The sequence below is a fragment of the Triturus cristatus genome, chromosome 1_2, assembly GCF_964204655.1.
Source record: "Triturus cristatus chromosome 1_2, aTriCri1.1, whole genome shotgun sequence".
Taxonomy (NCBI): Eukaryota; Metazoa; Chordata; class Amphibia; order Caudata; family Salamandridae; genus Triturus; species Triturus cristatus.
In genome coordinates, this window is record NC_140580.1 from 234,574,477 (window position 1) to 234,718,655 (window position 144,179).

Sequence of the window (144,179 nt, forward strand, 5' to 3'; positions counted from 1 at the left end):
GGTTGTATGAAGGTGTGTGAGTGAAGGTGTAGCGAAGGTATGAGTTGTGTGGGGTTGTTTGTCAGTGGGGTCTGGCAGCAGTGGGTCTGTTGCAAAGGCTCATGGGTTGTGTGTGTGGGCCCTTTTTATTGGTCCATTTTTGGGTGTGGCTGTGTTTGAATTTTGGTGGGTGTGTTATAAGTGGTGGTTGTGATTTGGGGCCTCTGTTTGCCTGTTTGGATGTGCCAGGTCAGTCATTGAGATGTATTTTGTCATGTCGACGTGTTTTGTGGTGTTGTGCGAGTCGGATTGACCCTCCTTGTGCTGTTTTACAGTGTCCTGGTTCTGTAAGAGTATTTTTCGCGAAGGTACGATCCATAGATACGAGATGCTGGGTGAGGGGGCTGGGGTACCGTGTTGGTGTGCGGCGCGTACATGCGGTTCAGGGGTACGGTGCGTACATGCGGTGGGGGGCTGGGGGTACAGTGCGTACATGCGGTGCAGGGGTACGGTGCGTACATGCGGTGGGGGGGCTGGGGGTACAGTGCGTACATGTGGTGCAGGGGTACGGTGCGTACATGCGGTGGGGGGGCTGGGGGTACAGTGCGTACATGCGGTGCAGGGGTACGGTGCGTACATGCGGTGGGGGCTGGGGGTACAGTGCGTACATGCGGTGCAGGGGTACGGTGCGTACATGCGGTGGGCGGCTGGGGGTACAGTGCGAACATGCGGTGCTGGGGTACGGTGCGTACATGCGTTGGGGGACTGGGGGTACAGTGCGTACATGCGGTGCAGGGGTACGGTGCGTATATGCGGTGGGGGGCTGGGGGTACAGTGCGTACATGCGGTGCAGGGGTACAGTGCGTACATGCGGTGGTACGGCGCATACATGAGGGGGTGCCGCGCGTACATGGGGGGTACGGCGCGTACAGTTGCGGGCCTGGGGTGCAGTGCGGACAGGGTGTTGTACGGTGCTGACATATTTGGGGGTTGGGGGGGCTGTACGGCTCATACACGGGCATGAGTTTACCCGTGTACATGTGTGCTACTGCGTTGGCTCCGTACGGGCCTTTTTACGTGCGATTGTGTATTCGGACGGGCGGTCGGGATCGTACTTGCGCGCTCGGACTTGTGTTTTACGATTTGTAAGTGAAACTGTCCGGCTCACTTTCGTACACTTTTCCCGACGATATTCGGACGTGGACACTTTCCGACGCACTCTCGTAGACTTTTCCCAACACTATTCGTAGTTATTGTTTACGTACGAATCGTATTAGGCAGTTTGTACGGTACTTGTGCGACTCGTACGTAAAAAAATACGGATACGAGTCGTACGGTATTTTTTTTTACCGGATCGGAATCGGCACCAAAATGATCGATAACATTAAAATAAAATGAAACACAACAAAAACATTGATGTAAATAATATCAACAACACAAACATCGATAAAAAAATATAAACTATACAGAAAATAACATTTAAAAATAAAAATAAACTATTTTCAATAATATAATCAAAAACATATTCCAAACATTTTACACATACACTAAAAATAATTACAGAATTCATAACATTAAATAAAACAAATACAGTAAAAATACAAAAACAAATAAATAAACCAACAATACAACAAAAAAATATCAGAAGTTCAAAAAATAAACAAACAAATATATATCATATGTAAAAAAAATATATCATATGTACAAGAAATATCACATTTACATACAAATATATTTAAATAAAATTAATAAACAAAATAAAACCAAACATTAAATAAACATAATAAAATACTAATTAAATTAAAAGGTAACTGCAAAAAAAATTCAAAAAAGCTATATCGACCAATACATTTAAACCACACCAACACTAATCAATAGAAAATGGCAACTAATTAAATAAACACTATAAAAACAATTAATTAACTAACACAAAATTTACCATATAACGGACGAACATGGAGGAAGAACAAACCTTTACAAGACAGAAAACAGAACGAAAAAGAACTACACAACCAACTAATCTGAAAATCTCTCATTAAAAGTAACAACACAACTTTGTAACTAATAAATATAATCAGCTTAAAACAAATTAACTAAAACTATAACATGTTTTCCTTCATATTTATATTTCCTTTATATTAAACTTCACTAAAAACCCACCTAGAAAATTCAACAAAAAGATTTACATCCACAACAACAATAAAATCAACATTACAAAAAATATATAACAAAGTATGTATATGACTTAACCAAAAAATAAAGTATAATTTAAAACTGATACATTTAATAAAAAAGCAAAACATATCAAACAAATGCTTTTTTTACAGTTTCTACAGAACTCAACAAAACCACAACATCAACAAAAGTATCTAAATAATAAAATTAACTAAAACTATAATGGTCTCTTTTATATTTCAGAGACTACACTTCACTAAAACTCCACCTAAAAAACTCAGCACAAGAATTAACCTAGAAATCAAGGACAAAATCAACGTTAAACAAAAATGTAAAAATAAGGGGCCGATTCCGAAGGCGGACGGACTGGAGTCCGTCTGCCATTGTGGTGGTGACCGGGACCATCCGCAATACATGCAAAGGTCCCGCACACCCAATTAGGATGCAACCGCCACCATGGCGGTCGCAATTTACACTTTAACATAGCGGCGGGTGCTGCTGACTGCAGCACAAGCCTCGATGTTCAAAATGCAGGTTGTGCATTTCACTGTACTACGTGGCAGGCACTTGGTGCAGTGAAATGTTGGGGTGTACCATGGGTACCCCCCAGTGCCATGGAAAGGCTGGCTGAAGACAGCATCCTAATTTGGCGGACAGTGCCTGCTAGGCACTGCAACCATTTTATGGATGCAGACCGCTCCGCCAGGCAATTGTAATGATTGCCTGTGGTGGTTAAGTAGTGGACAGTCTTTGCGTCTGCCACAGTCGCAGTCTGGATCCCCCCGCCATCATAATGTGGCGAGGGGAAATCACGGTCCGAAGGAAAGAAGGCCCGCCACCACACAGTTTGCGGTGGCGGTCCTTCTGCCATCGTAATGACCCCCTAAGTAAGTATAATAATGAACCAAAAAATAGAGCAAAATAATAAAAAACATAAATTAAATAAAAATGCAAAATATAACTAATAAATACTTTTCTCTTCACAGATTCTACAAACTTCAACATACAACAACGAAATAACCTTCAACTAAAAATAGTAGGGGGTCTATTAGGATGGCAGTCAGAAACCACCCCGACCGCCATGATAGTGGAAATCAACCGTCCGCTGTTACCGAGGCAAAATCGGTGGTCCGATTAGGATCAACCACCCAAAAATCCCAACCGCGGCAGAACAACACATAAGACCGCCGGTAGCAGGCGGAGCTGGTGAAAATCCGTCCGCGGCAGTCGGATTCGCGGCGAAACACACTAAACCGCCTGGAGGCCAGCGCAGTGACCCCACATAAAATTAGGATTCCCTCGATGTGACAGCAGGACGTTCTGCTGTTTCTGTCTGCCGCGATCGCAAACAGTGATGAATGGTAGAGCCCACGGAAGGGCTATTGCATAGCCACTGCTTCGGACGCTCTGTGACAAATATGGTGGTCGACAAAAAAACACACAACAAGGTCACCAAGTGCACACACCAAAATAGCTATGCCCCCAAAACACCTATCATGACTTCAAAAATACAAATCCCAGGACAACCCACACAACACAGCTGACTGCAATACCCCATTTTGACACACCCACACAGCTGAGTATAAAACCAGCCCCTTCCCTGACCAGAATCCTTTGAACTACTCCAGCCCTGAAGGAACCAAACCCTGCAGCACATTGGATAGGCAATACACCACACATCGCACCAGCACAACAACACACATACACACCCCCACACCACCCCCACCACCCTCACAACTGCACCTCAAAACATTTGCACATCACATACCATGGCACAAAAAAATGACCAAATTCACAGAGAGTGAGTTGTCAGTCATGGTAGATGAGATAATCAGAGTAGAACCACAATTGTTTGGTACCACGGGTCCAACAGACACCATTAGCAACAAGAGCACAAATGTGGGAAAGGATAGTCAACAAGGTCAATGCAGTAGGGACCACCCCGCGCTCCAAGCAGGATATCATGAAGTGGTGGCATGACCTGAAGAGGATGGTGAAAGAGAAGAATAACAAGAACCTTCAGCTGGCTCAGATGACTGGTGGTGGCCCTCCCATTCCACCAAGAATATTCACTGAATGGGAGGAGAAGGTGCTTGCCATATTGCATCCAGAGAGTCTCACAGGAATAGCCGGGGGAGTGCTGGCTGGTACTGGCAAACACATGTATACCATTACACTGCTATGTACTGTCTTGCACAACTACAAAGCTACACCTCCTAGGCCCAAGTCCATTCATCTGCACCACAATACCCAACACAGGTCTCACAGATGTAACATCCACTCCATCTAAATCACCCCAAAAGTAGCCTGAAACATTCTCAGGGTTGCATGTGTACAGGCAGCCAGCACTACAACTCCCACCAGGCCCCCTGTCCCACCCCTAATCAGGATGTAGCACCCCCTCAGAAGCATGTGGCAGCCATTGCATTGTTCACCTTCACCTAACAAGTAGGTAGCCATCTTCCCAGGGAGGGGTGTTTGGGGGTGGGAGGCCTGCACTACAACTCCCACCAGGCACCCCTGTCCCACCCCAGAGCAGGATGGAGCACTCCCCCCACAGCCAGAAGCATTTGGCAGCCACTGTATTACAACAATAAAACTTACAGGTAGGTAGCCATCTTCACAGGGAGGGCTGTTTGTGGGTGGGAGGCCTGCCCCACAACTCCCACCAGGTCCCCTTGTTCCACAGCTCAGCAAGATGGAACACCCCCCCACCCAGAAGCATGTGGCAGCCATTGCATTGTTCACCTTCATCTAACAGGTAGGTAGCCTTCTTCCCAGGGAGAGCTGTTTGGGGGTGGGAGGCCTGCACTACAACTCCCACCAGGCACCCCTGTCCTGCCCCTGAGCAGGATGTAGCACTCCCCCACCCAGAAACATGTGGCAGCCACTGCATTGGTCACCTTCATCTAACAGGTAGGTAGCCATCTTCCCAGGGAGGGCAGTTTGGGGGTGTGGGGGGCCTGCACTACAACTCCCACCAGGCCCCCTTGTTCCACAGCTCAGCAAGATGTAGCACTCCCCCCCACCCAGAAGCATGTGGCAGCCATTGCATTGTTCACCTTCATCTAACAGGTAGGTAGCCATCTTCCCATGGAGAGCAGTTTGGGGGTGGGAGGCCTGCACTACAACTCCCACCAGGCCCCCTTGTTCCACAGCTCAGCAAGATGGAGCACTACCCACACAGAAGCATGTGTCAGCCATTGTATTACAACAAACAAACCTACAGGTAGGTCGCCATCTTCCCAGGGAGGGCAGTTTGGGGGTGTGGGAGGCCTGCACTACGACTCCCACCAGGCACCCCTGGGCCACCCCTGAGCAGGATGGAGCACTTAAACACACACCCAGAGAGATGTGTCAGAAAGTCCACCCCAATGTGACAACAGAACAGGTAAGTAGAAAGGGCATGCACCCTACCATTCCTCTCAAAAAGCATGGAGCCATATGACAACACCAGCCCTCATATACCAGCATTGACACAGATACAATATCAAATTACAGTGTGCAGACCGCTAAGCGTACGTAACTGTCACAGAAACAAAAGTGTGACTCACCAAATCCCATGTTGGAGAAAATCAGGGCACAAACATGCACAGCACTAAATGCTATCTGTAAGTTCCATGGGAGCTGAGCTTAAACGACCATATGAAAACAAAGCAAGCATAGTCTGTAGAACAAATAAATCAAAGCACAGGACATGACGAAGGTATGCATGAGATGACAATGGCTAGTTCTTGCGCAGATGTAACGCCTGCAGGCAGAGTAATCAACAAAGATGCTTCACATCAAGTCGTATTTCCGCTAGTTGTCAGATGACAACAAGTCCTCGTAATCACAAAATCTGCATGTGGGGCATGGTATCCATTGACATGCCACACCATGGGAAATTAATGTATGTACCTCCACATCTTGTCATGAAGCACATTACTGTGCAGACATACAATGTGAGAACTAGTAAACTGTGTGTTGCATAACCTGTACATAAGATACATCTAACACCAAGCTTGAGGGGTGCACGTCAATGACCATTTCCCCTCTGTCCCACAGGTGACCAAGAACTGACTGCAGAGGATGACAACACCAACCTGCAGAGCCAGTCTCCACCCCCGGAATATGGACTCTCTGATGATGACTCCCTGGATTTCGAGAATGCGGAGCTTGAAGCCGGCCCATCTGGCATGCGAGGGTGCAACAGGTCCCAGGACCCCACTGTCCCCCCGCCACCACATCAGCAACAACAACAACTACACTGACCCCTGCTGTAATGACCTGTGCGGCCTCCACCACCACCACCACCACCACCAGTGCTGCCTGCAACACTCTCCCTGCCCCAGAGGATGACCACCTCACCCCACCAACTGAGGAGGGCAGGGAGAGTAGGCGGGTGCATACAGTAGTGAGGCAACAGGTCTGTGACAGCAGAGCAGGTGGGAGGGCAAGGGGGAGTCTAAGCCAACCGTACACTGGGACCGAAGCCCTGGACAACTACACCAGAGTCCTTGGGGCCTATGAACGGGCCCAGGGACAAAAGGGCCAGGCTCAGGAGGATTCCTGTGAGCTCCTCCTGCTGCTGAGGTCCATAGACACCCGCATGGGCCAAATCATGGACCTCTTGGGCCAGCTAGTGGCGGTTCTGAGGGACAGGCCTGTGGCACAAACAACACCTCCACCTCCCTCCAGTGGACCGCAGGATGACAGTTCCACATCCTCCCCTGCGGCCACGGAGAGGGGGACTTCTCAGACCCCACTGGCCCTGCAGCAGAGGCCCCCTCTCAAACGACCAAGGGGTCGTCCCAAGAAATCCAAGGGAGGATTCCGTGGCAAAGCACCTGCCGAACGCCAGTCAAGGAGCCAGCCATGATAGCACCCCTCTTCACCCTGCCATTGACTTTGTTGACTGTCCTTCCCTACACTGCCATGTTAAGGGCATCCGTCTGTTGGACTGGGTCACCACATCAATGTGGTGACTACTTGATTGTCTCATCTTCCATCACTGACAACTCATTGCTTCACCATTCACCTTTTTGTAAATATTCACTCCCCTGTCACATGTACCCATTGTAAATAAACACTCCTTACACACCAATGTCGTTGTGTCTGCTCCGTGTTTATCACAGTATGTACAATGTTGACCATGATTACAATGTACCAGGAGCACGAATTGTCTGTAGGCAAGGAGAGGCTGAGGGGACCTAGGAAAACACAACAGAACAATAGTCCTAGTCAGGCGGTGGCATCACACAACACTTGTCATCAAGGTACTCCAATCTGCACACATTACAATGAACAACAGTACCGACATAGACATCCTGTAGCTGTGCAAAACTACCCTGGCCCAGAAACATTGGCAGCCAGCACTGAGTCAACAACAGGCTGCAGTCACAAAGCTCACATAGACCTTTTCACCAACAACAACATCAGCAGACAATGGTCCCATTGTACATTGTCACTCACCTTCAAGTGAAGTAGCGATTGATGAGCTGTTGATGCAGGTCGACACCTTTCTCCTCTCCACTATCCTCATCACTGGAATGGGTTGGTTTGCAGGCAGGGGTCTTGGCTGCTCATCAGCGTTCAGGAGCAGGGGGATCTCCTTGCGCAAGGCCAGGTTGTGGAGCATGCAGCATGCAACTACAATCTGACACACCTTTTTGGGCGAGTACATCAGTGCACCTCCGGTCTTGTCCAGGCAGCGAAACCGTGACTTCAGGAGACCAAAAGTACGCTCCATCACACAACATGTCCTCCCATGGGCATCATTGTAGCGGACTTCACTTGGGGTCCTGGGATTCCGCAGTGGGCTCAGCAACCAAGGACGGTTGGGATATGCAGAGTCACCTAGGTGTGATATACACAGACCAACTTTGTAATATAACTGTGGCAGAGGACAGCATGTCACACACACAGCACGCTACTTGACTCTGCATACTCACCCACAATCCACGCACGCTCCGGAAGCAGATTCGCCATCAGCTGTGGTACAATGCTGTTATGCATGATGTACGAGTCATGGGCCGAGCCAGGAAATTTGGCACAGACGTGTGAGATGATCATATCTGCCTGGCACACCACTTGCACTTTGATGGAATGGAAATGCTTCCTGTTCCTGTAGATGTGCTCACGTGCCTGTGGTGGAACCAGGCCAACTTGTGTGCAGTCAATGGCACCAACAACATTGGAGATATGCCCAAGGGCATAAAAATCACCCTTCACAACTGCCAATTCATGCCTCCTGGGGAAATGGATGTATATGTCCTTGTAGGTCATCATAGCAGACAGGACATCACATAGCACCATGCTGAACATAGGTTGCGACATCCCACCTGCACTGGACACCATGTACTGGAATGATCCAGTAGCAAAAAAATGCAGGGCCGCCATCACCTTAGACGGTGTGAAAGCAGTCAGATATGTTCCGCGAGGCCGCCGGTGGGGCCCCAACATAGCACATAGGTCTTGTAGGGTGGGTCGATCCAGACAGAATTTCCGTATGACCTCCTCATCCTCCATGTCCGCCAGCACTGTGAAGGGACGATGCACATTTGGTCTCTTCCTAGGTGAGATGAAAGGGGACACATGTCAATGCAATCCACCATGAGATGTGTCCAACATCTTAAGTTTTAACTGACACAACGCCAACAATGATTGTCATCACAGTTCAGCTTACAGCCCAACTTACATGTAGGGACACCTTCAGCTACACTAGTAGTACACTTGTCCACTTTTCACACAGCGAGTACCTCCAAAACAATATCTGACTATGTGAATGCCGAAAGGGATATGGCCACATCTTGCATGAGTAGCCCTGAGAGTAGTTCATACAGCATATGTGTTAAACAGCAACACTACTGTCTCCTACTTAGCTGCTGTACCTTCCACACCTTCTTGCGTAAGTTGAACAGGGCACACATCAACCACACAATGATCACAGTCTGTGCGTAAACGACAAGTGTGTGCATGAGTCAAGCAAAGTAGACAGTGACATATGCACAATGTGTAGACATTCATCACTGTGAGTTGCTTAGCCCTATCACACATTGACATGTGTACCCATTGGAGAGTCCATCACATCACTGTTCTGTGTACATGCCCAGCAATAACACAAGTGACATGTGAGGGAGTACATGGCAATGCTTTCAATCATATACACCAACATGGCATGTGAAGTCAGCAGTGGGGTAAATGTTACATTGGCATTGTGTGCACAATCTTGTGCCATGAATCATGTGTCTACTGTGCACTGTTGAGAATGGCCATTGGCCATTCACACAGCATGATGTGTCCATAGGTGCTGTCAAAGTGCTCCACCACACAAACATGGCCACTGGCTCCAATGTATAGCAGCCATATCGCGTAGCAACCGCCTGGCCCCTGCGTTGTGTCACTGCCAATGCCAATGCCAAAGCCACACCTGGGGTAGTGATATACATATGTTACAATGGCGGTTGCCATGCTCCGCCACCCCAATCACGGTCACTGGCTCCAATGTATAGCAGCCATATCGCGGTAGCGACCGCCTGACCCCTGCGGTGTGTCACTGCCAATGCCAAAGCCACACTTGCGGTAGTATACACATATGTTTATTAGTCAAATGGTGGTTGGCATGCTCCGCCACCCAAATCACGGTCACTGGCTCCAATGGCTAGCAGCCATATCACGGTAGCGACCGCCTTGCCCCTGCGGTGGGTCACCACCAATGCCAAAGCCACACTCACGGTAGTGATATACATATGCATGGCAACCATATCGCGGTAGCAACCGCCTGGCCCTTGCGGTGTGTCACTGCCAATGCCAAAGCCACATTCTTGGTAGTAATACACATATGTTTATAGTCAAATGGTGGTTGGCATGCTCCGCCACCCAAATCATGGTCACTGGCTCCAATGGCTAGTAGCCATATCGCGGTAGCGACCGCCTGGCCCCTGCGGTGTGTCACTGCCAATGCCAAAGACACACTTGCGGTAGTAATACACATATGTTTATAGTCAAATGGCGGTTGGCATGCTCCGTCACCCAAATCACGGTCACTGGCTCCAATGGCTAGCAGCCATATCACGGTAGCGACCGCCTGGCCCCTGCGGTGGGTCACCACCAATGCCAAAGCCACACTTGCGGTAGTGATATACATATGCATGGCAACCATATCGCGGTAGCGACCGCCTGGCCCTTGCGGTGTGTCACTGCCAATGCCAAGGCCACATTCTTGGTAGTAATACACATATGTTTATAGTCACTGGCTCCAATGGATAGCAGCCATATCACAGTAATGACCGCCTGGCCCCTACGGTGTGTCACTGCCAATGCCCAAGCCCTTACAGCCAATGGGAACTGCAATCGCGGTAGCCTAATGCAATTTTGAAAGTTGCGGTAGGCGTGCTCCGTTACCGTGGGCCGGTCATTGGATGCAATTGAAAGATGTACGATCGCGGTAGTGACCACCTGGTCCCTACGGTGTGTCACCGCCAATGCCCAAGCCCTTACAGCCAACGGGAACCGCAATCGCGGTAGCCTAATGCAATTTTGAAAATAGCAGTAGGCGTGCTCCGCCACCGCCGAGCCGCCCATTGGATGCATTTTAAAACAACGGACCTGGAACACCAATTGCAGCAGCTTAGAACCACTGAACTACCCCAGGGGGCTATATGTGTGTGGGAGAGAGCCTCACATTTTCACTGCTTCCAGACACTGCTGCCTGACACTCCTTAGCACCAACTGCTGCTGCTTCTGTCTTCAGACACTGCTGCCTGACATCCCTCACCATCAACTGCTGCTGCTCCTGTCTCCAGACACTGCTGCCTGACACCCCTCATCACAAACTGCTGCTGCTCCTGTCTCCAGACACTGCTGCCTGACACCCCTCAGCACCAACTGCTGCTGCTCCTGTCTCCAGACACTGCTGCCTGACACCCCTCACCACCAACTGCTGCTGCTCCTGTCTCCTGGACCCAGTGATGGTGAGGACAGAGGAGATCAGGGCCCGTCCCTTCACCACAGAGGAGCTGGAGATCCTGGTGGACAATGTGCTCACACAGTATGGGAGGCTATATGGTGCTCCAGATGTCATGATAAGTGTTTCAGAGTGGAAGTGAGAGTGCAGGAAGTGCACACATGAAGTTGATCTGCAGCAGTATGTGCCTAGGAGTATATGGTTGTGTCATACACTGCCTAGCATGCTGACTCCAGGGGAAAGGGGTGTGTAGCCTATTTCACAAGTTTCCCTGACTGCACATCAGAATGGGAGGGACATGTATTGTTTTGCCATTCATACAGTGATGCAGCAAGATGGTTAAACAGGAGTCAGGACAGAAATTGCCTGTGTGAATTGATGTGTGGGTCCATGATGTTCTTCACAGGCTCATGTGTGACATTACCAAGGGTTTACGTCCAGAGGGTACTGATGGAAGTGTGTCTGACTCAAAATTACCATCATGTATAGGTCAGCACTATGCACAGGACTTAAATGCCAGAGGGTGACACTCTTGGTGGTAATTCACCTATGACACAGCAGATTGTTGTACTTTTGTACAGGGTCCCTTCCATTTTCATCAGCATGTGTACTGACTCGCATGTGTAGGCACTGTTTACGCTCTCATATTGTCCCTTCATGTGACATTTTTGATGCCCCACGTTGGACCTCAGTGTGAGCCCACCTGGCCTGCACAGTCACTGCCCAATCTGACAAGGGGCACTGAATGTACAGAGTGAAACATATGGGTTGTCTGCTAGACTATCCATCAAAGAGCTATCTCAATCCGGTAGATTGCACACAACAGACCTTGTGAGAAGGGTGTGAGATTGTAAGATCATGTCCCTAAATGTGACCACCATGACACAGTGAGTCATTAACAGGGCAAGGACATTGAGGGATGCGCAGTGTTGGACATAGTGAGTCTGCCCCGAAACATAATTTCCAATGTAATGTATGTCTTGCTCACCCACAAACTGGATAGCAGATGTGGGCCCCCTACACATAGCTTTCTGTGCTGGCATCCTGCGTGTGTATGAGATGGGCAGGTACTGTGTCTACTTTCATACCTGCATGCATTTTTATATGATTCTCCCATGCTAATGTACTATGTGAGATGCTATTTTGTCTCTGCTAGACATATCTGTGAAGTAGTGCTAAGTTAGTATCATGCTCCTGTACTGAGAGAAAGTGGTACGTAACCCTGTGTCACTGATTTTTTCCACTCTTGTCTCCCATGCCTGCAGCTCAAAGTCCGCCATCGTAAGGCCGTGTGGAGGGGCACTGCACGCAAGGTGCAAACTCTGAGTGTCTCCGACCGACGGCGCACACACTGTCACAAGAGGTGGGATGACATCTGCCGGCTGAGCAAAATTGTGGCAGAGATGACGCTGGGGCTGCTCCCTCGGACTGGAAGGTTGGCGCGCAGGAGCATGACACCACTAATGGCCCGCATCTTAGCTGTGACACAGCCTGAGCTGGATGCACGTTTGAAGGACCATCTGCAGCAAGCTGGGGGTGAGTATTCTGGGAAGGGTTACTTTGGTTGTGAGTGGCTGCATGTGTTCCAAGCTTGGGCCAGTGCTGAGCTCTGTGATGTTCCTAGTGTGATGCAATGGCTTGTAAGCGGCTTCAGTGTTGGGTTCAGCTGTCATGCATTTTCCCTACCTGTACTTTCTCATGTCATTGAAGTAATGGCCCTTGACTTTGCATTCTGAGTTGTGGCCTTCTGGCATCATCTGCATAGGGGAAGTCAGGGAACTCCCATGTAAGGGAACGTCAGTGATCCTCATCTGAGTGTGCTTTCATCAATGTGTGCATTGCCTGATGTCAGAATTGTGAGGACTACACATATGACACCAATGTGCAACTGTCGTTGTGCCCCAAAGTATTACATGGTGGATGGCATGAGCACATGGCCATTGTGGACTGATATGTTGGAGTCTGTATCTGTGTTGTCCCCTTCTGCTGCCTCCAGATGTGACTGTGGCAACATGTTGGGAGGTACATCTTTTGCCCCCTCAGGGCACTAGGTATGCTCAGAGGGATCTGTATGTCTGGTTACACGGAGCCACTGGCAAGCCTTTTGGCTGTGTTGTCATCTCATGGGTCACTTATGCAAAGTTTGCATGATGACACGCAAAATTTGAGTTTTGAATTGAGGTTGCACGATGTTACTGCACAGGGTGGTGTGCAACATGGGGATATCATCATCTTGTTTAGTGCTTTACTTGCATATGATGTTTGTGTTAATGTCACTGAACTGACCCTACGTCTCTGTCTCTTGCAGCATCTACAGTGGGCACAGAAGGACAGGGGACGGACACCAGTGGTGAGGCATCAAGCACGACTGCTACACACAAGCACACTGACACTGATGTGACCAGCACCTCGGAGGGGAACAGGAGTCTGCTTGAGGAATCACAGCCAGAGACACCAACCTCAACATCATCTGACACCAGCGGTGACACATCTATGTTGGCGGGCACAGGGAGCGGGAACTCTGTGTGAGAAGGTGGCCTGATATATGCTGTCCACTAGTTCTAGTGGGCACCTTGTATCAGTCCAAACAACCCCTTATGATGATAGGTTAAAGACAACCTTTATTGAAAGCTATCCTAGTGGTAGCTATGGAGAGCAGCCTTCAGGCTAAGTCTTGAAGGAATGTAAAGCAGCTTGTTTTACCAGTCTATAATCTCTTGAATGATCAAATGAACGGACAACCACACCCGGTATATATTTAAAAAATATGTATTTAAGATCAAACACACCTCTCTAGTCTCTTTATGAGACTGGAGTTCGAAGTACTTAAGTTACAAGATAGCAATCATCAGTAATAGCACAAATACACGTTTGGGCCCTAGGGGCGTACCAAACCATAAACCAAAAAAGTGGTATAAGAACCAAAACTTGAATAGACACTAGGCCTATAGCCTGTAGAATCGCTGAGACCCCAAGGAACCACCAAAGGTAGTGACACAGGGGACCCACGGGGACTGTATGCAGTGTGTAAACACAACCGCGGGTTCCCATTATCTTCCATGGGAAATGTCGCGGTTGGGATGTAAGCAACCTGAAAGCAGAGGGGACAGAGTCTGGGTCACTAGCCAGTGACCGAGGGCAGGATGGACCAATGCCCATAGATGTCGGGTGCTTCAGGTGAGCTGATGGGTGTCTTGACTCTTCAGCCACGAGGTCCAGGAGGCGTCGACGAAGTCCACGAGCCGGATTCGAGCTGCTCCAGAAAGTCTGTCGAGTGCTTCGGTGTCGGCAACCAGAATGGACCCAACAAGCCTTGGCAACGGCAAGTCACTGGAATTCAGAGAAAGGAATGCGGTGCAGACCAGCAAGGTCTGAGGGACTCACCCTGCAAGGGTAAGTAAGGGCACGTCTGAAGCAACCAGGGAAGCTCAAGCAGAAAAGGAGTTGCCTTTGTAGGGACCTGCTAGCCAATGGGCTAGTGATCACGAAGGAGCCTCGAGTGGTCACACTTGAAGCTGGCCCACGGGTCACTCGTGGAGTGGAGGCCAACAATCTTTGGTGCAGGAGGTGCTCAAGGCTGGGGCTACTCGGAGCCCAAAGCACAACTTCGAGGAGGACCAGGAAGAAAGTGTTGCTGCAAAAGTTCACGGTGTCCAGGGGTCAGGGTTCCACATCACCCACAATAGCCACGGGCCTCAGCTTTGCTGTGGACTCAGGGTAGCCTCGGAGAAGTCTGAAAAATCACCTCTGGTGATGCAAAAACTTTGGCGTCCGGCGGGAACTTCAGCGTAATAGCACAAATACACGTTTGGGCCCTAGGGGCGTACCAAACCATATACCAAAAAAGTGGTATAAGAACCAAGACTTGAATAGACACTAGGCCTATAGCCTGTAGAATCGCTGAGACCCCAAGGAACCACCAAAGGTAGTGACACAAGGGACCCACGGGGACTGTATGCAGTGTGTAAACACAACCGCGGGTTCCCATTATCTTCCATGGGCAATGTCGCGGTTGGGATGTAAGCAACCTGAAAGCAGAGGGGACAGAGTCTGGGTCACTAGCCAGTGACCGAGGGCAGGATGGACCAATGCCCATAGATGTCGGGTGCTTCAGGTGAGCTGATGGGTGTCTTGACTCTTCAGCCACGAGGTCCAGGAGGCGTCGACGAAGTCCACGAGCCGGATTCGAGCTGCTCCAGAAAGTCTGTCGAGTGCTTCGGTGTCGGCGACCAGAATGGACCCAACAAGCCTTGGCAACGGCAAGTCACTGGAATTCAGAGAAAGGAATGCGGTGCAGACCAGCAAGGTCTGAGGGACTCACCCTGCAAGGGTAAGTAAGGGCACGTCTGGAGCAACCAGGGAAGCTCAAGCAGAAAAGGAGTTGCCTTCGTAGGGACCTGCTAGCCAATGGGCTAGTGATCACGAAGGAGCCTCGAGTGGTCACACTTGAAGCTGGCCCACGGGTCACTCGTGGAGTGGAGGCCAACAATCTTTGGTGCAGGAGGTGCTCAAGGCTGGGGCTACTTGGAGCCCAAAGCACAACTTCGAGGAGGACCAGGAAGAAAGTGTTGCTGCAAAAGTTCACGGTGTCCAGGGGTCAGGGTTCCACATCACCCACAATAGCCACGGGCCTCAGCTTTGCTGTGGACTCAGGGTAGCCTCGGAGAAGTCTGAAAAATCACCTCTGGTGATGCAAAAACTTTGGCGTCCGGCGGGAACTTCAGCGATGCAGACCGTTCAATTGCTTATTTGGTGCCTGCCAAGCAGGGGAGTCACTTCTTGACCCCAAGGGAGATTTCTTCAGTCTTCTAGTTAAAGTAGAACATCGAAGGTCCAGAATATACGTTGCAGAGTTTCGTCCAGGGTAATCTAAAGTCCTAGGGACTGGATTCCTATACTTATAGTAAGTTTAGGGGATGGACTAACTCTAAGGCCCCACCTATGGGTGGGCTTGGAAAGAGGGGTGGTTACAGCCATTTCCTTTGTCCAGTTTCGTGCCAGAGCAGGGGCAGGTAGCCCCTGCAACCGGTTTGAACTGGACTATGCACAGGGATACCAAGTGTGCCCCCAGTGCAGGACTTCAAAGCACCAGAGAGTGCTCCTGCTCAGCCCCAATACACATCTGCCTGTCTGGGGAGGTGGTGACACCTCCACTCGACAGGAAACCAATTGTCCAGGCCTCCCCTGCCGGAATTTCGGTCAGCAGCAGGAGGCCAGACCCGTGTCTGTGGCAGAGGCATCCATTTTGTGGTGCCAGTGCTCAGGAAAGTCCTACCGGGTTTAGCCAGTGTGACCATGTCTCTCCCTCTAGAAGGGTGGAATGCTACCCCCGCCGCCAGAATTGGCGGGGGGTAGTATTCCAAAGTGTTTGACACCAAACACAAATTTTTTTGATGCAGCCATTCCAAAGTTAGCATTTACTGCGAGGTTATAATGCACTTAAGAGTATATGGTATGGCTGTATCACAGAACAGCCATAAGGAAGTATTTCCGAAACTGCAGAGGGGCTCAGCTCATGCTTAGGCACCCTATCACATAAAACCAAGCACTCTGCCTTCAGGATTGTCAAGGACTGCCAAAGGAGTGGCATATAGGTTTCTATGGGATGTATGTCGTTACAACGCACACTTTTACAACGCATGCACTTACAACGCATGCACTTACAATGCACAATCCATTACAACGCATGACATTACAACGCATGACACTACAATGCATTTTTAAAAACTACCTTTACAACGCATTCCATTACAACGCATACTACCATTACAACGCATACCATTACAACGCATAATATTAAATTGCATTTAAGGTAAGTATTAGATAGTATAGGGGTAAAAATTACTTTTCTAACTCCAGGGGGTGCAACAGTAGGGTAAGTGTTGGATAGTATAGGGGTAAAAATTACTATTCTAACTCCAGGGGGTGCAACAGTAGGGTAAGTGTTGGATAGTATAGGGGTAAAAATTACTATTCTAACTCCAGGGGGTGCAACAGTAGGGTAAATGTTGGATAGTATAGGGGTAAAAATTACTATTCTAACTCCAGAGGGTGCAACAGTAGGGTAAGTGTTGGATAGTATAGGGGTAAAAATTACTAATCTAACTCCAGGGGGTGCAACAGTAGGGTAAGTGTTGGATAGTATAGGGGTAAAAATTACTATTCTAACTCCAGGGGGTGCAACAGTAGGGAAAGTGTTGGATAGTGTAGTTTAATATTATGCGTTGTAATGGTATGCGTTGTAATGGTAGTATGCGTTGTAATGGAATGCGTTGTAAAGGTAGTTTTTAAAAATGCGTTGTAGTGTCATGCGTTGTAATGTCATGCGTTGTAATGGATTGTGCGTTGTAAAAAATGCGTTGTAAGTGTAGTGCGTTGTAAAAGTTGCGTTGTAAAGGTTGTTCCCCGTTTATATGTGTCTGTATATATGTGTGGATATAGGTAGCCTATACCACTGTAAGGTGTGCAAGCACACCCTTACCCAGGCTGCAGTAGCAGGCCTGTGGTGCCATTTTGAAGTGCTTCCCATGGGTGGCATAATACATGCTGCAGCCCCTGGTAGGCCTCTGAGGTACCTATGCCCTAGGTACATAGTATAAATATGCTAGGGGCTTAAAAGGCACTCCAGAATCCAATTAGATATGTACCTAATGTACATGCAAACCATTTTAGAGAGGAAGCAACTAGGCTGTGGTCCTGATTAGCAGGGCCAAAGCTAGACTAAGGTTGAAAAACAGTGAAACACCATCAAAAAGTGTGGTTACCCATGTGAAGCAGATCCTACTCTCCTACACAACCCCCCCCCCCCCCAATGCAGGGACATTAAACTAACCTTGACCAGTTGAGTCTTCATGTTCTAAGTGGAAATACCTAGACGGTCCATCTGCATTGACATGGTTACTCCCAGGTCTATGTTCCACTGTAAAGTCCATCCCCTGTAGGGAAATGGACCACCTAAGCAGTTTGGGGTTTTCACCCTTCATTTGTTTTAGCCATAAGAGGGGCTTAGGGTCTGTCTGAACAAGGAAGTGAGTACCAAACAAGTATGGCCTCAACTTCTTCAGAGACCAAACCACAGCAAAGGCCTCCCTCTCAATGGCTGACCAACGTTTCTCTCTAGGGGTCACCCTTCTGCTTATGAAAGCTACTGACCTTCTTCATTCAATTGTGACAGTACAGCCCCTACCCCCAATTCAGATGCATCTGTTTGAACAATGAACTTCTTGGAGTAGTCAGGACTCTGCAGAATGGGAGCAGTGCACATGGCCTGCATCAGGTCATCAGATGCCTTTTGACAGCTAGCTGTCCACTGAACCTTTTTGGACATCTTTTTAGAAGTTAAGTCATTCAAGGGTGTCACTATTGATCTATACCCTTTGACAAATCTCCTATAGTACCCGGACAGGCCTAAGAAGGCTCTCACCTGAGTCTGGGTAGTTGGAGCAACCCAGTACATTATGGTCTGGATTTTGCTCTGCAATAGTTGAACCTGGCCTCCACCTACAAGGTGGCCCAGGTAAACAACCTGACTCTGCCCTATCTGGCACTCAGTAACCTTGATAGTTAGGCCTGCTTTTTGCAGGGCCTCCAAAACATTCCTTAGGTGGACCAGGTGATCCTCCCAGGTGGAGCTAAAGAGAGCAATACCATCTAGATATGCTGCACTAAAGGATTCCAGACCCGTGAGAACTATATTCACCAACCTTTGGAAAGTGGCAGGTGCATTTTTCAGACCAAAGGGCATTACCACAAATTGATAGTGCCCACTAGGGCTGGAAAATGCTGTCTTTGGCATGGCATCATCAACTATCCTGATCTGCCAGTAGCCAGCTGTCAAGTCAAATGTGCTAAGGTACTTGACTGAGGCCAGAGTATCTATAAGCTCGTCTGCCCTTGGTATTGGATGGGCATCAGTCCTAGTGACTGCATTGAGACCCCTGTAGCCCACACAAAACCTCATCTCTCTTTTTACACCACTGGTGTGAGGTTTTGGCAGAAGGACCACTGGACTAGCCCAAGGGCTATCTGAGGGTTCAATAACACCTAAATCAAACATTTTCTGGACTTCTGTCCTGATACAGTCCCTGACATAGTCAGGCTGCCTATAAATCTTATTTTTAATAGGCAGACTGTCCCCAGTGTCCGCTTCATGAGTGCATCAGGTAGTCTGACTTGGAGTCATTGACAACAGGTGTCTGAACTGATTGAGCACCAGCCTGCAATCAGTTTGTTACGGGGCAGTGAGGCTGCCTGCCAAGGCTACACCATCGACTGACCCATCCTCAGGATTCTGTGAGAGGAGGTCAGGGAGTGGGTCACTCTCTTCCTCCTGTCCCTCATCAGTTGCCATGAGCAAGCCCATGTTAGCCTTGTCCACATATGGATTTAGCCTGTTGACATGAAGTACCCTATGGAGACTCCTAGTGGTTCCAAGGTCTACTGAGTAGGTAAACTCCCCTTTCTGTTCAACAATAGTGGGGGGACCACTCCACTTGTCCTGGAGAGCTTCTGGGGCCACAGGCTCCAACACCCACACTTTCTGTCCTGGCTGGTAAACAGTCAGTACAGCCTTTTGGTCATGCCAGGCTTTTTGCAGTTCCTGGCTAGCCTCAAGGTTTATGTTATCCTTTTTCATGTACTCAGCCATCCTGGAGCAGAGACCAAGTACATAGTCCACTATGTCTTGCTTTGGGGGCTTGAGAGGTAACTCCCATCCTTCCTTTACCAAAAACAATGGACCCCTGACAGGGTGTCCAAACAAAAGTTTAAATGAGCTGTAACCAACCCCCTTTTGAGGCACCTCCCTGTATGCAAGTAAAAGGCAGGGAAAGAGCAGGTCTCATTTTCGCCTAAGCTTCTCTGGGAGTCCTTTGATCATGCCCTTTAAGGTTTTGTTGAATTTCTCAACTAAACCATTGCATTGTGGGTGATAGGGTGTGGTAAATTTGCAGTTCACTCCACACTCCTTCCACATAGCAGTCAAGTAACTAGACATGAAGTTTGCATCACTGTCAGACACTACCTTCTTTGGAAAGCCTACTCTTGAGAACACACTCAAGAGAGCTCTTGCCACTACAGGTGCTGTAGTGGTCCTTAGGGGAATTGCTTCTGGATACCTGGTGGCATGATCCACTACCACCAGTATAAATCTGTGCCCAGATGCTGTTTGGGGATCCATGGGACCAACAATGTCAATCCCTACCCTTTCAAAGGGCATCCCCACCACAGGTAATGGTATCAGGGGGGCCTTTGTAGTGCCACCTGCTTTGTCACTGGCTTGGCAGGTTACACAGGAACGACTAAACTCCTTTGTGTCTTCAGACATGTGGGGCCATTGAAAGTGAGGAATAATTCTGTCCCAAGTCTTGTTCTGACCTAGGTGTCCTGCTAGGGGAATATCATGGGCTATTGTCAATAGGAAACCCCTAAACTTCAGAGGTATAACCAACCTCCTGGATGCACCAGGCTTGGGGTCTCTACTCTCTGAGTATAGGAGTCCATCATCCCAATAAACTTTATGGGTGCCACTAGCATTTCCAGCAGCTTCATCAGCAGCTTGCTGTCCGAGGGTTTCAAGAGAGGGGTAGGTTTTCTGCTTCTGGCTCAGATCAGACCTGGAAGGGCCCCCTGTCCCCAAGAACTCAACCTGATCAGGTTCAAGTTCGTTTGGGACAGTTCCTTCTTCAGCCTCAAGATCATCTCCCTGAGGAGACTGATCAGTATCCTGAGACAGGTGGGAAGTCTCTGCCTTAACCCTACTGCCCCTCCTCTTGTGAGGCACCTGGTCTATTATTCCAGAATCCAGGGCCTGTGTAGTTTTAGACATTTTATCCTGTGACCTAGTCACAGCAAAGACATGTGCAGGGATCCCTAACATTTCTGCATGTGTCCTGAGCTCCACTTCAGCCCAAGCTGAAGTCTCTAGATCATTGCCAAGCAAGCACTGTACTGGTAGGCCTACACTTACCACAACCTTCTTAAGGGCAGTTACCCCTCCCCAGGAGAAGTTAACAACTTCCAGAGAATGGTCTGTTCTGACATTGCTAGCATTGGTCACTTGGTACATTTCACCAAGTATAATCTGCCCAGGATCCACAAGATCTTTTGTCACCATTGTGACACTTGCTCCTGTGTCCCAGAATGCCCAAGCTTCTACTCCATTATAGGCTGCTGTCTGTATTTGCCCAAGTTACTGGGACTCACAAAGGGGGACATATCCATGCCCCCATTAATGACAAGCACAGCCTGAGTTGGTACTCTGACTAGGCCAGAGTCCATCTCAGAACCCAGGGTCAACCCTACTATACCCTTATTCTGTGTCATCCCACCACCAATTGTAACTGCCCTAGGGGAAGCAGGTGCCTTAGGGGCATTGGTGGGGGGTGGAGTATTCTCTTTGGCCTTGGTGCAGTCACTAGTCCAGTGAGTTTTCTGTTTACAGATTTTACACCAAGCTTTCTTTTGGCCTGTACCCTTTCCTGACTGTGAATCCCCACCTGAAGAACATTTTTGGGGCCCCTGAGAAGACTTCTGGTCTTTACCCTTGTCCCCACCCTTGTCAGAGGTTTTGGAATCTTGCGTCTTTGGGTCACCCCCTTGGTTCTGTACCTTCTGCCTCACCCTGGTTCTGACCCATTTGTCTGCCTTCTTTCCCAATTCTTGGGGAGAGGTCAGATCAGAGTCTACCAGGTACTGGTGCAACAGCTGATTTTGACAGTTATTAAGAATCTGTTCCCTCATTATCAGATTGTACAATCCTTTGAAGTCACACACTTTACTGCACAAAAACCAACCGTCCAGAGCCTTAGCAGCACAGTCAACAAAGTCAACCCAGTCCTGATTTTGTGCCTTTTGGGTGTCTCTGAACTTTAACCTGTATTGTTCAGTGGTTAGGCCAAACCCATCTATCAGTGCACTTTTCAAGACTTTGTAGTCATCAGCATCCTCTTCTCTTACAGTGAGGAGCTTGTCTCTACCTTTGTCTGCAAAGGAGAGCCATAGGATTGCTGCTCACTGACCTTGAGGGACCTTCTGTACTTTACAGGCCCTCTCCAAGGCAGTTATCCATTTGTGGATGTCATCCCCACTCTGGTAGGGAGGGACATCTTACTTAGGTTTCTATGGTCATAAGACCTCTCCCTATCTCTAGGGAAATTGCTGCCACCAAGGGACTCTAGTCCCTCCTTTTTACTAGCTCTGTAGAGCTCCAGGGCTTCCCTATCTAAGGCCATCTGCTGCTTTCTGAGATTGAACGTGTCTTGCTCATACTTCAGCAGTCTCCCTCTCCTCTCCTGGGAGCTTTCCCTCCCTCTGTGAGAGGAAACAGGGGTTCCTATAGAGGAGTTAGACTGGATAGATCTCCTTGACAGAGATCTATCCCTTCTAGCCCTGTTGTCAGGCCTACCTGGAGGAATAAAGGAAGTGGCATTATTGTCATCCTCCTCATTCTCATCCAGGAGATCTGGGTTCACCAGAGTCTGGTCATTGTCACCAGTCTGGTCAGCGTTAGAGTTAGGGTCAGGGGAGTTTCCACCCCTAGACCCGCCCTCAGGTTCTGCCCCACCCACACTGTCTACATCAGGCCCACTAGGCCCTGTGATATCATCCAGTTTCAGTATCTTTATGAGATGCTGGGTGGATGGACTTTTACCTATCTTCAGCTTCCTAATGGAACATAAGGCTCTAAGCTGAGCAAAGGAGAGATCCTCATATGTATAGGGAAGGAGCTCACTGGTTCCTGGTAGGGACCCACTGGTTCCTGGCTGGTTAGACATTACTAATGTGGTGTGGTGTGGTGTATTGCACTACCTACACTAGTGTGGCCTACTAAACTCTCTTGAGTTGTAGAAAGGGTTTGCTATCCCTTAACACACAACTCTAAGTTCAGTAGAACTTACTGTAGCTAAACTTGATATTATATGTACCTCAGGTACCTTTAGTGGTTTTGAATTTATCAATTCAATTGAGATTATCTGGTAAAACAATAGCAGGCTGGAATCCCACACGCTGCACACCAATGTGAGAAGGTGGCCTGATATATGCTGTCCACTAGTTCTAGTGGGTACCTTGTATCAGTCAAAACAACCCCTTATGGTGATAGGTTAAAGACAACCTTTATTGAAAGCAATCCTAGTGGTATCTATGGAGAGCAGTCTTCAGGCTAAGTCTTGAAGAAATGTAAAGCAGCTTGTTTTACCAGTCTATAATCTCTTGAATGATCAAATGAAACGACAACCACACCAGGTATATATTGAAAATATATGTATTTAAGATCAAACACCCCCCTCTAGTCTCTTTATGAGACTGGAGTTCCAAGGGCCCGATTCACAGAACTAACTTAAGACAAAATCCTAAACTTACTACCATTTTCGTATTCACAGAAGGCACTTACTCATTTTGGTATTCACAGAAGACACTTACTCACTTCGGTATTCACAGAAGTTAGGAGTCCTAACTTTAGGACTCCTAAATGCCTTCTGTGAATACCGAAAGTCTTAAAATTAGGATTTTTCCCAGTTTAGGAGTCCTAAAGTTAGGACTCCTAACTTTACTACTAGTAAACTGAAAAAAATCCTAATTTTAAGACTTTCGGTATTCACAGAAGGCATTTAAGAGTCCTAAAGTTAGGAGTCCTAACTATACTACTACTAAACTGAGAAAAATCCTAATTTTAAGGCTTTTGGTATTCACAGAAGGCATTTAGGAGTCCTAAAGTTAGGAGTCCTAACTTTACTACTACTAAATTCAGAAAAATCCTAATTTTAAGACTTTCGGTATTCACAGAAGGCATTTAGGAGTCCTAAAGTTAGGAGTTCTAACTATACTACTCCTAAACTGAGAAAAATCCTAATTTTAAGACTTTCGGTATTCACAGAAGGCATTTAGGAGTCCTAAAGTTAGGACTCCTAACTTCTGTGAATACCGAAATGAGTAAGTGCCTTCTGTGAATACCAAAATGAGTAAGTGCCTTCTGTGAATACCAAAATGGTAGTAAGTTTGGGATTTTGTCTTAAGTTAGTTCTGTGAATCGGGCCCAAAGTATTTAAGTTACAAGATTGCAATCAGCAGTAATAGCACAAATACACGTTTGGGCCCTAGGGGCGTACCAAACCATATACCAAAAAAGTGGTATAAGAACCACGACTGGAATAGACACTAGGCCTATAGCCTGTAGAATCGCTGGGACCCCAAGGAACCACCCAAGGTAGTGACACAGGGGACCCACGGGGACTGTATGCAGTGTGTAAACACAACCGCGGGTTCCCGTTCTCTTCCATGGGCAATGTCACGGTTGGGAAGTAAGGAACCTGAAAGCAGAGGGGACAGAGTCTGGATCACTAGCCAGTGACCGAGGGCAGGATGGACCAATGCCCACAGATGTCGGGTGCTTCAGGTGAGCTGATGGGTGTCTTGACTTTTCAGCCACGAGGTCCAGGAGGCGTCGATGAAGTCCACAAGCTGGATTCGAGCTGTCCCAGAAAGTCTGTCAAGTGCTGCGGTGTCGGCGATCAGAATGGACCCAACAAGCCTTGGCAACGGCAAATCACTGGTATTCAGAGAAAGGACTGCGGTGCAGACTAGCAAGGTCTGAGGGACTCACCCTGCAAGGGTACGTAAGGGCACGTCTGGAGCAACCATGGAAGCCCAAGCAGAAAAGGATTTGCCTTCGTGGGAACCTGCTAGCCAACAGTCTAGTGATCGCGAATGAGCCTCGAGCGGTCACACTTGAAGCTGGCCCACGGGTCACTCGTGGAGTGGAGGCCAACAATCTTTGGTGCAGGAGGTGCTCAAGGCTGGGGCTACTCGGAAACCAAAGCACAACTTTGAGGAGGACCAGGAAGATAGTGTTGCTGCAAAAGTTCACGGTGTCCAGGGGTCACGGTTCCACATCACCCACGATAGCCACGGGCCTCAGCTTTGCTGTGGACTCAGGGTAGCCTCGGGGAAGTCTGGAAATTCACCTCTGATGATGCAAAGACTTCGGCATCCGGCGGGAACTTCAGCGATGCAGACCGGTCAGTTGCTTCTTTGGTGCCTGCCAAGCAGGGGAGTCACTTCTTGACCCCAAGGGAGATTTCTTCAGTCTTTTAGTTAAAGTAGAACGTCGAAGGTCCAGGATATATGTTGCAGAGTTTCGTCCAGGTAATCTAAAGTCCTAGGGACTGGATTCCAATACTTATAGTAAGTTTAGGGGATGGACTAACTCCAAGGCCCCACCTATGGGTGGGCTTGGAAAGAGGGGTGGTTACACCCATTTCCTTTGTCCAGTTTCGCGCCAGAGCAGGGGCAGGTAGTCCCTGCAACCGGTTTGAACTGGACTATGCACAGGGACACCAAGTGTGCCCCCAGTGCAGAACTTCAAAGCACCAGAGAGTGCTCCCTCCCAGCCCCAATACACATCTGCCTGCCTGGGGAGGTGGTGACACCTCCCCTCGACAGGAAGCCTATTGTCCAGGCCTCCCCTGCAAGAGTTTCGGTCAGCAGCAGGAGGCCAGACCCGTGTCTGTGGCAGAGGCATCCATTTTGTGGTGCCAGGGCTCAGGAAAGTCCTACCGGGTTTAGCCAGTGTGAACATGTCTCTCCCTCTAGAAGGGTGGAATGCTACCCCCGCTGCCAAAATTGGCGGGGGGGGGTAGTATTCCAAAGCGTTTGACACCAAACACGACATGTTTTGATGCAGCCATTCCAAAGTTATCATTTACCGCGAGGTTATAATGCACTTAAGAGTATATGGTATGGCTGTATCACAGAACAGCCATAAGGAAGTATTTCTGAAACTGCAAAGGGGCTCAGCTCATGCTTGGGCACCCTCTCACATAAAACCAAGCACTCTGCCTTCAGGATTGTCAAGGCCTGCCATAGGAGTGGCTTCTAGGTTTATATGTGTCTGTATATATGTGTGGATATAGGTAGCCTATACGACTGTAAGGTGTGCAAGCACACCCTTACCCAGGCTGCAGTAGCAGGCCTGTGGTGCCATTTTGAAGTGCTTCCCATGGGTGGCATAATACATGCTGCAGCCCCTGGTAGGCCTCTGAGGTACCTATGCCCTAGGTACATAGTATACCATATATTAGGGGCTTATAAGGCACTCCAGAATCCAATTAGATATGTACCTAATGTACATGCAAACCATTTTAGAGAGGAAGCAGCTAGGCTGTGGTCCTGATTAGCAGGGCCACAGCTAGACTAAGGTCGAAAAACAGTGAAACACCAGCAAAACGTGGGGGTACCCATGTGAAGCAGATCCTACTCTCCTACACAACCCCCCCAAACGCAGGGACATTAAACTAACCTTGACCAGTTGAGTCTTGATGTTCTAAGTGGAAATACCTAGAGAGTCCATCTGCATTGGCATGGTTACTCCCAGGTCTATGTTCCACTGTAAAGTCCATCCCCTGTAGGGAAATGGACCACCTAAGCAGTTTGGGGTTTTCACCCTTCATTTGTTTTAGCCATAAGAGGGGCTTATGGACTGTCTGAACAAGGAAGTGAGTACTAAACAAGTATGGCCTCAACTTCTTCAGAGCCCAAACCACAGCAAAGGCCTCCCTCTCAATGGCTGACCAACGTTTCTCTCTAGGGGTCAGCCTTCTGCTTATGAAAGCTACTGGCTGATCCTGACCTTCTTCATTCAATAGTGACAGTACAGCCCCTACCCCCAGTTCAGATGCATCTGTTTGAACAATGAACTTCTTGGAGTAGTCAGGAGTCTGCAGAATGGGAGCAGTGCACATGGCCTGCTTCAGGTCATCAAATGCCTTTTGACTGCTAGCTGTCCACTGAACCTTTTGGACATCTTTTTAGAAGTTATGTCATTCAAGGGTGTCACTATTGATCCATACCCTTTGACAAATCACCTATAGTACCCGGACAGGCCAAAGAAGGCTCTCACCTGAGTCTGGGTAGTTGGAGCAACCCAGTCCATTATGGTCTGGATTTTGCTCTGCAATGGTTGAACCTGGCCTCCTCCTACAAGGTGGCCCAGGTACACAACCTGACTCTGCCCTATCTGGCACTTAGTAACCTTGATAGTTAGGCCTGCTTTTTGCAGGGCCTCCAAAACATTCCTTAGGTGGACCAGGTGATCCTCCCAGGTGGAGCTAAAGACAGCAATATCATCTAGTTATGCTGCACTAAAGACTTCCAGATCCGTGAGAACTATATTCACCAACCTTTGGAAAGTGGCAGGTGCATTTTTCAGACCAAAGGGCATTACCACAAATTGATAGTGCCCACTAGGGGTTGAAAATGCTGTCTTTGGCTTGGCATCATCAGCTAGCCTGATCTGCCAGTAGCCAGCTGTCAAGTCAAATGTGCTAAGGTACTTGGCTGAGGCCAAAGTATCTATAAGCTCATCTGCCCTTGGTATTGGATGGGTATCAGTCCTAGTGACTGCATTGAGACCCCTGTAGTCCACACAAAACCTCATCTCTCTTTTTCCACCACTGGTGTGAGGTTTTGGCACAAGGACCACTGGACTAGCCAAAGGGCTATCTGAGTGTTCAATAACACTTAAATCTAACATTTTCTGGACTTCTGTCCTGATACAATCTCTGAAATAGTCAGGTTGCCTATAAATCTTATTTTTAATAGCCAGACTGTCCCCAGTGTCCACTTCATGAGTGCACCAGGTAGTCTGACTTGGAGTCATTGAGAACAGGTGTCTGAACTGATTGAGCACCTGCCTGCAGTCAGTTTGTTGCTGGGCAGTGAGGCTGCCTGCCAAGGCTACACCATCAACTGATCCATCCTCAGGATTCTGTGAGAGGAGGTCAGGGAGTGGGTCACTCTCTTCCTCCTGTCCCTCATCAGTTGCCATGAGCAAGCCCATGTCAGCCCTGTCCACGTATGGCTTTAGCCTGTTGACATGAAGTACCCTATGGGGACTCCTAGGGGTTCCAAGGTCTACCAAGTAGGCAATCTCCCCTTTCTGTTCAACAATAGTGTGGGGTCCACTCCACTTGTCGTGGAGAGCTGCTGGGGCCACAGGCCCCAACACCCACACTTTCCATCCTGGCTGGTAAACAGTCAGTACAGCCTTTTGGTCATGCCAGGCTTTTTGCAGTTCCTGGCTAGCCTCAAGGTTTTTGTTAGCCTTTTTCATGTACTCAGCCATCCTGGAGCGGAGACCAAGTACATAGTCCACTATGTCTTACTTTGGGGGCTTGAGAGGTAACTCCCATCCTTCCTTCAGCAAACACAATGGACCCCTGACAGGGTGTCCAAACAAAAGTTCAAATGGGCTGTAACCAACCCCCTTTTGAGGCACCTCCCTGTATGCAAATAAAAGGCGGGGCAAGAGCAGGTCCCATTTTCGCCTAAGCTTCTCTGGGAGTCCTTTGATCATGCCCTTTAAGGTTTTGTTGAATCTCTCAACTAAACCATTGCATTGTGGGTGATAGGGTGTGGTGAATTTGCAGTTCACTCCACACTCCTTCCACATAGCAGTCAAGTAATTAGACATGAAGTTTGCATCCCTGTCAGATACTACCTCCTTTGGAAAGCCTACTCTTGAGAACACACTCAAGAGAGCTCTTGCCACTACAGGTGCTGTAGTGGTCCTTAGGGGAATTGCTTCTGGATACCTGGTGGCATGATCCACTACCACCAGTATAAATCTGTGCCCAGATGCTGTTTGGGGATCCATGGGACCAACAATGTCAATCCCTACCCTTTCAAAGGGCACCCCCACCACAGGTAATGGTATCAGGGGGGGCCTTTGTAGTTCATTTATTTATTTATTTTATTTATTCTATTTTTGGGTTTATAAAGCGCGTAGCTACCCGGGGGCGTCCCAGCGCTGATACTCAACCTGCCGGAACCAGGAGGGGGATTGAGGGGGATGGTCATAATGTCAGGATAAAGAGAAGAAGAATTAGACATGAAGTTTGCATCCCTGTCAGATACTACCTCCTTTGGAAAGCCTACTCTTGAGAACACACTCAAGAGAGCTCTTGCCACTACAGGTGCTGTAGTGGTCCTTAGGGGGATTGCTTCTGGATACCTGGTGGCATGATCCACTACCACCAGTATAAATCTGTGCCCAGATGCTGTTTGGGGATCCATGGGACCAACAATGTCAATCCCTACCCTTTCAAAGGGCACCCCCACCACAGGTAATGGTATCAGGGGGGGCCTTTGTAGTTCATTTATTTATTTATTTTATTTATTCTATTTTTGGGTTTATAAAGCGCGTAGCTACCCGGGGGCGTCCCAGCGCTGATACTCAACCTGCCGGAACCAGGAGGGGGATTGAGGGGGATGGTCATAATGTCAGGATAAAGAGAAGAAGACGTTTAGGGGAATAACCACGTTTTTAATCGCTTACGGAAGGACAACAGGTCAGTTTCCGTTCGGATGGAGATGGGGATGGCGTTCCATAGCTTAGGGGCGTTAAATGAGAAGAGACGGCCTCCTGTGCGTACTCTTCTTATTCTAGGGATGCTGGCCAGGGAAAGGGTATTTGACCTCAACTGCCTAGTGGATTGATAGGGTTTGATGAGAGGTCTCAATATAGGTGGACCTGTGCCATAGAATATTTTATGTGTGATGCAGAGGGTTTTGAAGGTAATTCGTTCCTGGACTGGAAGTCAGTGAAGTGATCTAAGGGCAGGTTTCGCAGGGCATCTGGGTTTTGTCCCGGTGAGGAGCCTGGCGGCTGCGGTCTGGACGTGCTGCAATTTATTGATGACTGAAGTTGGGGCACCTAAATACAGGGCGTTTCCGTAGTCCAGTCTTGAGATGATCAGGCCTTGAATTAGAAGTTTTCTGGACTGAGGGGGGATTAGGGGAAGAATCTTCCTCGCTGTCCGCATAAGGCCGAAACAGGTGCCGGCGGTATTCCTTGCTTGGGCTTTGAAGTTAAGGTCTTGGTCCAACCAAATGCCTAGGCTCTTAATTTCCTTTTTTGGAGTGGGGGGGTCCCCATACAGGGCGGCCAGGAGAGAGAAATGGGAGGTTTGCGTGGACCACCAAGTAATAGGATCTCAGACTTCTCTCCGTTGAGTTTAAGGCGAGAGTCACGCATCCATTTAGATATGTTCTGAAGGCAGGAGGCCAGGTTCTCCATACAATGGGCTGACTGATTTAGGGAGACGACTAGTTGTGTGTCATCAGCATACATGACTACCTTTATTCCAAAGGGTGACACGATGTCTTCAAGGGGGGACATGTACACGTTAAAAAGTGTGGGGCTCAGGGAGGAGTCCTGTGGGACCCCACACTGGAGGGGGAGAGCTCTGGAGTGTACATGTCCGTCAGCCACCTCGAAGGTCATGTGTTCCAAAAAGGATTTAAACCAGGCCAGGGCAGAGCCGGTGACTCCTGCCCTGAAGAGACGGTGGGCAAGGATGGTGTGGCCCACCGTATCGAAGGCCGCACTTAGGTCCAGGAGGATCACTGCCACTGATCCTCCTGTATCCAAGATAGTTCTTGCTTCTTCAATCACGGCCAGGAGGGCGGTGTCGGTGCCCTGCCCTGGTCTGAACCCTGTCTGGGAGTGACAGAGGAGACCGTTGGACTCTAGGAAGGTGGAGAGTTGCTGATTCGCAATTGTTTCAGCCACCTTGCTGATGCCTGGGAGGAGAGAGATTGGCCTGAGGTTCGCCAGGTCAGAGGGATCAAGGTGGGGTTTCTTCAGAAGGGCGCGAACTATGGCTCTTTTCCAGTTAGGAGGGACGATACCTTGGGTAAGGGAAGCATTGATGAGTTTGGTGAGTGGGGGGGATATCGTAGAGGCAGCCAATTTTAGTTTATTCATGGGGGCTGGATCTGTAGGGGCTCCTCTCTGTACTGAGTTTAGAGTAGTAAGTAATGTCTCTGTGGATATTGGAGAGAAAGCGTCAAGGTGAGGAGCATCAGGGCAAGTAGGGGGGTGTAACGGGTCCAGAGAGGTGGTCTGGGAGGGGAGTGTTTTTAAAATATTGGTGATTTTGGAAGAAAAGAACTCAGCTAATTGGTTACATCTGGAGCCTGAGGGATCGATAGTGGGCAGAGGATCTGGGGCTTTCATCAAGGAACGGATGATCCGGTATGTTTCTTTGGAGGAGTTGGCTGCTGCTCGTATTTTATCTTCGTGATAGGTGGCTTGGGTGTTTTTGAAACAAGTTTTATAATGCTTCATCGCTGATTTGTAATCTCCTTTACTCTTGGTTTCCCAGTCCTTTCTCCAAAGGCGTTCGAGTTTTTTACAGCTCTTTCTTAATTCACGCAGCTCAGGTGTAAACCAAGGAGATTTAAATGTTTCCTTTTTACTGGGGAGCAATTTGTTGGGAAGAACTGAGTCGAGGGATTTAAAGATCCAGGAACGGAATTGGTGGTCCGCCAAAATTGGGTCTGGATCGAGGAGAGGAGTGGAGGATGATAATATGTCAGTCCAGACTACTATATCTAGTTTTGACCAAGGGCGGGATGGAGCCTGAGGGGGGGATCTGGTTGGAGCTTCCGTGGAGATCGGGTACTTGAAGGGAATTAAGTGGTGATCTGAACAGGGGATAGGGAGGGGCTCGGTTGCGATCAGTTCGGGGATGTTCGTGAAAATGGGATCCAGGAGGTGGCCCTTGATGTGGGTAGGAAGTTGTTTTTCCAAAATAAGGTTAAGGGAAGTGAAGTCTTCCTTGAGGTCTACCGCTGATTTGTCTAACGGGTCATCAAAGTGAACATTGAGATCTCCTAGAACCGTGAAGTTGGGGGAGAGACAGGCTAGGGACGTGATAGTTTCCACTAGGGAGTTAGTGAACTGACCTTGCGGTCCCGGCGGCCGATAGACAAGGAGGCCTGAGAGTGTTTTAAGCGGAGAAAGGTGGATCGAAAAGTGGATGTTTTCGCAATCCTGGATCGGGCTGTCTCTAAAATGGCAAGATAGATGCGTTTTAAAGATGATGGCGACTCCCCCCCCTATCCCGGATGGTCTATCATGGTGTTTGATTAAATACCCCGGTGGCAGTGTTTGAACTATGTCAGGGTCCGATGTTGTATTGATCCAGGTCTCTGTGAGGAACAGAACCTCAAGGTCTGTCTCTAACAGGAGTAGGTTAATTTCTGCGCTATGTTTGGGGAGGGATCTACAATTAAGTAGGGCCATCTTAGCCCAGAGTTTTTTGGGGAGGGTAGGGGGTTTCAGGCTATAAGAGCAGTGACGGCAGCTTGTTTGTCGGTCTGTTGGGGAGAGTGAGTGGAGGCATGAGTCCACCTGCTTTGTCACTGGCTTGGCAGGTTACACAGGAGCGACAAAAGTCCTTTGGGTCTTCAGACATGTGGGGCCAGTGAAAGTGAGGAACAATTCTGTCCCAAGTCTTGTTCTGGCCTAGGGGTCCTGCTAGGGGAATATTATGGGCTAGTGTCAATAGGAAACCCTTAAACTTCAGAGGTATAACCAACCTCCTGGCTTGGGGTCTCTACTCTCTGAGTATAGGAGTCCATCATCCCAATAAACTTTATGGGTGCCACTAGCATTTCCAGCAGCCTCATCAGCAGCTTGCTGTCTGGGGGTTTCAAGAGAGGGGCAGGGTTTCTGCTCCTGGCTCAGCTCAGACCTGGAAGGGCCCCCTGTCCCCAAGAACTCAACCTGGTCAGGTTCAAGCTCCTTTGGGACAGTTCCTTCTTCAGGCTCAAGATCATCTCCCTGAGGAGATTGATCAGTATCCTGAGACAGGTGGGAAGGCTCTGCCTTAACCCTACTGCTCCTCCTCTTGTGAGGCACCCGGTCCATTATTCCAGAATCCAGGGCCTGTCCAGTTTCAGACATTTTAGCCTGTGACCTAGTCACAGCAAAGACATGTGCAGGGATCCCTAACATTTCTGCATGTGTCCTGAGCTCCACTTCAGCCCAAGCTGAAGTCTCTAGATCATTGCCAAGCAAGCACTGTACTGGTAGGTCTACACTTACCTCAACCTTCTTAAGGCCAGTTACCCCTCCCCAGGAGAAGTTAACAACTGCCAGAAAAAGGTCTGTTCTGACATTGCTTGCATTGGTCACTTCGTACATTTCACCAAGTATAATCTGCCCAGGATCCACAAGATCTTTTGTCATCATTGTGACACTTGCTCCTGTGTACCTGAATGCCCAAGCTTCTACTCCATTAAAGGCTGCTGTCTGTATTTGCCCAAGTTACTGGGACTCGCAAAGGGGGACATATCCATGCCCCCATCAATGACAAGCAGAGCCTGAGCTGGTACTCTGACTAGGCCAGAGTCCATTTCAGAACCCAGGGTCAACCCTACTACACCCTTATTCTGTGTTTTCCCACCACCAATTGTAACTGCACTAGGGGAAGCAGGTGCCTTAGGGGCATTGGTGGGGGCTGGAGTATTCTCTTTGGCCTTGGTGCAGTCACTAGTCCAGTGAGTTTTCTGTTTACCGATTTTGCACCAAGCTTTCTTTTGGCCTGTACCCTTTCCTGACTGTGAATCCCCACCTGAAGAAGATTTTTGGGGCCCTTGAGAAGACTTCTGGTCTTTACCCTTGTCCCCACCCTTGTCAGAGTTTTTGGAATCTTGCTTCTTTGGGTCACTCCCTTGGTTCTGTACCTTCTGCCTCACCCTGGTTCTGACCCATTTGTCTGCCTTCTTTCCCAATTCTTGGGGAGAGGTCAGATCAGAGTCTACCAGGTACTGGTGCAACAGATGATTTTGACAGTTATTAAGAATCTGCTCCCTCATTATCAGATTGTACAATCCTTTGAAGTCACACACTTTACAGCCCAATAACCAACCTTCCAGAGCCTTAGCAGCACAGTCAACCAAGTCAACCCAGTCCTGATTTTGTGCCTTTTGGGTGTCTCTGAACTTTAACCTGTATTGTTCAGTGGTTTGGCCAAACCCATCTATCAGTGCACTTTTCAAGACTTTGTAGTCATCAACATCCTCTTCTCTTACAGTGAGGAGCTTGCCTCTACCTTTGTCTGCAAAGGAGAGCCATAATATTGCTGCTCACTGACCTTGAGGGACCTTCTGTACTTTACAGGCCCTCTCCAAGGCAGTTATCCATTTGTGGATGTCATCCCCACTCTGGTAGGGAGGAACAATCTTACTTAGGTTTCTATGGTCATAAGACCTCTCCCTATCTCTAGGGATATTGCTGCCACCAAGGGACTCTAGTCCCTCCTTTTTACTAGCTCTGTAGAGCTCCAGGGCTTCCCTATCTAAGACCATCTGCTGATTTCTGAGATTGAACTTGTCTTGCTCATACTTCAGCAGTCTCTCTCTCCTCTCCTTGGAGGTTTCCCTCCCTCTGAGAGAGGAAACAGAGGATCCTATAGAGGAGTTAGACTGGATAGATCCCCTTAACAGAGATCTATCCCATCTAGCCCTGTTGTCAGGCCTACCTGCAGGAATAAAGGAAGTGCCATTATTGTCATCCTCCTCATCCTCATCCAGGAGATCTGGGTTCACCAGAGTCTGGTCATTGTCACCAGTCTGGTCAGCATTAGAGTTAGGGTCAGGGGAGCTTCCACCCCTAGACCCACCCTCAGGTTCTGCCCCACCCACACTGTCTACATCCTCAGGCCCACTAGGCCCTGTGATATCATCCAGTTTCAGTATCTTTATGAGATGCTGGGTGGATGGACTTTTGCCTGTCTTCAGCTTCCTAATGGAACATAAGACCCTAAGCTGAGCAAAGGAGAGATCCTCATATTTATAGGGAAGGAGCTCAATGGTTCCTGGTAGGGACCCACTGGTTCCTGGCTGGTTAGACAATACCAATGTGGTGTGGTGTATTGCACTACCTACACTAATGTGGCCTACTAAACTCTCTTGAGTTGTAGAAAGGGTGTGCTATCCCTTAACACACAACTCTAGGTTCAGTAGAACTTACTGTAGCTAAACTTGATATTATATGTACCTCAGGTACCTTTAGTGGTTTTCAGTTGATCAATTCAATTGAGATTATCTGGTAAAACAATAGCAAGCTGGAATCCCACACGCTGCACACCAATGTGAGAAGGTGGCCTGATATATGCTGTCCACTAGTTCTAGTGGGCACCTTGTATCAGTCCAAATAACCCCTTATGGTGATAGGTTAAAGACAACCTTTTTTGAAAGCTATCCTAGTGGTAGCTATGGAGAGCGGCCTTCAGGCTAAGTCTTGAAGGAATGTAAAGCAGCTTGTTTTACCAGTCTATAATCTCTTGAATGATCAAATGAAAGGACAACCACACCAGGTATATATTTAAAATATATGTATCTAAGATCAAACACACCCCTCTAGTCTCTTTATGAGACTGGAGTTCGAAGTACTTAAGTTACAAGATAGCAATCATCAGTGATAGCACAAATACACGTTTGGGCCCTAGGGGCGTACCAAACCATATACCAAAAAAGTGGTATAAGAACCACGACTGGAATAGACACTAGGCCTATAGCCTGTAGAATCGCTGGGATCCCAAGGAACCACCCAAGGTAGTGACACAGGGGACCCACGGGGACTGTATGCAGTGTGTAAACACAACCACTGGTTCCCGTTATCTTGTATGGGCAATGTTGCAGTTGGAAATTTAAAGATTAGGGACACTTCTAATCGAGTCAGGACCAAACTCTTTTGGACTTAAGAAGTTCTAGGGCTAGCACCCACGGGAGCACCGGAGTACTCGAGTTACCTCACCCAGGGAAGCCGGGTGCATAGGTGGCTTTTGGTGTCGGGTTGCGTCGTCGATTTCAATGGAAGCCTGCAAAGAACTGCTGCTGCCGTGAAGAGGAGAAGTGTCCGGAGAGATCCAAGCCTGGATCTGGGATGTAAGGAACCTGGAAGCAGAGGGGACAGAGTCTGGGTCATTAGCCAGTGACCGAGGGCAGAATGGACCAATGCCCACAGATGTCGGGTGCTTCAGGTGAGCTGATGGGTGTCTTGACTCTTCAGCCACGAGGTCCAGGAGGCGTCGACGAAGTCCACAAGCCGGATTCGAGCTGTCCCATGAAGTCTGTCGAGTGCGGCGGTGTCGGCGAATGGGCCCAACAATCCTTGGCAACGGTAAGTCACTGGAATTCAGAGAAAGGACTGCGGTGCACCCCAGCAAGGTCTGAGGGACTCACCCTGCAAGGGTAAGTAAGGGCACGTCTGAAGCAACCAGGGAAGCTCAAGCAGAAAAGGAGTTGCCTTTGTAGGGACCTGCTAGCCAATGGGCTAGTGATCACGAAGGAGCCTCGAGTGGTCACACTTGAAGCTGGCCCACGGGTCACTCGTGGAGTGGAGGCCAACAATCTTTGGTGCAGGAGGTGCTCAAGGCTGGGGCTACTCAGAGCCCAAAGCACAACTTCGAGGAGGACAGGAAGATAGTGTTGCTGCAAAAAGTTATGGTGTCCAGGGGTCACGGTTCCACATCTCCCACGAAAGCCACGGGTCTCAGCTTTGCTGTGGACTCAGGGTAGCCTCGGGAAGTCTGGAAATCCACCTCTGGTGATGCAAAGACTTCGGCGTCTGGCGGTAGCTTCAGCGATGCAGACCGGTCAGTTGCTTCTTTGGTGCCTGCCAAGCAGGGGAGTCACTCCTTGACCCCAAGGGAGATTTCTTCAGTCTTCTAGTTAAAGTAGAACGTCGAAGGTCCAGGATATATGTTGCAGAGTTTCGTCCAGGGTAATCTAAAGTCCTAGGGACTGGATTCCTATACTTATAGTAAGTTTAGGGGATGGACTAACTCTAAGGCCCCACCTATGGGTGGGCTTGGAAAGAGCGCTGTTTACATCCATTTCCTTTGTCCAGTTTCATGCCAGAGCAGGGGCAGGTAGCCCCTGCAACCGGTTTGAACTGGACTATGCACAGGGAAACCAAGTGTCCCCCCAGTGCAGGACTTCAAAGCACCAGAGAGTGCTCCCGCCCAGCCCCAATACACATCTGCCTGTCTGGGGAGGTGGTGACACAACCCCTCGACAGGAAACCTATTGTCCAGGCCTCCCCTGCCGGAGGCCTGGACAATAGGTTCAGCAGCAGGAGGCCAAACCCGTGTCTGTGGCAGAGGCATCCATTTTGTGATGCCAGGGCTCAGGAAAGACCTACCGAGTTTAGCCAGTGTGAACATGTCTCTCCCTCTAGAAGGGTGGAATGCTACCCCCGCCGTCAGAATTGGTGGAGGGGTAGTATTCCAAAGCGTTTGACACCAAACACGACATGTTTTGATGCAGCCATTCCAAAGTTCGCATTTACAGCGAGGTTATAATGCACTTAAGAGTATATGGTATGGCTGTATCACAGAACAGCCATAAGCAAGTATTTCCGAAAGCTGCAGAGGGGCTCAGCTCATGCTTGGGCACCCTCTCACATAAAACCAAGCACTCTGCCTTCAGGATTGTTAAGGCCTGCCATATGAGTGGCTTATAGGTTTATATGTGTCTGTATATATGTGTGGATATAGGTAGCCTATACCACTGTAAGGGGTGAAAGTACACCCTTACCCAGGCTGCAGTAGCAGGCCTGTGGTGCCATTTTGGAGTGCTTCCCAGAGGTGGCATAATACATGCTGCAGCCTCTGAGGTACCTATGCCCTAGGTACATAGTATACCATAAACTAGGGGCTTATAAGGCACTCCAGAATCCAATTAGATATGTAACTAATGTACATGCAAACCATTTTAGAGAGGAAGCAACTACGCTGTGGTCCTGATTAGCAGGGCCACAGCCAGACTAAGGTCGAAAAACAGTAAAACACCAGCAAAAAGTGGGGGTACCCATGTGAAGCAGATCCTACTCTCCTACACTCTGCCTCCTCTTCCACCACACAGCATCCAGTGCCCACCCTCTCAACTACTTCCGCTAGTGCTGCACGTGCTCGCATCTGTAAGAAGGGAAGAGTGTCCTTCACCCCAGGCACCCCTGCCCCTCCCCCTGTCTCCCCCTGCCATCAGTGTTGAGTCTGTGGACCTCTTGCACCAGCTGTGTGTGGGTCAGACAACTCTCCTCAATGCCTTCCTAGACCATGACAAAATGTTGGCACAGGTAGTTGCCTTCATGGAGGGCATTCATTCAGACGTGGGTGGGCTACACCAGACTGTCCATTCTTTGTCCTCCACAGTGACGGCAGCCATTCAGCTGTCACAGTCTCAGAGTCCAGCTCCAGTCCCTTTGGCCACCCCCTGCCAGTGGCTACATCTGACGATAGTGACCACACACCACACACCTCAGGCTCAAGATACAGTACACGCAGCACCCAACAGCAGCAGCCCAAGTGGGCCAGAGCACAGACACCATCCCCCAAAAAACCAAAGCCACCCCAGAGCGCAAAGGCAAAAGCCCTTCAGGCGATACTCAGGGGCATAATACCAAGAAGCAGGCCTCAGGCTCACATGCCTCGAGGCATCCCCAGCCAAGGACTCTCCTGTCCTAAAAGTGTCTCGCAATTAAAAGCAGTCAGTTCCCGTTCCTGCTGTGAAGCTGGTGCCTGCTAAGGGTCCACAGTAAAAGACCGCTAAGGCAGATTCACCCACAACCTCTACTCCAATTCAGATCCCTGTGAAGCAGGGAAAGGAGGTCAGTGTAGGGGGTTCACCTGGTAAACAGGTGGTGGATTTGAAAAGGCAAGGCCAGGCCAAACGTGCTTCCGGATCCAGCAGGTCCCCAGAGGGAGGCCCACTGGCTGCACCTGATGCAGCTTTGGTGGTGAGTGTGCCTGCCCCACTTACCACTCCTACCCAAACAATCATTCTGCATTGACTCCCCAAGAAGATGAAAGACACCCCTCCACAATATCCCACCCACACTGTGTCTCATGGCAGCATGACTCCACCTCCACGTGCCACCACACCACCCGGTCCAAGCAGCCCTCCAGCTTCCAAAGCCACTGATGCCTCTATCTCAGCTGGTCCTCTCTCTACCAGGTCCAGTCCTCCAACTGGCCCGACACTCAGCCACCTACCAGTCCAACTGACAGCCAAGTCTGAGTCAAAGTCCCCCTCACACACCTGTCTCTCACACAGCGGTGCCTGGACGGCCCATTGTTATCACCCTAACTGTGTTGCTGACCATGTTAGTGTACAGTCTCACCTATTCCCTGTGCAGGATCTAATGCACTCATGCACCTACTCTGCACTTTGGACTGGCCACTGGCCTTGCTGTTCATTACTGTCTTTGCCCATTCCCTGTGCAGGTTCTCATGTGCCTACTCTGCACTTTGGACTGGCCACAGTCCTTGCTGTTCATTACTGTCTTTGCCCATTCCCTGTGCGGGTTCTCATGTGCCTACTCTGCACTTTGGACTGGCCACTGGCCTTGCTGTTCATTACTGTGTTTGTCCATTCCCTGTGCAGTTTCTCATGTGCCTACTCTGCACTTTGTACTGACCACTGGCCTTGCTGTTCATTACTGTGTTTGCCCATTCCATGTGCAGGTTCACATGTACCTACTCTGCACTTTGGACTGGCCACTGCCCTTGCTGTTGATTACTGTTTTTGCCCTTTCCCTGTGCCGGTTCCCATGTACCTACTCTGCACTTTGGACCAGCCACTGGCCTTGCTGTTCATTACAGTGTTTGCGCATTCCCTGTGCAGGTTCTCATGTACCTACTCTGCACTTTGGACTGTCCACTGGCCTTGCTGTTGTCTACTTTTGATGGCTATCTGTGTAATATGTGAATAAAGACAGTTACTCCTGTTGTCTGCTTTGTCAGTGTCCTTACTAAATAAAGGGTTTTATGTGTGGGTATGCTTTAATGTGACACATGCTCTGTATGCCACTCTAAAGTTGCCAATGGCTGATTTCGCTTTTTCAGGGTTTTGCAGAGGTGACGGGCACTTCAGTTCTTCTTGACTCTGAGGCTTGGGGGTGCAATGATGGTTGTTTGTGATGAACTACTGTTATCATAATCAATCTATGGTGATGTTAGCTAAATTGTACACATGTCATGTTTGGATGCACTGCCAGCACAGAGTGGGATTCTATCCACATGATTGCAGGCAGGCTGACCAGGGTCCATCATGTCTGTGTGATCTTTCTTGATGTGTGAACAGCAGTGTTGGTGCATGCTCATCTTGTGATGGCCAGTCATCCTAGTCACATGGGTAAATTTCAATGTGTGAACTTGTGTGGTCATGAAGTGTGCAGTGTGAAGGGGGTGACTTTGTCAGTAGTGTTGATGTGTGTGTGCCCCTGCGAAGGCAACTGCAAATGTGTCAACCTGGATTTGAGTGTTTGTTAGTTGGATTGGTCAGCCCAGTGCTTGTGATTGTGTGCACATGTGGGAGTTGTAGGCTGTGCACTGTGCAGTGTGTTGGTGTGTCCTTGCACTTCTGGGGGACACCTACTTGTTGTTGGTGCCAATTGTGAGTATGCAGAGTGTGTGACTTGCAAGTCAGTGGTGTGTTTTGTTGATCAGCCATGTGTCTTGATACTGTTTATGCTCACTGTGCAGACCTGCTCAGCCACAGTGACATTGTGGGTGTGTTTTCTCATGCATTGCTATCACTTGAGCCATTTTGTGCTCCAGTTGGCATGTGGGATGTGGAGATGTACCATCCCCTATATGTGCTTATGATACCTACCCATTGTGAGTGAGCACTCCATCTATTTGTGTATGGTGCACTCCTGCCATGTTCACTACTGACGTACACACCACTTCACTCTCATGTCAGCTATCCCCTTGGGTTGCCAGCGTGTGTCCCTTCCCACCACTTCATTTGTTACGCTATGCTTTGTGATGCTGATCTGTGCACAGGACCAATGTGCCACTCAGGTCAGTTTCCCAATTGGTTATGTGTGATTTCCTTGTACTGGTTTGCTGTAATGGTTGCTCATGTGCAGTGCAACTGTTTGGGCAGCACAGTCCTCTGGTCATGTTGTTTGCATCTGGGTGTCCCCGACTTGTGCATCTGTGGGCGATGGGTAAGCTGTATGTGTGTTTGTTGAGGTACTGCTACCCTTCCTGAGTATGATGTTGTCTGTGTGCTGTGGTGAAATGTGTTGTGGGGGTTCATGTTGTGGCACTCAGATATGTGTGCTACGAGTTTGGTTGGTGTGCACACACTGCTTGTTGTGCATGCAGTGCTGTGAGTGTATGTTGCCTTGCAATTGCCTGGTGTGCACCCCCTGATGTACAGCTGGGGTTACAATATTAAGGATTGGCATGTGCATCTGTTGTGTGTTTGCTGTGGATGTGTGCAGTGTTTGGCCTGTGTTATGTCTTTCAGCTGACATATGCTCTGTGTGTGATGTTCTATTTGCCTGTCATTGTGTGTGAGTTGTTTGTGAATTGTGATACATTCAGATGTGTGTTGCAAGTATAGTGTGCATTACTTGTGTGTCTGTCACATGCACTTAGGAGTATTCTTGTTCCTGAGCTTGTTTTGAGTGCACCTTGGTGGCTTATCCTCTCATATTTGACCTGTCACTTGTCAGGATTGTGCATGTGCATGCATGTGTTACACTATTACACCATGTTGACTTGATGGGTGGTGTGGTATGTCTGTCTGTGTTTTCTTATTGGCCCATTGAACCCAGTTTGTGTCCATGATTGTTTTGAGATGATGCACTTCTTGTCTGTGTTGGGGTATGGTGTCTGTGCATTGGTCCTGAGTGATGGTGTTGTGTACATCTGTTCTGTCTGTGATCCCATTGCCTTTCCTTTCCTTGTCTGCACATCTTGGCATGTTGTACTTCTGTGTCTGTTGTTTGTGAAGTTTGTGTTTGGCTATTGTATTTGTGCTGGCATTGGTTCAGGCATCCCTGAGTGTGTGTGTGATGTCTGTGGATGCACCCCAGGGAGTGTGATTGTTTGTCAGTGTTTTCACAGGACATTATTTGCACCATTCTGTGTGTTTGCCACTAGTGTTGAGGGGTGCAGGTGTGAGGTGGGTGGAGGAGGGGTATGTGTGAAGGGTCCAAGTTGTTTTTGATAGTCATGGAGTGTGTCAATGGGCCATGTGTGTTGTGCTGATGACATACACATGTCAAGTAAGTAGGTACAGTTGTGTGACTGCTCACTATTTGACTTAGACACTTCCTATCATCCCTGTGCGTATGCATAACTTGCATTGCTGTCTCCCTAAGTTGTTGAATGCAAAAACAACAGTTGATGGACAGAATGCAGAACAATGTCGTACATTCACCCCAGTACAGAGATCTGGGCCTAAATCCATCGTTTTTTTGCTCAGCATGCCACTCCAGTTTAAACCCGGCCATATGCAAATCAGTCTTGACCCTGTGCCTCATGGGAACAGTCCAGCCCGAACTGCCAAGCAAGGTCCTCCCTGGACTGGAAACAAGCATCCTAGGACCGGTTTTGGGGTTTCACCTCTCTTCTGCCAGGATATCTTGATTCCAGTGGCATGGAGAGCACAGGACCCACGTCTGGGCATACCCGTCCCACTCGGGGTGACAAATGCACAAACAACAGTTGATGGACAGAATGCAGAACAATGTCATACATTCACCCCAGTACAGAGATCTGGGCCTAAATCCATTGTTTATTTGCTCACCATGCCTTTCCAGTTTGAACCCCGCCATATGCCAATCAGTCTTGACCCTGTGCCTCATGAGAACAGTCCATCCCGAACTGCCAAGCCAGGTCCTCCCTGGACTGGAAACAAGCATCCTAGGACCGGTTTCGGGGTTTCACCCCTCTTCAGCCAGGATAGCTTGATTCCAGTGGCATGGAGAGCACGGGACCCACGTCTGGGCATACCCGTTCCAATCGGGGTGACAAATGCAAAAACAACAGTAGATGGACAGAATGCAGAACAATGTCATACATTCACCCCAGTACAGAGATCTGGGCGTAAATCCATAGTTTTTTTTCTCACGATGCCATTCCAGTTTGAACCCAGCCATATGCAAATCAGTCTTGACCCTGTGCCTCATGGGAACAGTCCAGCCCGAACTGCCAAGCAAGGTCCTCCCTGGACTGGAAACAAGCATCCTAGGACAGGTTTCAGGGTTTCACTCCTCTTCAGCCAGGATATCTTGATTCCAGTGGCATGGAGAGCACGGGACCCACGTCTGGGCATACCCATCCCACTCGGGGTGACAAATGCAAAAACAACAGTTGATGGACAGAATGCAGAACAATGTCATACATTCACCCCAGTACAGAGATCCGGGCTTAATCCATCGCTTTTTTGCTCACCATGCCATTCCAGTTTGAACCCAGACATATGCAAATCAGTCTTGACCCTGTGCCTCATGGGAACAGTCCAGCCCGAATTGCCAAGCCAGGTCCTCCCTGGACTGGAAACAAGCATCCTAGGACCGGTTTCGGGGTTTCACCCCTCTTCAGCCAGGATAGCTTTATTTCAGTGGCATGGAGAGCACGGGACACACGTCTGGGCATACCCGTACCACTCGGGGTGACAAATGCAAAAACAACAGTTGATGGACAGAATACAGAACAATGTCATACATTCACCCCAGTACAGAGATCTGGGCCTAAATCCATCGTTTTTTGCTCACCATGCCAAGCCAGTTTGAACCCAGCCATATGCAAATCAGTCATGACTCTGTGCCTCATGGGAACAGTTCAGCCCGAACTGCAAAGCCAGTTCCTCCCTGGACTGGAAACAAGCATCCTAGGACCGGTTTCGGGGTTTCACCTCTCTTCAGCCAGGATAGCTTTATTCCAGTGCATGGAGAGCACGGGACACACGTCTGGGCATACCCGTACCACTTGGGGTGACAAATGCATAAACAACAGTTGATGGACAGAATGCAGAACAATGTCATACATTCACCCCAGTACAGAGATCTGGGCCTAAATCCATACTTTTTTGCTCACCATGCCAAGCCAGTTTGAACCCAGCCATATGCAAATCAGTCTTGACCCTGTGCCTCATGGGAACAGTCCAGCTCGAACTGCCAAGCCAGGTCCTCCCTGGACTGTATACAAGCATCCTAGGACCGGTTTCGGGGTTTCACCCCTCTTCAGCCAGGATAGTTTGATTCCAGTGGCAGGGAGAGCACAGGACCCACGTCTGGGCATACCCGTCACACTCGGGGTGACAAATGCAAAAACAACAGCTGATGGACAGAATGCTTGTTTCCGGTCCAGGGAAGACATGGCTTGGCAGTTCGGGCTGGGCTGTTCCCATGTGGCACGGGGTCAGACTGATTTGCATATGGCCATGTCTGAACTGGGGTGGCAGAGTGAGCTAAAGAATGATGATGGATTAAACCCAGATCAGTTGACTGGGGGTGAGTGCTTGCAATGTTCAACACTCCGTCCATCATCCCTTTTGGTTTTGCTTTGTTCGCCCTAAGTTGGCAGGGTATGCCCAGACGTGGGTCCCTTGCTCACTTTGCCACTGGATTCAAGCTAGCCTGGCTGATGATGGCTGATTAGCCAGAAACCTGCCCCAGGATGCTTGTTTCTGGTCCAGGGAAGACATGGCTTGGCAGTTCGGGCTGGACTGTTCCCATGAGGCACAGGGTCAGACTGATTTGCATATGGCCATGTCTGAACTGGGGTGGCGGAGTGAGCTAAAGAATGATGATGGATTAAACCCAGATCCGCTGACTGGGGGTGAGTGCTTGCAATGTTTAACACTCCGTCCATCATCCCTTTTGGTTTTGCTTTGTTCTCCCTGAGTTGTTGCACAGAAATCACTGTGGTTTGATTTCACTTACTGTGCTAGCCATGTGTTATTGGTTGGCCTAAGGGTGTTGTGATCTGTTCCTTCTCTTGCATGTGATGTACAGATGCTTTGTGGCTAGCTTCTTGTGTTCCTATCACTGTCCACCTCACTTTTGTCGTGCCCATTTCTTGTCCTCCATTGCTGCTGCCATCTGGTTTGTGTATGTTGCTGTGTGTCAGTGTGGGGTGTGTCTGGGTGGCTTGACAGGCATTGTGTGCAGTTAGGGTATTGTTCATATTCAATGTGAGTGTTCAGTTTGTGATTGGACTCAGTTTGCTTGACATGAGTGGAGGGTAGGTGGGGAGGAGGGTTGCCCTGGCCCCGTGCTTCTGTGCTGTGTTTTCCTCTTCAGCTCCACCTGCTGCGACTGGCTCCCTGGTTGTTTGGTGTGTGTGCTGCAGGGTCTGGGTTCACCTGGCTGGTTAACTGTGCAGGTGGGGGTGTAAGGAGGGGCACACAGCATGTCCCCTGATGGGTGTGGGGGGCCTAGTGTGTGAAGGGTGTAGTTGTGGCCCTGTGAGTCTTTGTGGACTGCCCATGCCTGGCGCTGGCCCTGCTTACTACATTGTGCGCACGTTTTCCCGCGTCTTTGCCGCTGCGGTGACGTGACCAGGAGATTGCTGTGATTTCGTGGTTGATGAGTGACCTGGATGCGGAGGGGTGATTTTGTGACAGGTAGGACGTGTGTGAGTACACTTGTGAATGTGTTCTTGTCCCCACAAGAGTGTCTGGTGTGGATAGGAACCGTATATCAGCCCAGGAGTTGTGTGTTGTGGTTGTGTGAGGAATTGTATCATTGCGTACCTGTGGCGTTGTCCGTGACGGTGCATTATTTGCTGGTAGTGTATCAGGTACAGCACCGGAAAGACATGTAGAGCTGGATCCATTGCAGTCGGGACAGGGTGGAGGGGACCGGGAGTCGGGTTTCTCACTCCACTGTCATGCTTCCGCCGTCCCTGGTTGGTTGGTTTCTCTGCTGCGGTGTGACTGGCTGTTTGGGGCATCCTGAATTGTACGGCGGTCGGGACGTCATTCCGCATGACGGTGGGTCTCTATTGGCGCCCACGGCAAGTGGGCTGTGTTTTCCCATCGTAATATGGCGGGTGTGAGGACCGCTGCTCGTGTGCTGAAAATGGCATTTTCCTCCACCGCCAGCACCACGGTGGTACCTCCGCCCGCCATCCTAATGGGCCCCTAAATATTTTCTTCTCTCAACTAAATAAAAATAGAAAATAAATAAACAAAATAATAGAATTAAATTTCAACACTTTAATGAAAATACCATTTTGCTTTTAAACCAACAGAAAAAGAAACCATTTAATCAACCACGACCATCAATAAAATATCCAGTAAGAAAATTAAGCAAAGACAAATGTAAGTTTATTTTCAAATAAAAGAATATGCAAACATGTTTACTAAGTCTGGTCGATGAACTCCTCTCCGATGTGGAGTTTGCAAAGTTTTCCGCACTCCGCGTTACTCGGAGCTCGCCGGAGTTCCCAAAAACTCCTCTGCGTGCAGCAGAGTTTTTTTCCTCGCTCGCATTTATCAACGTCAAGTTGGCGAGTAAAATCAACCTTCCGGTGAGATTTTTCCTCATTCGCGATCGTCAACACAAGTTGGCGAGCATGAGTGTGGAAAATCGACCTCCCGGCGAGATTTCTCAAAGCGGGCGGTCAGATTTCTGATAGCGAGGGGTCACGTATGCTTGCGACCGCTCACGTTGAGAAATTGTCCATTCGCATTGAGAATGCTGCCGCTCGAGTAAAAATCCACTCGAGCAGCATAAAGGAAGAAATGCCCGCTTGCGCTATGCGTGGTACCATTTGCGATGATTGCACAGTACGGACTATCATCTGGCACTGAAAATCACTGCAAAACGGCATTTATCTAAAGCACTCCGCCGCTTGCGGAGCTCCATGTAGTGAGGCAGCATTTTTTTTACGCGGTTGCGGCAGCGTTTATTTTACACGCACCTCCGCAAACTCTGCCCAGGCTTAATGTTTACTATTAACCCCTTCGCTGCTAGGCCTTCCCCCGTGCTAAGCCTTTTTTTGGCTATATGTGGTAGTTTGTGCTTAGGCCCCTGTAACTTTTTGACCACATAAGGTATCCACGCCAAATTTACATCCTTTTTTTCCAACATAGGGGCCGATTCCGATCCGGGTCGGAAAGCTCTCTGACCGAGCCGGATCCGGAGTGTTTTCTGACCAAGCCGGAGTCCTGCAGTCTGACCGAGCATGTACGATGCGGCTGTATGCTGCCGGACTCGGTTCGGTTGGACTCCCATAGAAGTCAATGGGAGCCGGTCGTATGAAGCGTACATGGGCTCCCATTGACTGAATGGGTACGTCTCGCACAAGGGTGCCCCCTACAGTGGGTACGCACCGGTGCCATCTGCAACGTACATGCCTGTGTTGGGGGGACCTTTGGGTCTCCCCCTGTGTCTGAGTCATAGGGCAGTGGGTGACAGGTGGTCCGACGCGGACCCCCAAAGGCAACTTCCCGGACATTTTGGGAGCCGGACACTCAGGCTCGCACGGGCTGACCGACGCGTGCATCGTACTGGCTCGTTCGTAAATCGCATCCATTGCATGCTACGGTTAGCTTACGACCGAGACGTACGGAGCGGTTCGGACCTGGAAACGACTTGGTTGGTGAATTTCACGTAGCTCACATCGTACTTGCTCACTCGTACAGCTGTACAAGTCGGGCAGAAAACACGCGTACAGCTCGTAGTTTTTCCGGCCGGATCGCGTTCGGTGCCCTTCCGAACCGGATCGGAATCGGCCCTTAAATGGGGATTCTAATGGTACCCAGGGTTTGTAGATTCCCCCGGAGGGGACCCAGAAATTAGCCAAAATACAGCTAAATTTTGTTTTTTGAGGGGGGGGAAAGGGCTCCAGATGAAAGCATCTGTTTTTTCCCTGCAAATGGTATCAAAAAAGGGGTTGTGGTGCTGAAATCACCATCTTCCCAGCTTTCAGGGACAAGCAGACTTTTGTCAGAAAACCAAAAATGTATACACAGTTTTGGCATTTTTATGGGACACAGCCTATTTTTGCTATTTTTTGTGCTTTCAACCTCCTTCCAGTTAATGCTAGAAATGGGTATAAAAGCAATCATGGATACTGGAAAGCTATACATTTTAGAAAATTAGACAAAATTCTGAATTCAGCAAGGGGTTATTTGTGTAGACCCTTCAAAGTTTCCAGTTAAACATAGGAAAAATTGAAAATTAGTTGAAAAAAACAGCCATTTGTGTCAACGTTTTCACCTGTAACTTCTTCTAATTATGACAGCTGTTTGAAAACAATATACCGTTACATTTGCTGGACCTTTCTGGTTGTGGGGATATATAGGACTTGTAGGTTCACCAAGAGCCCGACGAACCCAGAGCCAATAACTGAGCAGTGTCTTGCAATGGTTTTTTATTATGTACTCAGTATATAGCAATTAGTTTGGGAAAATATATACATGGAAAAATCAGTAGGAAAGACATCTGAGTATTTCTGAATTGGGAACAAAATATAGAGTTTAGAAACAGTAGATATTTGCACATTTCCAAAATTGGGAGTACCCATACTAGCATGAGAATAATAGGTCATTTTTCAAAATGACTTCTTTTTTACACATTGTCTTTCATTTGGAAGGCAGAAATGCATCGAAAGTCAATAGGTAATAACAGTTGCTCTACAATTCTGTGTTACCCTACGTCTTCTGAGAAAAATGGTACCTCACTTGTGTGGGTAGGCTTCGTGCCAGCAACAAGAAACGCCCCAAAACGCAAGGTGGACACACCACATTTTAACAGTGAAAAATGACCCATTTTTTGCACAGTGCCTAGCTGTAGTTTTTTAACCCTAGCTCTGCTGGCACCTAGGGAAGCCTAGCAAACCAATACATTTTTGAAAACTAGACACCCAGGGGAATCCAGGATGGGGTAACTTGACTGTCTCTCACCAGGTTCTGTTACCCAGAATTCTTTGCAAACCTAAAAATCTGTAAAAAAAAACACATTTTCTTCACATTTCTGTGGTGGAAAGTTCTGAAATCTGCGCGGATCCACAAAACTCTATACACCCCGCATTCCTCAAAGTCCTTCCGAGAAAAATGCTACCTCACTTGTGTGGGTAGGCCTAGTGCCCGCGACAGGAAACGACCCATAACGCAACGTGGACACACCACATTTTCACAATGAAAACAGACCCTTTTTTTGCAAAGTGCCTAGCTGTAGATTGTGAACCCTAGCTCTGCCGGCACCTAAGGAAACCTAGCAAACCTATACAATTTTGAAAACTAGACACCCAGGGGAATGCAGGATGGGGTAACTTATCTGGTTCTCACTAGGTTCTGTTACCCAGAATCCCTTGCAAAACTCAAAATTTGTCCCCAAAAAACATTTTCCTCACATTTCTGTGGTGGAAAGTTCTGGAATCTGCGTGGATCCACAAAATTCCACCACCCCGCATTCCCCAAAGTCTTCTGAGAAAAATGGTTGCTCACTTGTGAGGGTCGGTCAAGTACCTGCGAGAGGCAAGGGCCCAAAATCTATTGAGGTGACTTCAAAATTACCTATCACAAAACAACCTGGTTTTGCAAGGGGGAGATCCAATGAGTTTTTGGCTCCGTGTTCGGCGGCCATCTAGGGTAACCTACCAAACCCACACATTTCTGAAATCTAGATACCCTGGGGAGTCCAGCAAGGTATGGCTTGCATGGGTCCCCCAACATTTCCCTACCGAGAACCACGTGCAAACCTCAAATGTAGCTGAAGAAATCTATTTTTTCCCACATTTCTTTGAAGGAAAGTTGTGGAATCTGCGTGGATCCACATATTTCCTAATACACATCATTCCCCCAGGTCTCCCGATAAAAATGGTACCTCAGTCGCTTCGGTCGGTCAAGTACCCGCGACAGGCAAGGGCCCAAAACTTATTGAGGCAACATCAAAATTACCTATCACAAAACAATTTGGTTTTGCAAGGGGGGTCCCATGAGTTTTTGGCCCCGGTCTCAGCGGCCACCTAGGGAAACCTACTAAACCCACACATTTCTGAAAACTAGACACCCGGGGGAGTCCAGCAAGGTATGGCTTGCTTGGGTCCCCCAATGTTTCCCTACCCAGAATCCCCTGCAAACCTCAAATTTTGTTGAAACAATCTAAAGTTTCTAACATTTCTGTGTGTGAAAGTTGTAGGATCACTGGGCTGACACAAATTTCCTACCACCCAGTGTTCCCCCAGGTCTCCTAATAAAAATGGTACCTCACTTGTGTGGGGAGGCGTAGTGGTTGCAACAGGAAATGGCCCAAATTGTACTGTGGAGACTTCAAAATTACCCATAACAAAACTACCTGGTTTTGGTGGGGCACCTTGGGTTTTGGCCCCTGGCTCATTGCCATCTAGGGAAACCTTCCAAACCCACACATTTCTGAAAACTAGACACCCTGGGGAGTCCAATAAGGTATAGCTTGCGTGGATCCCCCACCGTTTCCCTACCCAGAATCCCCTGCAAACCTCAGATTTAGCTGAAAAAAACACGTTTTCCTCATATTTTTGTGTGGAATCACCGTGGCACCACAAATGTCTTACCCCACAGCGTTCTCCTTAGTGTACCGAGTAAATGATACCTCACTTGTGTGGGTGTCCAATGCAGAATTGGCTAAAAACATTTTTTTTTAAATGTAGAGCTTAGAATTCTCTGTGATATACCCTTATTCCCTATGTTTTGGGCTCCTCCCAGTTATAGGCCCTTGCCCCACCCACACAAGTGAGGTATCATTTTACTTGGGAGACTGAGGGCAACCCTGTGGGGTAGGACATTTGTGCCGGCACGGTGATTCCACCCAAAAATATGTGGAAAATGTGTTTTTCTCAGCTACATTTGAGGTTTGCAGGGCATTCTGAATAAGAAAACGTTGGGGGATCCACGGAAGCCATACCTCGCTGGACTCCCTCGGGTGTCTAGTTTTCAGAAATGTGTGGGTTTGGTAGTTTTCCAAGATGGCCGTCGAGCCCGGGGCCAAATACCCAGGTGACCCCTCTTGCAAAACCAGGTTGTTTTGTGATAGGTCATTTTGATGTCTCCTTAATACGTTTTGGGCCCTTGTCTGTCCCGGGTACTTGACCCACCCACACGAGTGAGGTATCATTTTTATTGGGAGACCTGAGGGAACGCAGGGTGGTAGGAAATTTGAGGGCGTAGATTCCAGAACTTTCCCACACAGAAACTTGAGGAAAAAGTGCTTTTTTCAGCTATATTTGAGGTTTGCAGGGCATTCTGGGTAGGAAAACATTAGGGGACCCACGCAAGCCATACGTCGTAGGACTCCCCCGGGTGTCTAAGTTTCAGAAATGTATAGGTTTGGTAGGTTTACCAAGAAGGCCACTGAGCCCGGGGCCAAAAACCCCGGTGACTCCCCTTCCAAAACCAGGTTTTTTTGTGATAGATCATTTCGATGTCTCCTCAATACATTTTGGGGGGGGCAGAAAGTCTGTAATTGTGGTGGGCATGGGGGCATTGGTATGCCCATTGTGGGCAGCCCCCACCCTAATTAAATTGCCCCAAAAAAATCCCTGGCATCTAATGAGTTTTCTGCCCCCTGGGGGTTCCAAATTGGGGGCTACTACCCCCATCTTCCCCCCAGGGAGGGCAGAAAGTCTGTAATTGTGGTGGGGGTGGGGGCATTGGAATGCCCATTTTGGGCAGCCCCCACCCTATAGATAAGTTCCTATAAAAAAATCCCTGGCGTTTAGTGGACTTTCTGCCCTCCCCCGGGGGGGGGGGGCAGATTGGGGGCTACTGTCCCCATCTTCCCCCCGGGGGGGCAGAAAGTCTGGAATTGTGGCAGGGGGTGGCATGCCCGACCCACGCGAGTGAGGTACCATTTTTATCGGGAGACCTGGGGAATACTGTGTATTAGGAAATTTGTAGATCCACGCAGATTCCACAACTTTCCCACATAGAAGTGTGAGAAGAAAGGTTTTGGGCCCTTGCCTGTCGCGGGTACTTAACCGACCCACACAAGTGAGGCACTATTTTTCTCGGAAGACTTTGGGGAACACGGGGTGGGTGGAATTTTGTGGATCCATGCAGATTCAAGAACTTTCCACCACAGAAATGTGAGGAAAATGTGTTTTGGGGACAAATTTTGAGGTTTGCAAGGGATTCTGGGTAACAGAACCTGGTGAGAACCAGTCAAGTCACCCCATCCTGGATTTCCCCGGGTGTCTAGATTTCAAACATGTATAGGTGTGCTAGGTTTCCCTAGGTGCTGGCAGAGTTAGGGTTCAAAATTTATAGCTAGGCACTTTGCAAAAAAGAGTCAGTTTTCACTGGGAAAATGTGGTGTGTCCACGTTGCGTTTTGGGCCGTTTCCTGTTGCGGGCACTAGGCCTACCCACACAAGTGAGGTACCATTTTTCTCTGAAGACTTTGGGGAATGCGGGGAGGGTGGAATTTTGTGGATCCGCGCAGATACCAGAACTTTCCACCACACAAATGTGAGGAAAATTTGTTTTTTTGGACAAATGTTTAGGTTGACAAGGGATTCTGGGTAACAGAACCTGGTGAGAGCCAGTCAAGTCACCCCATCCTGGATTTCCCCGGGTGTCTAGTTTTAAAAAATGTATAGGTTTTCTAGGTTTACCTAGGTGCTTGCAGAGTTAGGGTTCAAAATCTAGAGCTAGGCACTTTGCAAAAAAAGGGTCAGTCTTCACTGTGAAAATGTGGTGCGTCCACATTGCATTTTGGGCCATTTCCTGTCATGGGCCCTAGGCCTAACCACACAAGTGAGGTTCCATTTTTCTCAGAATACTTTGGGGAATGCGGGGTGGGTGGAATTTTGTGGACCCACGCAGATTCAAGAACTTTCCACCACAGAAATGTGAGGAAAATGTGTTTAGTTTGACAAATGTTCAGGTTTGCAAGGGATTCTGGGTAACAGAATCTGGTGAGAGCCAGCTGAGTCACCCCTTCCGGGATTTCCCTTGGTGTCTAGTTTTAGAAAATGTACAGGTTTGCTAAGTTTCCATATGTGCCAGCTGCGCTAAGGCCCAAAATCAACAGGTAGGCACATTGCTAAAAAAAGTCGGTGCCTAGCGGGCTTTCTGCCGCCCTGGGGTTGAATCGGGGGTGGTGTTGTTTGCCCCGATATGCCCCCAAGGGAGGAAGAAAGACTGTGGCTATTTTTTATGGGGGTGGGGGCATTGGTATGTCCATTCTGGGCAGCCCCCACCCCCACGCATAAAAAATGTTGCCGCCTTGTAGGTTTTCTGCCCCACCCGGGGGGCAGATCAGGGGCCACTTCCCCATCTGCTCCCCCCGGGGGCAGAAAGACTGGAATTTCTCTGGGGGGGTGGGGGTATTGTCATGGCCATTTTGCGTCCGATGCATGGAAAGGGTTAAAGACCTTATGATTAATATATATATATATATATATATTCACTGAAAAAACCATAGGTTTCAGGGGCGTTATAGTTAGCTGGACTTTTCACTCGTACAAAACCATTGAAATTCCCCCGTTATAGTTAGTTCAGCTAACTATAACTCGCGCGCCCACAATGCACTGCTGATGGCGTCACATATTACATCACTCATGACATGGTCAGTGACATCACTCATGACATCTCAAATGACATCACTGATGACATCACTGATGACATCATCCAGTGAATGTGTGTTTTTCTGAAAATTACATATGTTTTATATATGTATATCTCAAGGTCGATGGAAGAATAAATGGGTCTAAATGGATGATTTGTTTTTAAAAAAATTAATTGTATAACTGACTGATTAAGTGTATTTTAGTGAATACATTGCTTAGTGAGTAATGTTTAAATATATAAATATCTGTATCAGTCTCTCACTTTGTGTATAAGTGGTTGCATGGGTTGGTGAGTAGCTACATGAGTGTCTATATAGGTTATTAGTTGTTTTTTTGAGTATCAGTATGAGTGTCTGAGTGTCTGTATGGTTCGGTGGAGGGTATTACGTAGTGCATAGGTGCATGAATGAGTGACTCACTGTTTGTGTTGAAGACAGCATGTGTGCAGGACTCTATGGGCGGATGAGTGTGTGCATGGGTGTGTTAGTGAGTGAATGACTGTCTCAGTAGTGTCTTTATGAGTAACTACATATGTTTTAAACTAGTATATGTGACTATTGGTGTATATAAGTGAGTATATGTGAGAGTGAGAGATTGAAAGAGTTCCTGTATGAATAAGTATGTGTTTCTATAAGTGATTGTTTAAAAGACTAAGTATGTGTAAGTTTCTGTAGAAGTAAGTGTGGTGGTGTGTGTATAACTGTATATGCAAGTAAATGGATGTTTGATTCTTTATTAGCATGAGTGACTATGTGTGTGAGTAACTCTATGGATGAGTGGCGTTGTGTAACAGGATGTATAGGTGTATGAGTACATATGATGAGTGAGTACATGTATGAGTGACTGTATAGGACTGTTGGTGAATGAGTGGATGTGTATGTGGATCTTAGAATTACTGAATATGTTGTTGTAACTGATATTGGTATGTCCATTGTTTTGAAAATTTTAGTTTCTATTTTTGAATGTGTGTATCAAAGGTTATATTAGGGGGAGAGGAGGTCTGCCACTCTATCAGCAAGGATGATGTCATCAGTGATGTCATTTGAGATGTCATCAGTGATGTCATGAGTGATGTCACTGACCATGTCATGAGTGATGTAATATGTGACGTCACCAGCAGTGCATTGTGGGCGCGCGAGTTATAGTTAGCTGAACTAACTATAACAGGGGAATTTCAATGGTTTTGTACGAGTGAAAAGTCCAGCTAACTATTACGCCCCTGAAACCTATGGTTTTTGCAGTGAATTTCTAAGGTTTTTTAAATGCTAATTCCTAACTATAACGTGCCTGAAACCTATGGTTTTTTCAGTGAATTTCAAAGGTTTTTTAAATGCTAATTTCTAACTATGCCTACAGAGATAGGACATGTGAAGAAAGAAGAAAAAACGCACAGAAAGAAAAAAAAGAAATGCATAAAGAAGCAACAGAAGTCCTCAAAGACGAAGAAAAGTGCAGGAAGAAGGATAACGTGCAGAAAGAACAAACATAAGAGCAGAAAGAAGCCTTGTTGCAAAATCATCCTGTACCCTCAACTTTTTCAGACGGATACTGGTGGTAACTGAGTCTGACTAACCAGTCCTAGAGCCAGTGCTATGTTAAAAGACACTCAGAATACAGTGAAAACACCTACATACACTAGGGAACACTATGCGTTGGGGTCCCCCTGTGATCAGCATGACCTCCTCTGTAAGCCCCTAGTATATAATAGGGCAGGGGATTAAAACTACCTCTTAAAACGCGCCACAGGGCGTTTGCACACGTCACCTCAGGCCCCATCCCCTCACTTCCCCACTGTGTAAACACGCCCTGTGGCCGTTTTAAGTTGGGAGATAAAGTCCCCTTGAATCCTGAGGGTCCCTAGGGTCCAACTAGACCACTAGGTACCTCCAGTAAGCGCCACAGAGCTGCGTTGCAGAGAGATGTAAAAAGGGGCACGGCCTAGACCACCTCTCTGCAGCGCGGCGCAGTGGCGCTTACTGGAAGCACCTGGTGGGCTAGTTGGCCCCCAAGGTCCCTCAGGATTGAAGGTGAATTATTTCCCCAACTTAAAACGCACCACAGGGCTTGTTTGCACACGTTAACTCAGGCCCGTCCCCTCCCTTCACCACTGTGTAAACACGCCCTGTGGCCGTTTTTTGTTGGGAGATTAAGTTCATTTGAATCCTGAGGGTCCCTAGGGTCCAACTAGCCCACTAGGTACCTCCAGTAAGCGCCACAGAGCTGCGTTGCAGAGAGGTGTAAAAGTGGCACGGCCTGGACCACCTCTCTGCAACGCAGCTCAGTGGCGCTTACTGGAAGCACCTGGTGGGCTAGTTAGCCCCCAGGGGCCCTCAGGATTGAAGGGGAATTATTTCCCCAACTTAAAACGCGCCATAGGGCGTGTTTGCACACGTCACCTCAGGCCCCGTCCCCTCCCTTCCCCACTGTGTAAACACGTCCTGTGGCCGTTTTTTAAGTTGGGAGATTAAGTCCCCTTGAATCCTGAGGATCCCTAGGGGCAAAATAGCCCACTAGGTACGTCCAGAAAGCGCCATTGCAGAGAGGTGTAAAAAGGGGCACAGCCTGCACCACCTCTCTGCAACGCAGAGCAGTGGCGCTTACTGGAAGCACCTTGTGGGCTAGTTGGCCCCCAGGGTCCCTCAGGATTGAAAGGGAATTATTTCCCCAACTTAAAATGCACCACAGGGCGTGTTTGCACACGTCACCTCAGGCCCCGTCCCCTCCCTTCACCACTGTGTAAACGCGCCCTGTGGCCGTTCTAAGTTGAAAGATTAAGTCCCCTTGAATCCTAAGGGTCCCTAGGGTCAAACTAGCCCACTAGGTACCTCCAGTAAGCGCCACAGAGCTGCGGTGAAAAAAGCGGCGTGGCCTCAGAACACCTGTCTGCAACGCAGCTCCCTGGCGCATACTGGAGATACCTGTTGGGCTAGTTGGCCCTCAGGGACCCACAGTATTGAAGGGGAATTAATTCCCCAACTTACAACTGGCCAGGGGGCGCGTTTGCAGAGTGCTGCAAGGAGGGGGCGTGGCCTCCGGCGCAATGTCGGTCTTTTATTCATTTTATTTTTTTAAGAAGGAGGGTTGTGTGGCCCCCCTTCTTTTTCTAATTTACTGGCCCTGGAGACCCCATCCCCCAGGGCCTGCACCCTAACTTTTTTTGTTGAAAAAAATTAATTTGGCCCTCCCAAGGCCTTAATCGGCCCCGGGGACCCCAACCCCCGGGTCATGGCCTTTTTTTTATTATTATTCTTTAGGAGGGGGCTGCGTTGCCCCCCTCCTCAGGCCACTTATGGCCCCGGGGACCCCATCCCCCGGGGCCGGCCTTTGTTTTTTATTATTTTAAAAAAATATATATTTATAGAAACACCTAGGACATGCTGGACAAACCGTATGTACCTATCACCATGACGATTTGCGTGATATTCGTTAAAAGGCGACTATGCATAGAATGAATCCACATGGAATGTATTTACACCGCTAGTGAAGCTCTGACGTGTCTGACGCCCTAGCGTGCCTAATCCCGGTGCCCCCGCCGGTGGGAACTCTCCAAGTAGACACCCTTGGCGTTTATTTATACAAACATGGGTAGCTATTGACGGGCACATTTAATATACACGCATACCAAGCCATTCAAAGGGGATTCGACAAAAATTCGACCAAACTATGCAAGAAACCCCCCTCACGGTTAATAAAACACACATCCACCGCCGGATGTGTAGTACTTTTTATTTTACTCTCTGGAAAGGAGACGAACCTCACTTGAGAGTCACAGCGTGCTCCTGGCTGAGCCCAATGCTGTGTTACACCCACCAGTGCCCGCCGAGTGCCTCACACCTCTGTGTTGTATTTCACCAGCTAGTGCGTATGCTATGACACTCTCTAGCCCATGTGCACTGTAACACCACCCCGTGAATATGTCATGCCACACTTGCCTTCACACGGGTTATATTGCCCCATCTAACGTGCCTTCCTTGATGCCTATGTTATAACGCACAGTGCTATGCCATACATATTACAATCTGGGATCCATATCTTTGTCACAGTGCATATGCAACGTTACACTCCCCAGCACATATTTTATATTACAATTTTAGAGACTAGTTAGGTTACACAACACTGCCCTATGCATATTACACTCCAAGGCGCATATCGCATAGCACACTCTAGAGCCTGTGCTATCTCGCGCTCTCCAATGAATCTGTCATTGCGCACAATGTATTGCATATTATATTTCACGCCCCGGTTCATCTTATATCACACTTTTTGGTGCATAGTTTATACCATATACTATATCTAGTTTTCATTTCCAATCGTGCTCCCAGGACTATGTTCTATATAACACTGCGTCCACCTACCCTTTTCACGGGCATTACATTTTGCGATGGGGGTGGAGGGTCAGGGGGTGTTTCTGCCAAGTGAGCCCGGAGTCAGAGTCACAAACGTCCTCTTCTTCCTGAATAAAAGTGAGATTATGCTGCATACTTGTTCATATTTTAAGTAGTTCGCACAGACACACATTTTAAAAACAATAAAGTTCCTAATACCCACCTTCTCTGAACAGTTAGCTTGCTGTCCCATCCACCTCCTCCCTATCCTCTGTTGTCTGAATCCACGGACTAGCCTCCTCCCTCCTGCCATGCATGGTCTGATGTGCTGCCACTGCCCTCCATTTAGCATGATGTACCAGTCCACTCCTCCTGCCCTCCATTGCCCAATTCTATGGCCCATCATTGACCTCCTGCTTAGCCTCTGTGCTTAGCTTGCTTCTCCTATTCTCCTTCCCCTGCCCTCTTTGTGCATGCCCCTGCTCCATCCTTTTTGCCCACCATGTTCCATGGACCTGTCACTCCTATATACTCTGAGTGTTCTGTTGAGCTGCACTCCCCTCCCACCTGCCTAGCATAGTCAGATGACTGTAACCTGTCCCTGCCACCTCCACCCTGCCTGTCCACATGCCATGCCCCTATCCCTTCCTCCTGTCCTCCATGGTTCATTTTACTGCCACACCCTTCTGCCATCCCTGGTCTGTTGTGCTGCAACTGCTCCTCCTGCCTGCCCCGTGCGGTCTGTTGTGAGGCCCCTTCCCCTGAACTCTCTTGTCTGTGCCCAGGTCCTGACCCTCCCTTCTATCCTCCATGTTCCTTTATGCATGCCCCTGCACCCTCCTTCTTGCCCATCATAGCCATTGTGCTGCCACTAACCCTCCCGCTTGCCATGCATGGTCTTCTGTGCTGCCATGGCCCCTCCCACCTTCCCTGTGTGGTAAGCTAGCTGCCCCTGACCCCCTCCCACCTTCCCTCCATGGTCTGTGTGTATGCCATCATAGTCTTATTGTTGCTCTCCATGGTGTGTCTTGTTTCTAGTGCCCAACCTGCCTGACCTCCATGGTCATCTTGCTGCTCCTGCCCTGCCCCCTTGCCCCCAGCCCTCTGTTTCCATGTGCAGACCCCTATTCCCTCCCTCCTGGCTTGTCTGTTCCATTGTAATGCCCCTGATCCGTCCCTCCTGCCCTTTATGGTCTGTTATGCTGCAGCTTTCCCTCCTGTCTGTCCATTATGGTCAGCTAGCTGCTATTGCCTCTTTTCCCTCTGTTCTCTGTTGTCCATGTGCATGGTCCTGTCCCCTCCCTATTGCTTTCTATGGATTGTTGTGCTGCACTCCCGTCCTGCATGCGCTGTGTGGTATATTGTGCTGCTGCAAACCCTGATGCCTGCCCTGTAGGGTCAGTTTGGTGCACCTCTCCATGTCCCTCCTGTCCTCTGTTATCCGAGTCCATGTCCCTATCCCAATTCCTCCTGCCTACCATGATCCAATGTACCATATTTGCGAACATTTTGAACTTGGTAAGAGGGAGATTTTGAAAAAAAAACTGGGGTATTGATTTTCCCCTTTGAGTTACATTGAAAAAGAGGAGATTGTAGACAGGAGACAGATCAAATAAAGACCATTTGAGCTTAAAAACATTTGACGTTTCCTGGCTGAAACGGGTCTGTTGGCATGTATGGTTGTACTACCACTGCCTCTTCCTTCTGCCCACAATGGTCTATTATATTGCCACAGCCTCTCTTGCCAGTCCTGTATTGTTGGTTTGTTGCCCCTGCCCCCCTTTCCACTGCCCTGTTGTGCTGCCACTGCCCTTCCTGCCTGCCCAGTGTGGTCAAATTGTTGCATCTGCACTCTCCTACCTGCCTTCAATTTTCAGAGTCCGTGCCCCTGGTCTCTGACTCTTAACAGTATCCCAATGAACAACTAGATTGCTAACATTCTACATTTCTTACAAAAGTGTGGAACGCCTGACGTCATCTTGATGTAATCAAAACTGTAATAACTAGAGTATTTCCTTTAGAAATTACATATATGAGAGGGTCTTATTTGCATCAAAATTATGGTTAGTGCTCTAAAAAACTAAAATGAGGACATATTTTCTGAGTTTTCAAATAGCGACAAAGAACTTTTAAATTATTTGTAATCTTTATGTTTTTTTATCCAGTTAACCACTTGATTAAATGTTGCACCTAGGGGAGAGGATGTGGTGTTACTTCCAGAGCTGCAGACTTTGCAACTGGGGAACCAGGTTGGAGTTTCTGCTTCAGCTCAACATTCTGTGATTCTGGTCAAATCATTTAATCTCCCCATGTCTACAACCAAAATGAATTTGATCTTGTGTGATGTAACCAATGCTCATGTAAAGCACTCCAATACCTGACAAGTCTGCACTATATAAAACTGCAAATACACAAAAAATAAGTGTTTTGCACACTTCTGTCATTGGGCTACATGTGGGCTACATCTGGGTGATATTTGTGCTGCATTTGGGCTCTTTTGTCTCTGGTGGCCATCTTGGGAGATTTATTTGATATGAAGTTTCCTAATTTCCTCATTTACTGCAGTCTCCTCAGTAGGAAATGTGTTCAGTTTTTTACTTTGATTCCATCAAGAAGGTATTCAGATATGTCACACATTTGCCAAAAATTCTGAATGTTAGCACTCTAGTTGCTCATTAGATCACTGTTGTAAAGCTACTGCTCACCACGGAAGTCTGCTGCTGGTATTAAAAGTGCATGTTTCAGTCTGCATACCAGAATTTTTTTAATGAAATAGAAGAGGATTTGAGAAGTCACTCAAAATGTGCCCTAATGTTTCTTTCTTCTGCACTAATCATAATTTCTATGGCAAAATAAACCCCCTCATTGTGTTCCTTTTTAAATTAAATATTTTAAGTGTTACCAGTTAATTCCAATCAAGATGGCTTCAGGTGTGCCATACTTTTGTCATAAGTAAGACAGTAAGCGCTCTAGTTGTTCTTAAGAACACTCTGGGACATTCTGTCAGTGGGCTATACTTGGGCTACATCTGGGTGATATTTGGGCTACATTTAGGCTCTTTTGTCTCTGGTGGCCATCTTGGCGATTTATTTGTTATGAAGTTTCCTAATTTCCTTATTTACTGCAGTCTCCTCAGTGGGAATACTTTCAGTTTTTTATTTTGGTTCCATCAAGAAGGCATTCAGATGTGTCACACATTTGCCATGAATTCTGAATGTTAGCACTCTAGTTGCTCATTAGATCACTGTAGTAAAACTACTGCTCACCAGGGAAGTCTGCTGCTGGTATTCAAAGTGCATGTTTCAGTCTGCATGTCAGAATTTTTTTATGAAATAGAAGAGGATTTGAGAAGTCAAAATGTGCCCTAATTTTTCTTTCTGCAGAACTAATCATAATTTCTATGGCAAAATGAACCCCCTCATTTTGTTCCTTTGTAAATTAAATGTTTTAAGTGTTACCACTTTATTCCAATCAAGATGGCTTCAGGTGTGCCATTCTTTTGTCATAAGTAAGACTGTTAGCGCTCTAGTTGTTCGCTAGAACACTCTGGGACATTCTGTCATTGGGCTATACTTGGGCTACATCTGGGTGATATTTGGGCTACATTTGGGCTCTTTTGTCTCTGGTGGCCATCTTGGGAGATTTATTTGTTATGAAGTTTCCTAATTTCCTGCAGTCTTCTCAGTAGGAAATACTTTCAGTGTTTTACTTTGGTTTCATCAAGAAGGCATTCAGATGTGTCACACATTTGCCATGAATTCTGAATGTTAGCACTCTAGTTGCTCATTAGATCACTGTAGTAAAGCTACTGCTCACCAGGGAAGTCTGCTGCTGGTATTCAAAGTGCATGTTTCAGTCTGCATGTCAGAATTTTTTTATGAAATAGAAGAGGATTTGAGAAGTCAAAATGTGCCCTAATTTTTCTTTCTGCAGCACCAATCATAATTTCTAAGGCAAAATGAAGCCCCTCATTTTGTTCCTTTGTAAATTAAATGTTTTAAGTGTTACCACTTTATTCCAATCAAGATGGCTTCAGGTGTGCCATACTTTTGTCATAAAATAGAACAGAGGGAGATGCCAATGCTGCACTACACTTTCAGACACATTTCAACAAATGAACTGACTTAAACAGATCCATTTTGTCCATTTTATGGTTGATTTTAATCAAAAATATTTTATGCAATTTTTTTATTATTATTTTGCACGGTTGTATTTAGAATGGTTCAGTAATATACACAAAAATTCAGAGGAAACACATACAAAAATACATTTCAAATATTTACATTACATAAACACATAAGATGTCCACACAACTAACATACCTCAAGCAATCAGACAATAGACAACATTCAATTGGCAATTTACATTTATATACAAAAAGCAAAACATCAATGAGTAACACTTGTACTGTTTGAAAAACCTATCTTAAAGAGTTTTTTATGTTGAAGGCGAAGACAAGTCAGAGATAGGTCTACGCGTTTCGAATCCCTTCACCGGGGATTCTCGTCAGGACCAAAAACTTTCTGAGGAACAAAAACATATACAGAACTGAATTAGACCATTGGCCCTTCTAGTAGGATTTAATTTGAAAGAAGGTTGCTAAATTACAATTCGGGGTCTTACCTACACTTTGCGGTAGCATACCCACGAGTTCAAATGAATGGTGGTTAGCCTTCGAGAGAACGCATCTATAAGCGGCAGAATAGAGAAAACAGTGTTTTAGAGTGGGAAAAAGGCAGAAAGAGCAGCCTACGTCTACCCTAATGGCTGATAGCTAATGTGACAGCTGATTCGTGGGACAAACTTACAGGTAGTTGTCTGAGGTCTCTCATATATAAACGTCCGTGGTTCCTCACTCAGCCTGGGCGAAAACGGCTAGTTCTGTCTTGGGGCAGTCGAGAGCAGCGAGTCGGTGTTTGTTCGACCGAAAACTGCATCAAAAGCAGAAACAGATTCAGTGGGCAATTGTATACCGAAATATAGAGTCAGAAGCTCGAACGCACGCTCACAGCCTCCTGCGAGGACGAAATACCTTTTTATTCTTCTTCTTTGAAAGGCGCCCTTGGATCCCAGCTGCACCGTGCAAGAGGACCGGTGTATGGGCGCTGCAACGATCGCCATTTTGTAGTTCTTTGACGATAGCGAATCACAGGTCAATGCCTCAGGGGGTTATGGGACTTGTAGTTCGGCCGCAACTTTTTCTTATGACAATAAGGAAAAACAAGTTGCCATATTTTTTGGAGGGCAGATGGTAGAGGTGAATTCAGGCGGAGACAAGTGGATGTTCCGGTCATACCAATATACGGTGACATTTTACCTAATTATTCGTAATCACAGCACAGTGAATGGCGTTCTGATCCAGCAGACAAGGGTTATGTCAATTAATGCAGATGCGGCCATATATGGAACGTAGCTGTACTGCTAATGGATAGTGTCGGTCCACCGGGCATGTACGTGACAAGAACCTAGTTGGTGACGGCCAAACCTGGCTGACTGGAGAGAAAGGTCATGATGGTATTGTTACAGATTAAAAATCTCGGATAGCTCATTCAGACCAGCCACTGATGTGTTAAACTTGATGATGAGCATCGCTTCTCTCTTCACTAATTTGGCGTCAAGGTCGCCACCTCGGTCATCCTGTGTGACTTTTGAGATTACAGTCCATCTCACGTCTCTTTCAGTGTGATTTTTGTTAAGCCAATGGTTCACCAACGGGGCATTAGGCACGTTCTTGCGTATCCTTGATTTGTGTGGTTGTATCCTTGTCCTTATCTCCTGGTTTGTTTTCCCAATATACAGTTTGTCGCATGGGCACAATATTCCGTAAACTACAAACTTTGTTTTACAGTTTGAGAAAGAGTCATGTTTCCAATGTACCCCCTTGTGGATTTAACCTTTCTCTCCAGAAGTGCTTCGCGTGGGGTCCACCAAGCACGTTTGATTGCTTTCTTTAGAAGTTTTTTGGGGTATCCTCTCTGGAGTAAGTTGTTCTTTAAATTTTCGGCATGGTGTAGGTATTCATCTTTGAAGCTACAATTTCGGCGAATTCGCAAGAATTGGCCGTACGGCAGGTTATCTTTTAGGCTGCGTGGGTTTATGGTTGATTTTAATCAAAAATATTTTATGCAATTTTTTTATTATTATTTTGCACGGTTGTATTTAGAATGGTTCAGTAATATACACAAAAATTCAGAGGAAACACGTACAAAAATACATTTCAAATATTTACATTACATAAACACATAAGATGTCCACACAACTAACATACCTCAAGTGGACCCCACGCGAAGCACTTCTGGAGAGAAAGGTTAAATCCAAAACCAATAGGATTGTTTGTGTATCAACCTATGGTCCAACGTCTAACTGGCTAAAAAAAGACCATCTCTCAAAGTTGGCATTTGATTAAAGACCTTGATGTGTCACTCAAGGAGACCCCGCTATTTGCTTTTAAAAAAGATAAGAGCATAGCCAACCAGTTAGTACGAGCAGCACTGCCAAAAACCAAAAGACAGGATTTAAGAAGTCTTCTGAATTTGCCTCCAATACAAGGACATCATAAATGTGGGACATGTGTTTGTTGCGATTCCACAATCGAAGGGAATTTCTTCACCCACAAGGGGGTACATTGGAAACATGACTCTTTCTCAAACTGTAAAACAAAGTTTGTAGTTTACGGAATATTGTGCCCATGCGACAAACTGTATATTGGGAAAACAAACCAGGAGATAAGGACAAGGATACAACAACACAAATCAAGGATACGCAAGAACGTGCCTAATGCCCCGTTGGTGAACCATTGGCTTAACAAAAATCACACTGAAACAGACGTGAGATGGACTGTAATCTCAAAAGTCACACAGGATGACCGAGGTGGCGACCTTGACGCCAAATTAGTGAAGAGAGAAGCGATGCTCATCATCAAGTTTAACACATCAGTGGCTGGTCTGAATGAGCTATCCGAGATTTTTAATCTGTAACAATACCATCATGACCTTTCTCTCCAGTCAGCCAGGTTTGGCCGTCACCAACTAGGTTCTTGTCACGTACATGCCCGGTGGACCGACACTATCCATTAGCAGTACAGCTACGTTCCATATATGGCCGCATCTGCATTAATTGACATAACCCTTGTCTGCTGGATCAGAACGCCATTCACTGTGCTGTGATTACGAATAATTAGGTAAAATGTCACCGTATATTGGTATGACCGGAACATCCACTTGTCTCCGCCTGAATTCACCTCTACCATCTGCCCTCCAAAAAATATGGCAACTTGTTTTTCCTTATTGTCATAAGAAAAAGTTGCGGCCGAACTACAAGTCCCATAACCCCCTGAGGCATTGACCTGTGATTCGCTATCGTCAAAGAACTACAAAATGGCGATCGTTGCAGCGCCCATACACCGGTCCTCTTGCACGGTGCAGCTGGGATCCAAGGGCGCCTTTCAAAGAAGAAGAATAAAAAGGTATTTCGTCCTCGCAGGAGGCTGTGAGCGTGCGTTCGAGCTTCTGACTCTATATTTCGGTATACAATTGCCCACTGAATCTGTTTCTGCTTTTGATGCAGTTTTCGGTCGAACAAACACCGACTCGCTGCTCTCGACTGCCCCAAGACAGAACTAGCCGTTTTCGCCCAGGCTGAGTGAGGAACCACGGACGTTTATATATGAGAGACCTCAGACAACTACCTGTAAGTTTGTCCCACGAATCAGCTGTCACATTAGCTATCAGCCATTAGGGTAGACGTAGGCTGCTCTTTCTGCCTTTTTCCCACTCTAAAACACTGTTTTCTCTATTCTGCCGCTTATAGATGCGTTCTCTCGAAGGCTAACCACCATTCATTTGAACTCGTGGGTATGCTACCGCAAAGTGTAGGTAAGACCCCGAATTGTAATTTAGCAACCTTCTTTCAAATTAAATCCTACTAGAAGGGCCAATGGTCTAATTCAGTTCTGTATATGTTTTTGTTCCTCAGAAAGTTTTTGGTCCTGACGAGAATCCCCGGTGAAGGGATTCGAAACGCGTAGACCTATCTCTGACTTGTCTTCGCCTTCAACATAAAAAACTCTTTAAGATAGGTTTTTCAAACAGTACAAGTGTTACTCATTGATGTTTTGCTTTTTGTATATAAATGTAAATTGCCAATTGAATGTTGTCTATTGTCTGATTGCTTGAGGTATGTTAGTTGTGTGGACATCGTATGTGTTTATGTAATGTAAATATTTGAAATGTATTTTTGTATGTGTTTCCTCTGAATTTTTGTGTATATTACTGAACCATTCTAAATACAACCGTGCAAAATAATAATAAAAAAATTGCATAAAATATTTTTGATTAAAATCAACCATAAAATGGACAAAATGGATCTGTTTAAGTCAGTTCATTTGTTGAAATTTGTCTGAAAGTGTAGTGCAGCATTGGCATCTCCCTCTGTTCTATTTTTGATTACTTTGACTTGGCCTTGCTGCTTTTTGAGTCAAAACCCAAGCTTGTCTTGCTATACTTTTGTCATAAGTAAGACTGTTAGCGCTCTAGTTGTTCGTTAGAACACTCTGGGACATTCTGTCATTGGGCTATACTTGGGCTTCATCTGGGTGATATTTGGGCTACATTTGGGCTCTTTTGTCTCTGGTGGCCATTTTGGGAGACATATTTGTTATGATGTTTCCTAATTTCCTCATTTACTACAGTCTCCTCAGTAGGAAATACTTTCAGTTTTTTACTTTGATTCCATCAAGAAGGCATCCAGATGTGTCACACATTTGCCATAAATTCAGAATGTTAGCACTCTAGTTGCTTATTAGATCACTGTAGTAAAGCTACTGCTCACCAGGGAAGTCTGCTGCTGGTATTGAAAGTGCATGTTTCAGTCTGCATGTCAGAATTTTTTAATGAAATAGAAGAGGATTTGAGAAGTTACTCAAAATGTGCCCTAATTTTTCTTTCTGCAGCACTAATCATACTTTCTATGGCAAAATGAACCCCCTCGTTTTGTTCCTTTTTAAATTAAATGTTTTAAGAGTTACCACTTTATTCCAACCAAGATGGCTTCAGGTGTTCCATACGTTTGTCATAAGTAGGACTGTTAGCGCTCTAGTTGTTCTTTAGAACACTCTGGGAAGCTGCAGTAGAACACAAAGGAATCAACTGACAGTCTCTGCCCTTGTTGGATGTACATGTTTTACTGAGAATGTCAGACTTCATTCTCACATGACTGAGAAAGATAATGTGAATTTACAGAAAATGTAGCTTATAGATGTTTAGCATATAGATCACCTTCCAAACCTCTGTGGGAAAAGCATGAGAAAATAGTTTTCTCCCAAACATGATTCATGATATCACAGCAGAAGGCTTTTTCATATGGTAAAATCACCATAGAACACACCACAATTCCTAAAATGAGTATGGTACCATCAACAAATGATTTATAATGTAACTAAAGTCTTAAAACCTTCTATTAACTGCAATGCTTTTTAATGAGGTGCTATCATGTATATTGGTCCCAAGATGGTTGCCAACACTTCTTGGATGAAGTGCTGACAGCCAATCAGATCTCACGGTGAGATGTGTGGTTAGGCTCCGCCCAGATATATATGTGATTTTACTTTTGATTTTCTCAGGAACTACTGAACAGATTGACACCATATATGCAAAAGGCAAATGCCTGACCTGAGGACTACCTCTTTGCCAAATTTCAAGTAATTCTGTTCAGCCGTTCGGGCTGTACCTTCGACTAAAGGTCCTATGGGAAAATGCATGGGGAAAACGTGTTTTGGGACCCGCCATTTTTCTTAGCCCCCGCTTGACGAATCACCCCGAGACTTTCGGGGTAGGAGCTGAGCGGAGCGCCCCATTAGTTTTGAAAATTTCACGGTGAGAAGTCAAACGGCGCCAAAGTTATTCAAAATAGAATTTTCAGATTTCCTATGGGAACTCGCTCCTAACTATAACTATCTACTGGCGACCGCCAGTAGATAATATATATATATATATATATATATATATATATATATATATATATATATATATATATATATATATATATATATATATATATATATATATATATATTCACAGATAGACAAAAATTGGCAGAAGGAGAACAATTTATCACATTACAATAGGGAAAACTAGTTCTGTGCTACATGGGCTACACCTTTACACAAGAAAAAATAACTGGAAACAAAACCCTTTGGAAATGTAGTAAATAATACTTCAAATCTTGCTATGGGAGAGCCACAAGAGTAGAAACAAATGTAGTTAATGTCAGGGAACACAACTATGCCCCCAAAATGACAGAAATAGAGGTCAAAGATGCTCTAGAAACAATAAGAGAAGCAAGTACCAGCTCCCAACAGACCAGTACCCAAATACTAAAAAACGTATTAACTAGAGTCCCTGAACATGTCACAGGACAACTACCATCCATCCCCACTCTAAAGTTATTAATAGCCAGAACTAAAAGTTCTACTGCTCAAATACCACCCACCCCCAAACTTTTGCTGAAATACCAGAATACACAGTCATCCACAAAGATGAGAAATTAATTCTTCATGACAATACCAGTCATGAAAAACGAATTATCATCTTTGCCACCAACTACACATGCAAAGCCCTCCTTGATGCTACATATTTGCAGCCAGCATTTGGAACATCTGAACAATTAGGCCACAGCTAGGGGGGTAATACCTATGGTACAAGCAGGTTTTGGTCAAAAACATTCTGTGATTGACAATATTGCCATCCTTCAAACTATTATTGGTAATATGTAATTAGTAGAGCTCAGGTAGTTTATAGTTTATTTGTAGATTTTTCTACAGCTTTTGACAAGGTGGATAGGCCATCCTTGTGGAGGAAATTATTGAAGTTAGGCGCTCCGATAAGTTTTCTAAGAATAATAGTAGCACTTCACACAACCACTTGATGTAAGGTACAAATGGGAGGAGATAAGGGCTTAACACAAGAGAAATCACGCAAAACGGTCTCAAACAGGGATGTTTACTTGCCTCCCTCCTTTTCTCACTACTCCTTAGTGATTTAACGGACTGTTTCCAGGAGATAAATAATTTCCCACCTCAATTTTCATCACAAAAAATTCACCTTTTAATGTATGCCATTGAGGTGGTTTTATTCGATCCAACCCCAATCGGGCTGCAGCGTAACATGGAGGCTCTTTTTAATTATATTGAAAAACACTTTTTAAAAATAAATACCTGCAAACTAGGAGGAACTAGGAGGAATAACAGTAGAAATAGCATCTACATACATCTATTTAGGGAGAGTTTTCTGTCAGTCCACCTGTACTGCCTCTCACTTTCAGCGGACTGAACTCAAGACAGTATCTCATGTAAGTGCCATAAAAAACGTTTTATCTCTCTACCGGGAGGTGACATTTTTAAGCTCTCCTTGAAGTTTATCGAACAAAGATTACCCCGATTCTAACATATGGCTTAGAATATATTCCAATAAAACGTTGGGGTTTTTTAAATCTCAGGGAGGGAAAACTCTTGCGCATGCGTACGACTACAAGCCAAGCCACTCCCGTTCAGGCACTTCGACTGGAATTAGGGGTAGTGAGTGAATACGCGAGAGCTATGGCAAACCTTGTTAGATGGGCATATAACATACTACATGCACCTGATGGTACATTAAGAACAATTTTACATCAGGAAACTTTTAAAGCTAACCCAGGAGTATATACCTTTAAACAAAATCTAGAGTTCTCTCTGGAACACATTCATTGCTCAGAGAGCCTTTTACAAAGCTGGTCCCCAGAACTCTTTAAGTTCTTTTTATAAAAATCAACCCTGAGGCTTAGCTTTGAAATGGATAAACTTTATTGTCAACATTTATCGCATTACAAGCTGGCATTAGCTAGCGTGGAGTATGAAGAGAGCCCAAAATATTTGAATTTCACATTGGACCACAAGGTTAGGCGTTGCATTTTGATGTTAAGGCTGAGGATACTCCCGCTAAAGGATGTAACTAAAAAGTGGGGCGGCAACTTTAATAAAACAGGCCAATGTGATTTGTGTAATGGAGGAATGCAAGACCTGGCACATGTTTTATTTGTCTGTCCAAATAGCAGTTTGGTTGAGGAGCCCTCACGATTTTTAAAGCTTATCTGTATAAAATATAATATTCTTGGAAATACAGATCTGATTGAGATCATAAGAACCCCCCCCTGATGAATTTGTATGCTACAACGTTTTTTACTTTTTTAAAGTGTTACTCACGCTATTTTAGAGATATACAAGCTCAGAACAATTATCAATTTTGCTTATAATTATTTTTATGATGTATTGTAATACAATGAGATTGGAAACTTGTATATACTATTTTACTATATTGTGGATCTCAGATGAGGTCTAAATCTATCAATAAATGTCAATTTCAATTCAATTTCCATTTCATATAAAACCTAGAAAACTGCGAAACGTGGGTGATGGATGGCATATTCAAAGTTTGCCCCAAACCTTTTTACCAACTAGATACCATCCACGGTGAATATGAAGACACTAAAATCCCCTTCATATATGCAAAATACCTCCTACCTACCCACCTACATAGAGCTCCTTACAATAATACACACACTGACAACTACTTTCTATAAAAAATAGTCATTGATTTGAACAATAATTCAGTCAATTTTAAAAATACACACACACACTGAAATACAAGGTTGCTATTATGACTTCAACCAAAGTATCTGGAGACATCTCCAAAAATCTACTCTGAGGGCCCGATTACAATGCGGTTAGAAAATCTTCCTGATCGAATCGCTTTGGAAATGGTTTCAGACTGACTCGAATCGGGAGAGTCCGACCGACCGAGTATGTTGGATCCAGATGCTTCCAGATACAATTTGGTTGGACTCCCTTTGAGTTCTATGGGAGCCTATGTTCCTATCCGCTTCATAATCTGGCCCTCGGTCAGGAAGACATTTTCTAGATCCGATTCGGAAGGCACAAATGCCGTTAGGAGGCCATCCTAACCGCATCGTAATCGGGCCCTAGGTGGGAATGCTTCCCTAACAAAACCAAAGAGGATGATGGACGGAGTGTTGAACATTGCAAGCACTCACCCCCAGTCAACTGATCTGGGTTTAATCCATCATCATTCTTTAGCTCACTCCACCACCCCAGTTCAGACATGGCCATATGCAAATCAGTCTGACCCTGTGCCTCATGGGAACAGTCCAGCCTGAACTGCCAAGCGATGTTTTCCCTGGACTGGAAACAAGCATCCTGGGGCAGGTTTCTGGCCAATCAGCCATCATCAGCCAGGCTAGCTTGAAACTAGTGGCAAAGTGAGCAAGGGACCCACATCTGGGCATACCCTGCCAATTTAGGGCGAACAAAGCAAAACCAAAGGGGATGATGGACAGAGTGTTGAACATTGCAAGCACTCACCCCAGTCAACCGATCTGGGTATAATCCATCATCATTCTTTAGCTCACTCCGCCACCCCAGTTCAGACATGGCAATATGCAAATCAGTCTGACCCTGTGCCTCATGGGAACAGTCCAGCCCAAACTGCCAAGCCATGTCTTCCCTGGACCGGAAACAAGCATCCTGGGACCGGTTTCTGGCTAATCAGCCGTCATCACCCAGGTTAGCTTGAATCCAGTGGCAAAGTGAGCAAGGGACCCACGTCTGGGCATACCCTGCCAACTTAGGGCAAACAAAGCAGAACGAAAGGGGATGATGGACGGAGTGTTGAACATTGCAAGCACTCACCCCCAGTCAACCGATCTGGGCTTAATCCATCATTATTCTTTAGCTCACTCCGCCACCCCAGTTAAGAAATGGCCATATGCAAATCAGTCTGACCCTGTGCCTCACAGGAATAGTCTAGCCCGAACTGCCAAGCCATGTCTTCCCTGGACCGGAAACAAGCATCCTGGAACCAGTTTCTGGCTAATCAGCCGTCATCAGCCAGGCTAGCTTGAATCCAGTGGCAAAGTGAGCAAGGGACCCACGTCTGGGTATACCCTGCAAACTTAGGGCAAACAAATCAAAACCAAAGGGGATGATGGACGGAGCGTTGAACATTGCAAGCACTCACCCCCAGTCAACCGATCTGGGTTTAATCCATCATCATTCTTTAGCTCACTCCGCCACCCCAGTTCACAAATGGCCATATGCAAATGAAACTGACCCTGTGCCTCATGGGAACAGTCCAGCCCGAACTGCCAAGCCATGTCTTCCCTGGACCGGAAACAAGCATCCTGGGACCGGTTTCTGGCTAATCAGCCGTCATCAGCCAGGCTAGCTTGAATCCAGTGGCAAAGTGAGCAAGGGACTCATGTCTGGGCATACCCTGCCAACTTAGGGCGAATAAAGCAAAACCAAAGGAGATGATGGACGGAGTGTGGAACATTGCAAGCACTCACCCCCAGTCAACTGATCTGGGTTTAATCCATCATCATTCTTTAGCTCACTCCGCCACCCCAGTTCAGACATGGCCATATGAAAATCCGTCTGACCCTGTGCCTCATGGGAACAGTCCAGCCCGAACTGCCAAGCCATGTCTTCCCTGGACTGGAAACAAGCATTCTGGGATCGGTGTCTGGCTAATCAGCCGTCATCAGCCAGGTTAGCTTGAATCCAGTGGCAAAGTGAGCAACGGACCCACGTCTGGGCATACCCTGCCAACTTAGGGCAAACAAAGCAAAACCAAAGGGGATGATGGACGGAGTGTTGAACAATGCAAGCACTCACCCCCAGTCAACCGATCTGGGTTTAATACATCATCATTCTTTAGCTCACTCCGCCACCCCAGTTCAGAAATGGCCATATGCAAATCAATCTGACCCTGTACCTCATGGGAACAGTCCAGCCCGAACTGCCAAGCCATGTCTTCCCTGGACCGGAAACAAGCATCCTGGGACCGGTTTCGGGCTGATCAACCGTCATCAGCCAGGCTAGCTTGAATCCAGTGGCAAAGTGAACAAGGGACCCACGTCTGGGCATACCCTGCCAACTTAGGGTGAATAAAGCAAAACCAAAGGAGATGATGGACGGAGTGTTGAACATTGCAAGCACTCACCCCCAGTCAACTGATCTGGGTTTAATCCATCATCATTCTTTAGCTCACTCCGCCACCCCAGTTCAGACATGGCCATATGCAAATCAGTCTGACCCTGTGCCTCATGGGAACAGGCCAGCCCGAACTGCCAAGCCATGTTTTCCCTGGACAAGAAACAAGCATCCTGGGACCAGTTTCTGGCTAATCAGCCATCATCAGCCAGGCTAGCTTGAATCCAGTGGCAAAGTGGGCAAGGGACCCACGTCTGGGCATACTCTGCCAATTTAGGGCGAACAAAGCAAAACCAAAGGGGATGATGGACGGAGTGTTGAACATTGCAAGCACTCACCCCCAGTCAACTGATCTGGGTTTAATCCATCATCATTCTTTAGCTCACTCCGCCACCCCAGTTCAGACATGGCCATATGCAAATCAGTCTGACCCTGTGCCTCATGGGAACAGTCCAGCCCGAACTGCCAAGCCATGTTTTCCCTGGACAAGAAACAAGCATCCTGGGACCAGTTTCTGGCTAATCAGCCATCATCAGCCAGGCTAGCTTGAATCCAGTGGCAAAGTGGGCAAGGGACCCACGTCTGGGCATACTCTGCCAATTTAGGGCGAACAAAGCAAAACCAAAGGGGATGATGGACGGAGTGTAGAACATTGCAAGCACTCACCCCCAGTCAACTGATCTGGGTTTAAATCATCATCATTCTTTAGCTCACTTTAGCTTCCCTAACGGCATCGTAATCGGGCCCTAAGTATAGATTACGCCAACAATAGCAACTTTGGCTATCAAATAAAAAATCTAAAAGCCCAGGCCTATGTACCAACAACTGAAGTAACCAACCATTATAACTTACTACTTGACAGCCCTTTCTATTAAGCAAAAAAAAAAAAAAAAAAGGGGCTCATTATGATGGTGGGCGGACAGCAGTCCACCCGTCATCATAACGGTGATGGGACCGACCGCCAGACGTGCGGTGGTCCCACCGGCCCAATTAGGAATCGCCCACCATACTGACGGGCACATCCTGGCCTTTTACCATTGTGGACGGTGCTGCTGGCTGTAGCACCGTCTGCAATGGTAAAAGGGCATGCACAGCATTTCCCTACACCATGTGGCAGGCATTAAGCGGTGCCTGCCATTTGGTGCAGGGAACTGGGGTACCATGGGTACCCCCCAAGTGCACCCCCCCGGGGGCCCGCAACGGGCCCCGAAAGCCAATCCCGCCAGCCTTTCCATGGCGGCGAAAGGCCTTTCACTGCCCACATCCTAATATGGCTGGCGGTGCCTGCTAGGCACCGCCACCATATTACTGGCCCAGCTCCGCCCGGTCGGCAATCGTAACAATTGCCGACCGGCGGAAAAGCGGAGGACGGACTTTGCGTCCACCACGATACCCACCGCCATCATAATATGGCGGGGGGTATTTCACAATTGGATGGCGTAACGATTGCCACCGCCGGTCTGGCGGTGGTGATCGTTACACCATCCTAATGAGGCCCTTACTCCTTTCCTAGACTACTTTGAAGACACTTGGGTGGGAAGGCTACATAGGTCAGGGCAGCATAGATAGACAGCCAAAGTTTAAAATTCCCTGGTGGAACGTCTACCATAACACTCTAGCTCAAAAAGCTAAAACTAACAATGCAGTGGAAGGATGGCACAATGCCTTCCAAGCCACAATAGCAAGAGGACAACCAACCTTGCACAAACTAATAGAATCCATACAAAAGAACAAAGCTATCCAGAGCTATGGCTAGAGCAATCCCTAACTAAAATAGGCCCTAAATTAAGTAAACAAACAAAAAGAATGTATGAATACATACAGCATAAAACTTGACTATTTTCAAACACCAAAGGGCTAGAATACCTAGACATGATTGCTGAATGGATACTATAAACAAAAAGCAACCCTAAGCATCATAAGCATTTTGAAATGAAAAAACATTTAAAATATTCAATTCTACTCTCTTTTAAATTAATGATTATAATTATGTCATTTAAAAATTAAAAACTTACATATAAATATATGACATAATTTAATTATTAAAATAAAAAAAGGAACAAAAAAATATATATAACCAGAAACATTTCCCACCCATAATAATAAAAAATAACTTACAGTTATGTTGCAGTAGACGGTCATTGAAAACAAAAACATCTATTGTAGATGAATTGAAAGACAAATCCATTGGAAAACAAAGCTAAAAAAATAATGCAAAAATAAAACAGTCGAAAAAAGACTCCAAGGACGAAATCCTCTCAATAAGGAAACACTCAAAAACCCAAAAATAAGCTTTAAAAAAAACCCACAAAAATAAAACTGTTGAAAAAAAGGCTCCAATGACGTAATCATCTCCATGACGAAACCCTCAAAAACCTGAAAATTAGCTTTAAAAAAACGCACCAACAAACCTGAAAAATGAAAAGAACTGTAAAAAATTAACTTGTTTAAAAAAACAAAATACATTTTCCTTTTTAAAAAAAAATAAAGGCATTATCAGCGACATCCATCCACAAAACAAAAAACCTGTAAAGAAAATAAGAACACCCTCCCACAATAACTTGTAAAAACCCACAAACATTAATATTAACATTAAATACAACATAACATAATTAAACACATAACTAACACTACATAACACTCTACTTCTATCCAACACTACAAACACATAAAACACTAAACTACCAAAATAACACCTAACTACACCAAAATAGAACAATTAACAACCTAATTACACTACTACTACTACTTCGCCCCTACACTAAAACTACCTTAAAAGTAAAATAAATCAAACTTACCTTAGCCAACAAACGGCAGCTCCCAACCGCGAGGTTCCGTCTTGCAAAATGACCTAAAACCAAAATGGATAGACAGAAAAGTGTGAAAAAGGAAAAAATGTTTGTGTAATAAAAATGAAAAAAAGACTAACTCCCCTTTGACAAGAATGAAGAATTAATACAAAAATAAAAAAAAGTAATGTATTTTTTTATTGTAAAAAATGCTTTAAAAATGTTAAAAAATTACAATTTAAAAAAAATATATACATTAAGGTGCCGATTCCGATCCTGTAAAACCCGGGTACGACTGGTCGTACGGAGCGTATTCTCCGTCCGACTCGTACCCGGGAAAACCACCTTACAAACCCGCAAGTACGATTCGTACAGAAATACCATTTCCGTACGAGTCGTACAAAACACCGACCAGCTAAAAAATCCCCACAATTCCGATCCGGGACATCGCGTACGTGACGTCCGGACGGAGTCAGGCAGTGTTTTACGGACCAGCAAGTACGATCCGTGCCCACGTCACTCCGCACCGCTCATTTTTTACGGCAGCCAAAAACTCCCGGGAAATTGAGGATGACGCGTAGAAGGAGCACCGGTACGCGACGGACAGCCAGGGACCCCATCCTACGTGTCATCCCGGCCCTCCTAGCCTATGACCTGGTGCACAGAAACCGACGCAGACGCCACAGAAGGTCAGAACAACACCCAGGGGCAAAGGGGGGGGCGAGGGGCAGGAAACATAACCCCCACCCAATGTAAAACATATATATCCTGCACATAAATTACCTCCATGGTCTGGTCACTTCGGGGGCGTGTCCACCAATCCCACGTACCGCCACTACGGAAGTGGACGTGGACGCGTACACATCACCACTACAATGGTGGTACGGCCCGTACCCACGCCCCCCAGAGCATGGGTACGGTCCGTACCACCATTGTAGTGGTGACGTAGGGGTATGCGTGGTACAGACCGTACCCACGCTCTGAGGGCATGGGTACGGGCCGTACCACGTGTACCCCTACCTCACCACTACAATGGTGGTACGGACCGTACACATGCTCTGGGGGGCATGGGTATGGCCCATACCACGCATACCCCTACCCCACCACTACAATGGTGGTACGGACCATACCCACGATCTGGGGGGCGTGGGTATGGGCCGTACCACCATTGTAGTGGTGACGTAGGGGTACGCGTGGTACGGACCGTACCCATGCTCTGAGGGCATGGGTACGGGCCGTACCATGCGTACCCCTACCTCACCACTACAATGGTGGTACGGACCGTACACACGCTCTGGGGGCATGGGTACGGCCCATACCACGCGTACCCCTACCCCACCACTACAATGGTGGTACGGACCGTACCCACGCTCTGGGGGGCATGGGTACGGCCCGTACCACACGTACCCCTACCCCACCACTACAATGGTAGGTGCAGAGGATTCCCAGCAGTGTCCAGACATATGAGGGGTGGGTGCAGAGGACTCCCAGCAGTGTCCAGACATATGAGGAGTGGGTGCATATCACTACCAGCAGTAGACAGAGACGTAGGAGGGGTGGGTGCAGAGTATTCCCAGCAGTGGACAGACATATGAGAAGTGGGTGCATATCACTACCAGCAGTAGACAGAGACGTAGGAGGGGTGGGTGCATATCACTCCCAGCAGTGCCCAGACATATGAGGAGTGGGTGCATATCACTACCAGCAGTGCCCAGACATATGAGGAGTGGGTGCATATCACTACCAGCAGTGGACAGAGACATGGGGGTGTGCAAATCATCCTCAGATGACCACAACTCCAGGGTGTATGAACGCATCCCCAATGTGCGACTATGTTGAGAGTGCCATAACAACACATCACTGACAGCAGTGTCCCAGTCCCATGAGGATGGATGTTTTTCCCCCACTGCATGACACACCACATGTGGGTGTGAGAACAAATGACACATGCATACCCACCCCTGGCGGATGCAGCACAATACACACACTGAGATCATGTCACAAGACTGTATAGTTATGTTAAAGCCTACTAAACTGAGAGAGCCAAAGGGAACACACACTGTCACGCACATTCCAGGACTGATAGGAATGTACAGGTGCTGGGACAGCCACCAAGTTGTTGTCTCCCATGGAAGGAATAGGGTGGACTTCCCACAGATACAATGCCCACAATTGTGAGTCAGGTGAACAAATACCCTGCTGAACAAGTACCATATGTGTGCCAGGCTGGGAGTACACACATGCATATTGCGAAAAAGGGACAATTTCTCCATGAAGGCATGGCAACATACTCTATACACAAGTACAGTGACTACCAAGGATGGCACAGACGATGCAGCCGGAGACATTGATGAGCAGGCATGGCCATAGTTGAAGGGATCCGTCACCCACAAAGGAAATGAAGACACAGGTTCAGCACAACAATTGTGCAACTCCCTGCAGGGAAGATGTCAGGTGCCACAGAGGAAGGAACACTCCTTGGGACAATGTCTCCAAACACAAAGAGCATACACGACCAAAGATTCTTTTCTGATACCTTGTGATGGCACGCATATACCAGGGTTCACCCCATGAGCAGCAGACTACAACATTTCCCAGACACCTAACACATGATCACCACCGCAACTCATGGAGCATCAGCACCAACATCAATACCTGAAAAACAATCGTGGTCAAAGGAAAAACAAAATGCTTTATTCAGCATTAACCCCTTCTGTGCCACGCCCTTTCCCCCACCTGTGCCGGGCGTTTCATTAGTGGGTGGGGTTCATGACGAGATAGTCTCGTCATGGGCACAGAGCGACCGTGCTCCATGACGAGACTATCTCGTCATGGGCACAGAAGAGGTTAAATTAAAAGGTATAAAAGGACAATATTTACAAACGCCATATGCCAGTCCAGATGCGAAGTCCTGGGAGGGGACACATGTCCACGCGTTGCCCCGAGCTTGCCTGAACATACTAAACCTCTGGTTCAGCGACTGGGGGGGGGCATCATGTGGGGAAGGACCAGGCACCGCAGGGACAGGAGGGGGAAGGTTAGGTGTTGTGGGTGCAGGGACGGATGACTCCACCACAGGGGGTGGGTCAGCGCCAAAGGTGGCGGTTAGCATGGCGCTGCACACGTCCGCAAGCTCGTCCAGCGTCTCCCCTGCACCCAAAGGAACCACAGGCCCCAAGGAGGTGGGGGGTCGGAGGGATGGGTTGCAGCGCTACTGGGGGAGGTGGTGGACAGGGGGGAACTCAACCTCACCTACCCGTGGAGTGCCTTGCCTGTTTGCGTGATGGTGAACCAGTGGAGCTGAGGCCCAGCACAGCCAAGTATGTCTCTTTCTCAGACTGTGGGGCAGGGGAGCCGAGGGGAGTGACATTGGAGGGACTGGGGAGTGAGGCATGCGGACTTGGACTGTGGCTGCGTGTCTGCCTGTGTGCCCTAGACCCAGTGGGTGTGCCTTCTTCCCCCTGAGTGTGGGTGACAGGAGGTGTGCGCTTGCCCTTCCCTGTTGGTGTGCTGCCTGTGTCTGGTGGGGTGCGTGGCTGGGAATGTCTGTGTGTGCTTGGGACAGGCATGGGAGTGGGAAGTGTGGATGGTACAGGGGTAGGGGGGGACGAAGCGCTGCAGGAGACTCACTGCTGCCGTCAGTGACGAGTCCATGGACCTCAGCAACATCCGTTGGTCAGACATCGCTGATGACATGCCCTCCATGTACGACACCATCTGTGTCAGCAGTCTGGTGTGGCCATGGAGGACAGTCAGGATCGATGTCTGCCCAACCTGTAACTGCCGCTGAATGTCCACAGACTCGGCAGTGAGGGCAGCAGGGGAGACAGGGGCAGGGGGTGCGGTGCCTGGCACGAAGGAGACACATTTTTGCCCTACACGGACAGAAGGGACCCGAGCAAGTGGGAGGGCAGTGATGGGAATGGAGGGGGCGGTGACAGTTGTAGTGCTGCTGCCAGCTGTTGGAGCAGCCTCCGCCCCCTCAGGGAGCTCAGCCTCAGACCCGTCAGCATCGTAGTCGGTGTTGGTACTAGACAGGTCCTCCGCCTGACTCCCCTCACCCTCCGTGCCACTTGATTCCGCCGACTCCCCAGCAGTAGTGGCTCGATCCCTCCTCCTGGTCCGTGCAGGTGCCTCCCTCGGTGTCCCCCGATGATGCTGTGGGAAAGGTGAAGAGACATGAAATAATCAGTCACCTGTGTACATCTGACACATGAGTCCAAACAAAATAGGTCACAGTGCATATCAGGAAATGCATCATGAGTAACATCTAGAATACCCCGCACATATGTAAGCAATGCACTCCCCAGTTGGTTCACCCACCATGCCACCTGAAAAAATTAACATCAGGGCACAACAGCAAATAACTCGATATCCAATTATACTGAGAAGCTAGTGTCTGTGAACAGTGGAGCACATCTTACCCAAGGTGCACAAACCGACACGGCCCCCTCCCGGACGGCCGATAGTATCAGGTACCAACTCGATACTAGAACCTCTGTCTAAATTTTGTGATGTTTTCCTACGTCCACTTGTCCAAAAGATGCCTGCCTATCTAAAAGACACGAGAGAGGTTTTAAACCTGATAAAAGACTTGGAGTTCGACCCTGAAAAAGACCTAATGATTGGACTCGATATTGAGTCGTTGTACACAAACATTCCTCAGCAAGAAACACTGAGGGTGATTGAGAACATACTCTTTGCTGAGGAATGGGACTACAACACACCACGGGCATTTATCTTGAGCCTTTTAGAACTGGCCCTAACCAAAAACTTTTTTAAATTTGAAGATTGCTTCTACCTACAAACCCATGGAACTTCCATGGGCAGTTCCTGTGCCCCTAGTCTGGCATGCCTCTATGTCTCGAATTTTGAAAATGAGACAGTATTCACAGTAGCCAACCCTTTTTTAGAACACATTAGGGTATGGCGTAGGTACATCGATGATGTGCTTATCATCTGGAGAGGCAACAGAGACCAGGCAAACCTTTTTATGGGTTGGTTAAACCATCAAAACCCATTCTTGTTTTTCACTAGTTCTATTACGAATGAAGCTTTACCATTCTTGGACCTCTGGATAAAGGCAGAAAACGGAGGCTTAGCGAGCAGTGTTTTTCACAAACCTACAGATAGGAACAACCTGCTTTCCTTTCAGAGTTTTCATCCCCGTTCACTGAAAGAAAATTTGCCATATGGTCAGTTCCTGCGTCTACGCAGGAACTGTTCCGACATTGGGGAGTACAAAAATGAGGCCAGGATTTTGAGTGAGAAACTCAAACACAGAGACTACCCTGCAAAAGTCATCTCTAAAGCACAAAAAAGAGCGAGAAACTGTAATAGGGAATCTCTTCTACAAACACAGGAAAAAGAAAGAGTTGAGAGCAGCATTTGCGTCACGACGTTTAATACAGCATCCAACTATATAAAAAAGATAATACAAAAGAACTGGAGGATTTTGAACTCTAATGGATTAGAACAACCCCTCCCATTATTTTCCTTTAAAAAGAGTGCAAGCATAAAAGATACTATTGTTAACACACGCCCGAGAGCATTCACGTCTAGCAATAGTGGTCCCCAACCAGAACATTTTCTGCCCCCTGTGATGGGACACTATGCCTGTGGCTCTTGCAGGGCATGCCCCTTGTCTCTAAATGGAAAAAAGGCTGACATTGGGACGTCAAAACCTTGGGAGCAGAGAAAACATACCACATGCAATACTGAGAACGTGATTTATCTAATCCGTTGCCCGTGTAACCTTTTGTATGTGGGAATGACCACGCGCAGAGTAAAAACACGCATCCTGGAACATCTTAGTACAATACGATGCGGGAAAACAAACACAAAACTAACTGCGCATTTTCATCAACAAAAACACAGTGAACATGGCCTGAGGTGGACGGTGCTGGACAAACCCTTTATACCACCTAACACAGTAGATGTCGCTAACTTCCTGTTTTGTAGGGAACAACGGTGGGTTAACAGACTAAAAAGTAGTATAGTGGGTTTGAATGATTCCATCCCATGGTTCCATTTATATGGACTGAGCAAAAAATAATTTAATTTATTTGAGATAGTTTGAATTTACAGTACTGTCAATTCAGTGCAGCTCAACACCTGAGACATACACATCAATATGAAATGGATTTGCATCGGCAAGATAATCATGATTTGCTGACCGCCACATCCAATCACCTCTGCGTGCGTAGGCTGGAGTGCTTCCTGGTCACTTTCCCAATTCAGTAGGGTGAAAACATGAATAATGGTTACACTTTTGTTGCAGGTGAAAAAACTGATAATTAGCTCAGTATGCTTAATATCATTGCAGTATATAGAGACGACGCCTAGAGGGAATTCCCATTTTTGGGATTACAGACATCGATGCAGCAGTCCCTACTGTTTACTGGGGATATGGGACCTCTAAGATGGCTGCGGGTAGTCTTTTTATACAACAGACTCCCGCCCGTACATTGTCCGTCTTTTCTTTTAATTTGCGGAGTGCCGGACGGCCAGAACTACGAGCTAACATTTGAACTCGGAGTTCCTCGACCGGAAGTGGGAATCAGTACGTTACCTTTAAAATGAAGGGAATTTGTTTCAGTCTTGATCGACGGAGGACCGCCGTGGGGACAAAAAGCACCGTGCGTTCTTGAAGTAGTAAGTTATATCAGTGGCCAGAGTATCACAGAGAAGCGTTTATGGCAGAATACGAGGGAACGAGAAGGGGAATGGATATTAATATGCTTTTTCATTTCCCTTCCTTTCTTTGGAAACAGAGTGTGACTATAGGACCACGGTCCCTCACCGGTCCCGGGTTTGGAGATTTTCCAATAAACCCTTGTAAGTCCTTTTCCCATCTTTGCTCATACTCAGCTGAACCAGCTTGTGCTGTGGGTGACAAAGAATTAACAGCATGACATAATTCATTTATTGTTTACGAAGACGTGTACACTCGTGGTTTTTTGGATTTGGGAATCACATCTCTGTCCTTCACGCTATGTGTACAATGAATACTTGTGTTTTTGTGACCTGTGCAAAATTCTCACGGGGGGTGTTGTGTGGATGACACGCTTGGGAGACATGATAATTTGTGGCATAAGAGACTAGAGGAAAGTTCTTATTTTTAAAGTGATGCAAGGGGGTGTAGAGAAGTAGAAAGATAATATTTGCTCTACTTTCTTACAGATAATTGTTCGCTCTTGGAAATCATTCAGAGTACGGAAGTATTAAAGGCAACTAGCCGTTTCTCAGTAGAAGGTAACGAATCCCCAAGCTGGGGGTAGACCGAAAAAAAGCTAAGGGACCAACACCCTGATGAATGCCAGCGTGACTCTTATGAGCGTTTGACTTGGGCAGAAACATGTTGGTAATAGCAGCAGGGATTTAGGGGCTTTTACCTCCCCTAATTAATCCCGACCATTTATTTTTAACCCTGTCAGGGGGCGACAGGAATAAAATTAAAGACAGTCCCCTCCTAGACAGTTTTACTATATATGTCTGCACTTTTGTGGTCCCTTCTTGAGGGAATATTGTCCTTGTTCTGTTCTTTGTAGGCACTATTTGTGTTATTTGTCAAACTCCCTTTTCTGTTCTGTTACCTCACCACTTTATCCTTCATCTCTAAAAAACATAGCGCTCCGCCCACTGTGTTGGTCTGCATGGGGGCGTTCGACGCGGCCCAATGATGAAGCATGACACTGCAAAGTGTGTGAGGGCAGTATTAAAAGAATAATGTTTTTCCTTCTAAATAATATTCGAGGTTTTTTTGATAGTAGGATAGTACTGTGTTCTTTAGTATCATAACAACCGGTGATGAATAAATTCTGTGTGGAGTTCTTCTCTGTGTAGTGAGTTAAAAACAGTGGAGCACAGCCAGACTATGAAGGCATGCCACCTCTTGTTCACTGTGAAAGAAACAGTATTGGTGCTCCCAAGGCCAAATAACAGACGCCAATGCTGAAGGTGTCCCCACACTCAGAGACCTGTGAGTACTTTGTAAACCCTAAAGAAATACATTGTGATCCCTTGGGAATCACAACACTTTACACAATCGACATGTTTGGAATGTGTGAATGTGCCACTTTTGAAACAGAACACACATGTGCCTGGATAACAGAAGTCACACAAGGAGGTGCACACAAAGCTACTTTTACACAGTCATTGTATGAGCTGCCAGCCTAATGCAAATAAGCCACTGTTAAGAAGAAATGTGGTATCAGGAAGTACATATACATAGCACCACGGTGGTCTGGAAGTTGGTATCAGCAATAACCGAGGACTAACCCAAATGCAACCACACTGTGGGAACATGTATATGTATAATCTCTAATCAATTTCATTACAGAACTGTGCCTTTGTTTTAAATGTGCCAGCGTGACCCTAAAAGTGTAAAGGTGGTTTCTTGTGCACTTCCTTGGGAGACATCTGTCATGCAGGCACATTATTGTCCTTCACAACAAAATATCAAAGTCAAGCATATAAACTATTGGGACATGTTGACAAGTTTAGTCAGTGCCAAGGTACAAGACATCTTGACTAACAACTTGAATCATGCCACCTGTCACATGGCCATCCGTACCATGATGACACAGTTGGCAACACATCTGACCCACTACCTGTCATGTGGAGTGGCACACATGTCCAGACACAGGACAATGCATTAGCTAATGGCCCTGCAATTGTGTCGGAATAAGGAGCACCTGCACTGAGGAGACACCCTCATGGGAACCAAGAATGTCCACACAGATGTCAGCACACACAGACCAAACTACGTAGCATCTGGAGCACACACCGGTGCCAAAAATGGATGAGCAGGAAACATGTCTTGTAACTTTTGACACATGCTGCAAAGCACAAACATTACCCCCTGCACAACATGCCTGGGTCACTGCACGTTGAGTGTCTGTCCAGACAATTATCACACGCAGGTCAGACCTGGCAAGGAGACATAAGGTTTGGACATGTAGGCCTTGCCTGCACAAACCCCCCCTACCTGAGACAATGTGATTGAGACAGAGGAAGTAGTTACACCTCTTAATCTGGGATTAACAAAATGTGCATCAAGAACTCCTAAATGTACTCAACATCACCTTGTGAGGCTGACCACACATATTTGTGAGAAACAACCATCAACAGATAGTTGTACATAGACACACAGGCACTGCCCAGTGTGAGGATGCACAAGCCTAATGGGGTCACTAAGGACAGTGGAGACATGTAGCACACTTTACGTAAATACAAATGAGGCCATAGAACAATGCCACAGAGGCCAACCTAGGCTGAACACACAGTGAATGGGCACAGTGTTTGATGCCACACATGATTCCTAGTAAAAGGTGTCTCAGGGGACTGTAGTGGGCACACTGCTCCATGGTCCTGGAATGATCTGACTGTAACAGGAGCAACCGTCCCGGCACTATGCATATCTCCCACTCATGCACATCATGTCTGAGGCCACTACATCGGTCATGCATGCTGCAAGTCTGTTTGTTTGAAACCTCACAATCCTATGTTGAGACTCAGGACAGTGCCAACAATTATGGACCCCCAAATGAGTGAACAGGACAGGGCACAGGCAAGGTACCAACACATGTCACAGACCACCCCCACCCATGATGCTGAAAGCAGTGTGCACCTTGATTGACTTGCAGCCTAGATGACCATGTGCAATAGTGATTACACACAGACCAGGGAACACATGTCAAGGAGGGGAAGGGAGGAAGAACAGCACCGGTTGACTTGGAGCGACAGGATATGCACTGCACATATAAACCCTGGCAGTGTATCCAGGCGACTGAGCACTTCCAAAAGCTGGTGACACACAACAAACACACATGTACCTACCCCCTTCCTGCTGCTGTTTCTCCTGTAACCGCCTATCCATCTCAGGGAAGACCACCGCCAGGACACCCTTCATTTGGTGGGTCAGGCGCCGGCGCCCGCCATGGGGGCGTGGTGGTGAGTCCCCCAGCAGGACCCGGGCGATCCTCCTGGTCCAGCACCGGATGTCCTGCCAGCGTTTCCTCACTTGGGGCAGGCGCCGATTGCGACCCTCCACCGTATTGACGGCCCTGACGGCCCTCTTCCAAATTCTCCCCTTCTGGTAGGCGGTTACCTGTGAGGATGACAAAGTGAGACTACATCACTACACCTGCTCCATGTCACAGAGACACACATTTTAACATCTTTGATTTGTTGAACAGGGCATAGTATGCTGCCAACTAATAGCACCTTTGTCATAGGGACATTCGCCTCTGTGTAAGCGCAAATGCACTACATGGCATTGAAAGTACACAGGTGGCATGAGGGGTTCGACACACTCCCTGATCATGGCACACACTGTGCATCACAAGCAACACAAGGCTGATGGACAGCACCTCCAAGCTATCACATGCCCCAGGACACTGACGCAACCTCAGCAGAGTACACAGACACACACAGGCACAGATCTTTCACCTGCCATTGGCAACAGCGGATACAAACCTCACTCTGCACATGTGCCACTTTCCTGGGGGGTGTCACAGGCGTGGGGCTAGCCCAGCAAGTCAGACACACAGCACGGCTTACTTCTCACATCAGGTGGGTAGAGCAGTTGCCTCCTCCATGCAGCTGTGGTGCAACATTCCACATAGACACTCACCCACATGACAAGGAACATTCACACACATCAATGTCCAGGGGGCGTACACATCATTTGGACACTCTCACCACAGCTACACTCAAATCACACAAATCTGTGAGTACAGTCACCTGTCACACGGGGGGACCACTGATTCACCTCAGGACTATAGAAAAAGAATGCCCAAGAGGATTAGCCACGCTGAATGTGCCATGCACCATGCAGTGAATGTCACAGTAAGCACAATGCAAGTGAGGAGTGCACACATAAACCACATCATGCTCTGCATGAGAGACATAAGTCATTCCCCCTTCGCTGGGACCCACTCTAAACAACATTGCATGTCTGTCACACCTGGACACAATGCCAGAAGTGACAGTCACAAAAAAGGTAGTGGAGTCAGCACTCACCTGCTCCCCTGGTCTACCATACAGGCTGGGGTACTGTGGGAGGATGACGTCCAGCAATGCCTCATTCTCTTCCTGTGTGAATGGCTGGGCCCTCTCCACAGACCTTGACATGGTGCCAGAGGAAGACAAGACAGCAGCAGTGGTGTCGACTGACATGTTGTGCAGGCAAGTGCCCTCTCATGGGTTCTGCCTGACTTATATCTGCCTTGCTGGCCTATTTCATTTACAGGAGTACAGAGTGATTGGTCAGACTCATTTGCATCCTACGTTTCCTCCAATCCCTTTAAACATACACCAGTGACAGCATTAGCATCTTTCAAATTTGCAGCAGCATGTCAAGTCAACAACCACTTTGCAACAATGTATAATGTGGCCAACTGCTTTTTCCAGCCCACATGATGGAAAAATTTGATCTTGAACTCGGTATCCATGACAACCAGCATGCATTTAGGCCCTAATACTTGTCCCTTATGTGTCCCCATTGTAATTTTCAAATCCCCACACAGGTACGGTGCGTTTCACACGTACCCCTAGGGCACCACTACTATAGTGATATGGCCCGTACACGCGTGTGTACGGGTCTATACCTATAGTAGTGTTGGCGTAGGTGTACGCCATAGTGATACGACCCGTACACGCGAGTGTAGGGGTCGTATCCCTATAGTAGTGTTGCCGTAGGTGTACGCCATAGTGATACGACCCATACACGCGTGTGTAGGGGTCGTATCCCTATAGTAGTGTTGCCGTAGGTGTACGCCATAGTGATACGGCCCGTACACACGTGTGTACGAGTCGTATCACTATGGCGTACACCTACCCCAACACTACTATAGGGATACGACCCGCACACGCGCGTGTAGGGGTCATATCCCTATAGTAGTGTTGGCGTAGGTGTACGCCATAGTGATACGACCCGTACACGCGCGTGTAGGGGTCGTATCCCTATAGTAGTGTTGCCATAGGTGTACGCCATAGTGATACGGCCCGTACACGCGTGTGTATGGGTCGTATCACTATGGCGTACACCTACGCCAACACTACTATAGGGATATGACCCCTACACGACCCGCACACGCGCGTGTAGGGGTCATATCCCTATAGTAGTATTGGCGTAGGTGTACGCCATAGTGATACGACCCGTACACGTACGTGTAGGGGTCGTATCCCTATAGTAGTGTTGCCGTAGGTGTACACCATATTGATACAGCCCGTACACGCGTGTGTACGGGTCGTATCACTATGGCGTACACCTACGCCAACACTACTATAGGGATACGACCCCTACACGCGTGTGTACGGGTCGTAACCCTATAGTAGTGTTGGCGTAGGTGTACGCCATAGTGATACGACCTGTACACATGCGTGTACGGGCCGTATCACTATGGCGTACACCTACGGCAACACTACTATAGGGATACGACCCCTACACACGTGTGTACGGGCCGTATCACTATAGTAGTGTTGGCGTAGGTGTACGCCATAGTGATACGACCCATACACACGCGTGTACAGCCCATATCACTATGGCGTACACCTACGGCAACACTACAATGGGGATAGGACCAGTGTGTACACGTACGTGTACGACCAGTGTGTACACCTAGGTGTACACACTGGTCGTACACGTACGTGTACTACTGTAGTACACGTATGTGTACACACTGGTCGTACACGTACGTGTGTATGGTCCGTACACACACGCATACTCCTATCCAAACCCAATATAGTGATACGACCGTACACACGCCCTCAAAGTGTGTGTACGGTGCATTTCACAGCTTACACTGGTGATAGGAGGCACACACGAAAGGAATGGAGGTGTCAGACTCGCACAAGGCTGTACATCAATTCATTGTCAGTGCAGTCCTTCATGTGCAGGGCCTAGGTGTGTCAGGCAGTGATGTGGCACATGTCTCCTCATGTTTTAGCACAATAGATGTGTGGTGACCTGTGTACACATGTCATGTGTGATGGGGCACTATGTTGCACACTTCCCCTTCACACTTTGCACATGTCTGCATGTAGTACAAACGTGTCAAGCACTGCATCACTGGTATGGCACAGTCCCCAACACCCGCAACTGTCCCCTGATGCCAGGTACACGGATAATTACACCTGACATCTAACTACCATCGTGCCACTATGTGACTATGTCATGTGTGTGTCATGTGTTCCCATGAGCTTGCTGTTGGTGTTCCGTCAACTGCATCTGCTGTTGCTGCATCCTACATGTGTCTGTGTGTAGATGGGCATGGCACACAATTACGCACACCATGCCACATGTGGAATCCCACGTAACGTGTGTCTGTATGCATCGAACATGGTATTTCGACCTGAGGACATATCTGCGTTGCCTCAATGTCTGTGTTATCAGTTTTTACATGTACCCCTTCATGGCAATGTGTGTGATCTGTACTTTTTAAATGACATGTGACCTGTGCGTCTAGCTTGCCGCAAGCTGTCTGAATGAGATAACATCCTTCTAATGCAGATATGTGGATGTGTGTCACTCCTGTAATGTGTCTGGCTGTTCACTTACACTGTGCCACAGCTAGTTTAATGGCATGTCATGTAGACCTTGACAATCAACGTTTGTAGCTGGCTCTTAGTAGGAGTATCACCTGGCTGGCATACTTGTCCTGGATGTATTGCACAGACCAGACTCTGTATTTAGCAGATGTGTATTAGCTGTTGAACATGTGCTCAGTTCATTGACATTGGTGTTGTAATGTACTCAATCTTCGTTATTCCTTCCAAATTTCTGCAGGGCACCGCCCCCCCTCCCGACCAATGCCAGACTTGGGTGCCATGAGGGAACGTGACTGCATACGCCGTTACAGATTCACCCAACAGTTAATTGAGGACCTGAAAAACAGGCTGGCACCACACCTCCAACCGTGACACAGATATCCTACTGCGCTGACCCCCAAGATGAAGGTGATGGCAGGCCTACATTTTATTGCCACCGGTACGTTTCAATTCACCATAGCTGATGTGGGTGGCATGTCCCAGACCATGTTCAGCCGTGTCCTGCATGATGTTTTAGAAGCCATGTTGGAGCACATGGATGAATTCATCCATTTTCCAACTCATGAGCAGTTGACAGGTATCATGGGTGAGTTCTATGCCCTGGGAGGGATGCCCCATGTAATTGGGTCCATTGATGGGACACATGTGGCTTTGGTACCACCACAGGCACAGGAGGTAGCCTATCGAAACCGAAAACATTATCACTCCATTAATGCCCTTGTGGTGTGTCTACCTAACATGCTGATTTCCCATGTCTGTGCACGTTTTCCAGGGTCAGCACACGATGCCTACATCATGAGGCGTAGTAGGGTGCCAGAAATGATGCTGCGGCTGCACAACGAACGAGCATGTCTTGTTGGTGGGTATACTCTGTTTGTCCTGTATTTAGCGGTATCTTTGTATGTTACGGCATCTCCTGACCCACTTCTTTACATGATGTTTCCATGTAGGGGACTCTGGCTATCCCAACATGCCATGGCTGGTGACGCCTCTCCGCAACCCCGGAACAGCTGCAGATCACCGTTACAACAACGCCCATGGGCAGACCAGGCGAGTGATTGAGAGGACGTTTGGCCTCCTGAAGAGCCGATTCCGGTGCCTCCACAAGACAGGCGGATTCCTCCCATATGCACCGGTGAAGGTCTGCAAAATCTTCCTCTTGTGCTGCATGCTGCACAACATGGCAGTGGAGAAAGCTGTGCTCCTGGATCCCGATGAGCAGGAACATCCACCCGTGGAGGATGAAGGGCTTGGTCACGAGGCAAGTGAGGAGGAGGAGGAGGAGGAGGAGGACATCCGGAGTCAGCTCATACGCAACTTCTTCTCATAATGGTGAGTCCCTGGGTCTGAGTGTGCATGCTTGGAGCCTTGTGTGGCATGTGTTGCAATGTGTGTGTCCAGCTGACTGTATGCTAAGTGACTTAGAGGTGTGTTCTGATGTGTCACTCGAGTCATGACATGCACCAACCTACAAACAAATAGAGCAAGCCACTGGCACTAAGCCAAATACATCCAGCAAGACAGTTTGCCACCACAAACACACCACCTCACAGTGCAGCTGACTGTCAGGGAGGAATAGTGGGGATGCAGGTGAAGTGAGTATAGACAAAAGCATGATGGGGCCTGTAGTCACAGATAATGCTCCCCCTCCTGATTGGCCCATCAAGACCTTTCTGAAACATGCCCACATCACAGGGAGTGGAAAATGACTGACAAGATGGCTGACACTGGGTCCTGCTGTGGGGAGCACAAGGACCTGCTAGGGCATGTGCGCAAATCAGAAGCAGGACACCACTGACTGACATCCTGAAAGAAAACTAGCACGCCCTACAAGAGAAGCACGTGTCATGATGGGAAGGAGGACTGACAGCCCTGACCATACTAATCGCCATGGGGAGACCCCCCCCAACACAAACTCCACACAACTCACCGGGTACAATGCATTGACACACACCTCATTGAAATATCAGCAAAAGATCCCCCGTACTGGGTGCTGCTGTGTGAAGCACAGGGGCTCACTTGGGACTTGTAGCCAAACAAACACCAGGATTTCACAGTCAGCCATCTTGCCATTGATGTCACACCCCCTCACAGGAAAGCAGAGTCAAGAGGGAGGAAGCATGGGCATGCTGGGAAGGGGGGTGTAGCCAAGAGTATGATGGGACTCGCAGTCACAGACAGCCTACACCCACCCATATGGCCCAGCAAGATCAACCTTAACCATACTCGCCTCACAGGGAGTGGGAAGGGACCGACAAGATATCTGACACTGGGCTCTGTTGTGGGGAGCACAAGGCCATGCTAGGACTGCTAGCCAAACAAACACCAGGATTTCCCAGTCAGCCATCTTGCCATTGCTGTCACACCCCCTCACAGGGAAGCAGAGTCAAGAGGGAGGAAGCATGGGCATGCTGGGAAGGGGGGTGTAGCCAAGAGTATGATGGGACTCGCAGTCACAGACAGCCTACACCCACCCACATGGCCCAGCAAGATCAACCCGAACCATACTCGCCTCACAGGGAGTGGGAAGGGACCGACAAGATGTCTGACTCTGGGTTCTGTTGTGGGGAGCACAAGGCCATGCTGGCAAATGGCCAACAACAAGATCAAACTCTGTTTGTGACCAGCTGGGACAAAGCAGTGTACAGGCAGGCATCTGTTAGAGAAGCAGAAAATGTCATGTTTGTGAACCAACGATGCATGTAGAAAATAAATCACATTGTGTGTCTCTTCCAAACACAGGTCGTGCTGGGCACCCACTGACAAGTGACGAGGATACCGAGTCCCAGACTCTGTTGGACACTGAGCTCTCTGGTCTGACTCTCTCACTGTCCTCTTCGGATGACGACGACCAACCTGGCCCCTCCGGTGTGAGCCATCATGCCCCCCCTGTACCCACGCCTCCACCATCCGGGCACCGACAGGGCACCCACGCCAACACGGACAGACCAAGGACAATCAACACCCACAGCACAGGGACACAGGAACCCCCGGAAGCTACAGCCAACACCACCACTAACACCACCCAAGGGGTCCCAAGGTAACCTGTGTGGCACGCCGCTGGTCCTGCCCATGTGGAGAGGGGTGCTGGGAGGGGTGGGAGGCACAGGGCACGCCTTGCAGACGGGTCTGGACTGCATGATGACCCCCAACTGGCACGCATCATAGATGCGTACCAGGATAGCACCGGAGGATTTGGCCAGGTAGTGGGGATCCTCAAGGACATAAAACAGGAGCAGGTCGCCCACCATGCCCACATGGAGGCAAAGTGGGATGCCCTTACTGTGGTGCATCGGGACATACTACAATGCCTCCGCCATATCAACACCAACTTGTCCCCACCCCCCTGTGTGCCCACAACATCTGTCGCAACACCATCTGCCAGCGCCACAGGGAGGGAGGAGGACTCTGGCGGAGAGTCCCCTGCACCGCAGAGGCCTGCACATGAGGACCCCCCCCGGAAGAAGAGGGGCCGTCCGAAGAAGGACATGTGAGAGGCAGATGTCCCAGCACATCCCCCAGGGCCTCTAAACCTGTTCTTTGTGCGCAACCCGTTCACCTTGTCCAATTGCACACAACTCGTCCACGTGACATGGAGGGTTCATGTTAGGCCAATGTATCAGATGACTGTGGACTTTACTCTGGACATTTCATCTACCAGGACTTCCAACTCAAATGTGAACTTTGGATTCCCAAACCACTGTACAGCATCCACCATCCTGTGCACCTCACACACACATGTTGTAAATAAACTCACCAGTACACCATATTTGCTTCTGTTGTGATTCAAACGTGTCATGTTCAGGGCAAAGTCGATCTGCTACACAACACAGTGCATGCCAAATACTGCAACAATGTGATCAACGTAAGGTCAGTCATGGGGATGTGACACATGTGAGGGAGACACACCACTATGGCAACACAAAACATACTCACCATGGCCATGTGACTCATCATACACAATGATGTTGACCTGAAACACATTGGCATGCACAGACACAACACCAAGCACAGTCAGTGGTAACAAGTCCACAGGTGAGGTAAGCAGATATCACTCAGATGTGGAAAGACAGACAACGCACATAACAAAGCGTAGAACAGGTTCATTACACATCAGCAACACGTTTATTCCACAATAGTTGCACGGTAATTCTACGTAACAGTGGACACACACTAACAATGTTTTGGAGAATGGAAGTCCTGGGATGTGTGGTACATCAGTTGATGGGAATTGTCAACTTACACACTGGTGCTGGCTTCTGGGTGTTGGGGGTCAGTGTTGACCACACAACAGGCAAAGGACCCTGGGAAGGACAGACAAGATAGCACAGACGAACAGGAGAGAAATGCAATACACATGCATAAAACATGTTGCAAAACACCTACACAAACACTAGTTAGCAGTACTACCCTATTGTGGAGTACACACCACCTGAATGGACACATCACAGTACGCATCCAGTCAAGTGGCACACAGACACACTCAGACAGCAACAGAGCTGGCTCAACACATTCCTGGCTACCTCCATACATTCACATAACAACACTGGAAACTCACTTTCAGGTGAAGAAGTTGTTGATGAGCTGGGAGCGGACGTCACCATCATCTTCATCATCACTGGCATCTTGGCCCAGGCCGGGATCCTCCACAGGTGCCGGACGTTGGTCGTCGTCATCCTCATCCAGGATGAGAGGCACCTCCTTCCGCACCGCCATGTTGTGTAGCATGCAGCAGACCAGTATTATTTTGCACACCTTTGCAGGCTCATATGGGAGGGCCCCTCCGGTCTTGTCCAAGCAGCGAAAGCGGCTTTTCAGGAGGCCGAATGTCTGCTCAATCACCCTCCTGCTCCGACCATGTGCCTCATTATAGTGCAGCTCGGCTGGTGTCACAGGGTTCCTGAGGGGTGTCAGCAACCACGGCATGTTGGGGTATCCGGAGTCACCTACACACACAAAAATGAACAAGTAGATGAGTTTGGTAGGAGTGCGGAATACAACACTGACAAACACACACAATGAGAAACAGTCAGTACACACCGACAAGCCAGGCACGCTGAGCTGGCATCTGTGGCATCAGCGTTGCAAGGTGACTACTCCTCATTATGTAGGCATTGTGCGCCGAACCAGGGAACCGTGCACACACATGTGTGATCAACATGTCAGCAAGACAGACCACCAGAGCATTGATCGAGTGGTAGTGCTTCCTGTTGCGGTATGCCTGCTCATGTGCCTGTGGTGGTATCAGGGCAACATGTGTCCCATCAATGGATCCAATGACATTTGGCATCCTCCCCAGTGTATAAAAGGCATCCTTAATTTCACGGAGTTCACCTTGGCTAGGGAACTTGATATACAGGTCGAGGAATTGCAACATCCCCTCCAAGACATCGCGTAGCACCCGACTAAACATTGTTTGCGACATACCACCAGCAGTAGCCACAGTGTACTGGAAGGTACCAGTAGCAAAGAAGTGCAGGGCTGCCATCACCTTCACCTCTGGGGTCAGTGCTGTAGGGTATGTCCGGCCAGGTAGCAGATGTGGCGCCAACTGCTCTGCCAACTCCTCAATCAGTGGCCTGGTGAAGCGGTACCGTCTGATGCTGTGGCGTTCCTGCATGATTGCAAGGTCTGGGAACGGACGATGCACAGCTGGTGCCCTGCAGTACAGAGATGCACAAAGGAAGATTGTCAGTACATCCCCCCATGTGGCCATGACCACGATCACTCTCACATGCTAGTTCATGACATTACACAATGTACTGAGGTGTGTGCTGTTGGTCATGGACACATATGTCACCTACAAGACCACCACCTCCCATCTCAATTCCACATGTCCACATGAGTCCCATGTAGTGCAATGGGCTAATCATCTGGCTGTGTCACCCAACCTATGTGCTGCTGCAACGTTTAAAAAACCCACCCCAGTGACTAATGAGGACTCATGTCTCCCAGGCATCACAGATCTTTGCCATGCAGAAACCAAGGCTCCCTGTATTGCCACTTCAACACAGCAATGGACATGGCGTAGCACGTACACACCACAAGGCAAGCGTAAGTCCCACAGGTATTGGCCACTGTTGTTCATGCCCGCCCTACATGTACGTCTCTTAGACACACACCCCATCAAAGTTGATGCATATACCACATGGATGTGGAGACTGTCACCCATTGGTAACATGTGATCAGACACATCTGAGACACAACATGCACACAGACTGTGGGTGCACATCAGTTTTGGGGCTTCAGGTCTCACTGTGACGTACGTGCCATCACCCCCAGGACTCAGGGTGTATGTGACATGCCCCAAACATATCCAACCTGACACTGTGGCCTTCACTCATGCCCATTACTGTCCAATTGCACATCACAGTGCTAATGTGCACAACACACAAAGGACTCTGCCCCCATGTACAAGATAACAGCCTGGGAGTGGCTGCACAAAGTGCCAGACAAAAAAACTGCTGTGGCCCCCTCAAACACCCAGGGAATGCAGCCTCACATGCCATGGGACACTGTGTGGTCAATGCTATAGTATGGCAGGTGTGTGCAGGTGTCCATGGCGAGAATATGTGTGTTGCATCCGTCTAATAGTCACACTAATGCGGTCCGACGCAGTTGCCAATGCGTACGCATTGCACGGGTCATGTCCGAGCCGTGCGTACGCCTTGTCATTGAATGCAATGAGGTCCGACGCGGGTGACAATGCATACGCATTGCACGGGTCATGTCCGAGCCGTGCGTACGCCTTGGCCATTGAATCGTATGTAGGTGGGTGCATGTGTACATTCAAAATACGCGTTGTCAGTTGAATGAGCCGGGCGCACCCATTGGCTCAGGACTGTCATGGAGATGGATGCGGATTCAAAACTTGTACGAGTTGTGCACTGGAAATTCAGTTGGATACCTACAACAATGTTGCAATTTCAAGTGTTCCATGAAGGTGAAGATTTGAACGATGCGGAAGGCATGTACGAGTCGTACTTTTAAATGGATTGACCAGATTCATAGAATGCAACCGTGTTGGACCTATCACTTTGGACACATGGCACAGAGTCTGCTTCTGCAGCACAGATATAAGGCTGGCTGGACCCCAGGGAGCTCACTTGCCTGCACTACCTGCTACTGGACCACATCCCTGCTACCACTGCTGCTGTCTATGCATCCTCTGGCTCCTCCTATGGCACGTACACTGGAGAGAGCCCCAGCCTTCACTGAGGAGGAGAACCAGGCCCTGCTGGACGGGCTCCTTCCAGAGAACAGAAAGCTCTATGGGACACCAGGGGAGCAGGTGAGTGTGCTGTCCACTGCCTTCCTAATTAAGCATGCTGTCTGACTAGCAGTAGTAGCAGTGTGTACAGCAGTGGCAAGCATTATCACTGACTACTTTCATCCCCCAAAGTGTGTAGGGACATGTACTGAATATTTTTCCTGCTGCTAAAGTGCATTTTTGCCAGCTTAAACTATCCATGCATTGATAACATGTCAGACATGCAAGTTAGTTTTCATTCCCCAGGGTTGCACTACATGTGTAATTATTTTCCCTTTGTGATGATGACATGTATATCTAATTGTGTGCTGTACAAATCTGGGGCATGTGTGTTGATGTACTTTTCACTTTGTCCTCCTCACAGGTTGATGCCCACCAGAAGCAGGAGATCTGGCTGACCATCGCCCGGGCTGTTCGTTCTGTGGGGGTCTACAAGCGCCGCATCCACAACTACCAGAAGAGGTGGCAGGACCTTCGGGGCTGGACCCAGAGGATAGCTGAAGCTGTCACCTCCATGCAGGAGGGGCGGACACCAGACCCTGACTCCCCACATGCTCCGGATACTGGCGGTGGTCTTCCCGGACCTGGATAGGCAGCTGAAGGCCAGACAGCAGCAGGAAGGGGGTAAGTCCGTGCCTGATCTGTGTACTATGTCTGACATGCAAATAGCAGTCTTTTGTCCGGGTCACACTTCCACATTACGTAGGTCTTGTAGTCCCAAAATCAGGTCCCTCATCTGTGTGATGCACCCTTCTCATCTGTTCCACAGGTGTGGCCCCTACAGTCTTTTGCTTGTGTCACTAGGGCACTGTGTCCCTGCAGTCAGCTATGTATCAGGTACCAGTCAGCATCAGTTCCCGTGACTCTGTTGTGTGTTTCATGGGTGGGTCTATTGTTTACACAATGCCTGAGATCTGACATGTGAACTGTGTGTGCCCTTGAGAGGTGTACCAATTGCTGGTCTGACTCGCAACATGTTTCTGGGGTATTCAATACAAAACCATGCTGCAGGGTACTCCAATTTTTGGCCATCAGGAGTAGGTATAGCAAGTATGCCACAATTGCTTAGCCACCTGACTACTGTCTGGGGCAAAACAGTGTTTCAATTAGTCCTGCCCAGTCCTGCCCCCTCAAGGGCATTCAGAAACATTCTGTAATCCCACTCCTGTGTGTGAAATTGCAGGTTGTGCTTTGTGACATGTGCCCTCAGGTGTGTGCCTCTTTGTCATTAGGGTGTGGCTTGTTGCTACGTACAACTGGGGTATCCATGATTCTGAGGGTCAGCATGCATCTGCAATGTGGCTGTGGGAGACAAGACCTGTGTGACATATAGATGTGTGAGCATCTGACAGCGCACAATGGTGTATGCAACTGTGTCCCTCATGCAGCTGGGTTATATGCATGGCAGACTGTGATGTGCTAATGTACATTGATTTGTGTTTGCTGAGACTCATATGTCTGATCTTCATGATGTGGGGTCTTCTGGGTCCTGGATATGTTGTTTGCATGGGATGGGCAAGTGCGCTGGTCATCTGCAGAGTCATATTTGCCCCTGAGCTAGGATTGTGAGTCAGTGCATATTGTTTTTTTCTGAATACCCTACCCCTGTGACAGGAGACAGTGTTGACTGACTTACAGGGCATCCCGGTGCCATGGCATTGAACTTGAGATGAGTGAGCCTGCGTTGTGTTCAAGTGTTCACCATGCACCCCATTGTGGCCTTGCCCATCAGGACATGAGTACATCATAGTGTGTGTTGCTGGCATGCATCCCAAGCATGTGAAATGAGTCTCTGCCCATCCCTTCATCCGGACACCTGTGCTGAGTCAGTCGCAAGAGATGTGCTGTGGGTCTGGTGACATACTCCTACATGTTCACGTGCATGTACAACTAATGTGTGGGTAGTGCATGTTGGCACATTGGGGTATTAGCATCCAACATGCAACAGACATATGTGTGCAATTCAAGGAGGAATATGTGTGCCATGGTTGATGTTGGAGATGACGACTGTCTTATTCTAAACAGTGTTGGCACTTTGAGCTGTGTTCAGCTGATGATGCCAGGGCTTGCCCTGTGATGTGATGTACTCACTGTGGTGTGTGCAGTCGGTGCAGGTGACTGATGTTGTTCTGTTACTTCCTATTCCTATCCAGATACATCCACGGCCACAGGAGGGGACAGCTCCACGCAACAGGAGGAGCCACAGAGCCTTACAGGGACAGAAGGAGAGGAGTCAGGTGGACCCAGTGGCACGGAGGGCGAGTGGAGCCACACAGAGGAGTCATCAGCACCATCCCCCCAGCTGAAGGCCACAGCAGCTCTGAGAATGACTCCCCTGTGGAGGCGGGTGTCAGCAGCCACCAAACCCCAGCTAGTGAGGCTGTATCCGCCACCACCACCACCACCACCACCACCACCCCCCTCCCATTGGCTCCCATCCCAGAGGTCCCCGTGGACTCCCGTGTTCGTGAGCATGTCTCCTTTGTGCCAGGCACCGCACCCCCTGCCCCTGTGTGCCCTGCTGCCCTGAGTGAGGATGCATGTGGGACAAACGTCGATGCTGAAGGTCCTCCATGCACACACAGGTCTGTTGACACAACTGGTGTCATTCATGGAGGGCATTTCCTCGGGCATGTCTGCCCTACAGAGGACCAACCAGTCCGTCGCCTCCTCCCTGACGGCAGCAGTGTCCCTCCTCCAACAGACCCACACCCCTCCTACCCCTGCAGCACCCACAATTCCTAGCACACTACCTGTCCAAAGCACAGAAACCACCAAACAAAGGTCTAGATGTGCACATAAGCAAGCGCAGGGGACTGATTCCACACTCACAGGGGCTGGTTTGCTGACACACACACAGTCATCCACAACCACTCCACAGTCCTCCGAGGCCTCTCCCTCCCACCCGCCTTCCCTTGCCTCACCTGCAACCCTCACACCCGGACACCCTCCCCCAGGCGCAGTCAGACCGAGACGCGCACCCGCAAGTGCCCCCGCCGAAAGAAGAGCAAGACCCCCCCACGAGCACGCAGCTCCAAGGCAAAGTCACCGGCCTCCATCCCCCAGGCCACCACTCCAGATGTTCCCCCGCCACTCCCTGCCCCGGGTTCCCCCACACACAGATGCACCATTCCCAAAATGCTAAGGCCATCCCCCCCTAGCACTTGCTCTTTCACACCTGGTCAGACAGTTGCTGCCACTGATGTGGGGACCGTGTCACCACCCCCTGCCTCGCAGACCTCACCTGTCCCGCATTCCGCTCCCATGGATGTAGACACTGCTTTGGAGTCCACGCCCACCCCGTCTGACTTGGGCACTGCAGTGGTGAGCCAATCCACTCCATCTGACCTGCCCACTGGAGTTGTGCCGGCACCCACCCCATCTGACTTGTGCCCCACAGTTGTGACAGCACCCACCACTTCAGTCAGCTCCACTGCAGTTGCAAGTGTCTCACCTGCATCCCCCACCTCTTCACTTCCTCCTTCTGCTGCACCCTGATCCTGTCCCTGCGGTGCCTGGCTTGCCCCATGTATGCCCCTCCGAGGGGATGACCCCGGTCCGTAGCAGTGCAGGCAAGCAAGGTGTGACAGTTGTCACTCTAGTTCACTCCTTGGCAATTTGAAATGGACTGGCCATTGGCCTTTTGTTTGCACAGACGTTTCGAATTTCATATACTGCATTTGTGACTCTAGTTCACTCCTTGCCCTTTGGACATGTACTGGCTATTGGCCTTTTGTTGGAACAGACGTTTCACTTTTCATATGCTGAATAAAGCTTTTTACTTTGTCCCTGTGAACTTGATTTAGCTATACATCATGTTGAGGTTGTTTTAGATGCCCTTGCACCTGTAATGCTTGGTTTACAATGTTGCATACTGATGTGTTGATGTGAGGTACTCCCTGTGGTCCATGAGATATGTATCCTATTCTGGTGGGTATCCATGGCATCCTTTGCAGCTACCTGGGTGTGTCTGGATCAACTATTTGTGTACATCTCTCTGTGAGCATTTCATTGGCATGGTCACATCTGTGGCTTGCACCCCTGCACATATAATGTGCTTCCCATTGTCCAAATTGTCACGTCCACATACTTCGTGCTCATCACTGCTGGCCCTACAGGTGTGGGCATCATTGTAATAGGAGAAACTGGGTCCTCTGTGCAACTTGCTAGACATATGTTTGGGGTATGTGCAGCTGACTTAGGGGTGACTCCCATACCCAGGCTGTTGTGACCAGAGTCTTCAGTGTGCGGTAACTGATGGCTGACTGACCAAGTGTTCTGCAGACATGAGTGGGACTTGCGGTGAATATGTTTGGCACAGCTGGGCTCCAGCAGGAGTTGTGTCTCCTCAAGTTAGTGTGTTGTCCAGTGACATGGCCTGGGCCCATGGTGTGTGTTGTATGTGCATGTGTGTGTGTCCACATCCCTGTTCATACATAGACAGTGTTCCCTTGATATGTTCCTGTTGTTGATGCTTGATGAGTGGTACTGGGTTCATCCCACTACTTTTCCAATGGGCTACCAGATGTGTGGGTGCATGACTCACTACTGTTAATTGGTGTATCATCATTGTGATTTGTCAGTTCTGAGTGGTGATCATGTTGTCAGACACAGATGGGACATAGTGAGGGTTCCTCAAGGCACTTGTTTGTTCGCAATATCATTTAGTTGTCCCTAGGTGGTAGTTTTCAGTGATTGCGACATTTGTATGTGTGTGTGACTACTCCCACTTGTAGGGTTCACGGCAGCGATGCTGGTAGGTGTCAGCATGGGTGCCTTGTGTTCCTCCTTGGCATCTGCAGGTCCTGGGACTGTGGCAGGGATTGTGAAGGTCACATGAGCTTTGAGGTCATGGCCATGTACCGCATACTGTGCAGTGTGTCTGTCATTCCCCAGGGTTGTAAACAGTCCTTGTGTGATGTGTGTGTACACCTCAGTTCCTGCCAACATTCCTGTGTTTGTCATGTGGGCATGTGCAATGTCACCTGTCCATGTGGGCTTCACAGATACACATTGTTGCAGTTGAGGTGTGTGGTGTTGAGGGTGGACTGATGTGAATGTTTGCATGGATGGTCCCCTAGCTCCTGTTTGTCCATGGATGAGTGCCCATGCAGAGTGATTTGTGTTTGTGTATGTGTGATGGATGTACGTTTGTGGCACAGGACACATGTCTGGTTTTCCCAGTTTGTACGACATCTGCCTTTGTCATCACAGTGGAGGTGTCATGCATGCTTGTGTCACACCAATGTCTTGTCCCTGGAGATTGTGCTGTTGTGTGTCAGTCTCTTGCTGTGTTAGTTGGTGTTCATTCCAGCTAGTGTCACATGTGTCTGTTGTGCTTCCTCTCATCTCCCAACGCCTGATTGCCCACTGAGGGTGTCCCAATGATGGTATACTTTTGTATTGGCACTGTGTCCACATCTGTGTCACTGTGGTTCAGCCCCCCTCATGTGCTGTTTAGTTGCCTGGGGACACTGAGACACACACACACACACATGTTGTGTCCGATGTGCAGTGTGAGTTTGCCTGTTTGTGTTTGTGCATCTGCACCAGTGCATTGGTATTGCTGTTGTGGGCCTTTGTCTGGATGCTGTTTCTGTGACTTTGCATGCTGTCCCTGTGAGTCATTTCACATCATTGTGCACATTCATCCTGGTTGTTGGGTGCCATTGCTGGCATGGAATGTGAGTTAGTGAGCTGACACCTACAGTCTACACATGTTTTTTTGGTTGGTGTGTCTATTTTCGAGATGTGTGCATGCTTGGTGATGGTCACTTCTGCTGTTGTGTCATTGTATGCTGTGTGCATTGTCAGCCCCCAAGTGTTGTGCTTGTCTGCACATGGCCGAGAGTGTTATGTTTTCACAGCAATGTTTGCCTCAACACATCTCTGTGTGTATGGACCACAACCACTAGTTTGCCCCAGAAGTGTTTGATGTGTTGGGAGCAGGGATCATACATGCTGTTTGTTATTAGCAGCTTTGACCATGATGACACTTACCTTTTGGTACCTGTGTTGAGGGGGGTTTGGTCCCCATCACCACAATGCTCCACATCTGCTGCATTTTGTGAGCCCCCACTTAACTTCTGTTCTACACAGTGAGGGGGTGTTCTTTTTACATTGCCACAGTGCTATGGTGATGCTTGCCTTGTGTATGTCACACTCATGTGCTGGTCACACATGTGCTGTTACTTACATTGTATGCTCGTAGCCATATTCACTGTTGTGGGCGTTTCTCACAGACTACACACTGTTGTCATGATGTTGAGGGGGATGTATTTTGCAGACATACCTGATGTTTGCGTATGCTGGCTGTGTTGCGCATCACCCATCCTATGGCTGGGGGTGGCAGGGGTAATGGCCAACAGGCCCCTGTGAGTGGGGGTGGCAGGGGTGATGGGAAACATAAGCCCTGTGAGTGGGTGTAGCAGGGGTGATGGGCAACATAAGCCCTGTGAGTGGGGGTGGCAGGGGTGATGGGCAACAGGTCCCCTATGGGTGTGGGTGGCAGGGGTGATGGGCAACATAAGCCCTGTGAGTGGGGATGGCAGGGGTGATGAGCAACATAAGCCCTATGAGTGGGGGTGGCAGGGGTGATGGGCAACAGGTCCTCTATGGGTGTGGGTGGCAGGGGTGATGGGCAACATAAGCCCTGTGAGTGGGGTGGCAGGGGTGATGTGCAACATAAGCCCTATGAGTGGGGGTGGCAGGGGTGATGGGCAACAGGTCTCCTATGGGTGTGGGTGGCAGGGGTGATGGGCAACATAAGCCCGGTGAGAGGGGGTGTCAGGGGTGATGGGCAACATAAGCCCTGTGAGTGGGGGTGGCAGGGGTGATGGGAAACATAAGCCCTGTGAGTGGGGGTGGCAGGGGTGATGGGCAACATAAGCCCTGTGAGTGGGGTGGCAGGGGTGATGGGCAACAGGTTCCCTATGGGTGTGGGTGGCAGGGGTGATGGGCAACATAAGCCCTGTGAGTGGGGGTGTCAGGGGTGATGGGCAACATAAGCCCTCTGAGTGGGCGTGGCAGGGGCGATGGGAAACATAAGCCCTGTGAGTGGGGGTGGCAGGGGCGATGGGAAACATAAGCCCTATGAGTGAGGGTGGTAGGGGTGATGGGCAACATAGGCCCTGTGAGTGTGGGTGGCAGGGGTGACGGGCAACATAAGCCCTGTGAGTGGGGATGTCAGGGGTGATGGGCAAAATAAGCCCTGTGAATGGGGGTGGCAGGGGTGATGGGCAACATAAGTCCTGTGAGTTGGGGTGGCAGGGGTGATGGGCAACATAAGCCCTGTGAGTGGGGTGGCAGGGGTGATGGGAAACATAAGCCCTGTGAGTGGGGGTGGCAGGGGTGATGGGAAACGTAAGCCCTGTGAGTGGGGGTGGCAGGGGTGATGGGCAACATAAGCCCTGTGAGTGGGGGTGGCAGGGGTGATGGGCAACAGGTCCCCTATGGGTGGGGTGGCAGGGGTGATGGCCAATATAAGCCCTGTGAGTGGGGGTGGAAGGGGTGATGGGCAACATAAACCCTGTGAGTGGGGGTGGCAGGATTGATGGGCAACAAGTTCCCTATGGGTGTGGGTGGCAGGGGTGATGGGCAACATAAGCCCTGTGAGTGGGGGTGGCAGGGGTGATGGGAAACAAAAGCCCTGTGAGTGGGGGTGGCAGGGGTGATGGGCAACATAAGCCCTGTGAGTGGGGGTGGCAGGGGTGATGGGCAACATAAGTCCTGTGAGTAAGGGTGGCAGGGGTGATGGGCAACATAAGCCCTGTGAGTGGGGTGGCAGGGGTGAAGGGCAACAGGTCCCCTATGGGTGGGGGTGGCAGGGGTGATGGGCAATATAAGGCCTGTGAGTGGGGGTGGCAGGGGTGATGGGCAACATAAGCCCTGGGAGTGGGGGTGGCAGGGGTGATGGGCAACAGGTTCCATATGGGTGTGGGTGGCAGGGGTGATGGGCAACATAAGCCCTGTGAGTGGGGGTGTCAGGGGTGATGGGCAACATAAGCCCTGTGAGTGGGGGTGGCAGGGGCGATGGGAAACATAAGCCCTGTGAGTGGGGGTGGCAGGGGTGATGGGCAACATAAGCCCTGTGAGTGGGGGTGGTAGGGGTGATGGGCAACATAGGCCCTGTGAGTGTGGGTGGCAGGGGTGATGGGCAACATAAGCCCTGTGAGTGGGGATGTCAGGGGTGATGGGCAAAATAAGCCCTGTGAGTGGGGGTGGCAGGGGTGATGGGCAACATAAGCCCTGTGAGTGGGGGTGGCAGGGGTGATGGGAAACATAAGCCCTGTGAGTGGGGGTGGCAGGGGTGATGGGAAACACAAGCCCTGTGAGTGGGGGTGGCAGGGGTGATGGGCAACATAAGCCCTGTGAGTCGGGGTGGCAGGGGTGATGGGCAACAGGTCCCCTATGGGTGGGGTGGCAGGGGTGATGGGCAATATAATCCCTGTGAGTGGGGGTGGCAGGGATGATGGGCAACATAAACCCTGTGAGTGGGGGTGGCAGGGGTGATGGTCAACAGGTTCCCTGTGGGTGTGGGTGGCAGGGGTGATGGGCAACGTAAGCCCTGTGAGTGGGGGTGTCAGGGGTGATGGGCAACATAAGCCCTGTGAGTGGGGGTGGCAGGAGTGATGGGAAACAAAAGCCCTGTGAGTGGGGGTGGCAGGGGTGATGGGCAACATAAGCCCTGTGAGTGGGGGTGGCAGGGGTGATGGGCACCATAAGCCCTGTGAGTGGGGGTGGCAGGGGTGATGGGAAACATAAGCCCTGTGAGTGGGGGTGGCAGGGGTGATGGGCAACATAAGCCCTGTGAGTGGGGTGGCAGGGGTGAAAGGCAACAGGTCCCCTATGGGTGGGGGTGGCAGGGGTGATGGGCAATATAAGCCCTGTGAGTGGGGGTGGCAGGGGTGATGGGCAACATAAGCCCTGTGAGTGGGGGTGGCAGGGGTGATGGGCAACAGGTTCCCTATGGGTGTGGGTGGCAGGGGTGATGGGCAACATAAGCCCTGTGAGTGGGGGTGTCAGGGGTGATGGGCAACATAAGCCCTGTGAGTGGGGGTGGCAGGGGCGATGGGAAACATAAGCCCTGTGAGTGGGGGTGGCAGGGGTGATGGGCAACATAAGCCCTGTGAGTGGGGGTGGTAGGGGTGATGGGCAACATAGGCCCTGTGAGTGTGGGTGGCAGGGGTGATGGGCAACATAAGCCCTGTGAGTGGGGATGTCAGGGGTGATGGGCAAAATAAGCCCTGTGAGTGGGGGTGGCAGGGGTGATGGGCAACATAAGCCCTGTGAGTGGGGGTGGCAGGGGTGATGGGCAACATAAGCCCTGTGAGTGGGGGTGGCAGGGGTGATGGGAAACACAAGCCCTGTGAGTGGGGGTGGCAGGGGTGATGGGCAACATAAGCCCTGTGAGTGGGGGTGGCAGGGGTGATGGGCAACAGGTCCCCTATGGGTGGGGTGGCAGGGGTGATGGGCAATATAAGCCCTGTGAGTGGGGGTGGCAGGGGTGATGGGCAACATAAACCCTGTGAGTGGGGGTGGCAGGGGTGATGGTCAACAGGTTCCCTGTGGGTGTGGGTGGCAGGGGTGATGGGCAACATAAGCCCTGTGAGTGGGGGTGTCAGGGGTGATGGGCAACTTAAGCCCTGTGAGTGGGGGTGTCAGGGGTGATGGGCAACATAAGCCCTGTGAGTGGGGGTGGCAGGGGTGATGGGCAACATAAGCCCTGTGAGTGAGGGTGGCAGGGGTGATGGGAAACATAAGCCCTGTGAGTGGGGATGTCAGGGGTGATGGGCAAAATAAGCCCTGTGAGTGGGGGTGGCAGGGGTGATGGGCAACATAAGCCCTGTGAGTGGGGGTGGCAGGGGTGATGGGCAACATAAGCCCTGTGAGTGGGGGTGGCAGGGGTGATGGGAAACACAAGCCCTGTGAGTGGGGGTGGCAGGGGTGATGGGCAACATAAGCCCTGTGAGTGGGGGTGGCAGGGGTGATGGGCAACAGGTCCCCTATGGGTGGGGTGGCAGGGGTGATGGGCAATATAAGCCTTGTGAGTGGGGGTGGCAGGGGTGATGGGCAACATAAACCCTGTGAGTGGGGGTGGCAGGGGTGATGGTCAACAGGTTCCCTGTGGGTGTGGGTGGCAGGGGTGATGGGCAACATAAGCCCTGTGAGTGGGGGTGTCAGGGGTGATGGGCAACATAAGCCCTGTGAGTGGGGGTGGCAGGGGTGATGGGCAACATAAGCCCTGTGAGTGGGGGTGGCAGGGGTGATGGGCAACATAAGCCCTGTGAGTGAGGGTGGCAGGGGTGATGGGAAACATAAGCCCTCTGAGTGGGGGTGGCAGGGGTGATGGGCAACAGGTCCCCTATGGGTGTGGGTGGCAGGGGTGATGGGCAACATAAGTCCTGTGAGTGGGGGTGTCAGGGGTGATGGGCAACATAAGCCCTGTGAGTGGGGGTGGCAGGGGTGATGGGCAACAGGCCCCCTATGGGTGGTGGTGTTAGTGGTGCTGGCCATGCAACCCCTATGGTGGGCTGTTGTTAGTGGCCAGGATATGTATCCCCTGTGTGTGTGTACCATTTTGCGGGTACGTGTCGTTTGTTTATGTGGTAGGTGTCTGACTTACCGTCTGCGCCGTCGGCCCCTTGTTGGACAGGCCACACAGAGGGCTTGCTCCCTCCCCGCACGACAGGGCCCAAGCTCCGGCCCACCAGGCATACCCCACGAAAAGCACCTGTACCCCGTCTCCCGACGGATCTTCTGCCCTCGGACCTCTACTCATCACGGGGGCCAGCCCCACCGGCTCCCCCGGCCGGGTCAAGCCGCCATCTTGGGCCCTGCGCCACGAGGCCGCGTGGCCTCACCCCGACCCTAACCCCGGGCCTGGCCGGCCCCGACATCCCGGCACCACCATCCACCCAGGAGGTGAGCGGACCACTTGGCAGGTCAATGGGAGAACGAAGTGTCAAGGGCTCTCCCCCGCCAGGTGCCGATCGCCTCCAGCTCCCCCAGGCACTGGCTCCACCCCCTGCTGGGTGTCTGGACACCTTCATCCCGGACCCTCCGACCTCCAAGTGCGGGGGTCCGGACATCAAAGGGCACCAGCCCTATAACTGGGGCAGCTCCGGAGCAGGAAGTAGTTGTATCCTGGAGTCGAGAGACACCGAGAGAACTCAGCCTTGACGGACTACTGGCGCTGCCGTAGCCGCTCTTGTGAACCATCGTCCTGCCTGCTGGCGCTGCCGCGGCCTTCTGCAACCTCCATCCTCGTCGGGACCTGCTGGCGCTGCCGCGGCCCGTTGTAACGACCATCCTCGTCGGGACCTGCTGGCGCTGCCGCGGCCCGTTGTAACGACCATCCTCGTCGGGACCTGCTGGCGCTGCCGCGGCCCGTTGTAGCGACCATCCTCGTCGGGACCTGCTGGCGCTGCCGCGGCCCGTACATCGACCATCTTTCCGGGACCTGCTGGCGCTGCCGCGGACCGTGTACCGACCATCTCAACCGGGACCTGCTGGCGCTGCCGCGGCCCGTACCACCTAAACCACCAAGCTCGAGGATTGTGAGCTAGTCATCATCTCACCCGAACTACCTGACTGGTAGACAGACTGTCCCGCTACCCCTTACCCTGCTTTGAGAGACTTGAATCGAGGGGACCCCTGAGTCCAGACCTCCTTGTACCATTCAACCGTACCTTAAGAAGTGCTTGTAAAGAACACTGAACCTTATCCGTGTGTGGTATCTGTCTGTGGGGGGGAAGTTACTTATCTGTACGATCGTTGGAGACGGCTCTCCCCGGAGACCTCTCCTCCTGTCCCCGGCCGACCCTCCCGGTCCGTCTACCCTTTCTAACATTGGTGGCCAGCGGCGCGATCCGAATCAACGCGTAATCGTACAGAGAGTAGCTCACCCCACGACAAAAACACGATGTCAGCCAAAGATAGCAGCTCCACCGAGAATTTCCAAATGGATAAATTAGAAGAATACAACCACCGCGAACTGAGACAATTCTGCATAGAACTTGGCATTGCTACCACCGGCCTGAGTACCAAGGATGATCTAAAGCAGCCCTAGAGTCGTGGACAGAAACTGGGGTCGCCGGACCCTCCGACCAAAGCAGCATCACACCAGAGGGGAACGCCACGGCTCCCGAGGAGCGGGGAACGGGCCTCTCGCAGGAGGAGATCCGAGAAAGAGAAAGAACCCGATTGCACGAGTTGGAAATGGCACGACTCAAGATGGATGGGGAACTCAAGTTAGCTGAACAGAAACTCAACCTCGAGCATATGCGGCTCCGAGATGAACGAGAAGAGAAGCAGAGACAGAGAGAGCTGGAGGAGAAAAAAATAACGCTCGAGCACGAGCGCCAACTAGCGGAGATAGAACTTCGGAAACAAAATAAAGAACTGGGGGTGCCTGAGCGACCACATACCCCGGGGCCAATCGAGAAAAAAGTCCACATCCCCAAGGATGTTGTCCGCGAGTATGTCCGAGAAGACGACATACAACAGTGGTTTAAAGCCTACGAGATCGCCATGACCTCCCACCGGATCGACCGGAGTGATTGGGGAGCCGGACTTTGGGGGAGGTTTATCAACGAGGGTCGCGATGCCCTACTGCAGCTCCCAGATCACCAAATGTCGTCCTACGACCACATGAAGGCTGCCCTCCTCACCCGCTACGGCCTCACACCCGAGATGTACCGCCAGAGGTTCAGAGATTGCACCCGGATCCCAGGTACAACTTGGGTAGAATACGTGAACTATTTCAGCCGTGCCTTCGAGGGTTGGATAAGGGGGAGCCATGTCACCACTTACGAACAACTCTTTAACCTTATGGTATGGGAGCACCTGTCGAACAACTGTTTCGTCGAGCTCAGGCAGCACCTCCTCGACAGTAAGCTGACTGACCCCCGGCAGCTCGCCGCCGAAGCTGACCGATGGGAAAGCACCCGAGTGGGCCGGAGGGGGCCACACGAACAGAACAGAAGCAACCCAGGCCAGCACCGTCCTCGGGGAGGAGGAGGGGGCCAGGGGCGAGGAAGAGACGCCTTGCCAACAACACCCGTGGCCAGCACCCCGCCTCCGGCCGGCCGGGGCAACCCCCCGTGGCGTCCTGGGGCCCGAGCCAACGTCACGTGCCACCGATGCCAGCGAGTCGGCCACTACGCCAATGACCCGAGCTGCCCGCAGAACCAAGCACCCAAGCCCCGCCAGGTAGCTGCCGCCGCCCTGGGGGAGGAGCGATCGTCGGAGGAACCAGAAGAGTATGAGCCGGCCCAGCAAGAGTGGGAGCCGGCCGCCATGGTCCTGGCGTGCTTAGGAGGAAGAGACATGGTCCCGCGGGCCCCCCTACCCGCTAACACCAGGAAATACGGTCAGTGGGTGACCATTAATGGACAGCGAGCCAAGGCCTTGCGTGACACAGGCGCCAGTGTGACGGCCGTCCGCTGTCACCTGGTGAAGCCCGAGCAGATACTGCCGAACATTCTCTGCCCCGTCCGCTCGGCAGACAACTCTGAGAGTATGTGTCAAATGGCCTGCGTCCCATTCGAATGGGGAGGGGTCTCCGGCCTGTTGAAGGTGACGGTCCGGGACGATGCCCCCGTGGACTGCCTCCTGGGGAATGACCTCGAGAGTTCCCCGTGGGCCACCGTTGAGAGAAGAGAGCACCTGGGGATGCTGGGCCTCCCGGACTGGGCCTGCATAACCACCCGGTCCATGGCCGCCCGTGCCGTCCCTCGATCAGAAGAACCGGAATGGCCGGCACCTCCGCCCCCGGTCGCCCCAGTAGAAGACAACGACAAGGCCAGCCCCCCAGACCCGACGACCGAAGGGGACGCGCAACCCCAGGACCTTCCTGACCTGGCTCAGTGGCGTCAAGAAGGGGGGCCCACCCAAGAACAGTTCCGCCAGGAACAAAAGACCTGTCCCTCCCTCGAGGGACTCCGCCAACAAGCCAGCGCCCAGAATGCAGGGGACGCCACCGGAACTCACTGGGTCTACTGGGATAACGACCTGCTATACAGCGAGCAAAGAATCGCCGAGCTGGGGGCCGGTCGAGTACTGGTGGTACCTCTCCGCTTCAGAGACTTTCTGCTCAACCTGGCACACGATGTCCCCCTGGCTGGACACCTGGGCCAGGACAAAACGTACAGCCGCCTAGTAACCCACTTTTTCTGGCCGAAAATGAGGAACGACGTCCTGAACCACTGCCGATCTTGCCCCACATGCCAAGCCAGCGGGAAGAGTGGTCGGAAGCTGAAAGCCCCTCTGCAACCCTTCCCTGTGGTCACCACCCCGTTCGAGAGGGTGGGGATAGACATTGTGGGGCCTCTGGACCCCCGCACGGCACAAGGACACAGGTTCATCTTAGTACTGGTGGACCATGCCACCCGCTACCCCGAGGCGGTGCCCCTACGGACCGTGACAGCTCCGGTGGTTGGCCGGGCCCTAATGGGGATCTTCTCCCGGGTAGGCTTCCCCCGAGAAATCGTCAGCGACCGAGGCACGAACTTTATATCCAAATACATGAAGTCCCTCTGGCAACAATGCGGGGTCACCTACAGATTCATGACCCCCTATCACCCCCAAGGGAACGGACTAGTGGAGCGTTTTAACCGCACTCTCAAGGGGATGATTGGGGGATTGGAAGAGCCCCTCCGTCGCCAGTGGGATGTACTACTCCCGTGCCTCCTCTTCGCTTACCGAGAAGTTCCCCAGAAGTCCCTCGGTTTTAGCCCTTTCGAACTCCTGTACGGGCACCCTGTGCGAGGGCCACTCAGCCTAGTAAAGGAAGGTTGGGAGATGGCCCCCCTAAAGACCCCTCCAGACGTCTTCAAATACATCCTGGCCCTACGCAATCAGACCCGGCGCTTCAGACAGATGGCCAAGGCGAACCTCGAGGCCAGCCAGGAGGACATGAAGAGGTGGTATGATCACCATGCCTCCTCTGTTGAGTTCGAGCCCGGACAACAAGTATGGGTGATGTCCCCCACCGAACCATGTGCCTTGCAAGATAAGTGGACGGGGCCCTTCAAAGTGGTCGAGCGCAAAAGCCCCGTCACTTACCTCATCGACATGGGGACCTCCCGGAACCCCCTTCGGGTCCTCCACACCAACCGACTCAAACCACACTTTGTGCGCTCAGAACTTAGCCTCCTGATGGCTACGGACAGTGGTGCAGAAGAAGACTCCGAACCCCTCCCGGATCTCCTGAAGACTCAGGAGAATGACGGCTCCGTGGACGGGGTCCGGCTCTCTGACGCCCTCACTTCGGAGCAACGCCAGGACTGCCGGAACCTCCTGCTGCAGTTCGCTGCCCTGTTCTCCCTCACCCCCGGGGTCACCCCTTGGTGTTTGCACGACGTAGACACCGGGGACAGTCCCCCTGTCCGACACCGGGCCTACCGCGTACCAGATCGGGTACGGGCCTGCATACAGGAGGAAGTGGCCAAGATGCTCACGATCGGGGTCATCGAGCCCTCGGACAGTCCCTGGGCCAGTCCGGTTGTATTGGTTCCCAAAGCCGCTGCCCCCGGCACCGCACCCGAACTGAGATTCTGCGTCGACTACCGGGGCTTGAACGCTGTCACCCGGACCGACGCTCATCCTATCCCCCGAGCAGACGAGCTGATCGACCGGCTGGGGGCCGCCCGCTACCTTAGTATCTTCGACCTAACAGCGGGCTACTGGCAGATCGGCCTCACACCCAGGGCTCAGGAACGGTCAGCCTTCTCTACCCCCGATGGCCACTATCAATTCAAGGTCATGCCCTTTGGCATGAAGAATGCCCCCGCCACGTTTCAACGCCTTGTGAACCAGGCCTTGGCGGGGCTCGAAGAGTTCAGCGCTGCCTACCTGGACGATATCGCTGTATACAGCCGCCACTGGTCCGACCACCTCCGTCACCTCCAAGAGGTCCTACAAGCCCTCCAGCGGGCCGGCCTCACCATTAAGGCCGGCAAGTGCCAAATTGGCCAAGGGTCTGTGACCTACCTTGGGCACCAAGTGGGAAGCGGGCTGGTGGCCCCGCTACAACTTAAGATTGCTGCCATCCAGTCCTGGCAGCCCCCCGTCACCCAGACCGAGGTCCGAGCCTTCTTGGGGCTCACCGGCTACTACCGGCGGTTCGTGAAGGACTACGGCAGCATCGTGGGGCTCCTCACGGGTCTCACATCCAAGAACCAACCGAAGCGGATTAACTGGACTCCTGATTGTCAAGCGGCCTTCGAGAAGCTGAAGGCCGCCCTGTGCACCGCCCCTGTGCTCCAGGCCCCCGATTACAGTCGGGAATTTGTGGTGCAGACCGACGCCTCCGACCACGGCATCGGAGCCGTCCTTTCTCAGTTAAACCCCGAAGGTCATGACCAGCCGGTGGCCTTCATCAGTCGACGTCTCCTGGCCCGAGAACAGCGTTGGAGCACCATCGAGAGGGAGGCATTCGCAGTAGTGTGGGCCCTCAAAAAGCTCCGACCCTATCTCTTCGGTACCCACTTCCGGGTACAAACCGACCATCGCCCCCTGCAGTGGCTGATGCAGATGCGGGGGGAGAACCCAAAACTCTTGCGCTGGTCCATTTCCCTGCAGGGAATGGACTTCACCGTGGAGCACCGACCAGGCCAAGACCACGCCAACGCGGATGGCCTGTCCCGCTTTTTCCGCCTCGACGAAGAGAGTCCCCAAGGAGATGGGTGACTCTCCCCGCCTTCAGCTGGGGGGGACGCATGTTGGACAGGCCACACAGAGGGCTTGCTCCCTCCCCGCACGACAGGGCCCAAGCTCCGGCCCACCAGGCATACCCCACGAAAAGCACCTGTACCCCGTCTCCCGACGGATCTTCTGCCCTCGGACCTCTACTCATCACGGGGGCCAGCCCCACCGGCTCCCCCGGCCGGGTCAAGCCGCCATCTTGGGCCCTGCGCCACGAGGCCGCGTGGCCTCACCCCGACCCTAACCCCGGGCCTGGCCGGCCCCGACATCCCGGCACCACCATCCACCCAGGAGGTGAGCGGACCACTTGGCAGGTCAATGGGAGAACGAAGTGTCAAGGGCTCTCCCCCGCCAGGTGCCGATCGCCTCCAGCTCCCCCAGGCACTGGCTCCACCCCCTGCTGGGTGTCTGGACACCTTCATCCCGGACCCTCCGACCTCCAAGTGCGGGGGTCCGGACATCAAAGGGCACCAGCCCTATAACTGGGGCAGCTCCGGAGCAGGAAGTAGTTGTATCCTGGAGTCGAGAGACACCGAGAGAACTCAGCCTTGACGGACTACTGGCGCTGCCGTAGCCGCTCTTGTGAACCATCGTCCTGCCTGCTGGCGCTGCCGCGGCCTTCTGCAACCTCCATCCTCGTCGGGACCTGCTGGCGCTGCCGCGGCCCGTTGTAACGACCATCCTCGTCGGGACCTGCTGGCGCTGCCGCGGCCCGTTGTAACGACCATCCTCGTCGGGACCTGCTGGCGCTGCCGCGGCCCGTTGTAGCGACCATCCTCGTCGGGACCTGCTGGCGCTGCCGCGGCCCGTACATCGACCATCTTTCCGGGACCTGCTGGCGCTGCCGCGGACCGTGTACCGACCATCTCAACCGGGACCTGCTGGCGCTGCCGCGGCCCGTACCACCTAAACCACCAAGCTCGAGGATTGTGAGCTAGTCATCATCTCACCCGAACTACCTGACTGGTAGACAGACTGTCCCGCTACCCCTTACCCTGCTTTGAGAGACTTGAATCGAGGGGACCCCTGAGTCCAGACCTCCTTGTACCATTCAACCGTACCTTAAGAAGTGCTTATAAAGAACACTGAACCTTATCCGTGTGTGGTATCTGTCTGTGGGGGGGAAGTTACTTATCTGTACGATCGTTGGAGACGGCTCTCCCCGGAGACCTCTCCTCCTGTCCCCGGCCGACCCTCCCGGTCCGTCTACCCTTTCTAACACCCCTGATCCGGTCATAGATGTAGAGTACTGGTATGACCTGCTCGATGGGATTCATGTGTGTTCGTGTCATACACGCTGCTTGTTGCTCCGTCTCCTACCCGCTGCAAGCTGGTCCGTCTCGTAGCCGTGGATTGAGTTGTGGCACGAATCGTAGCTGATATGCTTGTTTTCCGGATGCTGTGACGTGCCGTACGTGACGACCCGTCCGGCGCGTAGGAAGTACGCATTGTACTTGTCATGCCGGAAACTGCTATGGATACTGCTTCCGGGCGACACGGTTCTGGAGTTACGGCTCGGACGGAGAATGGGTCTTGATTCACAGCCTACGTGTCGGTCGTGATTTTGGCAGTTATGCGCATCATACTTGCTATACAGGACGAACCGGCTCCGGGTACGTGTCGGTCGCAGGGTAAGGCTACGGACAGCTGTCCGACCGGCCATCGGAATCGGCCCCAAAATATGTAATAGATATTTACAAATTCAATATTTCTACATTACACAGAAATCAATATTTTAAACAATGAAAAAACGTACCTCAATATTTTCCAACATCGATATTCTTGACTCGATATTCATGCAATTCGATATTTCGACGTCAATATTCTGTCATTGCACCAAATTAATTCACCCGCAATTCTATTCTTGAAGATATAACTAAAATAACTCAGAGGCCTACTCCTGATAACTGCCATTTTTAGGCAGTTGCTCTTAATAATAATAGGGGGCTGATTAGCATGGCCCGAAACGGTACCGCCCGATATGCATGCGTCGGTCCCGCATGTGCAATTTGGATGCACCCGCCACACAGGCGGGCGCATCCCTCATTTCTAACATTGTGGCGGGCGGTGCTGCCAGCAGCACCCGCCGCAAGGTTAAAAATGCAAGCTGTGCATTTTAATGCACAACGTGACAGGCACTGCGCGGTGTACCCCCCATGTGCACCCCCACCCTCCCAACACCCTGGGGCCCGCTACAGGACCCCAACAGCAAGGACCGCTTGCCTTTCCATGGCGGCAATGCCGCCATGGAAAGTCGAAAGACTGCCTGCTACATAATACGGACGGTGGTGTCTTGCAAACACCGCCGTCCATGTTATGGGCTTTTTTGGCGGAAAACCGACGGGCGATCTTTCTGTCCGCTGGGGTCCCCACCGCCATAATAATATGGCAGGGGGAAATGGGTGGAGGGCGGTGGATTATGGTAGGCGGATCGCCACCGCCATGTGGGCGGTGGCGATCCGCCCGCCATTGTAATCGACCCCTTGGAGTCACAAGCTTGCGTATTCACAATACCTTGCCTCCTTTGGGGTTGGCTTGGTTGAAGAAACCATAGAACCGGAATTAAATTACTTTTCTATTCTGTTATTAGTCCATGGTCTGTTTCAATGTGGAATTGGTTGGGGGTGTGAGTCAGATGATTGTTTTGTTATGTCATGCAATGCAAATTTGTGAAGAGTGCCGTTGTTGGAATGGGTGAATAAGATGTCAAGGAATACCATGATATGTGCAGGTTCGACAACGGCAATACTAATAAATGCATTGTCAACGAATGCCATAACCTGTGTCCAGATAACATTGTCAATATTCATAAATGCAGTCTCAATGTATGCCATAATCTATGCCCGCAGAACAGTGTCAATACCCACAGTAACAATGTAAATGTATGCCATAATCCATGCATGCATAATATTTTTTTTACCAGTAGAAACAATGCTGATGTACGCCATGATCCAGTCATGCATAACTATGTCAATATCAGTAAAGACAATGTTGATGTACACTGTGTCAACTGTATGCACGTTGTTGAGAATGTCGGTAAAAATGATATCAATGACTGGCATATTAGTTCCAGAAGTTCTAATGAATTCATATCATTGCTGTTGGATTCACACAAGGTGACCTCCCTATCAACTCTACGTCAGAGATATGAGATCGGACAGGTCCTGTGACCCTGACCCACGCCTATCGAGTGACAGGTCACAGGTGGGATCTCACTTAGCCCAAAGACAAACGTACACCCAGGGAAAACCCTGATCGATCACAAAGATAGATAGTTCCACCATAAACAGGTCTAAGAAAATTGGCCCCAGTAAAACATGTTTGGCCAAAGGCACGCATTCCCCATAAATACCACAAAGTTATATGCCACATGTAGATAGGAACACTCAGCCAATCAGGACACAACATGTACACATCATGTAGTGATCACATGCTCCTCACACCAGACATCTGTACATACACACTGGCCCATACTAGCTCTCGCCGAGGTCCAGAGCCATTTGTGTCATTATGAGATGCCCAAACCTGTTCATTTACAACTGAGATGCTTTTTCAAGAATGCTGAATTGTTTTATTGTACCTCACAAGATGTACATATTGCCAGCTGAAACCTTGTGCAACAAGAGACTTTCTTCGGACGCATTCTGCCGAGACTCTCCCGGCCACTGTGTTTAATTAAACCAATTTGTTCCTGCTTTGTAAAATGCTTCTTCTCTTTTCATTTCTTTAAGGTAAATTCATATCCGAGCAACATTTTGGTGAGCCAGATAGAAAATATTGGTTTATAGAGCACGACTGCTGCCGAATGACAATGCCTGCCCGAACGGATTCACATCTGCGGAAACAAGACCGGTGAGCAGATGTTGAATCCGCAGGGCAGAGGCTCATCCGAAGGCCGCCATCACAGGGTAAGATACTACATCTGATCCTCAGTCCCAGTATGTGGCATATGGCAAACTAGAACAAGCGCCTAGATCATTTTTCCCCAGTCAGCAGGCTAGAGAAAGGTGAGGGTTGCTATAGTTTTTTAGCCTGAACTGTTGGGCATGAAGCAATGGTACACCCCTGACACTTGGGTGGCGATTCCGATCCGTTAAAAATATTCCTCGTACGAATCGTATCCGGATTTTTTTACGTACGAATCGTACAAGTCCCGTACAAACTGGCAAGTACGATTCGGAAAATTCCCCGACACGTCCTCGGGTCGGAAAAAGTGTCCGACACGTCCCCGGACAGTTTTACGTACGAATCGGGAAACTGAAGTCCGAGCGCGCAAGTACGATCCGTCCCGTCCGTCCGAAAGCACAACCTTATGGAAAAAACACTGTACGGAGCGAACTCCCATAGCAACCATGGAGACGTCCAAACATGTGCCTGCATATGCGCCGTACCCCCAGCCCACCCCCATAGGTATGCGCCGTACCCCCAGCCCACCCCCGTAGGTACGCACCTTCACCCCCAGCCGACCCCCGTAGGTATGCGCCGTACCCCCAGCCCACCCCTGTAGGTACGGTGCGGACCCCCACCCCCGTAGGTACGGTGCGGACCCCCAGCGCGTCCGCACCGTACCTACGGGGGTGGTGGTCCGCACCGTACCTACGGGGGTGGGGGTCCGCTCCGTACCTACGGGGGTGGGGGTCCGCACTGTACCTACGGGGGTGGGGGTATGCTCCGTACCTACGGGGGTGGGCTGGGGGTACGGCGTGTACATGGGGGGTGGGCTGGGGGTACGGCGCGTACCTACGGGGGTGGGCTGGGGGTACGCTCCGGACGTACAGGGGGGCTGGGGGTATGGTGCGGACGTGTAGGGATGGTGGTATGGTGCGTACCGGGCCCCCTTTTCGTTGTGCATTGCGGCGTACTTAGCTTTTCCGGCACTTTTTGGGTCCCGTAAAAATTTTGCCGTGCGAAGTGCTGTGGATACGAATCGTACTTGCTGATCCGTAAAACGCTGCCTGACTCCGTGCGAATGTCGCGTACGCGGTGTCCCGGATCCGATTTGTATGTATTTTTTTGCCGGTCGGTGTTTTTTACAATTCGTACGGAAATGGTGTTTCCGTACGAATCGTACTTGCATGTTTGTAAGGTATTTTTCACGGGTACGAGTTGGACGGAGAAAACGCTCCATCCGACGATTCGTACCTGGTTTTTCCAGGATCGGAATCGGCTCCTTGGTGTGTTATATAGGGTTACTTATTTATTTAGCTTGAACTGTTGGGAGAGACACAATGGTACACCCCTGACCCTTGGTGTGTTATATAGGGTCACGACCTAGATCTTATTTTTTTGTCAAATTGGTTTTCTTAGGGACTGGTGGCTTCTCAACACTGGGAGTATCTAAAAGATGTGAGAAGGTAGATTTTTTTTGTGTTTGAACTGCTCGGTGTCTGGCAGTTGGTATGCACTACCCCTGAGTATGATAAAGGGTATAATTCAGAACATTAGGGGAAAAAATTGGACTTTGGTGAATAAGGCATAGCTTGTGTCTGGCCATGGAGGACCGATAATTGTTAGGTTATTCATTTTCTCCGCACACAAAGCGTTGCTGTTTTTGTACACTAAGCCAATAGTGACAGACTGTCTGGCTCATTTGATTATTCCAGAGAGGATCCCCTCTCCTCGGGCAGTAGGTGCTAGGAGGGGGCTAAGTTTTTTAGAGAAAGTAATAATTTTTTCTGCCAACCTTTTTCTCTTTTAGGGGTCTATTAGGATGGCGGTCGGAAAACCATCCTGGCCGCCATGGCAGCGGAAATCAACCGTCCGCTGGTACCGCGGCAAAAGCTGTGGTCCGATTAGGATCAACTGCCAAAAATTCCCAACCGCAACGGGACAATGTCATGAAAGACCGCCGGTAGTGGGCAGAGCTGGTGAAAATGCATCCACGGCAGTCAGATTTGTGGCGAAAACACACAAAACCGCAGCGAGACCAGCGGAGTGACCGCACGCAAGATTAGGGTTCCATCGAGGTGACAACGGGACGATCCGCTGTTTCTGCCCGCCGCAATGGAACCGTGATGACTGGGAGAGCCGGCGGAAGGGCTGTTGCATTGCCACCGCCGCAGACGCTTCGTGACAAATATCGTAGCAAAAGGAGTGAGGAAACCCAATATACCCTTGGAGGCTTCAGCAAAAAAACTAGAAATACGTTAAAAAGTGCCTACAAGGGATTTTGTTTCTAAACTTGGTTCAATAGTTGTTTATAAAAAGAATACTTTCTGTTCAACCCTGATTAGTGGTGAACTATTGATTAATCAAACAGAAAAGGAGAGGAATAATTTAGGTGACACGGGGCAAACTTTTCTTCAGAAAACATATATTTAATATATACACAAATAAGAACAAGGGGTTGTTCGTGACAAATATGGCGGTCGAAAAAAAAACCACACAACAAGGCTACCAAGTGCACACATCAAACTAGCGAAGCCCCCAAAAACATCAAACACACCTCAATGACACATCCCCATGGCAACTAAAAAAATACAAAGTCCAGGACAATCCACACAACACACCTGACAGCAATACTCCATTTTGACACACCCACATAGCTGAGTATAAAACCAGCCCCTTCCCTGACCAGAATACTTTGCACTACTCCAGCCCTGAAGGAACTAAACCCTGCAGCACATTAGATAGGCAAAACACCACACATCTCACCAGCACAACAACACACACCACCTACACCACCCCCACCCCCCTCACAACTGCACCTCAAAACATTTGCACATCACACACATGGCAGAAAAGAAAATGCCCAAATTCACTGAGAGTGAGTTGTCAGTCATGGCAGATGAGATAATCAGAGTAGAACCACAATTGTTTGGTACCCTGGTCCAACCGACACCATTAGCCACCAGAGCACAAATGTGGGCAAGATAGTTGACAATGTCAATGCAGTAGGGACCACCCCGCGCAGCAAGCAGGAAATCCTGAAGCAGTGGCATGACCTGAAGAGAACAGTGAAAGAGAAGAACAACAAGAACCGTCATCTGGCCCAATTGACTGGCGGTGGCCCTCCCATTCCACCAAGAACATTCACTGCTTGGGAGTAGAAGGTGCTTGCCACACTGCATCCAGAGAGTCTCACAGGAATAGCCGGGGGAGTAAAGGCTGTTAAGTACAAACAAATGTATACCATTACACTGCTATGTACTGACTTGCAAAACTACAAAGCTATACCTCCTAGGCCACATTCCATTCATCTGCACCACAATACCTAACACAGGTCTCACAGATGTAACATACTCTCCATTTGATTCACTCCAAAGGTAGCCAGCAACATTCCCAGGGTTGCATGTGTACAGGCAGCCAGCACTACAACTCCCACCAGGCCCCCTTGTTCCACAGCTCAGCAAGATGTAGCACTCCCCCACCCAGAAGCATGTGGCAGCCATTGTATTACAACAATCAAACTTACAGGTAGGAAGCCATCTTCACAGGGAGGGGTGTTTGGTGTTGGGAGTCCTGCCCTACAACTCTCACCTAGCACCCCTGTCCCACCCCTGAGCAGGATGTAGCACTCACCCCCAACCCAGAAGCATGTGGCAGCTATTGCGTTACAATAACCAAACTTACAGGTAGGTAGCCATCTTCACAGGGAGGGGTGTTTGGTGGTGGGAGGCCTGCACTACAACTCCCACCAGGCACCCCTGCCACACCCATGAGCAGGATGTAGCACTCCCCCCACCCAGAAGCATGTGGCAGCCATTGTATTGTTCACCTTCACCTAACAGGTAGGTAGCCATCTTCACATGGAGGGGGGTTTGGGGGTGGGATGCGTGCACCAGGCCACCATGTCCCACCCCTGAGCAGGATGTAGCACTCCCCCCACCCAGAAGCATGTGGCAGCCATTGCATTGTTCACCTTCACCTAACAGGTAGGTAGCCATCTTCACAGGGAGGGGGGTTTGGGGGTGGGATGCCTACACTACCACTCCCACCAGGCACCCCTGTCCCACACCTGAGCAGGATGCAGCACTGCCCCCCACCCAGAAGCATGTGGCAGCCATTGTATTGTTCACCTTCACCTAACAGGTAGGTAGCCATCTTCCCAGGGAGGGGTGTTTGGTGGTGGGAGGTCTGCACTACAACTCTCACCAGGCACCCCTGTCCCACCCCTTAGCAGGATGTAGCACTCCCCCCACCCAGAAGCATGTGGCAGCCATTGTATTACAACAACCAAACTTACAGGTAGGTAGCCATCTTCCCAGGGAGGGGTGTTTGGTGGTGGGATGCCTGCACTACAACTCCCACCAGGCACCCCTGTCCCACCCCGGAGCAGGATGTAGCACTCCCCCCACCCAGAAGTGTGTGGCAGCCATTGTATTACAACAACCAAACTTACAGGTAGGTAGCCATTTTCCCAGGGAGGGGTGTTTGGTGGTGGGATGCCTGCACTACAACTCCCACCAGGCACCCCTGTCCCACCCCTGAGCAGAATGTAGCACTCCCCCCCCACCCAGAAGCATGTGACAGCCATCGTATTTTTCACCTTAACCTAACAGGTAGGTAGCCATCTTCATAGGGAAGTGGGGTTGGGGGTGGGATGCCTGCACTACAACTCCCACCAGGCCACCATGTACCAACCATGAGCAGGATGTAGCACACCCCCCACCTAGAAGCATGTGGCAGCCATTGTATTGTTCACCTTCACCTCACAGGTAGGTAGCCATGTTCACAGGGAGGGGTGTTTGGGGGTGGGATGCCTGCACTACAACTCTCACCAGGCACCCCTGCCCCACCCATGAGCAGGATGCAGCACTTCCCCCACCCAGAAGCATGTGGCAGCCATTGTATTGTTCACCTTCACCTAACAGGTAGGTAGCCATCTTCACAGGGACGGGGTTTGGGGGTGGGATGCCTGCACTACAAATCCCACCAGGCCACCATGTCCCACAGCTCAGCAAGATGGTGTACTCCCCCCACCAACAACCACGTGGCAGCTATTGAATCTCACTCATCAAACCTACATGTAGGTTGAGGTTCCGTGAAATCTGAATCTGCGTAGTAAATATCATGGTTCCGTTACGATTTTGGTAACAGCGAACCGTAACTAGTGAGTTCGGCTAGTACGTGTGTTCTCGTCACATTACACCAGTGGATTCACTGCGTATTTAGGGTTTTCGTTCCGAACCCTGGGTTCCATTTTGCGCATGGTAGCCATTTTGTGGTTGCCCTCACATAGGCCGATGACTGTGGTCAGGCGCACCTTAGCTCGAGTTTGTGCTGACTCCTACATGACTTGAGTGAACTGACCTCGTTGCCTAAGGCCGACCCTGCCAAACCCGTTCCCGCCCGCTAGCTGATCTTGATTAAGGGTCAGAGCACGGGATCTCGTAAAGTTTTATTGCACACAAACATGCCCCATCCTACTTCTATCTGTTTCTGTTTCTTCTTTTATGGTCCATTTACGATATGGGTTGTGGTCTCTTTATCATGGGTCTGTCCGGCTTGTCTAAAGAAGAATGTTGGGATTGTTCAATGATTGATCATGGGCCGGACAACTGAAAAGTGGGTTTTACCGTCATGCGATACTTTTGGTGTGGTTACATGCGATTGGACAATTTGTAAAATAATGGGTGTTTGTCTGTAATGTGATGTTTCTGGCATAAAAAGGGATGACTTGCTTTGTAAATTTGAGCAGTCTCCTGAGAACTCATACCGTGATGACTTCTAGGACTTCTGTTACTGGCTGCAGCCAATAAATTCGATCTCTGATGCCACCAAGAAGTACCCTGTGTCTCTGTATTCTAAGACAGGTGAACCCGAAGACTTTGGGCGTGCCCCTGACGACGCTGGGTTCTAAATACCCGGTTCTTCAGTTGGCGCCCGACGTGGGGCGACATCAAGCGGTACCGGTCCAAGCCCGAGGATCGAGAGGAACTTCGTGAGGAAACTCTGGAGGAGGGCCCCCACTTCAGCGACCCCTGCATGTCGAAACATGGACCGAAGGTCTTTTCCACGAGGTTTCCCCCTCCTGACGGCTACGTAAGGACCGCTGCCCTGACTGTCGCCCTGTCTTGGAAACCCCCCCCTTTTTTATGAAACTTCGTAAGGCGAGACGATCGACGGATCTTCTGGGTGGCGTAGCAGACAACTTGGTTAAGTATAAGTGGGTCGCTCCCACTAATTTGTTTGGTTCTTAGTTTTACTTGGTCCTTAGTTTGATTGGTTCTTGGTTTTGCTTGGTTCTTAGTTTGGTTCTTAGTTTGTTTGGTCCTTAGTTTTGATTTGAAAATTGCAATTTCCAAAGCCGAGGGTCTCGTATATTTACGAGTGTATCGGTAGAGATAGCCCCTTGAAGTTTGAAGCTCGATTAGTGAGCGAAGATGCCTAATCGTAGCAAATTTGGTACTTGGTTTTGTTGTGGTTATAACAGGAAGTTCCGATTGGAGCACTCGTGTCCGATTCCTCCAGTTGGAACTCCGACTTATGAGCTCTACTCTAAACACGGCATGGGCCCCATTACGTTCAATGAAGAATGGGTCCGCTACACTAGGAAAGATGGTGTCCTACGATGGCCACAACATGGTAGTTTTGAAACAGAGATTTTAGACAATTTGGAAGCGAAATTATTTAGGAAGAAAGCCCGGCCGGCAATGTTCGACTCCTTCCGCCTTTGGCGCAAAGAAGCCAGACAACGAGAGATAAAACAAGCTAAAAGAGATAAGAGAGAAAAGGGTGTATCGATAATGCAAGCTGCTAGGCAGTTTAAAGAAGATGAAGAAGATAAAGCGATTGAGGTGTCAAATAGGCAACATCATATGGCTATTGACAAATGTTATCCAATTTTGTCACACCCTCCTGTGAATCCTGTTAAGGATGCCGAAAAGGATCCATTAATGTCTTATTTGTTAAAGTCACCTCCCCCTTATGTGCAAGGTGCTACTGCACCGATATTACCGCTTGTTGTACAACAGGTTGCTGGTCAGCCTTTAGTCCCTCCGCAACCCCCTTTTCCTGTTCCACAGTTGGTTCAGGTTCCTCCGGCACCCCCTCTTCCTGGGTTGCCTACTTTACCTTTGCCTGCCTTGACTCAGACTGCTTTGCCTCCTGCTCCTGTCCCTCCGACTTCCTCCACTTCTGCGTCTTTTTCTTTGCCATCGCAAGGTACCTTTTCTCCTGTTCTTATGACTGCTTCCCCTTCTGTTCGTCGGCGAGTAGCTGACACTGTTACTAATTTCTTAACTCCTCTATTTGGGTCGCTAATCACGACCCCCGTTTCTGATGACAGACAGAGACGTAGTCAGCTCCCTGGTTCTGTGGAGCTTGGAGTGTTGGATTTGTTGGCTCGTAGGTGGGTTACAAATGTTTCTAGGTATGATCCGGGAGCGGTTCTGAATACTTTCCTACAGTGGAAAGAGCCGACGCAGCGGTATGTTTTTTATATGATGTGTACTTTGCTTCGGGAACAGTGGGAAGATGATGAATTGGAGTTGGCTCCTGTTGGATTGCTTGATATTCAGAGCGAGTTTGCCAAAGGGACGATAGTGGGAGCTGGTGTTGAGGATGTGGTAGTGACACTTCTTACATATAGGTCTGCACTTCCTCCCCAGCCATTGTTTGAGCCTGATGCCTCAGTTAGAAAGAAGATACGACAATATCCAATGAGAGAGGTTCCTCCAGTTTGGAGAGAGGGAGACGCAAACACTAATCCACCTATTTTGGCTTATTTCCAACGAGTTTGGATACATGTCCCTTGGAAGAGAGCTGAGGTTTTGGCTCTTAAGCAAACCTTACCCGACCCCCGTAAGAATCCCGCGGGGTATTATAAGGAGTTGTCCCAGACAGTCGACGCATGCATTATGAATCTAGCTGATGTGGATATGTTATTGGGTAATGTAGTCCCTCAACCGATGTGGGCGAAGATTCGCCATGAGGATCATACGGTAGAATTAGGTGATACATGGGTGAATATTGCGGCTGCAGATGCTAGACAGGTAGGAGGAGCTAAACCTGAGCCTCTAATTGCGGATTTACCCGGTAGAATTATTAATATGATGAAAACGATGATGCCAGCGTTGCGAGTGAATTGGGACAAGTTGACGGCATGTAAGCAGAAGAAGGACGAAAGTGTGTCTGATTTCTTCACCAGGTTTGAAGAGACTTTTATAGATCATAGCGGTCAAGATATGAGTACGGAAGGTGGCCAGAGACTGTTTGTAGATAAATTTGCCTTTAATTTACTTCCCGAACTGTGTAATAAGTTGAAAGATTCCGAGAGTTCGTGGGCTGTCTCTTCGTCGGCCCAGATATTGGCGACTGCACAGTACTACGAGAATAGGGATAAGGATGAGAAAGATAGATTAGAGAAAAAGACAAAAGACTTAAAAACGAAGGTTCTTCTGCAGCAGGCGTATCCGCCTCGCTCGAATCAGCAAGAATCACAGCAACGTCTACAGTTTCAGCAACCTCCATCGTTTCAGAGGCTGTCACAGAAACCTGAGTATTTTCCCCCAAGACCACCTTTGGGTCTGAATCAGTGCGCATATTGTAGAGAGGAAGGTCATTATAAGAATGAGTGCCCTGTTTTACGACAACGTGCGAGCAGTATGTTGGCTCCAAGAGGTCGTGGTAGTTTCCATCAGGTGTCTAGGGGTAGAGGACGTGGCGCGTTCCCTCAGAACGAACGTTCTTTTCCCCCACAGACGTCTATGAATTATTTTGATCAGCAGAACGTACAGACTGGCAGATCTCCGCAATATTATGTTGACGATTGCTACGTTGAGAGTGAGGGTACGGGCTATAATGATTGCTAGGACAGCCAAGGACAAAGAGAGGGAGAAGTGTCAGTTCCAGTAGACCAGGATGGACCTTATGTTGCAGTGGTCACATCGCGTGTGGTAGAGCCTTTTCTTTTGGATACTGGTGCAGCGAAGAGTTCTATCATGCACTCTAAACTCCCTGGCGCACCTTTGTCTGGCTTAACGAATATTTCAGTGGGATTTTCTGGCGCCCCTGTTCGTAATCCAGTTTCTAGTCCCTTGTCTCTTTCTATTGGGCCTTGTGAATTGGAAGCACCCCTTATTCTAACGACAGGTTGTGGTGAGAATTTGTTGGGTCTGGATTTGTTAAAGAGACTGCACGCGACATTGTATTGTTCTCCTTCGGGAGTACACCTTACATTGGGTAAGCGAGTGACCTCTCCGATGTATCTGTCTAGAGATTAGTTTCCACTGGAATTGCGTTGTCTCCCTGATACTCTTTGGGCTACTGGACCTAATGATGTGGGTCTTTTGGGGATTCCACCATATGTTGTGACGCTCAAATCGAATGTTGGATTGCCACGTATTCCCCAATATCGGATTTCGAGTGATGGTGAAAGAGCGCTTTTAGCGATCATCTATGATTTAATTGAGAAAGGTGTGATCGAAGAGACGAGAGGTAAGTCCTGTTCTGCCTGTCTTGAAGCGTACTGATTCTTCTCAGCAGCCTGAGTATCGGTTTGTGATTGACCTTTGAGAGGTTAATAAGATTGTTGTGCCCCAGTTTCCTGTTGTTCCGCACATTACTGCTTTGTTGACTCTGATTCCAGCTTCAGCTGCCTGGTTCTCCGTCATAGACTTGAAGAACGCTTTCTTTAGTATTCCAATAGCCGAAGAAAGTAGAGAAATTTTTGGCTTCTCTTTGGGAGGACGAAGCTTCCGGTTTAAACGCGCTCCTCAAGGCTATTGCAAAAGTCCGTCCATCTATAGTCAGGCTTTGAAAACTCAGCTTGATACTTTTGTGTTGCCCGCGGGTGCTGCTCTTATTCAGTATGTTGACGATCTGTTAGTGGCTGCTGATGATAAGGAAACTTGTAAAGAAACTACTCTTTCGTTGTTACAACATTTATCTGATTTGCATCAGAAAGTGTCACCTTCAAAGTTACAGTACTGTCGCCAAGAGGTGACCTACTTAGGTCATCTTTTGTCGAAGGAGGGAAGGAGGTTGACCCCAGAACGAATCCAAGCGATTGCTCAAATGACTGTGCCTAGTACGCAGAGAGAGGTACGCGCTTTCTTGGGTATCACGTCGTACTGTAGACAGTGGATTCCGAATTTTTCCTTGTTGGCAAAACCTTTGTTGGCTTTGACTTGTAAGGATACACCGAGTCCTCTTCCCTGGTCTGACGATTGTCATAAAGGTTTTGCTGAATTGCGTGACACGTTGTGTTCTGCTCCGGTGTTGGGTACCCCTGACTACAGTAAGCCTTTTACACTCTACGTTCATGAGAGAGAGGGTTGTGCATTGTCAGTTTTGACGCAGCAGTTTGGTGAGAAGCAGCGTCCATGTGCGTATTTCTCGTCGACTTTGGATCCGGTAGCTAGAGCGTTGCCGAGTTGCTTGAGAGCTACAGCAGCAGCGGCTGTTTCCATCCGACAGTCTGCTGGGTTGGTGATGGATAATACGTTGGTGGTGATGGTTCCACATGCAGTGGATACTTTATTGAACAGAACAAAGACTCAGCATCTTACTAGTGCAAGGTTGTCGGGTTATGAGTCGACGCTTTTGGCCAGTCACGTGCACATTAAACGGTGTAACGTATTAAATCCAGCGACATTGTTGCCGATTTCTGTGGATAAGTATGGTCAAGAACAGCATGATTGCTTTCTTAGGACAGAAGAGGAAACGAAGGGTAGAGTTGATCTAAAAGATACTCCTCTTTCAAATCCAGATGGTACGCTATGGGTTGATGGGTTATGCTACAAGCTCCCTGTTAAATGGTAGCGGCAGTTTCAATCGATAACCTTTCAAGTATTTGCCCGGCGGTAATCGCCTCTCATACCACTCGATAATTTACCAATGAAAGAGGCAGGCGCCGGAGACTGGAAGGCAGGAAACAAAGTTTTATTCCGTCGGAGCAGAACACATCAGATCAGACAGCAAGGTATCGTCACGAGGTGCTCTAACTGCATCTCTGAGACCTGGTCTCTTATACACAGGTTTATTGCTTTATTACACATAGTACATTCTTGAGATTCCCTTGATGCATGAGAGAACATCCCCTGAAGCCCCGGCTCAGATCCGATCCCACACATAGCTACAGTAGAAGTTCCCACCTTACCCGCAGTAGGAGATGGCTATCGCGCAGCAGGGTATTCCGCCAATTCCCGGGGGTGTGTGTGACCGGTCGGGTCTCAGGGGGTAGGGGCTTTGATCTACTGTAATCCCTTTGATGTGGGGTGTTTCCCTTACAGTAGGGGCAATAAACTGCATCCGCAGGGCTAGGTGATGGCCTGGGATCGGTTCGGACAATGGGGCGCAGAGGAAGGGGGTTATCAAAGAGAGGCATGACCATGTATGGGATGTCGGTCGGATGTGGTTCCGTAGCAGGGTCGCGCAGAAGGAGAGGGTTTACGGCCTGTATGAGAGAGCGGGGGTGGCCGGCGCGCGGGGGATGCTTGCAGTGTCAGGGGAACGCGCTGGCGATTGACAATGAGCGGGGGAGAGAGTGGGGTGCCCAAAATGGCTACCGTGTGCTCGCTGTGCGTAGCGCTGGGGAGAGGCAAGATGGCGCAGATAATGTTCAGTTTGCGAGCTAAATTTCCACAGTCCTCCCTTTTCACATATCTCGCCAGCTTGCCTGGCCGACATTCACCTTCGTTAGCCCTTCAGCTATAATATCGTTAATGTTTGTCATACGTTCGTTAAAGATACAGAGTTCTTAGGGCAGGCAGGAGTAACCTGACTCATTTGTACATTGTTTCATACAGTTTGATAAAGTAGGCGAGGAGGAAGTACATTCAAAATTACATTAGCTGCGCCGCATGTCAGGCCCAGGGATAGGAGGAGGTGAGCTTGTTTGCGCATGAATAGGATACTGTCTCAGTGTATAGTCGGAAGTGATTGATGCAACATCATGAAAACTCGATAGGAAGATAGTTAATAAAAAGGTGGTTGGGAGAGGATTTTCAACTTAACATAGGTTCTTCTTTCCAGTGTCCTATTATAAAGAGCCATCACTGGTAAGCTCTTGCTGTTGTTCTTCTTTCGTTGGCACTGTTGAGCACCGGCGGTGGAGCTAAGGTCCAGCTCAAATCCGATTTCTCACGTGGCAGGGTGTGACCATTCACTGTTCTCCGATCACAGTCCTGTTCCTTAACACAGTTCACCATAGGTACTTTGAGACAGGGTACCTGCTTTTTGTTCTTCTGTAGTTAAGTCAGATTCATAATCCATAAAAAAAGAGAGAGAGAGAGAGAGAAAGGTGTGACGTGCTTCGGGACGCCGAGGGAAGAGGGGGTGGAGTGGGATCGGATCAAAATGCGGACCAAGGAGAGCAGAATCTTCCAGCACTGGGCCCATCAATCGGGCCCGACGGGTTGGGACTTCAGGCACGCTGGTCAGTGAGCAGGGGGTCTTGATATAGCCCTTCGTTTTATCGTTTATCATCCTGATAATGGTGCCTCGTCTCACGCCCTTTTTGCTTCGATGCTTCCCCCTTGGTCGATGTCATAGATGTTCCATGGTCCGCAGCCAGGCTGTGCGTCACGTCCGACCCCTCTCTTCCGATGGCCGCAGGTTATCTTTGAATGGGTATAAGAAACGAAAATCTTAGAGATTTTGGCAGGGAAGACATTTACATACTTCATCCTCTCTCCCAACCACCGAGTAGTTGCGGAAATACTCTTATCTGTTACTGTATGATTGGTGTCTTATTAACTCTGATGTTAATGTGCGTGTTACTAATCTATTAATTATTGCTGTGGTGCAGGTTTCTGTGGGTGTCCCTGTCCATCGTATGGCCTTCTAGGTGTCGATTCCTGCGCCTTATAATTCGTTGCAGGAAGCCTGACATCTGTCAACCTTCTGGTCTATTAAAAAATTCAAACCGGCTTTTCCGGTAGAGACTCGTTCATCTCAACACAAGTTTTGGTAATACACATTTTTCCTCCGAGGGCTGCTAAGTTTATGAAAAAGAAAGTGCGAGGTGCTACTGTCATGCGTTCACGAGTATCCTTTTCGGGGAGGAACATAAGCTAAGCATTATTTTTGCTGGGGACAATAGGTAACCCTTTATCAGTTTAGGCGATGTATTATTAGAAAAATAGGATCATCAGTTGTTTCATTCAAAATACTCTGAGACGGCTAGTATAGGGCTGGGATTATTTTTGGGAGAACGGGGTGTTTTAGACATTCTACTTCGGGGTAATTGGTTGGGGGTAATTCTGGGCGATGGAGATGGTGTCTTCTAGAAACGAAAACCACTGACATATAGTCCCCGTGATGAGGGCCAGATTGGGGGACATCAGTCGTCGTACCTGTCCTTTCTTTCTCAGTCAATTAAGCTTAACATTTGCGGAAAGGAGAGGTAGTAACGTGGTAAAGTATGGTCGTTTTGTTTCTGTCAATTTGTTCGAACACCACCGTGTTCAGGCCAATTATACACTTACCGAAGTGGTATGTGTCGTTAATTTATTCAAGAAGAAAGAGGGCAAGAAAGAGCTTTTTGTGAGGGAGGGGGAGAGAGAGAGAGAGAGAGAGAGAGAGAGAGAGAGAGAGAGAGAGAGACGTGTGCATCAAGTAGGCTATTTGGCATACATACGACACAAAACGAGAGAGACATGGGTAAGATAATAGGCCACTTGGTGCACACACAACATGGAGTAGCATGGGTCTGTTCCATGTAAGAAAACACAAGCGGGGAAAAGACATAAATTCGGTGATCACATACACACAAATACCGGATAGGGTGCGACAGCACATGCATCAAGCGTAGAAACTTGAGACGGAGACTCAGGGCTACGTTGAGTATGGGGACCTCTCCTTTCCTGTCCTCTTTTCCTATGCATGCTGCGTACTTTCAGTATTTTGTAGTTTATCTTAGGGGGTGTCGGACCCTTTATTCTCCTCCCTTTGATCGGTGGACGAGCACTTCAATCGTACAGTGACGCTCTCTTCAAGTGACCCAAGCATGAAATGCATACACATTCATGCCGTATAATCGTAGCACACACGCACAATCATATCATACAGTTTTTCATGTTCCCAATGGTGGTCTGTACTTTACGCACTATCTCACAACGTTTGTCTATGTTTTCCCTGATATTGAACTCGGTGCGGTCCATGTCCACTCCACTCTTCAGTCGGAAGTTCGTCGTGACCTATAGAGGGGAAAAAGAGGGGAGGGGATGTGCAGTATTCAAAGTACCCTAGCGCGCGCAGACACGAAAAAGTTCTACTTACCACGTACCAGGCTAGTCGCAGGAATGGGTAATACCACAGACCTATTACTCTTTTTGTTCGAGGCAAAGATGCTCTATTTCATTCATCTCCTAAATTCGAGTTCCTTGGTCGTACATGCGTTTCTCAATAGGTCGTGTATTATGGTGCAAGATACCATACCTTGCGTTCGGCATATACCTTAAGTTATAGTTGATCATTGATTTGACAACTCTTGGAAAAGGACAGGCGTGATGGGTACAAATTCCGTTAAACAAAAAGATTTTAGGCAAATTGAGTCTGTATTATCTGTATGCTTTCGCTTAGGAGTAACAATCATTCATTCAAAAAGAAAAACCTTCAACAACCTAGATGATTTGTCATGACACTGATTCCGTAATTCCTTTTTAAGAAGCCCTTTATTTAAGACAATGTCAGTATACAAATACGGGCCTACAACCGCTATAGGCCGGCCACGGCGTGAGAGGCGTCGAGTATCATGAGCAACATTATTTTAGCATAAAATCGGTTCCCCTCCCCCCCACCCCCCCCCCCGACCATCATGTGTGGAAGCATCGCATATATATATATATGTATCTCTTTTTAACACAAATGTCACGTGACTGGAACGCCACAACGGTTTGTAGGCCTCTCCTACATCGGCGCCATCTTGGGGCGAGGTCGGGCCAGTGTACAGTCTAAGTCTTTCCATGAATTAGTGTTGGACCAGAATTCCTTTCGGTAGTTCGAGAATTTTCGTTAGCGTCAACTTTGCGTCAGCATGGCGTCACCGCGACCTCGTAGCAATGCCATGGTTCGTTCTTGGGGCGGGGCAGCATACGGGTTCTTCCGCCGACGCTTTGAACCAGTCTTTCTTACTGCACCAAGCGGAGGCAGGGTGGCTGCTGCCCGGGGCAAAGAACAATGGCGGCGGTTTGTCCTTACCGGAAGTCCGCGGGAGTCGAGTGTCAAATGACTCCAGCCGATTCTGCAAGGCTGAGGGGAGCGTTCTGTCAAGGGTGGGGCCCACGCCCAAGCAAACAAGCTTTCGAGTCCAGAATTGTCTCGCGGTGGGCCAGGCCTGGAACCGGAGGGGTCAACCGCCGGAGTCCAAGGGCAGCAGTAGCAGCAGCTCTTCGGTACGGCCATCGGAGAGGAGCCAACAGCAGCGACAGCAGCAGTTCAGATGGTATTGCCACCGGAGTGGGTCCCCGATTACTCGGCTGCGGGGGGCCCACTCCCCGCGTCGGGTGCTAGCGGCAGTCCTGGTGAACCCTGTGCTTGGGTGGTTGCCTGGCGGCCGCGTGCAGGGGCGCCGGCTCAGCCGAACGGCGAATGAAGTGGCAGGGCGCAACTCAGCTGGCTGGCATGTGAAAGATGCGGTTGGGGTGCCCTCATCTGCTGGCGAGCCTCCACCTGGGGAGGTGGGGGAGGCCCGTCCGCGTCGCCTCCCCCCGTCAGGGCATCAGCCGTTATTGAAGAAAGAAGAAAGAAAACGGGAAGGTCCGCACAGCGTGGCGGACTCCGCCTTGGTGTTGCCAGAACTTCGGCGCTTCGTATAGCCTCCGGCCTATTCGCACAGTCGTCCGCCACTGATGTCAATGGATTTTTGCATGGCTTTTATAGCCCAAAGTCAACTAAAAAGGACCGCCCAAAACAGGCCAATGTTGCAACTTCGAGGAAGGGGAGGCGAGGACGGTGTCACGTGGACGTAAATGCTTTGGGATGCAGGTCGCAGCAGACTGACATGTAAATAGTTGTTTAAAACGTGTTTTAATCCGTTCATCTTGTTGGAATGTTGTTATACCTATAAGTTATTAAAAATGTTTAACCATACTATTTTGTTGGAGTGTTGTACATATCAGCAATCTAATTAGTGTAATCGGAAAATGGCATTGTTCGATTGCACGTGATCCTAATCAAGTTTGGTGACGTTGATGGTGGGTATCAGCAAACTTCCTGTTGTGTCTACTGGGGTCCCTATTTTTGTTCAATTCCAGAAGGACCGGGCACTGGGATTTCCAGTGTCCGAACCCTCTACAGAACGCACATTGATTCCCATCTAAGTCTCTCCATCCGTTGTAGGGTGTAGGGGTATGGTCTCTAGGGGGTAGCTTTCTAGGGGCGGTTGGTTGGTAATTCTCTTTCGGGGGTTCCCTTCCTATGGTCACCCCTTGCAACTGTGCTATCATTACCCTCTCCTTTAGTTCCTTTTTCTTCTTCTCTGACGCCCTATCGTTCTCGTTCTTCTGGTTTTCGTAGTATTGGGCCATCTGGAGAATTGCTGCGGGTTTGGAGGCTGCCCAACTACTCTCGCTGGTCTGTAGTTTCTGGGAAACTTCTTGTGACAGACCCTTCACATAATTCTGGACAAAGAGGTGATGTCCGGTTGCGGTGGTCATGTCTTGGCCACTGTAATCGGAAAACACAGTCTCGAATCGGGAGAAGTATTCAGACACATCCTCCTGGGGTTTCTGGCGGCAAGCCGTCACTATCGACCAGTCTACCTTTCTTTCTGGGATTAGAGTCTTCAGCTTTTATACAATCTTGTCTGGGAGCTCTAATATGGCTTTCGGGGGTTTCTGTCCTGGTTCTCGCTGTTTATCTATGGTATCGAGTTGTACCCAGGTATATCCAAACGGCTCAGCGTGGTCAACTTTCCGGATTTGTTTCCACACATCAGCCGGCAGACATAGCCCAAAGAACAAGTCGATATCTGCTAAAGTCATTATCGTTGAGCCTAAGGCTGTACCCAATTCAGTGTAGAAGGCAGTCGGGTTCTTTCTCAAGTCGGGTAGAGTTTTTCTAAAGGTCAAAATATCTTGCCGGTCCCACGGCTGGTAGACCCAGTTATATACAACCCTTCCCTTCGCATCTTGGTGGTTGATGTCGTCATGTGTTCCCTGACCTCGTGGGGGGACCCAGTAGGGGGCAGCTTCTTTTATGGGCATCATGGCATCAGCCCTTCCTTCCTGGGGCTTAGTCGCTATGGGGGTTTCTGCTTTGGTGGTCTGTCTATGTTCTTTAAGGTGTCGGTAGACCTCGAGTGTACGAGTGAAGAGGTTCGTCACGTCGCCCTCTCTTTCTTCTCCGATGTCTACCTTCCTATATAGGGCCGCTAAGCCTTCGGGACCTTTATCGTGGTATCTATCCTCATATGCATTCAGGGCATGATAACAGAGCCGTACGACAAAGTGTCGTCTGCGGCTGTCGGCATACGAGTTATACACGTCTGTTATATACTCCTCACTTTCTTTTCGCTCCACCAGTGTCCCTACTATCTTATCAATTCCTGCTCGTTCATCCTTTGTTAATCGATTCATTCTGGTGGAATCTTTCTTTCCCATCTCATGGTCATCTAGCGTTATAGCCGACGTTGGGTTCAGTACAAGAGGCTCAGCCGGCGCGGAGGCCGTGAGGACCGAGGCCCCTGTACTGCTTTCGCTCGTGTTCGGGGGTTGTGGGTGTTGCACTACTGACTGGGAGGGTGCATATGGAGGGGGCATGTAAATGATCGGGGGACCTAACAGTAATTCGTCATTCGTTCGCTGCTTGGAGGACAACTCAGGGTAGAGCAAAGAAGGGGTCCTAACAGCGTACTGGCCTGATGTTTCGGGCTCCTGCCTTAGTTTAGTTTCCCTTCTCTCCTTTATTTCTTCTTCTAACCTTCTAGCGGCAAGGTGGGCTGCCTTTCATAATTCCTTTTCTGCTTTTACTTCTTCCCTCTTTTTCCGTTGCGTTGCTTCTTTGCGCCACATGCCGATACTGTCAAGCATAGTAGGCGTCGTCTTATTGCTACGCAGAGCTATTTCTAGCGCTTCTATCTTATGGTCGTCGAAGGATCCCATCAGTGGCCACTGACTCTCGGGGTCCTTCTTGGTATATTTATGCCACAGCTTGCTATAAGCTACGGCGACTAGTCCATATTTAGTGAACATGTCCTTATTAGGGGTGCCCTCCAGTGGAGCCGGATGGTTCACCTCTAATAAGCGGTCCGGGCAGAACCAACTACCAATCAGTGGGGAGAAGATAGGCATGACGGGTTTCAACGGGGACAAAAGTCAGCACTACCTATCTTTTCACTGCTTGCAAAGACTAGACAGAATATCTCTATTCCTCGTTATTTGTAAGCAGAGAATACCTCCAAAGAACCAATATCGAACAACTAGTGTTCGGACAATCAATCAATCAATCAATGGGGAGATAAAGATAGGCACGACGGGTTTCAACGGGGACAAAAGTCTGCGTTACCTACCCTTCACTATTTGCAAAGACTAGACAGAATATTTCTATTCTACGTTATTTGCAAACAGAGAATATCTCAAAGAGCACTATTCTTCAAAACAATCAATGTTCGGACAATCAATCAGTGGGGAGATAAAGATAGGCACGACGGGTTACAACGGGGACAAAAGTCTGCGTTACCTACCCTTCACTATCTGCAAAGGGAGAGAGAGAGAGTATTTCTACTCCTCCCCGTTTGTAGACAGCGAATATCTCAAAGAGAACAATCAATGAGCAATACTAGTATTTCCAAAACTTCAAACAATCAATCAATTATTTCGCAATTTGTCGTGTATCACGACCTTACCCGGACCGCGTGGACAGTTTTCTTGTCTTCCGCCTCCAGCGCCCGATCGTCCTCTACTCTCCGTATTTGCCACGGCAATCCTGATGGTTCCCAGTCAGGACCGTAGATCACTCGAGAGAGGTCTGCTCGGAACCAGTGAAGTTCGGATGATCGGCTGCCAGACGAGGGTCTATTGGGCAGGAGCTCTCCCGATCGTTGCAGTCGTTCACTCTGTCGTCGGGACCTCTCCCACTGGATCCACGTGTCGCTGATGGGCCCCACGTTGGGCGCCAATTGTTAAATGGTAGCGGCAGTTTCAATCGATAACCTTTCAAGTATTTGCCCGGCGGTAATCGCCTCTCATACCACTCGATAATTTACCAATGAAAGAGGCAGGCGCCGGAGACTGGAAGGCAGGAAACAAAGTTTTATTCCGTCGGAGCAGAACACATCAGATCACACAGCAAGGTATCGTCACGAGGTGCTCTAACTGCATCTCTGAGACCTGGTCTCTTATACACAGGTTTATTGCTTTATTACACATAGTACATTCTTGAGATTCCCTTGATGCATGAGAGAACATCCCCTGAAGCCCCGGCTCAGATCCGATCCCACACATAGCTACAGTAGAAGTTCCCACCTTACCCGCAGTAGGAGATGGCTATCGCGCAGCAGGGTATTCCGCCAATTCCCGGGGGTGTGTGTGACCGGTCGGGTCTCAGGGGGTAGGGGCTTTGATCTACTGTAATCCCTTTGATGTGGGGTGTTTCCCTTACAGTAGGGGCAATAAACTGCATCCGCAGGGCTAGGTGATGGCCTGGGATCGGTTCGGACAATGGGGCGCAGAGGAAGGGGGTTATCAAAGAGAGGCATGACCATGTATGGGATGTCGGTCGGATGTGGTTCCGTAGCAGGGTCGCGCAGAAGGAGAGGGTTTACGGCCTGTATGAGAGAGCGGGGGTGGCCGGCGCGCGGGGGATGCTTGCAGTGTCAGGGGAACGCGCTGGCGATTGACAATGAGCGGGGGAGAGAGTGGGGTGCCCAAAATGGCTACCGTGTGCTCGCTGTGCGTAGCGCTGGGGAGAGGCAAGATGGCGCAGATAATGTTCAGTTTGCAAGCTAAATTTCCACATCCCGAATGGTGATACGACTTCGGCATATGCCGTGACGACATTGTGTACGATTGTTGAAACTGCACGAGTGAGCTATTTATTTTATTTATTTTATATTCTTGTATAGCGCAGGAACTCAACCCCCGAGAGGGTATCTCCGCGCATATGATTACCAGAGAGCCAAGATCTTATATTAATCAGAGAGATAGAGAGGGGGGAACCTAACAGGCGACAAATAGGAACGTTTTCAAAGACTTTTTAAAGAGTTGAAAATTAGTAATATTTTTGAGTACAGGGGACAGTGAGTTCCAAATGATAGGACCTTTGTAAGACAGGGCACGCCCTCCCTGCCTGGCTTTTTTTATCCTTGGAACCTGAAGTTGTTGCTGACTGCTAGAGCGCAGGGTAAGGCTGGGTGTGTAAGATTTGAATAGTTCTTTTAAATATTTAGGTCCATGGCCAAACAGACAACTGTGAATAATACAGCAGATTTTAAATTTTACACGCTGTTTAATTGCCAGCCAGTGAAGTTTTGTCAAGAGGGGAATTGATGGAGACCTTGGCTGGGCGTTGAGGACTAGTCTCGCAGCCGTATTCTGGACCACCTGTAGTCTCTGTAGCTGTTCTTCATTTGCCGCGACCAGCAGGCCGTTACAGTAGTCGAGTCTACTTATAACCAAGGCTTGGACAAGGGTCTTCCTATAGGAATCTGATAAAAATGGGAAGACTCGACGTAGCAGTCCAATGGTCTGAAAGCAAGAGCCTGCTACTTGGTTTGTGTGCTCTTTAAACAGAAGGGATTTGTCTAGGCGCACACCCAGATTTTTGACAGTCTGTTTAGGGGTTGGGGTTGGTCCTAAATCCGGGGGCCACCATTCCGGAGACCACAAAAGTGTGGCCTCCCCAAACAGCATTACCTCAGTCTTGCCTACGTTACACTGGAGGCGATTAACGGCCATCCAGTGAGATATTGCCCTCATTCCATCCGCAAAAGATTTTTGTATTGCGGGCGTCAAGATTTTAAAGGGGAACAAAAGCTGAGTGTCGTCAGCATACGACACAGGAGTGAATCCGTGAGATCTTACAATATCCGCCAAGGGGGATACGTACACGTTAAACAGTGTAGGGCTTAGACATGAGCCCTGTTGTACTCCCTTGGTGAGCTCCCTTGAGATGGAATGGTGGGAGCCCAATCTTACCTCTTGTTGGCGGTCTGAAAGAAAACTTTCCAGCCAAGAAAGAGCCACACCCTCTATACCCCTCTCCCTTAGACGATCGAGAAGTATCTCATGAGACACAGTGTCGAAGGCAGCGGATAAATCTAACAGCACTAGAATCATTGAATTTCCTCCATCCAGTGACATCTTGATGTTATCAGTCACTGAGAGGAGGGCAGATTCAGTGCTGTGATTGGGCCTGAATCCAGATTGAGAGAAATCTAGGCCCTCCGTTGCCTCGATGTGTTTGGACAAATGAGTGTTTACGTGTCTTTCTGTCATTTTGCTGAGAAGGGGTAGGAGGGAAATGGGTCGGAGATTGGAGAGGTCAGTCCATGGAATTGCTGCATTCTTTCGGATTGGGTTCACTACTGCTTTTTTCCATTCTGTGGGTACAGATCCTTCCCTAAGAGAATGGTTAATCAATGTTTGAATGTGGGGCCCGAGCAGAGGTTGCAAAGAGGCAGTTATTTTAGCTGGTAAGAAGTCATCTGGAGAACCAGATTTTATATGGCTCATAAGGGAAGTGAGGTCAGAGTCATCCACTGCTGGAAATGTCGTAAGTGTGGTTTGATTACATGTGGGCAAAATAGAGAGGGAAGAGGGGTTATTACTATTTTGAGTGGCAGCCAATAGAATTTTGTCGTATATCAAATTAATTTTATTTTCAAAGAACAGGGAAATTTCGTCGCATAGTTGTTGGGAGAAGTCATTAGGGCTTTTGCATGCAGTGGGTTTTACGAATTCCTGAAGAATTTTAAATAATTCCTTGGATCGGTTTCCGGCTTCTGCAAGTTGTTGGGAGATACTATTCTTCCGAGCAAGTTTAATGTTTTTGTGATATTTAGTCTGAGCCTCATGATGTGCTTTCTTATTTTCTTCAGTTTGTGTTTTCCTCCACTTTTTTTCCAACCTCCTACATTTTTGTTTTTCTGTTCTTAGCTCCTCAGTATACCATGTTTCCTGTTTGGTGGCAGGGTATTGTTTGTGTAATTTTAGAGGTGCTATTTTATCAATTGCTTCTCTGAGAGAGTTATTAAATTTGGTTAACATGGTCTCTATGCTATCTGTCTCTATGGGAGTGGGCTGCTTCCATTTCTTTTGTATTTCCTCTACGGTGACTTTATGCTATTGTCGGCGCCAGATAGGTGGTAGGGAGTTTTTATTGGAGGGCTTATCCACCTTGGATATTAAAAATTCCACCATGAAACTGTCGGACCAAATTATTTGATCCGGGGAGAAGCATTGTATTTTAAGGGAAATTGGTGAATACCAGGTCAAGAAGATGACCACCTATGTGGGTGGGCTCGTGATTCTGCAGAGTCAGACCGAGGGAGGATAATTCAGAAACCAAGGAGATTGTTTCAGGGAGTGCGGGATTATCAGCATGGACATTGAAGTCGCCAAGAAGAAGAAAATCTTCTTTTGCTTTGAAATGTGGGGCCAGGAGTTCCAATAAAGCCAGGGAGAAGCCAGTGGAGGGTCCCGGAGGACGATAAACTAAGGCTCCTTTCCAAAATCTATTTGAGGCATATTGCATTTTAAAAATTAATATTTCGAGGAGAGGGCTGTGCTTCTGTTCTAGTGTGATGATCTTCAGATGTTCTTTATGCATGATGGCTAAGCCACCACCTGTTTTCACTGGCCGATCAAAATGCACAAGCTTGTAACCATAGGGAACCCCCACAGCAATAGCAGGGACAGTGTGGGGTTTCAGCCAAGTTTCCGTTAGGAAGCAGAGGTCGGGTTGAGTAGAGTGTATTAAATCCCATACCTCTAGTTGATGTCTAGGTAGGGAACGAACATTTAGGAGAAGACACTTAGTCCCCTTAGTCCCTATGGATGGAATATGTTCCCTTTTGTCTAACTTCTCAGTGCTAGATTTTATGGAAGGAGTTTGAAATTTGCAATGTATGCAAGAGAAAGGGCCCTCAGGACATGGCCAGGAATTTCTGGAGCAATTCGGAAGAGGGATGGGTCTGAGGTGTAGTAGCGTTTGCGCCGAATACCTGAGGTGGGAAGCCTTTGCAGATGCAAATGGCGAGGGTGTCTGGTCCAGGGCCCCTGGTCCCGTCCTGTCGCGGACGGGCGCAGACGGGCAGGACTCTGGCAGGACTCCGGCGCAGGTCCGGCGCGTCTGCAGTTTGCGTCCGCTGCGCGGAGCCATAGCCGTTCTTTTTAAAGCGCTGCTAGAGCGCGTCACCCACCTGACCCACACCGAATATGGCCGCCAAAAACCGGGAAGCCAGCCCTCGGCGTCGATACTCGGCCGAGGGCGGTCCGGAGGCAGGGAAGGGGGGAAAGGAACACACAGCGCCCAGGAGCGCGAAGGAAGTATCCGAATCCACACCGCTCTGTAAGCACGCGATGTAAATCCCACAGGAGCAAATACAATGAAAATGTTAAAATGCACAGAAAGTACAAAATTAAAACAGAGACAGCTCCCGGCTTCCGCCTCAGGAGTAGAAAGGTTGCTGCTGGTGGCTATAATTCAGCACAAGCAGCGGAATTGATCGCATTAACAAGAGTGTGTGTCTTGTCTGAAGGAAAGAGAGTGAATGTATATACTGATAGTCAGTATGCGTTTGGTGTAGCACACAGTTTTGGACGCTTGTGGACGGAGAGAGGGGTTCTCACATCGCATGGGACTAAAATCCAACATGGACAGTTGGTGAATGAGCTTCTTGAGTCACTTACTCTGCCGAAGCAAGTTGCGATTGTGAAGTGTGGTGCTCACCGAAAGGTTACGGATGATGTTGGCCGTGGTAACGCATTTGCGGACGAAGTTGCGAAAGAAACAGCGAAAGATGTGATGGGTCGAATGTATGTTGCAGGCCCTGCGAGATGGATTGGTGCGGCTGGAATGTGTGAGGATACGATTGAGAGTGTAAAATCGATTCAGGCCGAAGCTACGGAGAGTGAGAAAAGCGTGTGGAGAGAAACTACGGGTAGATTGGATTTGACTGGTTGTTGGGTTGAGTTGTCGGAACACCAAAGATGGATGTTACCCGATGCGTATGTGCTTGCGGTGGTTATGATGGCACATGGGATGTCTCACATCAGTGCGAAAGGGATTTGTAAGCTGTTGGCTCCAGTGTGGGAGAATGGAGGAATTCCCAAGTGTGCGGAGAATGTGGTCAAAAATTGTATGGTGTGTCTGATGTTTAATCCTGGTAAGGGAACTCCAACTCCAGCTGGTCACTTCACGCCTCCGACGTATCCGTTCGAGGTTTTGCAATTGGATTTTATCCACATGGAAAGATGCAACAATTTGAAATACGTCCTTGTAGTTGTTTGTGCCTTTTCTAGATAGGTAGAGGCATACCCCCTAAAAGATAATACTGCCTTGTCCACAGCTAAAGTCTTGCTCAAAGAATATTTCCCTAGGTTCGGGTTGCCAAGGATGGTGTGGAGTGATAACGGAAGTGAGTTTGTGGGCAGGATCATGGAGAGAGTATGTGAGGGTTTGGGCATAAAGCAGAAATTCCACGCTGCGAATCATCCCCAATCAGCTGGTTTAGTGGAGTGCTATAATGGCACTCTGAAGCTGAAGTTAGCCAAGATTCAGGCGAGTTCTGGTCTCCAATGGCCCGATGCCTTGCCATTTGCACTTTTGTCAACTAGAACTACAGTGCATTCCCGAATTGGACTTAGTCCGTATGAAATTGTTTTTGGTCGACTGGCAAATGTGTGGGGAGTGCCGAGACCAACGAAATTTAGTGATATCGATTATCCTGTATTGGTGGACTATTTGTATGACCTGACAGCTAAATTGCGTGTCTTGCATCAACAGGTTCATGATAGCTTGCCACCAGCATCTGTGGACCCAGGTCATACTATCAATCCTGGGGATTGGATCCTGGTAAAGAATATTCAGAGGACTAATAACGATCAGCCCCGTTGGACGGGCCCTCACCAGGTGTTGTTGTCTACAAGGACATCCGTAAAAGTCTTTGGAAAAGAAATTGGATCCACGGCGTACACTGTAAGAGGGTACCCTTACCACTGCCGTACGACCAGTGGATCCGCGGAGGTATCGCAGACACCGAAACTGAGAGATTACCGAAATTCACACCGTTTAGCGACGCTGAATTGGTATGGACAAGGTCTGAGAAAGAAGATGACGATGTCTTGCAAGCAGCTGTGCCTTCACCTTTAAGATTGGACACCACTGAACCTGAACTGTTGTTTCAAAGTCAGACAGAGCCTGGTAAAAGTCGTTATAACCTACGGTCTAGAGACAATGGACTAATAAAGAACAAATAATTCCTTTCATTTTGAGAACAGCACTCTTTCAGCCGAGGAACTGTTTTGATCTTTTTTCCTTTTTTTCGAACCACCATCCGGGTTCAGCTGTAAGGTCGCGGTGTAAAGACTTGGGATTGCAGCCATGTAGACACAAGGTCGATGGTTCTGGTTGGTCTTAGGGCATTCCCTGGACTGACAGACGCACTCCTTAGCAGAAGAAAACCAACCGCCGCGAACAGCACGGTGAGAGGATGGAATTTTTTGAGGTCAAGAGAGCTGTTGAGAAAACGAACTTTAAGACGAAACTATGCAGGATAATGCATCTCAAATGTTTTCCGATTACATGTATTATGATGTTTCTTAGCATGACGCTAGCTTTGGTGGGTTGGATTGTTTTTTCTACCCAATTGACTTCTGCACCCACTTCCCAACCTACGTCTTTTCCTATTACTACTTCTTTGCATTCTTTTCATATCTTACCCGAACACGAGCAGATTAGAAGGTCAGAATTTGCAAATAACTCATTTGTACAGCTTCTGCATCAACATCAGTTGGTAGTAAACATCACTAATTGTTGGGTGTGTGGTCTTATGCCACATACTACGGATAGAGGTATTCCCTATCTGGTTCTGCCGTTTAGTCAGAATGGGTCTTTATGGGCCTTCCAGACGATGTTCATTTATGCTATCGAAGTCTATCATCTGCGTTCCATAAGAGATAACTCGAGTAATAAAGCCTTGGTGAAGGGAATTGCGAATATGAGTAGGGATATCGATCCGTATAGGACTATTCCCAAGGACGAGTTACTAGCTTATGTTGGCTGGAACGCGACTGGATACAGGGTTAGCCTGAGTGAAAAGCAGAGACGAAATAGGTCACCTCCGATTTGGATCGTACCCCACCGAGGTCATTTTTGTCTGCAAGGTATTGGCAGGAACCCGAAAGCTCAGTTAGGGAAGAGTGTTTGTACTCAGACGTATGTTTTTACGTCTCAGTCTTCCCCGCCGTTTTTGGCAGCCAAGGGTACGTATTTTGTTTGCTACAACAGAGCATATACCTGGTTGCCCCCTGATTTTTCGGGAACGTGTTATGTTGGATATTTGTTGCCTCCTACGTATACTGCTGCCGCAGATTACCACAAGACGAGAGTTGTCAGGGGTGTCTTCGATCAGGAAGATACCGCTGGACAAGAAGTTGGAGACTTCTTTGAGGGTTTCCTACCGTTTTGGGGACCTATGGTTAACAGTAGGAGCTTGCGGCAATTGACGAGAGTGGTTGAATCCACCATAAACGAAACTGCCGGTGCCCTTAGTAATTTGACAGCTGAGCTTCAAGCGGATCGCCTTATGACATTGCAGAATCGTATGGTTTTAGATGTCATACTTGCAGATCGAGGTGGAGTATGTAAAGTGATCCAATCGAGTTGCTGCGTTTTCATTCCAGATAATGTTCCGACAGTATACGAGGCCATCTCCAGGCTACATAAGATCTCCGAGTCAATACATATGGACGAAGGAGATTGGTCGTTAACTGGATGGTTTTGGGGACTGTTAGCCGCTTGGGGATGGAGGATTCTGACGATCATTGATGTGGCTTTAGCGATTCTTTTCTTGTGCTGTCTCTGTGTACAATGTGGTCCTGCCATATGTGGCCTTTGTGCTACTACCTGTGTTAGGAGACCGCCTGTCTTGAGAAAGGTACAGAGAGATAAGATGATGCTTCAACAGCACCTTGATGATTTGATGAATATCGACATCAATTCAGATGCAGACTGAGATTGCCTATGTAAGAGCAAAAGGAGGGTCTGAGGTTCCGTGAAATCTGAATCTGCGTAGTAAATATCATGGTTCCGTTACGATTTTGGTAACAGCGAACCATAACTAGTGAGTTTGGCTAGTACGTGTGTTCTCGTCACATTACACCAGTGGATTCACTGCGTATTTAGGGTTTT